Source organism: Myotis myotis, unplaced genomic scaffold (genome assembly GCF_014108235.1).
Source record: "Myotis myotis isolate mMyoMyo1 unplaced genomic scaffold, mMyoMyo1.p scaffold_m19_p_10, whole genome shotgun sequence".
Classification (NCBI taxonomy): Eukaryota; Metazoa; Chordata; class Mammalia; order Chiroptera; family Vespertilionidae; genus Myotis; species Myotis myotis.
In genome coordinates this window covers 53,045,063-53,166,958 of record NW_023416314.1, presented here as the reverse complement: position 1 = coordinate 53,166,958, position 121,896 = coordinate 53,045,063, and the positions used below count along the sequence as shown (strand labels likewise).

The 121,896-nt window shown below is 41.6% G+C and overlaps 3 protein-coding genes, 1 long non-coding RNA gene, 1 other non-coding gene and 3 pseudogenes across 16 annotated transcripts; 2 read left to right on the top strand and 6 right to left on the bottom strand.

Annotated features, from left to right (window-relative positions):
* Nucleotides 1-5,216: 5,216 nt before the first annotated feature.
* Nucleotides 5,217-7,580, bottom strand: LOC118664881 (natural cytotoxicity triggering receptor 3 ligand 1-like). Its single transcript, XM_036325564.1, has 2 exons — nt 7,065-7,580; nt 5,217-6,159 (listed from the first exon to the last, which is right to left on the bottom strand). Exons 1-2 carry the CDS (start codon nt 7,180-7,182, stop codon nt 5,636-5,638), a joined length of 642 nt encoding a protein of 213 aa, XP_036181457.1. The 5' UTR covers nt 7,183-7,580; the 3' UTR covers nt 5,217-5,635.
* A 3,338-nt stretch (nt 7,581-10,918) lies between these two features.
* LOC118665426 lies at nt 10,919-11,930 on the bottom strand (annotated as a pseudogene).
* Nucleotides 11,931-17,143: 5,213 nt separating this feature from the next.
* Nucleotides 17,144-64,502, bottom strand: NCR3LG1 (natural killer cell cytotoxicity receptor 3 ligand 1). Of its 4 annotated transcripts, none has more exons than XR_004970442.1 (6): nt 36,400-36,748; nt 32,233-32,547; nt 30,133-30,232; nt 29,140-29,480; nt 19,699-19,779; nt 17,144-17,281 (listed from the first exon to the last, which is right to left on the bottom strand). XR_004970442.1 is itself a non-coding variant. In XM_036325562.1 (6 exons), exons 1-5 carry the CDS (start codon nt 64,291-64,293, stop codon nt 29,162-29,164), a joined length of 1,185 nt encoding a protein of 394 aa, XP_036181455.1. In that variant the 5' UTR covers nt 64,294-64,502; the 3' UTR covers nt 22,810-23,035; nt 29,140-29,161. The 4 variants fall into 4 exon arrangements, 3 of the variants coding, with proteins under 3 accessions (XP_036181454.1, XP_036181455.1, XP_036181453.1); XM_036325562.1 differs by lacking the exons at nt 17,144-17,281; nt 19,699-19,779; nt 32,233-32,547; nt 36,400-36,748 and adding exons at nt 22,810-23,035; nt 57,419-57,745; nt 62,322-62,669; nt 64,203-64,502; XM_036325561.1 differs by lacking the exon at nt 17,144-17,281 and having other exon boundaries at nt 19,640-19,779.
* LOC118664880 lies at nt 39,045-49,967 on the bottom strand (annotated as a pseudogene).
* LOC118664884 lies at nt 51,072-52,932 on the bottom strand. The gene is made up of 2 exons (XR_004970444.1): nt 51,940-52,932; nt 51,072-51,253 (listed from the first exon to the last, which is right to left on the bottom strand). It is a non-coding gene; the product is annotated as an uncharacterized LOC118664884 (long non-coding RNA).
* A 13,673-nt stretch (nt 64,503-78,175) lies between the features above and the next one.
* On the bottom strand, nt 78,176-114,795 carry NUCB2 (nucleobindin 2). 9 transcript variants are annotated; one of them, XM_036325551.1, is made up of 15 exons: nt 114,643-114,795; nt 110,281-110,430; nt 106,635-106,778; nt 106,413-106,427; nt 105,730-105,837; nt 99,385-99,511; nt 92,849-92,952; nt 89,856-90,041; nt 89,456-89,546; nt 88,818-88,876; nt 88,631-88,723; nt 86,626-86,715; nt 81,421-81,591; nt 81,070-81,151; nt 78,176-78,319 (listed from the first exon to the last, which is right to left on the bottom strand). In XM_036325551.1, exons 3-15 carry the CDS (start codon nt 106,776-106,778, stop codon nt 78,312-78,314), a joined length of 1,278 nt encoding a protein of 425 aa, XP_036181444.1. In that variant the 5' UTR covers nt 110,281-110,430; nt 114,643-114,795; the 3' UTR covers nt 78,176-78,311. The 9 variants fall into 9 exon arrangements, with proteins under 9 accessions (XP_036181444.1, XP_036181445.1, XP_036181450.1 ...); XM_036325552.1 differs by having other exon boundaries at nt 114,623-114,773; XM_036325557.1 differs by lacking the exon at nt 86,626-86,715.
* Nucleotides 87,691-88,496, top strand: LOC118664882 (annotated as a pseudogene).
* On the top strand, nt 109,404-109,547 carry LOC118665634. Its single transcript, XR_004970711.1, has one exon. It is a non-coding gene; the product is annotated as a U4 spliceosomal RNA (small nuclear RNA).
* Nucleotides 114,796-121,896: the final 7,101 nt, after the last annotated feature.

Genomic DNA, 121,896 nt, shown 5'->3' with positions numbered 1-121,896 from the left:
ATACCCAATGCCGAAACCGGTTTGGCTCAGTGGATAGAGCGTCAGCCTGCAGACTGAAAGGTCCCAGGTTCGATTCTGGTCAAGGGCATGTACCTTGGTTGCGGGCACATCCCCAGTAGGAGATGTGCAGGAGGCAGCTGATCGATGTTTCTCTCTCATTGATGTTTCTAACTCTCTATCTCTCTCCCTTCCTCTCTGTAAAAAATCAATAAAATATATTTTTTAAATAAAAAAATAAATAAAAATAAAAATAAAAATATACCCAATGCATTCTCCATAACAAAGAATGCTCTCAAAAGAGAAGACTTTGCCAGCTGACCTGGGAGAATGGTGATTAGCTCTTCAGCCCTCTATAACCTTCCTTTCTCACACAGGAACACTGCTGAAGGTCATAGCCTAGGGGCTCAGGCCACTCAGAGAATGAGATTTAATTCAGATGATAGACTGCTTCCCCTCCACACCATTTTACCACCACATCAACCGGGCTCCGTATAATGATAATAGATTACAACTGAGAGAGCTGCAAGACACAAAATCTACATGAGGAGTTCATAGGGGAACTGAAAGAAAACAGGGAAGGAGGAAACAAGATGCTAGAGGAAAACTGAAATCTCTGACACCTACAGCATGGTATGAACATTAAACACTGCCCAATTCCTAGCCATATTAACATAGACTCCCACCCTAGAAGCCTGTTTACCTCAGTTCCTATTTTCTGATACATAATATCTGGCTTTCAACAAAAAATTACAAGGCGTGCTGAATAGTGCAAAAAAAACACAAAAGCATCAGAACCAGACTCCCGTATGACACAGATTTTGGAATAATCAGGTAGAAAATGCAAAATAACTATGATTAAAATGTTAAGAGCACTAATGAAAAAAGCAGACAACATGCAAGCACTGATGGATAATGTGAGCACAGAGAGGGACATTCTCTAATAAAGAATCAAAAGGGAATGCTAGCCAAACTGGTTTGGCTCAGTGGATAGAGCATTGGCCTGCAGACTGGGGGGTCCTGGGTTCGATTCCGGTCAAGGGCATGTACCTTGGTTGGGAGCAGATCCCTGGTGGGAGGTGTTCAGGGGGCAGCTGGTCGATGTTTCTCTCTCATCGATGTTTCTGGTTCTCTGTCCCTCTCCCTTCCTCTCTGTAAAAAATCAATAAAAACATATTTTTTTTAAAAAAAGAAAGTAAATGCTAGAAACCAAAAACACTATAAAAGAAATGAGGAATGTCTTTGACAGGATCATCAATAGACTTAACACCGCCAAAGAGAGAATCAGCTAGCTTAAATATGTCCATATAAACTTCCCAAACTAAAATGCAAAGAGCAAAATGAATTTGGGGAGGTGGGAGGAGGAAGGAACCAGAAGGGAAAGAAATATCCAAAAATTGGACAGTTGCAAAAGTTGTAATGTACATGTAATAGGAATACAAAAAGAAGTAAAGAGAAAGAAGCAGAAGAAATCGTTTAAAATATAATAGCTGAGAATTTTCCAAAATTAATGACAGACACCAAAGCATAGACATAGGAAGCTTAGAGAACACCAAGCAGGAAAACACCTTATCATATTGAAAATGCAGAACTATACATATATATATATATGTATATATATATGTGTATAACTTACTCATAGAGTAACAAGGATAAGAATAACATTGGACTTCTTAAATGCAAGAGAGAAGAGAGGGACATGAAATATTTTAAGTGTTGAAAGAAAATAACCCACTTACTTGGAATCCTATATTCAGAAAAATTATCATTCAAAAGTGAAATATAGCCGAAACCGGTTTGGCTCAGTGGATAGAGCGTCGGCCTGCGGACTGAAAGGTCCCAGGTTCGATTACGGTCAAGGGCATGTACCTGGGTTGCGGGCACATCCCCAGTGGGGGATGTGCAGGAGGCGGCTGGTCGATGTTTCTCTCTCATCGATGTTTCTGACTCTCTATCTCTCTCCCTTCCTCTCTGTAAAAAATCAATAAAATGTATTTTTTTTTTTAAAAAAAAAAAAAGTGAAATATAGAGAGAAACCAAGATGGCGGCATAGGTAAACACCGGAGATTGCTGCCTCTAACAACCACTTCAAAAATACAACTAAAAGACAGAACAGACATCATCCAGAACCACAGGAAGGATGGCTGAGTGGAAATTCTACAACTAGAAGGAAAGAGAAAAGCATACCGAGACTCAGAGGAGGTGCGGTGCGGAAATAAAATACAAAGGTGCAGAGGTGCATGCGGAGAGGGCTGGCGGCTGAGGACACAATTGTCTTTTTCAATCGGGAGGGAGTCTCAAGCTCTGAGCTCCAGTTCCGGGCGAGTCTCTGGGGACCAGACTCATACGGGGAGAAACTGGACTGTCTGGCATCAGTCGGAACTTGAGGGCAGCTTTCTCTGGGAGGTGCTTGCTGCGATTGCCGGGGCCTCTGAGGGCAGGACTGAGAGCAGCCATACTGCTCGCTTCGCCTGCCCTGTTGATCCCCTGGGACCCTGCACCGCCCAAGCTGTGCAGGGAGGCTATTGCATATGAAAGACCCGGCCCTTTGTAATCTGAAAATTACTTAAGAAACTGCAGCTGCCCCAAGGCCCCAGGGCAACTTGCATTGCTTTACAGCTGGCTTCTGCTGGGTAGCCTCAGGCAGAGGCTAGATTAGCACCTCCTTAGATCCAAGAGCCAGTGTACCCAGTGGTCAGAGTGGGACCATCCAATTACAACTCAGATCCATAAGGGACACACTCAGGGGGCAGACTCAGTGAGCACCAAAGCCCCACTGAAGCAAGTTTTGCCCCATAAGGGTGTCTTCAGAACAGAAGTTCTCCCACCATAGATACAGCTGATTCTCATAGCCAATTGGCCTGGAGGTCAATTCCTCCCAGTGTCACCTACCACAATCAAGGCTTAACTACAACAAGACAGTGCACAAAGCCCACACGGGGGTGCACCAAGAGTGTCCACCTCAGGTAATTGGGGAGGCTGAGCCACTGGGTCCTAAAGGACACTTAGCACAGAAAGCCACTCTATCGACACAGCGAAGCATAAAAAAGTGCAGAGACAAAGAAACAGGACACAAATGACAGAAATGGAGGAAAGCAAACTACTGGATATAGAGTTCAAAACCACACTTTTAAGGTTTTTCAAGAATTTTCTAGAAACTGCCGATAAACTTAATGAGACCCTCAAGAAATCTAGTGAGACCCTCGATGTTATGATAAAGGACCAACTAGAAATTAAGCATACACTGACTGAAATAAAGAATATTATACAGACTCCCAACAGCAGACCAGAGGATCACAAGAATCAAATCAACGATTTGAAATACGAAGAAGCAAAAAACACCCAACCAGAAAAGCAAAATGAAAAAAGAATCCGAAAATACGAAGATAGTGTAAGGAGCCTCTGGGACAGCTTCAAGCATACTAACATCTGAATTATAGGGGTGCCAGAAGAAGGGAGAGAGCAAGATATTGAAAACCTATTTGAAAAAATAATGACAGAAAACTTCCCGTCCCTGGTGAAAGAAATAGACTTACAAGTCTAGGAAGCGCAGAGAACCCCAAACAAAAGGAATCCAAAGAGGACCACACCAAGACACATCATAATTAAAATGCCAAGCGCAAAAGACAAAGAGAGAATCCTAAAAGCAGCAAGAGAAAGCCAGTCAATTACCTACAAGGGAGTACCCATACGACTGTCAGCTGATTTCTCAACAGAAACTTTGCAGGCCCGAAGGGAGTGACAAGAAATATTCAGTGATGAATACCAAGAACCTACAACCAAGATTACTTTATCCAGCAAAGCTATCATTCAGAATTGAACGTCAGATAAAGAGCTTCACAGATAAGGAAAAGCTAAAGGAGTTCATCACCACTAAACCAGCATTATATGAAATGCTGAAAGGTATCTTTTAAGAAGAGGAAGAAGGAGAAAAAGGTAAAGATACAAATTATGAACAACAAATACACATCCATCAACAAGTGAATCTAAAAATCAAGTGAATAAATAATCTGATGAACAGAATAAACCGATGATTATAATAGAATCAAAGGCATAGAAAGGGAGTTGACTGACTATTCTTGGGGAGAAAAAGGGTGTGGGGGATGCGGGAAGAGACTGGACAAAAATCATGCACCTATGAATGAGGACAGTGGTGGGGGGTGAGGGCGGAGGGTGGGAGGGGAACCAGGTGGAGGGGAGCTATGGGGGGAAAAAAGAGGAACAACTGTAATAATCTGAACAATAAAGATTTAATTTAAAAAAAATAATAAAAGAAACAACAACAACAACAACAAAGTGAAGTATAAATACTTTCTCAAACAAAACTGAGGGACTATGTCACCAACAGACCCTCCTTGCAAAATACTAGAAAGTTGTCAGAGAGAAGGAAAAGGATATGGGTCAGAAACTAGAATCAGAGAAGACATAAATGAAGGTAAATTAAAATCTTTCCTTATGCTTAATTGATCTAATACATAATTGTTGATTTAAAATAATAGCAACAATGCATTGGTGATTATAGCATATGGGTAAGTGAATGACAGAATGTTTTAAGAGATGGGAAGGGAGAACTGGAAATAAAATATCTGTACCACTGATAACAATGATGCAGTACAGTGTTCTTTCAACTTAGGTTAGTTGTGAAAGTACATTGCAATCACTAAAAAAATTTGAAAGAAGTATAACTGAGCCGGGCTGGTGTGCTAAATGGCTAGAGCACTGGTCCATGCACCTAAGGGTCACAGGTCCTATTTCCAGCCAATGAATGGCAGGTACCTTGGTTACAGGTTTAGCCCCTGGCCCCAGTCTGGGTGCATGGGAGAGGCAACCAATCAATATCTTCCTCACATCCATGTCTCTCTCTGCCTCTCTCTCCCACCTTCCCCTCTCCATCCCTTCCACTCTCAAAAATCAAAACAAACCAAAAAAAAAAATCAATGGGAAAAAATATCCTCAGGAGAATATTAGCAACAACAATAACAAAAGTAAAGGGATTTATATACCATACTAACGCTAATCTAAAGAAAACTGGAATAACTCTATGAATTTCAAAGTAGCCTTTAGAACAAGAAAAATTATCAGGGATATTAGGTCAAAACTAAGGCTATCTGAATAAACTGTGGACATTAATTAATAAAAATGTATCAATATTGGTTCATTAATTTTAACCAATATACCATACTAATGCAAGAGGTTAATAATAGAGAAAGCAGTATGTGCACAGGCAGGAGTCATAAAGAAACTACTATCTTTGCAATATTTTCTGTAAATCTAAAACTGTTCTAAAAAATAAAGTCTATTACTTCTTAAAAAATTTTTTAGGCTTTCTGTCAGTTGCGGAGGAAATAATTACTAATATGCTTTCCCATCCCCCTAATTAATATGTACAAAACATTCAAAGTCTTAAGTACAATTTTGAAGGGCTCATAGACATTGTCCTGGTTATAGGCTGCATTGTGGCCCCACCCCCAAATTCATGTTGAAGCCCTAAGCCCATTCTCTTAGACTGTGACTTTATTTGGAGATAGGGTCTTTTTTTAAACTAGGACCCGTTGGTATGCAGGCCGACGCTCTATCCACTGAGCCAAACCGGCTAGGGCTGGAGACAGGGTCCTTATAGAGGTACTATTGCATCTATTTAGAGAAAAGGACACTGAGGTTCAGCCTGGTTAATAATTCGCTCTAAGTTGTCCAGACATAAACCCGTGTCTATCCAACTCCAAGGCCCGTGCCCAAACTTCTCTACTTGGCGGGGCCACATCTCTACCCCCAGCCCCATCACCATGGGAACCACAGGACACTGCCTCAGGCACTCACCCAAAACCTTTAGAAAGACTGTTGCCTGGACCTCATAGGGGGTGACCACCACCTTACATCGGTACTCTCCTGCGTCCGACAGCTGGACTCCAGGAAGGTGCAGTGAGGCGTCCCCTTTCTCTAGCGCCTCTCGAGACACGCTGGCTCCGGGTCTGGATACCTCTTTAGGATTAGGGTCTCCATACATTTCAAACACCTTTTGCTCATACGCCTGATGCTTCCGATACCAGGTAACACCCATAATCGTGATGTTCAGGGGTGTGGAACCAGGGACGTCACAGGGGATGGTGGCATTGTCATTCAGCAACACAGTCTGATTCTTGCCTTCCATCTCCACTATCAAATCTGTGGAAAGAAGAAAATTCAGTTATGGGAGAACCTTGAAAAAAACTTAGGCCTTGTACTCTCAGACTTTACCTTGTAAATAAAAACAAATTCCTTGTCCAGTAGGGGGCGTGCAGCAGGCAGCCGATCAATGAGCCTCTCGTCATTAATATTTCTTTCTCCCTCTCCCTTCCTGTCTGAAATCAATAAAAAAGATATATCTTTATAAAAAGAGCTTACTATGTAGCAGCACTCTGCCTGTCCCTTTATAAAAAAACAAAACACAATGCCGAAACCGGTTTGGCTCGGTGGATAGAGCATCGGCCTGTGGACTGAAAGGTCCCAGGTTTGATTCCGATCAAGGGCGTGTACCTTGGTTGCGGGCACATCCCCAGTAGGAGATGTGCAGGAGGCAGCTGATCGATGTTTCTAACTCTCTGTCTCTCTCTTCCTTCCTCTCTGTAAAAAATCAATAAAATATATATTTTTTTAAAAAAAGAACTTATTAAAAAACAAAACACAAAAACAAATTCCTTTGGGGCGGGGGGGGGGGGGGGGGGGGCTATCTCAGGTACAGAGGCCCTGAGTTCATGGCCCCTCTTTAATCCGCATAAGATCCTCCAACTTTGTTCTTCCTTTTCAATATTGTTTTGATTATTCTGGTGTCTTGCAATTTCTTAGAAATTTTCAAATCCGTTTAATTGATTCCTACAATTCCACAAAGGAAAGCTTAGAGTTGGGGACTGTTAAGGTACAGGTGGCCGAGGACCTAGGGCGGGGCCCCCGAAAGGCCAGGGGGAGCCTGCCTAGCGCCACCCCACCACCCCACGTCACCTCTCCCCACCTCACCCCACCTCACCCACGCCCACCTCACCCCACCCCCACGTCACCCCCACCTCACTCGACCCCACCCCCCGCCACCTTACCTGTGGTGGGCACCCAGCACCACAGAACCAGGAGCGGCCACAGAAAGCCACTCGGGAAGCCTGCCACCGCCGCCGCCTCCTCCGCGACAGCCATGCCCGCCGGGACCAGCGAGCCCATCCCGGGTCCGCCTGAAGCCGTAGCCGAGTTTCCGAGTTTCCGTCTGGAAAGAGGAGTCCTGGGTCGGAAAGCGCAGTCGGCAAAACCGCCTCGCAGGGCCGTCACTTGCTTGGTACTAGATGGCCTCCCTGCGCCTTCTAACCCTTCTGCCCCTTCTTCAGCCCGATTTACCCTAAGACGGCTGGGCGAGCCACTGCCCCGGGCAGCCTCGGTTCTCAGCCCCGGAACCTTGCGGGTCCCTGCGAGTGATCCTGCTCCACCGGCAGCCTCAAGGGGTCAGCCTCCAATTCCCCACGCTCCGCTATTCCGGAACCTTCACGGAGTGATGGAGGCAGAAGGGGTGGCAGTGGCAGTGGCAGTGGAAGCGGCGCCTCCCAGTCAGGACTCCTCGCGACCTTCAGGGAGCGAAGCCGGGAGTCGCCTTGACCCTGAAGCGCCGGCCCCGCCCCCTTCCGCCTCCAGCACGCGCGGGAGGGTGCGGGAGAGGCTCTGGGTGATGCCCAGCAAACCTCTCCAATGGGCAGGGACTTGTGACCGCGTAGCCCTGGCTGCCGTGAAGTTAGGGACGGTAAATAGATTTTGTCTAAAATACAAAACGCAAAAGGAAATGTCTGAGGTCAGGTTTCACATCGCAGATAACTTAGACAACTAAGTTCTGCAGGCAAATTGCAATGTAACTAGACTCGCAGTGATGGCCAACCTTTTGAGCTCGGTGTGTCAGCATTTTGAAAAACCCTCACTTAACTCTGGTGCTGTGTCACATATAGAAATTTTTTGATATTTTCAACCATAGTAAAACAAAGATTTATATGTTTGATATTTATTTTATATATTTAAATGCCATTTAACAAAGAAAAATTAACCAAAAAAATGAGTTTGCATGTCACCTCTGACACACGTGTAATAGGTTCGCCATCACTGATTACTAGAGAGTACCCGGTGGTCCAGCAGTTGGAGTCCACAGCGGCGGTGGTGGGCGCTCCCCGCCCTGGTTCCTCAGCACTCTCGCCGACTGGAGCCCACGCAGAAAGGTCATTTCCCTACAGTTTTCACCAAGGCAGGCAGGTTTTGTAGACATGAGACGTGCCCTAGCCAGTTTAGCTCAGTGTATAGAGTGCAGGCTGCGGACCTAAGAGTTCAGGGTTCAATTCCAGTCAAGGGCTCCCGCTGGGTTGTGGGCTTGATTCCCAGTAGGGGGTGTGCAGGAGGTAGCTGATCAATGATTCTCTCTCCTCATTGATGTTTCTGCGCCTCCCTTCCTCTCCGAAATCAATAAAAATGTTTTTTAAAAAGACTACAAAATCATTACAAAGACATTTACACTCCCCTCACCCCGAATATGTAAAAAAGGCAATATAGAGATATGTCAAGCAGTTAATAAAACTAGAATGTTGTTTTTCTGGACTTTGAAATATCTGTGCTAATTGTCAAGTTATAAAATTTGTAATTTGTGATTTGTTATTCTAAATAAATATTCACATATGTAAAATATACTAGGTGTACCAGTTAATAATGCGGATTTTTTTCAATACATGGAGTTACACATATGTTGATATAAATGCGATTTGATATGTATGCTATTTTGTTGTATTGACAGCAAGCTTCAAAACTTCATATGTCAAATTTGCTGAAGGTGTTAACATCATAGATATTTTTACACTTAAAATTGTTGAATTCCGTGCCAAAAAAAAAAAAAAAAGAGCATTTGCAGGAAGTTTTAATTCATTACTTTATTTTGAAAAAAAAGTTATTGTATATATCAGGAAGCTTATGGCGAACATGCTCCATCTCAAGATACTTGTGAATGCTGGTTTAAACGCTTTAAAAGTGATAATTTCAATGTGAAAGACAAAGAACGTCCAGGTCTACTGAAAAACTTTGAAGACCAACAATTACAAGCATTATTGGATGAAGATGTGTGTCAAACTCAAAAACAACTTGCAGAAAGAATAAACGTTGCTCAGAAAACAATTTCTGATCATTTACAAGCAATGGGAAAGATTTTAAAGAAAGGAAAATGGGTCCCATGTCAACTGAACAAAAGACAAATGGAAAACTAAAAAATCATCAGTAAAATGTTGCTTCAACGGCATGAAAAAAAGTCTTTTTTGCATCAAATTATGACTGGCGATAAAAAGTGGATTTGTTTTAAGAATCCCAAATGCACAAAATCATGGGTTGATCCAGGTCAACCATCAACATCGACTGCAAGGCCAAATCCCATCAGAAAGAAGACAATGCTCTGCGTTTGGTGGGATCAGGAAGGTGTGGTGTATTATGAGCTTCTAAAACCACACGAAACCATTACTGATGGCTACCGACAACAAATAATCAATTTGAACCATGCTTTGATAGTGAAATGACCAGAATGCACCAGAAGACACAGATAAGTAATTTTGCTTCATGATAATGCACCATCACACACTTCAAAACCAGTTAAAGACACGTTAAGAGATCTTGCCTGGGAAGTATTAACCCACCAGTTGTATTCACCAGACCTTGCTCCTTCAGATTACCACTTGTTTGGATCGATGGCACATGCACTTTCTGAGCAGCACTTCAAAATGTACGAAGAAGTGAAAATTTGGGTCTCTGAATGGTTTGCCACAAAACAAGAAAAGTTCTATTGGGACGGAATCCACAAATTACCTGAAAGATGGGAGAAATGTGTAGCTAGCAATGGACATTACTTTGAATGAAGCAGTTTGGATGTTTCTCTTGAAATTATCATGTTTTCTTTGATTACAAAATCCCCCATTGTTAACTGGTACATCTAAGATATATATATAACTAGAAACTACCATTGTTGTTCTTAACTGTGTTGACAATTATCTTATTGCTGAATTGTACAGGATAAATTTTCTTTGGCAACTTTTTATACTACCAATTAACACAAATGGGCATTTAGACAACTATAAAAAAGGTTTGGGTTAACTCAGTATTTAAAAAATTTCAAAACTTCATTATAATTATTTAAATGTAATTTCTTATAGATGCTAAAATAGGAAAGTCTCCAAACATACCTAATGTCAATATAATAGACAACAAAAAAATTGCTAACTAATCACTACTAAAAGCTTTACAATTGTATGTACAAGTGTATAATTCAACTGAAACATCAGTAAAAATATTACAATATTAATTCCAATTCTCTTATCAGACTTCCTGTGATAAAGCATAAAAGTTAAATGTAGAAACTAACATCTGGGTATCTGTCAATTTTTCTGGAAGGCTATTTCAAAGTGGCCTAAATTAGCCAGAATATAATGTGAATTCTTATCACAATGCCACATAACCTTAATGTATATTGATAACTTAGTAGTTTTAATTCTGTTCTATGGAATAAGCTTATTTTGGAGACTTGGCACAATATTACCAATAAATTTAACAAAAAGCTCAAGTCCAGGTATATAACTAAAAAGTCTTTTCTATATATTACAAAACCATCAACTTTAATATAAATGGCTTCTACTAATTACTACCACTCAAAATTCACACAAAGTAAAGTGAAACGGGTAGCAGAAAGTGCTGGCACATTTATAGTGCAGAGACAATGATAGAATTTAGCCAGCAAAAATTCAAATAGGCATATAGGTAAACATTCGAATGCAAACTTTCGTGAGTAAGACACAGAAAATGATTCATTTGATACTTTTTTGTACGGCTTGTATATAATTCAAAACAAGTAAAACTGAAAATTTCCTATGTAAAAGCCACAATAAAGTCAAATAAAATATCAAATACTAGTCTTACAAACTGGTCTTGGACTTTCTGAGCCTCTGACTTTCAAGGCCTAACACGCATTCTCCACTTTGGCCACGCTCTGTCTCAAGGTATACAGCTTCTTAGAAACCTGGTAAGGTCCAGTATTGCCAATGAATGAAAACCCAGCATAAACCTGGCATAAGAACTGGCTCACTTCAAAGGGGGTATCAATGTCCCCATTGCCCACAATGTTCACACACATCAGCATCAACTCACCAGTTAGATCAGCCACTCCCAGGAGGTAATCAACAGGGGTGATTTTCAGTCTCCAAGTACCAAACTCTCTATCGTGAGCATTGAGCATCAGAAGAGGGCTTCTATCCTCCAGTCTCAGATGATGAGTTGTCCCTCCTCTTGTTTTGAGATTAAGTCTTTCAAATGACCTTGACCTCTCCTCCCACCTCTTCCAGGACCTTGTCTCATAAGGGGCATGCCCTTGGGCAAGTTATTTCATCTCTCTAAACCTTAGTTTCCTCATGGTCTTAATTTCTTTCCCATTGTCTTCTGTTGTAAATACCAGTTGTTATTAATTTCATCCATACTGATAAGTGATCGTGTTTTAATAAAGTGTTGAAAAGAGACGGCCTCCACATATTCCTGAATTCCTGTGGTAGGTCCTGTGGTAATGGCTCTATGGAATTAATGCATCTCTTCTCCAGAGAGCTCCTGGGCCACCTGCAGTATCTTTTGTCTGACACCATCTAATTTAATTTCTGGCTCAGTCAATATTTTCTCCATATCAGAAGCACTTGTAATCCTATGGAGCAGAAAAATTATCCTTTACTTTCTACAGTTACATCCCAACTAAGTTTCACAAGTCTCTCATATTTGTCATGTCTTACATCAAGTTCCTGCTGAAATGATTTGAAGGCCACCATCACAGGTGACGATGCATTAACATCCTACCCTTCTCTCCTCTGGTTGTGGGGAAAATTGTCATGCTTCCATTTCCAGAACCCTCCCAATCCTTCTTTGTTGCTCATGTCATCACAGCCTACAGTGAGTTGTGTAGAGACAGACGTCTTGGACCTGGTGGAGTGCATTAGGCGGCGGGGGTGCGGGAGGAGGTTGGAGGGGGACAAGCCTGCCAGGGCCCTTTGACAAGTCCCAGGAGCGGAGCTGGAAGCTGCTCCCGGCTTGTGCATAGCCTTCTTGAGTCCAGGTGATTTTGAGAGTATTTTTATTAACGCTGGGGACAGTGGAACAAAGGAAGGAGTCAGGGTAGTAGAAGCAACAGGAGAGAGCCTAGGCCAGGGGTGGGCAAACTTTTTGACTCAAGGGCCACAATGGGTTCTTAAACTGGACCGGAGGGCCGGAACAAAAGCATGGATGGAGTGTTTGTGTGAACTAATATAAATTCAAAGTAAACATCATTACATAAAAGGGTACGGTCTTTTTTTCAATAGTTTTATTCATTTCAAACGGGCTGGATCCGGCCCGCGGGCCGTAGTTTGCCCACGGCTGGCCTAGGCAATGCTCTGCTTTGACTCTCTGGAAAGATTATAGGAAAGAAGTGAGCCAACATGGGACTGCTTAGCTCACTGGAGAGTCAGAGAAAAGGGGCATTGGATACAGGTTCTGGGGGTCAGCCTGGAAGGAGCTGCTGCTGCCTGCTGCTCCTCTGGTTGCAAGTCTCTGTGGGAACCCACAGAGATTAGGAGAAAGAAAGGCTCCAAGACTATGACTCTGAAAAGTTATTGCTTTGTAAACAATCCATTCTTTCAATATTGTCAAATTTGTATTTTTGCCCTCAAAATTTATGACAGATATTACATATTGTTCTGATTTTACATTTAATATAATTAACAAGGAACCTATACAAATGACCTTAGTAACAATATTTCCACAAATATTGCACTGAATTTTCACAACACATATTTGATAAACAAATTAAAATATAATGAACTTATATAAAGTCTCTGTGTCTTTCTGATTATCAATTAAAATCCAATTATTTCTTTATAGTTTAAAAAACAGTCCAACTATCTAAATAAGCCAAGAAAAATTAGGTACACATAAGACTAATAAAATTTCTTTCCAAAATTTAAAATTAACTGCCCTCCCTTGACAGCCTGATTGCCCCTAACTGCCTCTACCTTGGCCCCGCCATCATGGCTTTCTCTGGAAGGATGTCCGGAAGATGTCCAGTCTAATTAGCATATTACCCTTTTATTAATATAGATAATTTGCTGGAAACTAAGAGGTATGTCTACATTAATATCCATCCATTATTTATTCATGCACATAAAAGCATTTTAAGAAATTTCTTTAAGTTCTCCTCCAATTACCTTTTGATTGAACCACAGTCCACCATCTAAAAGAGATTATCCTGGGAAAACCTGTCTTATCACAATTTCTGGGCATAGATACAGTAATAAATAAAAAGATATTCCAGACCTTTTTTAAATGTTTCCTACAATTTTAACCATAAAGATAGGAATTCTTCTCCATCCCTGACAAACCATAGCATTAGTCTGTTGAGTGATTTTTGTGGGTGTTTTAAAGCTGAATATAAGCAGAACATTTCTAGATTGCTATACTTAATTTGGGGATCCATGGTTTAAAAAAATAATCTGAAGTATATTTGGAGGAATATCCAATAATTAGTTAAAACCTTGTAAAATGAAAACAAAGAGTTTAAAAGGTATTAATATTAAGAGAAACAATGTAAAATTATGAGGTGTTACAGTGGATTAGTTCACTTGAAAAGTTGAAACATGCATTCCTGTATACAGAGGTAGGAAAGTTAAACACTATTATTTCCCAGCCTCCCTTGCAGCTAGGATTCCAGGTATGATTGGTCCAGCAATCAGATGCACTCACTTGAGACTTTCACTTGGAGCCGAGTTGGCCAACACGAAGTGTGGCAGCAGTGGTGTGATTCTGGAGCTGGCAACTGTTCATGTCTTTCTAATCCAGCAGGCAGCTTCCCAAAGTGGCAGGCAGCTTCTTGATTATTCCAAAAGCAGCAGCTTCTTTGGCAGCCCTCTCTTGTGATGTAGTTCCTAGAAGCTCAGCCTAGGTTCTGTTTCTTCAGCCCTCTCAAAAATTCTGTGAGCTATCCATTTCCCATAATCAATCCCATTCGGTTTAATAGCTAAAGAAGATTCTATGACCTACAGCCATGAATCTTGACCTATACAGAATCTGATAGCTAGAAGTAAGGTGCAGCAAGTAAAAGGATCTTAAATATGAAGTGGGCTGAGTTGAGGAGGTAGGGCTTTAAGCCATGAGCCCTCATGCCAACTGAAGTAAGGGTATCAAAGAAAGTGTGGTAGAACTTCAGAATGCTAGCATGTGGGGCTGCCTCTGCCTCTTTCAGCAAAATCCTACAAGACAAATACCACTCGGGATAAGGTTTACAAGTCTACAGAGATGGAAAGGTATACATAGCTTTGCTTAGGGATATGTTCTGTCTAAAAAACCAAAAAATATTGACAAAACTCCCAAATTTGGAGCCTTGAAGAATGGAAAAAGTCAACTACTACCACACTCCATAAGTAAAGGTTCTGAGAAAGCTGTTGAAATGTCCTTAACCTTTTTCAAGAACCTTCCCTTAAGAATTTTCTGCCAAGTAATGGGAGCCATCCTGAGGAAAAAGGTCAGATAAATGCCATTGTGAACCCATCCAAGCCATTCATTTAAGACCCCAGGGGGAAGAAAGAACACAGAAACCAGCAAGGGAAGATGGGTTCTCTGACAAAAACTATGCCTTGACAAGATCTTTCTTGTTACTCATGATAATTATTGAAGAAAACAGACCAGAAAATTACTTAAGTTTTTAGGGAATTGTTTTGTCAAACAAACAAACAAATCCTAAATAAATAAAAACCCTAAACCTGGCCTGCTATAGCCTGTAACTATCTAAACAATCCCTGAGCCCCTAAACCCAAAATAATAGGAAACGAAGTGCTAAGACTATCCAGCCTCCAAGAAGTGCATCCTTTCTGATATGTACCTAGAGTAACGGACAATAAAGACTTCCCAGAGGGCAACACCAAGAGCCCCTGGGGACATTAGACAAGGGAGTTACTCCCAGGAAGGTGAATCAGTGGTTGCCTGATGGGAAAACCAAAGAATATATTTATGGACAGAGCAGAGAGACCTTGCTATGGATCAGCAACTGCTAGTTTCCCATTTACCCCTGTTTCAAAAAGATTGATTTTATGTAGTTATCCTGTACCTATCCCACCTTTATGCATATGTTGCCCATGGGGCAGACACCTTGACTTTTAGTTTCTGGGTGGCCAAAGATATCATGGTCTTTGAGCAATATGCAATAATAGGTGAGATTTTGATGGTTTTCTTTTGAGGTGGGTGTTTTCTATGTTTAGAAGAGTGTACATAGATATTTAGGTAGCGAATAAGGCTGTCTGGAATAAAATTAAAACTTGCTTACCAGCCCGGCCAGTGTGGCTCCGTAGTTGAACATCGACCTATGAACCAGAAGGTCAATTTTTGATTCCGTGTTGGGCACATGCCCAGGTTGCGGGCTCAATCCCCAGTGGGGGACATGCAGGAGGCAATCAATGATTCTCTTTCATCATTGATGTTTCTAGCTCTCTACCTCTCCCTTCTTCTCTGAAATCAATAAAAATATATATATTTTTAAAAAGTTGCCTAACAAACATTACCTCTTCCCACCTCCTTAATTAAAGTGTCCTAATATTTATTTGTTTTTTTGTTTTGGTTAATCATCACCCAAGGATAGTTTTCCATTGATTTTAGGGAGAGAGGGAAAGACAAATGGAAACATCAATGTGAGAGAAACACATCAATTGGTTGCCTCTTGTAGGAGCCCTGACCAGGGCCCAGGTCATGGAGGAGCCTGCAACCAAGGTACGTGCCCTTGACTAGAATTGAACCCGGGACCTTTTGGTCTACAGGCTGACACTCTATCCACTGAGCCAAACCAGCTAGGACAAGTATCCTAACATTTAGCTGGTCACATTGCCACAAAGATGTCTCAGTTTCCCTAGCAGCTTTATGGCCAGGTAACTCAGTTTTGGCCAATGAGATATAAGTTGAAATGTTGTGTGGTTCTCCAGGAAAACTGCTTCAAGGAAGCTGAGAAAGTTCCTCAAGTGGCAAAAGATCCTTTTCTTGCCCTTCCCAGCTGCCTCCAGAAGCAATCTTGGAAAGTAAGGATGAAGCAACTTGAGGATAAAAGCAATGTACTGAGGATAGGAGAGCAGAAAGATAGGAACCTGGACACCACCTGCCTACAGATTTATACAAAAAGGAAAAACTCCTATTTAGTTTAAATCACTGTTTTCTTTGGTTTTTGGTTATATATAGCAAATCTGATCTGAAATAGATAGAGTATAAAACAAAAGTATGAATGAAAAATGACCTCAAGTAGTAGCAAAAACTATTTAGCAGAAGAATTTCTAGCAGTTAAGGGTTCTGAAAGTAGGAAGAAATTACCAAGAAACAGGGAATACATGGTCTTCTCAGAAGAATTGTGAATATCAAAGAGACTTTTATTGAGAGAGGGGATGATAAGCACCCATAAGCCGAAACCGGTTTGGCTCAGTGGATAGAACATTGGCCTGCGGACTGAGGGGTCCCAGGTTTGATTCCGGTCAGGGGCATGTACCTGGGTTGCGGGCACATCCCTGGTGGGAGGTGTGCAGGAGGCAGCTGATCGATGTTTCTCTCTCATCGATGTTTCTAACTCTCTCTCTCCTTTCCTCTCTGTAAAAAATCAATAAAATATATTTTTTAAAAAAGAATATCTATCTTCATGAGTAAGTGAGAACAATTTATTTATAAAGTAACAAACAGAGCTTTCTCACTTATGTGGTTCCTGAGAGTTTCATTAAATTATGGCCTAAGGCAGCGGTCCTCAACCTGTGGGTCGCAATCCCTTTGGTGAACGAACCACCCTTTCACAGGGGTCGCTTAAGACCATCCTGCATATCAGATATTTACATTATGATACATAAGAGTAGCAACATTACAGTTATGAAGTAGCAACGAAAATAATTTTCTGGTTGGGTCACAACATGAGAAACTGTATTTAAAGGGCCAGAAGGTTGAGAACCACTGGCCTAAGGCTATTTGATTAAATCACTAAAGAAGACCAAAGTAAAAAGAGGGGAGGTATGAAAGTGAGAGCAGATATTGAGGTTTTATTCCTAGTTCTGGTGGACTTCCATCTTTAAATATCGGTGTCAAAAAAAAAGTGTTCTTATTTAAAAAGTATCTTCCTTTATTCCATTTATGTCTTAAAATATTTGAGTAGAGAAAAAGGAAGGGAAGTAAAAAAATGACACAGATATTGATTTTACAGTTTTCTTCCAAGTTCTGGTGGACTTCAGACTTCAAATGACTGTTTAAAGAAAAAATATATACTCTCATTTTAAAGGAATCTCCTTTTATATGTAATATTTATTTTTTAAATACACTTATATAATCATAGATTACAATTAAAAGCATATGTTTGACACAGATGAAATTCAGGATCTCAGAAACACACACAGTGAATCATTTATTATACTTCAAAAAGATACTATGGCAGATGCTGAAAACCTAAGTGAAATCTGGGTGTTTGACCTCTTGTCTTCACATTTTGGGCAATGAGGCAGCATGCTGGCTTTTTGGGGGGTGTGTTTGTATAAAGAATAAGGGCCTGCTACATAAATCTTCCATATAAAATGGATCAGACAAGCCAAAGTATGCGCATCAATACTGCACAACCTTTAGTTCAGCACAGCTTAGAAAACTGAACGATACATTTCAAAAGACCACGTACCCACATGGGGTTACCATAGCAGAACTTTCTTCAGCTATTCTACTTGTTGGATCAGTAATAAAGACTTGGCTCAAGAGCCAACACAGTAGCCCTGGCTGGTTTGGCTCAGCGGATACAGCACTGGACTTCGGACTGAAGGGTCCCAGGTTCGACTCTGGTCAAGGGCAAATGCCCAGATTGCGTGCTAGGGAGAGCCGGAGGCAGCCTATCAATGATTTTCTCCCATCATTGATGTTTCTATCTCTCCCGCTCCCTTCCTCTCTGAAATCAATGAAATATATTTGAAAACAAAACAGCAGAGCAAAAAGGAAGAAGCAGTAGCTACAAATTTGCCAAGTATGGCAAGCACAGAACCAAATAATTTCAGTGAAGGAGGCAGAAACTCCCTTACCCATTAGTTCACAAACACCATGAGTGCCAGCATTGTGAATGCCTGTGACCAGGAACCACCTAAGACTTCTGGTATCGAGCACTCTGGAGGGGCTGGTGCCTGTGTTTCTCTGGCAGTGGTACAAGAGCTGGGACCTCCTAGTCCACAATCTTGCTGACATCATGCTCTTAAATGTTTAAACCAGCGGTTCTCAACCTGTGGGTCGCGACCCCTTTTGGGGTAGAACGACCCTTTCACAGGGGTCGCCTAAATACATCCTGCATATCAGATATTTACATTATGATTCATAACAGTAGCAACATTACAGTTATGAAGCAGCAACGAAAATAATTTTATGGTTGGGGGTCACCACAACATGAGGAACTGTATTAAAGGGTCGCGGCATTAAGAAGGTTGAGAACCATTGGTTTAAACAGACCAGTTTTTTATCTTTTTCTATAAGAAGAAATCCCTCTACCTTTTATCATTGTCTGAAAGGTCGATCCTCTTAGTCTCCTGAGTCAAGGACAGTCATCAGTGCCCAGTATATGAACGCCCACACTCCCGATGGTTAGATGTAAATAAAATGACAATGATGGGGATTGAACAAAGGTTTTAATAGTGCTACCCAAGGTGGTGCATGCCAAAAGAACCCCCTATTGACTCCCCAGGATTAAAGGGCCCCAAACAAGTCTTCTTTATTTACCCTGGTTTGGAACATTTTGAAAGCCAAGATTCAAAGATTATAATGAGAAATCTGACTTACAATTGCTTCGAGCAATGGTTAAGGAGAATAATCAAGATGAAGGCTGACATAGCCATGGACACAGCAATAGGGTAGTGAAGACCTCAAGGGGTGGGCAGGGGCTGGGAGGAAGAGGGGAGGGGGGAAATGGGAGATATCTGTAATACTATCAACAATAAAAACTATTTTAAAAAAAGATGAAAGCTGACAAAAGGACCAGAGGGTCCCTTGACTCAATCACTCATTGGGGATTCAAAGTCTTTACACCAGAGTGGGTAAAACTGTCAGGAGGTAGAGAAGAGAAATTTCTGGACTCATTGACCTGGGAGGTCCACAAACTGTGGTACCAAAATCCACTGACAAAGCGCTGGTGTGGACTACAATTAGATTGAGAGAACATGAAGGTTGTTCTCCCAAGGGAAGGATTGATGGGATAATGAGCCTAGGAATGTTTAGACAGGCTTATGCAAATAACTTGTGTCTCCTTTACCTGAATGTCTTATGGGCATGGATACTCTGGCTGGGCAATGCTTACCCTACCAAATGTTGTAAAACCAAAACTGTCAGAATGGAGGCTACAGTTAAGAAAAAAATTAAAATTAAAAACATGTTCTCTGATAATATCAATAAATGATTAGAAAAAAAGATAAATAATGTTCAAATAAATCACTTCGCAATAAATATGCCTATTAAATTATATAGCTTTTGAAATATACGGATACATAAAAACTTTATAGGCCTTCTGAAATGTAAGGTGCTGTAGTTCCACAAATATAGAGAAAATAGCAAAGATATTAATAATTTGAAATCATACTTGCAATAAATGTCAATTTTAATTTATTTCCTTAATCAAACAAATAAGCAAACCAAATTACATACATGGCTTGAACTTCGATTCTCCACCAGGCACTGATGGAGAAATTTCTTGTTGTAATTTTTTTGTTCCATCTGCTGTATGACCTGGGGAATGAAAAATAATGTTTTAAAAGGAAGTAGTACTTGATTTTCTCTGACATGTGTGACCTTTAACAAATCACAACTAACTGAAAATTATTTTCCAAAATGAAATAGTCAAATTCTAAAATTTAGATTAATATTCAGCAAAGCAGTTTTTAAAACACCAACATTTAAAATACTATAGCTAATAGTGACTGAAATATTACTACAACACAGGCTTTTAGCAAAGCTCCTAAAATCTTTTTAATGCCACAATCCTTTCACAAAATAAAACCTGATGATATTCCAGCTTCTGAGCCTCAAGTTGGCCATGCTGACGCTGTATGCTTTCTTCTTTTCTTCTTTTAAAAATATATTTTATTGATTCTTTACAGAGAGGAAGGGAGAGGGATAGAGAGTTAGAAACATCGATGAGGGAGAAACATCGATCAGCCGCCTCCTGCACACTCCCCACTGGGTATGTGCCCGCAACTAAGGTACATGCCCTTGATCAGAATTGAACCTGGGACCCCTGAGTCCAAGGGCCGATGCTCTATCCACTGAGCCAAACCGGATTTGGGCTCCTTTTTTTTTTAAATAATAAATCAGGGAGAAACCAAGATGGCAGCATAGGTAAAAACCAGAAATTGCTGCCTCCCACCACTACTTCAAAAATACAACTAAAAGCCAAAACGGACATCATCCAGCACCACAGGAAGGCTAGCTAAGTGGAAATTTTACAACTAGAAGGAAAGAGAAAAGCACACTGAGACTCAGAGGAGGTGAGGAAGTTAACTCCAGAGGTACAGAGGCTCGAATGCATGGAAAGGGCTGGTAACTGAGGACACAGTTGTCTTTTTTCAGTCAGGAGGGAGTATCAAGCTCCCAGCTGCTCTGAACTCCAGTTCCAGGCAAGTCTCTGGGGACCCAGACTCAGATGGGGAGAAATTGGACTGTCTGGCAACAGTCGGAACTCCAGGGCAGCTTTCTCTCAGAGGTGCTTGGGGCAATTACCAGGACACTGAGATGCTGGGCCTCTTAGGGTAGGACTGAGGATCAGCCATAGCTGTTTGCTCGGCCCTGTTGATTCCCTGAGACCCCGCCCCACCCAAGCTGTGCACAGAGGCTTTTGCATATGAAAGGCCTAGCCCTTTGCAATCTGAAAATTACCTAACAAACTGCAGCTGGGTCAGAGAGACCCAGAACTTCCAAAAGAAGGCCCAAGGCCCCACAGCAGCTTGCATTGCTTCACAGCTGGGCCTCATCTGGGCACCTCCAAACCCCAAACAAAGAAGAGGAATCTGCAGATCTCTCCATAGCTCCTGCTGGGTAGCTTCAGGCAGAGACTAAATTAGCATCTCCCTAGAGATCCAAGAGCCAGTGTACCCAGTGGTCAGAGTGGGACCATCCAGATTACAACTCCTCAGATCCATAAGGGACACACTCAGGAGGCGTCTCCAGCACAAAAGTTCTCCCACTGATTCTCACAGCCAATTGGCCTGGAGGTCAATTCCTCCCAGTGATACCTACAACAATCAAGGCTTAACTACAAGACTGTGCACAAAGCCCACAAAGGGGTGCACCAAGAGTGTCCACCTCAGGTAATTGGGGAGGCTGAGACACTGGGTCCTATAGGACACCTAGCACAGAAAGCCACTGTATCAACACAGGGAAGCATAAAAAATGTGGAGGCAAAGAAACAGGACACAAATGACAGAAATGGATAACTATTGGATATAGAGTTCAAAACACGCTTATAAGGTTTTTCAAGAATTTTATAGACACCACCGATAAATTTAGTAAGACCCTCAATAAGTCTAGTGAGACCCTCGAGGATCTGAAAAAGGAACAACTAGAAATTAAGCATACACTGACTGAAATAAAGAATAGTATATAGAGTTCCAACAGCAGACTAGAGGATTGCAAGAATCAAGTCAAAGATTTGAAATATGAGAAAGCAAAAAACACCCAACGGGAAAAATGAAAAGAGAAAAGAATCCAAAAATATGAAGATAGTGTAAGGAGCCTCTGGGACAACTTCAAGCATACCAACACCCGAATTATGGGGGTGCCAGAAAAAGAGAGAGAGCAAGATATTGAAAACCTATTTGAAGAAATTATGATAGAAAACTTCCCCTACCTGGTGAAAGAAATAGACTTACAAGTCCAGGAAGCACAGAGAACCTCAAACAAAAGGAATCCAAAGAAGACCACACCAAGACACATCATAATTAAAATGCCAAGAGCAAAAGACAAAGAGAAAATCTTAAAAGCAGCAAGAGAAAAAAAGTCAGTTTCCTACAAGGGAGTACCCATACGACTGTCAGCTGATTTCTCAACAGAAACTATGCAGGCCAGAAGGGAGTGGCAAGAAATATTCAAAGTGATGAATACCAAGAACCTACAACCAAGATTACTTTACCTAGCAAAGCTATCATTCAGAATTGAACATCAGATAAAGAGCTTCACAGATAAGAAAAAGCTAAAGGAGTTCATCACCACCAAACCAGTATTATATGAAATGCTGAAAGGTATCCTTTAAGAAGAGGAAGAAGAAGAAAAAGGTAAAGATACAAATTATGAACAACAAATATATACCTATCAACAAGTGAATCTAAAAATCAAGTGAATAAATAATCTGATGAACAGAATAAACTGGTGAATATAATAGAATCGGGGCATAGAAAGGGAGTGGACTGACTATTCTTGGGGGGAAAGGGGTGTGGGGGTGCGGGAAGAGACTGGACAAAAATCATACAACTATGGACGAGGACATTGGGCAGGGTAAGGACAGAGGGTGGGGTGGGAACAGGGTAGAGGGGAGTTATGGGGGGGAAAAAAGAGGAACAACTGTAATAATCTGAACAATAAAGGTTTAATTTAAAAAATAAATAAATAAAACGGATCAAAGCAAAAAAATAATAAATCAGGACATCTTTTTAAAAAATATATATTTTATTGATTTTTTACAGGGAGGAAGAGAGAGGGATAGAGTTAGAAACACCGATGAGAGAGAAACATTGATCAGCTGCTTCCTGCACACCCCCCACTGGTGATGTGCCTGCAACCAAGGTACATGCCCTTGACCGGAGTTGAACCTGGGACCCCTGAGTCCGAGGACCGATGCTCTATCCACTGAGCCAAACCGGTCAGGGTTGTAGTTCTTATTTTTGTTTCTGAAGTTCACCTGCTTTTTCTTAAGTTCATTTTCTTGTAAGGAGATAAGATTTTCATATTCTTTCAGTTCTTCCTCTGTGAAAAACTGTTGCTGATCTAATGTCTAAAGAAAAACGAAGAAAGAATAATCTTAGAAATGCAACCATAAGGTCTGATTCAGCTGTCAAGTTGTATGATTAGCAAAGTACAATAGATTATAGTATTATACCTTTGGGGTAAAAAAAGAAAAGGAATTAAAAAAATATATATTTATGTACTCTGAATAAAAGGAACACCTAAAGACTAATGAGATTGTTTACCTACAGAACGAGGGAGAAACTGAGTGGAAAGGACAAAGGGAATGAAGGCAAGAAAATCATACTCCTCTGAATACACATTTTGTACAGAATTGCTTTTCTGAAACATTCAATGTGTTACACACTCAAAAAAACACCACAAATAACTAAAATCCACAAGGACAGAAAAAATCCCCCCAAATTGAATAGAAACAGAAACAAATAAATAATACTTTTATTTTAACTGAATAAAATAACTGACAGAAGGGAGAAGGGAAAAAAAGAACTAACCCAAGAAACTTCTTAACACAGTCTCTGAACTACATGCACTCAAATTAAAAACAACCCCAAAATCTAAACAAGTCTTAGTCTTGTTTTGCAGAGGCATGGATTGGCAATTCTAAAATGCTTTCAATATGCTAGGACTGAGCAAATAAGTGGAAACTTGTGTATGTTTGTTCCCCGCCACGTCCCGCGTGGTTCAGGGTTCAGGATCTGGAAGAGGAGCCACACACAAATGAAAGAGAAGAGACAAGAGATAATTTGGAAATACTGGGGGGCCAGGCAGGCAATTCCAACTCAAGGGGAAGGACTTCCACCAGTGCCCAGGCCTCGCCAGCCTTTTATTCACTTTGGTTAAGCATAAAACCCTTAGGCAGGAAATTGCAATAACAGACTATCTTAAAAGGTCAGTAAATATTAGGAGGATTTACTCTGAGACTATTTGATCAAGAAATAGCTTAAGCCCCCATTATCAGGACTAGACAATCAGTGCATAACTCAGGCCCTTGCCATGGGTTCAAGGGTCACCAGCATTCTGAGATCGTTGTTTGCACTTCTCTGTTAGTGAAGATAATGGGCAGTCTCCTGCAGAAACTTGTGGGAAATGGGAGCCAGGTTTTGTATGAAATACAGAAAAATAAAAACTTAAAATGTATTGGAATTGAAGGTGTTGTATTAAAATTTAAGAGGATAGTGTGAACTCATGAGTTGTAATATAGATTGACAGTGAAATATACAAAATGAATATAAATGTGTATAGTGTGTCTATATATGTGTGTGGAAGTATGTGTGTATATATGTATATATTCATAATATAAATAAATAAAAATGTATTTAAAATTTTTAAAAAATTCCCAGTTCTATTATCTGACTAGGACTTGCTTTACAGCAAGGACAATTCCATAGCAAGTAGTCAATTTAGTGTCCAGCTCCTGGTCTATACTATCAATCTCCACTGAAAAACTAACAAACAACAGTACTCCTCAGAAAAAATGGCTGATTAAAGAGGTGGGACAGAGAAGGAACAAGATGAACCTTGAACGTCTTCTGCTAAAAAATAAGAAAGTCCTCAAAGAATGATGGGAACATATCAGAAGGCCACAAAAACCTGTTTGAGGAAACTCCCACTAGCCAAGAATGGAAATAAATACAGGCAGTTCTCGGGTTACGTCGGACTCAACGTACGTCATTTCATGGTTATGTCACCATCTCCCACTCATTTATAAAGAAAAAAAAAAAGTTCTGTCATTTCGACGTATGTACATATGTGCTTTATGTTTCTTATTATTTATTTACCACAAGTAAAGGTCAGGAATTGTTATCTTTCTTTTATTTTTTTTTTACTGTTTCACTTCATTACTGCTGTGTATGTGCTCCATGTAGTGACGTAGGTGCTTATGTAGGTGGGTTCTGACTTATGGTGAAAGTCACATTACATCACGCCATAAGGATGGATCTGAGGACCTACTGTCATAGGAAGGGTGCAGGCTTACTGAATAAAACAGGAATCCATGAGTCTACAGTGAACAGGTAGAGAAGAGGAAAAGGGTAGCTTTTCCTTACAATACGAAGCAAAAAAATAAATGTAGAAGGAATGATGATTAGAAAATAACCATTTGTCAACAGTCAAGTAACAACTGATGCTGACCAGAATCATCAGAGGATGCAACTTGTAGATAAGTCTCAAAGTATATCCTTAAAAATACATTTTTAAAAACAAACAACAAACAGATCACTCATTTTTTATTAGTGGAAATGTAAATTAGTGTAATTCTTTCAATATTCTTTACAAAGTATATCAGTAGTTTTAAAAATATTCTCTTGACCCTGATAATGCTACACTGACAATCTACTTTATAAAATAGCCCTAAACACATTAAAAGCTGTATATGAAAATGTGTTGAAAGCAGCACTTTTTAAAATAACAATAAAAGCCGAAACCAGTTTGGCTCAGTGGATAGAGCGTTGGCCTGTGTGCCGGGAGCCGGTCCATCCTTGCTGTTTCAAGGGACCTGGCATATATGGCATACTGTTCTTAAAATGTTTGCTTACCTTCTTGGCACTATGTGTTTTAACCAAGGTCTCCTCTCAGAGAAAGGTTGTTTCCCCAGGTAGGGATTTTTCCCTGAAGTCAGGGAGGGGATAAAACGCCTTAACTAAGTGCCAGGCGGGTAGTTAATCACTTTAACTACAAACAATCACGCTTAAGCTACATAATCTTTACTCCCTGGAATGGAGATAAGAAACGCCCTAACCTTTGTAATAGAGATTGATAGGATTGAATCAACTGGTATAAATACAGATGTAACAAGACAGCAACAGACAGAACTAAGAACACAGAACTAAGAAGACAGAACCTACACAGAACCTAGAGACAGAAGAACTTCGCTGGAGAGAACATGGCAAAAGATCCTGGACTGAACCTGACTACAGAAATTGGCAAGAGAACCTGACTAGAACCTGGTGACTGAACCTGGCTGGAGAACCTGCACAGAACCTGGCTGGAGAACCTAGCGAGGGAACATGGCTACAGAACCTGGCTGGAGAACCTGGAGAATCTAGCAAGAGAACATGGACACAGAACCTGGCTGGAGAACCTAGCGAGGGAACATGGCTACAGAACCTGGCTGGAGAACCTGGACAGAACCTGGCTGGAGAACCTAGCGAGGGAACATGACTACAGAACCTGGCTGGAGAATCTGGAGAACCTAGCAAGAGAACATGGACACAGAACCTGGCTGGAGATCCTAAGCAGAACCTCTCTGGAGATCCAGACCAGAACTTGGCTGGAGATCCTGGCTGGAGATCCTGGTTAGGCTGCTGATCAACTGAACACTGTCTCTGTGTCCTTCCTTCTTCGCCAACTCCGTCCACACCTTTGGGGACCCCTGGACCCGCTGGGGTTGGACCCCAGCACCTGTGGACTGAAAGGTCCCAGGTTCAATTCTGGTCAAGGGCATGTGCCTTGGTTGCAGGCACATCCCCAGTGGGGGGTGTGCAGGAGGCGGCTGATCGATGTTTCTCTCTCATCGATGTTTCTAACTATCTCTCTCCCTTCCTCTCTGTAAAAAATCAATAAAATATATATTTTTTAAAATAAAATAAAATAACAATAAAAGACTGAAGATAACCTGAATGTCTAATCCTGAGAAAATAATTAAGCACCCATAGATATGAAATTAATGCTTACAAATTGTATTTGGAAAGACTTATGATGTAGAATGATGTGTTTTTTTAAAGCTGACTTAAGATTCTGGCAATATCATGGGTTTTACAAGATATTTTTAAAATTATAAATTAAAAGGTAAAGTAGTAACTTTACAGTTAAAACACCTGGTAGACTTCACCTTCACCAAATAATCTAAGTTAATATTGCCAGTTAAGGGAATAATGAGGACCATATGCCTTCTGATAAAATGTCCTTAGTTAGTATCACTTCAGCTATATTCTTATCAAAAGTAGGAATCATAAGGAAACAGTCCCTCAGACTGATGGATGGTCTACAAAATAGCTGGTCTATACTCTTTTGAAATATCAATGCCATGAGACACAATGACTCACAAACTATTTCAGACTAACAGAGACTAGAAAGACATTACAACTACATTCACTGCATTTTCTTGGGTTTTCTTTTGCTATAAAAGACAATATTGGGAAAATTGACAAAAATCTCAATCAAGTCTACCTGATTAAAGGGGTAGGGAACCTTTTTGCTGCCAAGAGCCATTTGGATATTTATAACATCACTAGAGGCCCGGTGCACATGCACTCGGGGAGTCCCTCAGCCCGGCCTGTGCCCTCTCGAAGTCTGGGACCCCTCAGGGGATGACCACATGCTGGCTTAGGCCCGCTTCCCAGGGGATTGGGCCTAAACTGGCAGTCAGACATCCCTCTGGCAGCATGGGAGCTCTTAGGGGATGTCCACTTGCCAGCGGGGAGCAGGCCTAAACTGCAGTCAGATATCCTTAGCGCTGTTGAGGAGGCAGTAGAGGCTTCCACCACTGTACTGGCAGCCAGAAGCCTGGCTTGTGGCTGAGCAGAGCTCCCCCTGTGGGAGTGTACTGACCACCAGGGGTAGCTCCTGCATTGAGCGTCTGCCTCCTGGTGGTCAGTGTGTGTCATAGTGACCAGTCATTTCCAGTCATTCTGCTGGTAGGGTCAATTTTCATATTACCCTTTTATTATATAGGATAGAGGCCTGGTGCATGGGTGGGGGCCGGCTGGTTTGCCCTGAAGGGTGTCCCGGATCAGGGTGGGAGTCCCGCTGGGGTACTTGGCCAGCCTGGGTGAGGGGCTGAGGGCTGTTTTCAGGCTGGCCACATCCCCTTCAGGGAAGGAGAGTCCTGCTGGGGTGCCTGGCCAGCCTGGGTGAGGGACTGATGGCTGTTTGCAGGTTGGCCACAGCTCCTTCAGGGTAGGGGTTCCCCTGGGGTGCCTGGCCAGCCTGGGTGAGGGGTTGATGGCTGTTTGCAGGCTGGCCACAGCCCCTTCAGTGTGGGAGTCCCCACTGGTGTGCCTGGCCAGCCTGGGTGAGGGGCTGAGGGCCATTTTTAGGCTGGCCACACCCCCTTCAGGGTGGGGGGTCCTGCTGGGGTGCCTAGCCATCCTGGGTGAGGAGCTGATGGCTGTTTGCAGGCTGGCCAAGCCCCCCAGTGGGGACCCTCACCCCATGAGCGTGTGGCCATCCTGGGTGAGGGGCTGATGGCTATTTGCAGGCTGGCTACGGCCCCCAGCCACCCAAGCTCTCAGTGGAGGCTTGCTGGAAGCAGGTATCTGGGATTTATTTATCTTCTATAATTGAAACTTTGTTGCCTTGAGCCGAGGCCATAGCCGGGCAGCACAGGCAGGAAGCTTGGCTTCCTCCATCACTGGGGAAACCAAGCCTCCTGCTGCTCCAGCTCTGTGGCTGCCAGCCGCCATCTTGGTTGGGTTAATTTGCATATAGTCACTCTGATTGGCTGGTGGCCGTGACTTGGGGTGTAGCAGAGGTGCAGTCAATTTGCATGTTTCTCTTTTATTAGATTAGATTCTCAGGCCATACAAATTATCAACATAAAAATTTGCCTGCTGCCCTGACTGGTTTGGCTCAGTGGATAGAGCTTCAGCCTGTGGACTGAAGGGTCCCAGATTTGATTCCGGTCAAGAGCATGAACCTTGGTTGCGGGCACATCCCCAGTGGGGGGTGTGCAGGAAGCAGCTGGTCAATGTTTCTAACTCTCTATCCCTCTCCCTTCCTCTCTGTAAAAAATCAATAAAATGTATATATATTTTTAAAAATTTGCCTTTATCAAACATTTAATTAACTCATCATTAGTGCCTTGGCAGGGCCAGACCAAATGGTCTCTGGGCCATATATAGCCCACAGGCCAGACATTCCCCACCCCTGGATTAGAGTACTGTGGGGTGGAGGGGGAAAATTGATAATGTTATTTGATTATTTAAGATAAATCCTATTTTGCAAGAAATACACATTTGAGAATTAAGGTTAAAGCAATATCATATGCAACTCTACTCTCAAAAATAACTATATGTTATATAGAGATACACATACACACAGATTTAAAATAGAGGAAAAAAGAGAGTTAGAGAAGTAAATGTAAAATAAGAAATCTTGGAAGTTTTGAAATCCTGGGCCATCCCCCTCACCAACCTCTGGAAAGGCAGCTTCCAGATCAGAAGCCCTGTAGATTTCTGGTATCTGACGGATTTCTCCAAGTGCAATGGTCCAGAGCTTGTAGCGATGGGGCTTCTTCACCCCACGGGTAGAGGGAGCGCTTTTCCTGGCAGCTTAGTGGCCAGCTGTGTGCGTGCGCTTTCCCAACCGTGATTTGCAAGCTGTCCGTTAGGTTCGGGCCATTTTCTTTCACTCCACGCAGAAGTTTTACACCGCTTTTCAGTCCGTAGCGCTGCTCCTGCTGCCCAAGGAGACCCGCTCTCCAGGAGCTAAGTGCACGGATCGCCCCAACGAATAACGAAACCAATTTTTTCTTCCTAAAACATTTAATGAGATGTATTAGCTATTGCACAGATTCTGCCTTGGAGTCCCCTACCCCCACCCCAAAAATGAGGGCAATTTAATATCTAGAACCATTTTAAGCAACATATCTACACTGGTCCCTTAGACTTCTTTACCTTGAGTTATTTTATCTGCTGTTTGGACTACAGTTAGTGATAAATATGCTTGGAAAGCTGTCTTAGATGGGAAACACCAATGAGGGCTACAGATTCCTGATTTAACGGTGAAATCTGGTTGAAAGCTATCCCTTTAAGCTGTTAACAAAATGTGAGCACCTCGGGGAAGGAATTCCCCGCTCTGAGCTGTGGTTCTATGTGTGAGGACAACAATGCAGCCCATACACAGTTCAAAGACCTGGTTCACAGTGACACCTGTATGTCAGGAAGAGGCACAGGGGCCTTACAGTGCATCTCCCCAGAGTCCCAAGCTACCACATAGGGATCTAAAGAGACAGTTCTTCTCTGACACAACATCAGAAAAAGCCATACACCACACAAACACCACACTCAGATTCCCCCCAGCACTGATCCTGAGAACTCTCAAATATCATCCACTGGCAAAGATCCCGGAACTCCCAGAGTCAATTCCAAAACACAGGGCTAAACTTGGCTTTGGCATCCCCCTTACCTTATCCAACATACAATCAGTCCCATTAAAATGCATGCTCCAATAAAGCCAACAGCAATCCAAGTATCAGTAGTCCCCCAGGTAATTCCCATCTCAGATCCTGCAGAAAGAGGAGACAAACGTTAAAAGGAAACCTATGTGCAGGGGCCAAAGTGACCACACAACCACTACTAAGATATCTGTGGTCATGTGCCATTTCCCTACCACAGATATAACCACCAATCATCTGCCACACTTCTTGTTATTCCTATCACATACATCAAATAGTGTGTTTAGCACCTGCCAGAAATACACGGCAATATGGACACCACCTACCACATATGTATGCCGTACACATGTTCAAGCTTCCACACTACATCATCTTACATCACTATACACTGCTATATATCGAATATCTGTGTCCCCCCAAAATTCACATGTTGAAATCCTAATACCCAATGCGATGGTTTTAGGAGGTGGGGCTTTTGGGATATCATTAGGTCATGAGGGAGGAGCCCTCGTGAATAATTAGTGCCCTTATATAAGAGGCCCTAGAGAGATTCCCTTATCCCTACCACCATGTGAGGCTACAAGAAAGCTGTGACCCAGAAGAAAGCCCTCACCCAGCCATGATGTCACACGGATCTCAGACTTCCAGCCTCCATAACTGTGAGAAATAAAGCTGTTGAGTATAAGCCACCCAGTCTGTTGCAATTTATTATTGCGGCCACAAGTCACCAACACAAATCTCTTTTATAGGGTGTCCCAAAGTTCACACTAGATTTGCAATTCAATTGCAAATCTTGCGTGAATGTTGGGACACCTTATACTATACTAGAGGCCCAGCAGGCACAAAATTGTGCAGGTAGCTCGCTTCCACTTGCCTCAGCTGTCCGTACCGCTCATCACCGCTAGTCGCTCACCCCAGCCTCTCCCTAAACCCCGACCCTGGAGAGAGAGCCGCAGCTCATTTGGTCGTGAAAGGGTTACAGCGTGACGGCCATGGGCCTTTTATATGAGAGATTATACACACAAAGCATATTTCAATTCCATATTTCCCATGTCCCACACATACTTTACACACACCACACTCATACACATCCCTGGCCCTTGCTTCCAAAAACAATTACTCTCTCCATCCAGGACACCCGAGGCCCCATCTGGCAAAACCAGTCAGACACTGCCTCCCTAACCCCTCTCAGCTCTAGGCAGATGCATTTGACCTGCAAGGTCATCTCCACTCAGGACCAGAACCATGACCATGGAAACCAAGATATGAGCTCAATTAACCCTACCCCACCAGCAGGGGTCGGGGGGAGATTCTGTAGTGAGCTGTATTGTCTTAAGCTCAGGATCTAGTGTGCCTGGGGAAAGGCCTTGCCATGTGCAGGACTCCCTACAATGGACTCCCCAGCTTGCCGTACAGAACTATTGACTTGACTTCTACCAGCCAACAGTTTGCAGTGGCCCTGGAGCCTGGCCAGAAGAGTTGCTGGTAGGGTTGGGTCTCTTGCCCCTGATAGTCCCTTATCCTCAGGGGGCATGGACAGGATCCTATCCCCTTTCTCCTAGTAGCTGACAAGCTTCCCATTCTAGGTCATACAGACCATCCAGCTCCTTGAGCTGCCATAAGTTACCAGCAACGCTGAGGGCGCTTGTCACCACTCTCCACCTATTAGGCAATCCACCCTGACTTAGGGACCTAGTCTGGACTGCTGACTCTGGGGCTGAAGTAGGACAAACTGAGCTTTCTCTCCTTCCCCATTGGCCCCCACCTTGGCCTAGACCAGTGATGGCGAACCTTTTGAGTTCAGCGTGCCAGCATTTTGAAAAACCCTCACTTAACTCTGGTGCTGTGTCACATATAGAAATTTTTTGATGTTTGCAACCATAGTAAAACAAAGATTTATATTTTTGATATTTATTTTATATATTTAAATGCCATTTAACAAAGAAAAATCAACCAAAAAAATGAGTTCGCATGTCAACTCTGACACGCATGTCAACTCTGACATGCATGTCATAGGTTCGCCATCACTGGCCTAGACTAACTGGGAACCAGAGTGTTACGTTATACACCCTCAAGGTGAAGAGTAAGAGAAATGTTTAGAGGATGCTTACCTATCCGAGACGTGGGGAAGTTGGACCTGCAGGAGGTGGGCAAGGATATGTGTCTTATCACACATTGGCAGGAGACCAAATTGTGTTCCAGCCTCAAATGGCTGGTTTTATTAAATGTGCCGTCCTCATTCTTGATAGCTGGACCATTGGTGATGCCTTCAGAAATCTCCTGGCCCTGGGGATTCTCGTGGTTCCATATATACCATGTTATGTTAATGTCCTTTGGGTAGAACCCACTTGCCTCACACAAAATATATTTGTCGCCATCATCTTTCACCGTGGCTTGTTCTTGAAACAAGGTGCACTTTGGGGAAGCTGCCAGGGAAGAGAAGTCATGATTTGAGGGTAGGTTGGGACTAGCTTATTATCAGTTCAAAGCCTGACCCATAGCAAGCCTTCAGGAAGGGTGAGTGAGGCAAATGAGATTCTGCTTAGCCTAAGTAATCTGGGGATGCTGATCCCAGGGCGAGTGTGACGCTGATAGACCATGACCCTGACTCTCACAGCCATTGTGTAAAGCAGAGTTTCTTAAGCCACTTGGTGTCATAGACACCTTTCTTTGAGAATTGGAGGAGAGCTCTGGAACACTGTTGTGGTAGAAACTGCTGTCCATTCTTTAATGACACATCCAAGTTAAAGCTACTTCTCCCAACCTCCACTTCAGCTGGTGAACTCAGGGTCTACTAGTTCAGATAGAATCAGAGGTAGTGAGAGCAAACTCAAGGAAATACCCTTAAGGAACAAGGCTATCTTAAAGAAAAGTACTATGGCCTTCTCTCCCTCTCCCCTTCTTCCTTCCTGGAGAACACCTGGAAGACCATGTCATGGTTCTAGATGGAGAAGCCATTTCCAAACACAAGGTGAAAGCTACATGTTCAGGATGCCAAAGTGGATAGATAAAAGGACTCTGGGTCCCACATGAGAGAGCAGATAGAAAATTCAAAATAACTATGATTAAAATGCTAAGGACACTAATGAAAAAAGCAGACAACATGCAAGCACAGATGGATAATGTGAGCAGAGAAATGGACATTGTCTAAGAAAGAATCAAAAGGGAATGCTAGAAACCAAAAACACTATAAAAGAAATGAGGAATGCCTTACCCGGTTTGGCTCAGTGGACAGAGCATCGGCCTGCGGACTGAAGGGTCCCAGGTTCTATTCCTGTCAAGGGCATGTACCTTGGTTGCGGGCACATCCCTAGTTGGGGGTGTGCAGGAGGCAGCTGATCGATGTTTTTCTCTCTCATCAATGCTTTTAACTCTCTATCCCTCTCCCTTCCTCTCTGTAAAAAATCAATAAAATATATATATTTTAAAATTTTTGAAAAAAAGAAAAGAAATGAGGAATGTGTTTGATAGGATCATCAATAGACTTAACACTGCCAAGGAGGGAATCAGCTAGCTTAAATATGTCCATATAAACTTCCCAAACTAAAATGCAAAGAGCAAAAAGAATTTGGGGGTGGAGGGGAGGGGGGGGGGGAGAAGGAACCAGAAGGGAAAGAAATATCCAAAAACTGGACAGTTGCAAAAGTTGTAACATACATGTAATAGGAATACAAAAACAAGTAAAGAGAAGGAAGCAGAAGAAATTGTTTAAAATATAATAGCTGAGAATTTTCCAAAATTAATGACAGACATCAAAGCACAGACCTAGGAAGCTTAGAGAACACCAAGTAGGAAAACACTATATCATATTGAAAATGCAGAAATATATATATATATTTTATATATAATACACAAATATATTATATATACATATATATGATCAAAAGACAAAGAGAAAATCTTCTAGAAAAGAAACCTGAAAGGAAAAAATAACTTACTCATACGCGAATGAGGATAAGAATGACATTGGACTTCTTAAATGCAAGAGAGAAGAGAGGGACATGCAATATTTTAAGAGTCGAAAGAAAATAACCCACCTACTTGGATCCTATATTCAGAAAAATTATCATTCAAAAGTGAATTATAAATACTTTCTCAAACAAAACTGAGGGAATATGTCACCAACAGACCTGCCTTGCAAAATATTAAAAAGTCTTCAGAGAGAAGGAAAAGGATATGGGTCAGAAACTAGAATCAGAGAAGACATAAATGAAGGTAAATTAAAACCTTGTCTTATGCTTAATTGATCTAATACATAATTGTTGGTTTAAAATAATAGCAACAATACATTGGGTGATTATAGCATATTGATATGTGAATGACAGCATGTTATGAGATGGGAGGGGAGAATTGGAAATATTCTGTTATAAAATATCTGTACTACTGATGACAATGATGCAGTACAGTGTTCTTTCAAAATTGACTTAGATTAGTTGTAAAAATACATTGGAATCACTAACAAATTTTTTAAGAAATATAACTGAGCCGGGCTGGTGTTCTAAATGGCTAGAGCATTGGTCCATGCACCAAAGCGTCACAGGTCCTATTTCCAGCCAATGAATGGCAGGTACCTGGGTTATAGGTTCAGCCCCTGGCCCCAGTCTGAGTACATGGGAGAGGCAACCAACCAATGTCTTCCTCACATGGGTGTCTCTCTCTGCCTCTCTCTCACACCTTCCCCTCTCCATCCCTTCCACTTTCTAAAAAAACAAAAAAAAATCTATGGAAAAAATATCCTCAGGTGAGGATTAACAACAATAACAAAAAGTGAAGGGATTTATATATCATACTAATGCTAATCTAAAGGAAACTGGAATAGCTCTATGAATTTCAAAGTAGCCTTTAGAACAAGAAAAGTTATCAGGGAGGCCTAACTGGTTTGGCTCAGTGGATAGAGCGTCGGCCTGTAGACTCAAGGGTCCCAGGTTCGATTCCAGTCAAGGACATGTACCTTGGTTGTGGGCACATCCTCAGTGGGGAGTGTGCAGGAGGCAGCTGATTGATGTTTCTCTCTCATCAATGTTTCTAACTCTCTGTCCCTCTCTCTTCCCCTCTGTAAACAATTAATAAAATATATTTAAAAAAAGAAAAGTTATCAAGGATATTAGGTCAAAACTAAGGCTATCTGAATAAACTATGGACATTTATTAATAAAAATGTATCAATATTGGTTCATTAATTATAACAAATATACCATACTGATGCAAGAGGTTAATCATAGAGAAAGCGGTATGTGCATAGGCAGGAGTCATAAAGAAACTACTATATTTGCAATTTTTTCTGTAATCTAAAACTGTTCTAAAAAATAAAGTCTATTAATTTTTTAAAAATCTTTTTAGGCTTTCTGTCAGTTGTGGAGGAAATGAATGCTAATACACTTTCCCATCCCCCTAGTCCAGTGGTCAGCAAACTTATTAGTCAACAGAGCCAAATATCAACAGTACAACAATTGAAATTTCTTTTGAGAGCCAAAATGTTTAAACTTAAACTATATAGATAGGTACATTGTTATTAACTTAATTAGGGTATTCCTAAGCTGGCCTTTGCTAAAAAACGTCCTCAATCTGATTGAGGTACTTTCGCTGAGGTCCACCCCTTCCAACTCCCCCATCCACACTCGTCTTGTATACTTGTTTGGTCTATCTCCTTTTGTTCATCCTCTCTATATGTCCAAACCATCTCAACATACCTTTCTCAGTCCTCGACACTACATCTTCTTTCACTCCACAACGTTCCCTAAAATTAACTTAATAAACTTTACTTAAAGTTTTAAGTCAACTTCGCACTGTACGTGCACGCCTGCATGGGGTATTTTGTGGAAGAGCCACACTGAAGGGGCCAAAGAGCTGCATGTGGCTAGCGAGCCACAGTTTGTCGACCACTGCCCTAATCAATATGTACAAAACATTCCAAGTCTTAAGTACAATTTTGAAGAGCTCTAGACATTGCCGCCCCCCCCCCAAATTCATATGTTGAAGCCCTAACCCCATTCCCCTGTCACTGTATTTGGAGATAGGGTCTTTTTTTAAACTGGGGACGCTTTGGTCCACAGGCCCACGCTCTATCCACTGAGCCAAACCAGCTAGGGCTGGAGAGGTACTGTTACATCTATTTAGAGAAAAGGATCCTGAGGTTCAGCATGATTAATAACTCTAAGTTGTCCAGACGTAAACCCGTGTCTATCCAACTCCAAGGCCCATGCCCAAACTTCTGCTCTACTTGGCCTGGCCACATCTCTACCCCCGGCTCCAACACCATGGGTACCACATGACACTCACCCAAAACCTTTAGAACGACTGTTCCCTGGGCCTTCTCGGGGGTGACCACCACCTCACATCGGTACTCTCCTGCGTCCCTCAGCTGGACTCCAGGAAGGTGCAGTGAGGCGTCCCCCTTCTCTAGCGACTTTGAAGACACGCTGGCTCCGGGTCTGAATGCCTCTTGATGATGGTTTCCATGCATTTCAAACACCATGCGCTCTGTTTCATGCGCCTCATGCTTGTGATACCAGGTAACACCCATACCCTTGATGTTCAGGGGTGTGGAACCAGGGACCTTGCAGAAGATGGTGACATTGTCATTCATAAACACAGTCTGATTCTTGCCTTCCATCTCCAATATCAAATCTGTGGAAAGAAGAAAATTCAGTTATGGGAGAACCTTGGAAAAAAACTTAGGCCTTGTACTCTCAGACACTTTACCATGTAATTAAAAACAAATTCTTTGCCCAGTAGGGGGCGTGCAGGAGGCAGCCTATCGATGAGCCTCTCGTCATTAATATTTCTCTCCCTTCCTCTCTGAAATCAATAAAAAAGATATATCTTTTTTAAAAGAGCTTACTATGTAGCAGGCACTCTACCTGACCCTTTATAAAAAACAAAACACAGCCAAAACCGGTTTGGCTCAGTGGATAGAGGGTCGGCCTGCGGACTGAAAGGTCCCAGGTTCGATTCCCGTCAAGGGCATGTACCTGGGTTGCGGGCACATCCCCAGTAGGAGATGTGCAGGAGGCAGCTGATCGATGTTTCTCTCTCATCGATGTTTCTAACTCTCTATCTCTCTCCCTTCCTCTCTGTGAAAAATCAATAAAATATATTTTAAAAAACAACAACACAAAAACAAATTCCTTTGGGGGGACGAGGGCGGGGGGTGGGGGGGGGTATCTCAGGTACAGAGGCCCTTAGTTCATGGTCCCTCCTTAATCCGCATAAGATCCTCCAACTTTGTTCTTCCTTTCGATATTGTTTTGATTATTCTGGTGTCTTGCAATTTCTTAGAAATTTTCAAATCCGTTTAATTGATTCCTACAATTCCACAAAGGAAAGCTTAGAGTTGGGGACTGTTAAGGTACAGGTGGCCGAGGACGTCAGGCGGGGCCCCCGAAGGACCAGGAGGAGTCTGCCTAGGGACACCCCCCACCACCACCACCCTACCCCACTCCCCGCCACCTTACCTGCGGCGGGCACCCAGCACCACAGAACCAGGAGCAGCCACAGAAAGCCACGCGGGAAGCCCGCCGCCGCCGCCGAATCCGCGACAGCCATGCCTGCCGGGGACCCGCGCGCCCCGCCTGGGTCCGCCTGGAGCCGTCGCCGAGTTTCCGTCTGGAAAGGGGAGTCCTCGGTCGGAAAGCGCAGTCCGCAAAACCGCCTCTTGGGGCCACTTGCTTGGTACTAGATGGCCTCTCTGCCCCTTCTAACCCCCCTGCCCCTTCTTCAGCCCGATTTACCGTAAGGCGACTGGGCGCGCCACTGCCCCGGGCTGCCTCGGTTCTCAACCCCGGAAGCGCCCGGTCCCCGCGGAGCGATCCCACACACACACACCTGCAGCCTCGGAAGCGCTGGCGTCCCCGCGAGCGACCCTGCTCCACCTGCAGCCTCAAGCAGTCAGCCTCGAATTTCCCGCGGCCCCGCTATTCCAGAACCTTCATTGAGTGCTGGAGGCGGGAGGGGCGGGGCGGCCTCGGCAGCCTCCAGTCAGGAGGCTCCCAGCGAGCGTCAGGGAGGGAGGGAGGGGCGAGCCACCCGACGCTAAGGCAGCCGCTGCCGCTTCCCGCCCCGCCCCTCCCGCCTCCAATCATTTGAATGAGGGTGCGGGAGAGGATCTGGGTGAGCTGTCCAGCAAACCTCTCCAATGGGCAGGGACTTGTGACCTCGTAACCCTGGCTGCCGTGAAGTTAGGGACGGTAAATAGATTTTGTCTAAAATACAAAACGCAAAGGAAATGTCTGAGGTCAGGTTTCACATCGCAGATAACTTACAACTAAGTTCTGCAGGCAAATTGCGAGAGTTCCCTGTGGTCCGGGTGCCCGGCTCCACAGAGGCAGTGGCAGGCGCTCCCCGCCCTGGTTCCTCAAGCACCCTCGCTGGCTGGAGCCCACCCAGAAAGGCCATTTCCCCTACAGTTTTCACCAAGGCAGGCAGGTTTTGCAGACATGAGAAGTGCCCTAGCCAGTTTAGCTCAGTGTATAGAGCAGGGGTGGGCAACCCCTGGCACGCGGGCCAAACATGGCACGCCAGTAACTTTTGCTGGCACGTGAAACCCTCTCTTATAATCTTCCACTTACAATTGTGAATCTTTGTTCAGTGATGAATTTTGTTAAGTCTCGTAATAGGAGTAGCCTGAGGGATGAAAGTAGTAGCTCGTGCATATCGCTGAATGTCACGAAGTATAAACCTGATGTAAAATCTCTGTCATCAGTGATGCAGCAGCAAAAGTCCCACTAATATCAAACGGACCCATACAGTTTTCTGTCGGACTATCAGTGTACATGTATACATTAAAAATAAATGTATTTTTCATCATCATATCCTGTGTTTTTGTCGCTCGAATGAATTTTATTATTTCTTCAAGGTTCTTCACATACGTACACCTTAAGAGATATCAAGTAAGCGTAACATGTTCTCAAAAAATTAGGGTTGGCATGCAGAAGAATTTTGAGTAAGAGATTTTGCTAGTTTTGGCATGCACTCACAAAAAAGGTTGCCCACCCCTGGTGTAGAGTGTCAGCCTGCTGAACTAAGGGTCCCAGTTCGGTATGGAGTTGCGAGATTGCTCCCCAGTAGGGGGCGTGTAGGAGGCAGCCAATCAATTATTCCCTCTCATCATTGATGATTCTAGCTCTGCCTTCCTCTCAGAAATTAATAAAAATGTATTTAAAAGAAAAAAAAAAAAAAAGAAGTGCCCACACACATGACCTGAAGATGCAGGACCAGCATGAAGGCAATCACAAACAAATGCGGGGAAAAGAGCAAAACCGGAAACACCACCCATCCATCCAACATAGGTCAACATCTTTTTCTTCAGATGACTGTGTTTCCCTCTTCTTTTGAAAGCCAGACAGATTCAAGTACTGACGATTCTACCAACAGAAAAGTTAAGAGAAAGAGAGGGACATTTTGTTTTCATTGTTGTCTTTGTAGACAGGTTTTCCTATCCCCTCCGGCTCTGTCCCCGCCCCCCTAAATTCTAATGTCTTTTGGAAGATCACAAACCAATTTTTTTTTTTCACCCTTAGAGCACCAATTTTCACCATGGAGAATGCACACTCTACCACTTATTGTCTGTGGGGCTTGTTTGGGGGACAATCGGAAATAGACTTTTGTTGTGTTTAATGTAGTGTCCTTGGATCTTCAACTGGATTTTAAGTTCCTTGAGATGGAGACCATCTCTAGTAGGGACAGCAGTAGTAATAGATGATGCCACTTACATGGCACTTTTTTTTTTTTTAAATCAGCCGTGAGGTTGGGAGGGGTAGAATAAAAAAAGAGAGAGAGAGAGAGAGAGAGAGAGAGAACAGAAAAGGAATAAAGGGAGAAAAGAAAGGACAAAAGATGAAACATCAAGAAAAAGAAAAAGAAGGAAAAAAGGAGGAAACAACCACATGATATCACCTTTCCAAGGTCTCATGAACTTCCTGTTTAAGGAGTTTATTTTATGACACTTTTAGTTTGGGTTTACATTTTTACTGGTTTGTCAAGACAACAGCAGTTACAGTGTCCAATATGTTAAAGAAAAAAATCTATCTATCTATCTATCTACCTACCTACCTACCTATCTACCTAGATAAATATAAAGCCAGCGATGGGAATGACCTGTAGCTATGACACCCACTGCAGCCAGCAAATCAGCCTATGGTGGGTGGGGCTGGCCCACCAACCTCCTGTAGCCCCTTCCCTGCCCCCCCACCCCGACCACCAGCTTTGCTCCCATCCTTCCCCACACACACCAATGGGGGTTCAGCTGGCTGGTCAAATTCCCAGAGCCCCTCCCCAGGCACTGACCCCCATGGGTCCCCCCACCCATTCAGGGGCAGGCCAGACCCTCCCCATGGCCGGTCCCACCCCCAATCGGCTCCCTCTCACCCCAATTGCAGGCAGGTCTCCTCCCGCCAGTGGGCCTGGCCCTGATGGCCCCAACTAGAGGGAGGGGCGGGGGTGGCCAGCCAACCTATAGCTGTCTCCTCCTCCCAACAGGCTCAGCCCCATCCGCCCAGATTGGGGCAGGCCCACCAGACCTGTGCACAAATTTGTGCACTGAGCCTCTAGTACAGCGGTTATCAATCTGTGAGTCATGACCCCTTTGGGGGTCGAACGACCCTTTCACAGGGGTCACCTAAGATCATCAGAAAACACATATATAATTACACTAGAGGCCCGGTGCACAAAAATTTGTGCACTCCGGGGGGGGGGGGGAGGGTCCCTCAGCCTGGCCTGTGCCCTCTCGCAGTCTGGGAGCCCTCGGGAGATAACCACCTGCTGGCTTAGGCCTGCTTTCGGGTGGCAGAGGGCAGGCCCAATCCCTAGGTGCAGCCCCTGGTCGGGCTCAAAGCAGGGCTGATTGGGGAGTTGGGGCTCCATACCCTGTCATGCACAGAGCAGGGCCGATCAGGGGGTTGAGGAGCTCCCCTCTGTCACTCACAGAGTAGGGCCGATAGGGGAGTTGGGGCACCGCCCCCTGTCACACTCAGGGCAGGGCGGATCAGGGGGTTGGGGCGCCGCCCTCTATCACCCACAGAGCAGGGCCGATCAGGGGATTGGGGCGCCACCACTCTCACACTCAGGGCAGAGCCGATGGGGAGGTTATGGCTCTACCCTGTCACACACAGAGCAAGGCCCATGGGGGGGAGGGGGGTTGGGGCGCTGCACCCTGTCACACACAGAGCCGCAGGGCGATCAGGGGGTTGGGGAGCTCCCCCCTATCAGGCACAGAGCAGGGCTGATCAGGGGGTTGGGCGCCTTCCCCTGTCACGAACAGAGCAGGGAGGATAGGGAGGTTGTGGCTCCGCCCCCTATCACACACAGAGCCGCAGGGCGATCAGGGGGTTGGGGCGCTGCCCCCTGTCACGCTGATCCCGGTGCCGGGAGGCCTCTCAGCTCCGCTGATCCCAGTGCTGGGAGGCCTCGCGGCTCCGCTGATCCCGGTGCTGGGAGGCATATTACCCTTTTACTATATAGGATAGAGGCCTGGTGCATGGGTGGGGCTGGCTGGTTTGCCCTGAAGGGTGTCCTGGATCAGGGTAGGGGTCCCCACTGGGATGCCTGGTCAGCCTGGATGAGGGGGATGATGACTGTTTGCAGCTGGTCACACACCCTTCAGGGTGGGGGTCCCCACTGGGGTGCCTGGCCAGTCTGGGTGAGGGGCTGAGGGCTGTTTTCAGGCCGACTGAAGCTCCCAATGGCTCCTTTTTTTCTTTTCTTTTTTTATTCTGGGCCAGCTTTAGCTCTGGCTCCAGCTCTGAGGCCTCTGCTGCTGAAAGAAGGTATCTGTTTTGTTTCGGTTCTATAATTGAAACAAGTATAACTCCAGCTCTGAGATCCCCGGCTTGCTGAAAGCAGGTTTCTGGGGTTTTGTTTAGCTTCTATATTTGTTACAATCTTTCTTAAACTGCAAGCTCAGAGGGGGCAAGGCAGGTGGGGAACGTTGGAGTCCTCCATCACTCTAGCAAGCAAGCCTCATGTTAGTTTCAAGCTGCCTGACTGTCGGCCGCCATCTTGGCTGGCAGTTAATTTGCATATCTCGCTGATTAGCCAATGGGAAGGGTAGCGGTTGTACGCCAATTACCATGTTTCTCTTTTATTAGATAGGATATTGTTTTTGTGATTAATCACTATGCTTTAATTATGTTCAATTTGTAACAATGAAATTGGGCGTCACCACAACATGAAGAACTGTATTAAAGGGTTGCAGCATTAGAAAGGTTGAGAACCACTGCTCTAGTATGTATATAACTTTGTCAGTTACATACAATGTAAATATATTTCAATATTTAGATTTATTTTTGTCATCTCTTGAATATCTCTATCAAGATTAGTAGAACAGACCCACATGCTTCAAAACATCAAAAATTGCCATTTGGATTATTGTAATCTCTGTAACCTGGGAGAGATGACATACCAGGGTCTGAAACCAGGCTAACCTTCTTAGTTTCCAAAACTCAGCCTTTTGGCTTAAGGTGGCCAAATGGGGATGCAGAGCCCAGCACTGTGAAACCACAGAAACATGGAAGAGCTGGGGGATGGATGTCTTTCACAACTTCACGTCCTCTGGAACCACACAATAGTTGGGAAATCACATTTTACTTGCAAAGGTCCGCATCCAACACTTGAGAGCCTGAAGTTCAAGCCGGTTGTGGCAATGTTGGGATGCTTATCCTGTATTCAGATATCTGGTAGGGAAAGAGACTGAGTCTGCTCTGGTGAATATCATGCCTAATAATTGCATCTAAACTACCTATACCGAAGTCCTACACAAAGCAGAAGATTTGCAGATGGCATGAAAAAGGCAAAGGCTTATCCATGTGCTTCTTAGTCTTTCTTCGTGAGTTTTATGTTTCTATTTTTAGTAATGTCCTCTTCTTTCAACAAGTAGTATCTGTTTTCATAATCTCAGTATTTGTTGTGGAGCACGGGGTAGTGTTCTTTTACTCTTGTTCCTCTAGGTATCCTGGTTCTACGTTTCCAACCAAAAGTTTTCATCTCCAGAGGTGATCACATTGTTTCATAAAAATAAGAAAGGTTCCCCAGGTCAGCCTTTCAGGTTGCCTCTTAGGTTTTACACATTGCTGGGCTTTTGGCTCATTTTGGTTTATGGGATAATGCACATCCCACCTAACCATGTAATCGATAGTTGCCTTTAAAAGAAGGTCTAGTTAGAAGTGAATGAGAGACGAGAGGGCTAGGTTTATATTTGTAATTGGAATTTGAGGTATTATGTTGTTATTCAGGCAAAATACCTTAAAATAATCTTAAATACCATTCTTTACTGAGTTTAAGATGTTATCCATATTGCTATACTGTAGTGTTGTTACTGAATGCAATTCCTGCAGTGGTTCCCAACCTTCCTAATGCCACAACCCTTTAATACAATTCCTCATGTTGTGGTGACCCAGAACCATAAAATTATTTTTGTTGCTACTTCATAACTGTAATTTTGCTACTGTTATGAATTGTAATGTAAATATCTGATATGCAGGATGTATTTTCATTGTTCGAGACCCACAGGTTGAGAACCACTGCCTTAAAGGGTCCCCTTCTCCACCCCCCAGTAATAGTAACTCAAAACAAAATTATAATAGGATTATACTTAAATTAAGTATCTTTATCTTTGACTACAGAGAGGTTCAACATAATTATACATCATTTCTTCTCCCACCCCACCCCCTGCCCAATATTGTCATGGGCTCATAGTATTTATGTATTAAGAAAGTTACTTCCTTATATTTGAAATGATGACTTTCTGAAATGTGCTAGCAGATGACTCGGTGGTTTTTCTTTTATTTTTTATTTATTAAAGAAATAAAGGTATTTTAGTTTATTTTTTCCAGGAAAAGTAATATTCATAATTATGGGATGAGCATGACCTCTTAAGAGAGTAAAATAAAATGTAGGAATTAGATATTAAAATTATTTCAAAACTATTTTTTAATTTGTAGCCTAATTAAAATAGAGCATATGCTTTCTGGAGGCGAGACTGACAGCACAGATGGAGATCTGGACAGTGCATCCCTTCTCTGCCTTCTCTCCTAGCTCCAGGCCTGCGTTTACCCCTGTGAATGGTGTTTATAATGGGTCCACTTACTTTAGAAACCTCACTTTGGAGAACTATAATGCTTTCCAAGATAAAAGTTAAATTGACTGAATAGTAAACAATTTCAGACAATCAAGAGGTAGTTTTTAAATTTTTTTCAACTATAGTTGACATGCAATATTATTTTAGTTTCAGGTGTACAAAATAGTGATTTGACATTTATCTAACTTATGAAGTGATCACCCCGATAAATCTAGTAGCCGCCTGATAGCAAGAGAGTTTTAATGAAGAAACCCTGAAAAGAGACTTATACAATATGTTCTAGTAGAAAATACTTTGTGGCTGTGTGTGGTCAGGAGCCCTGAGCCCCCGGGCTGATCTGTCCTTCCCGAACTGTTTTCTCTCCATTTCCTCATCAGCAGAGGCTGAATTTCCAGGAAGCTGATGAAGCATAAGCATCAGGGCCCTGCCAAGACCAGCGAGGGTCCGAGGGTCCGAGGGTCCGAGGGTCCTTAGCACTGTGCTTACATGGTCTTGCATTTTCCTGGCACCCGGTGCAGGGCCGGAGGTCTTCCTGCAATATGGAGCCAGAGAGTAGCTTATGGAAAATGTCCAATAATTAGGTGTGTGAAGCTGTTAGCAGATGATTCGTTTTCATCAATATCTGTCAAAATAAAGATTCTGTCCACAACTGGATACACTTGATAATGGGGCTATACAGTCTAAGAGGCACCGTGCTTGTTTGGTTATGGGAATTATACAGAATAGAATTCATCTGAATTCTGCTTTATGTAGGGCACAAATTTACAGCTGTGCTACAGCTAGAGTACTTGTGGTTGAGGACACGTTTGTTTATTTGGCATCCTTTCATTTAAAAATAATTTTGATCAACTGTGAAAGAGGAAAAGCTAAATTACCTTTCAGTTCTCTATGTATAAAAAAGATACTTCAGCCCGGCTGACAGGGCTCAGTGGTTGAGCGTCGACATATAAACCAGGAGGTCAGGGCACATGCCGGGGTTGCAGGCTCAATTCCCAGTGGGGTCATGCAGGAGGCAGCTGAACAGTGATTCTCATCATTGATGTTTCTATCTCTCTCTCCCTCTCCCTTCCTCTCTGAAATCCATAAAAATATATTTTTTAAAAAGATACTACAAAATCATTACAAAGACATTTACCCTCCCCTACCCCCAACTATGCAATAAAAGCAATATAGAGATATGTCAAGCAGTTAATAATACTAGAATATTGTTTTTCTGGATTTTGAAATATTTATGCTAATTGTCAAGTTATAAAATTTGTGATTTCTGTTATTCTAAATAAATACTCACATATGTAAAATATACTAGGTGTACCAGTTAATAATGCGGATTTTTTTCAATACATGGAGTTACACATATGTTGATATAAATGTGATTTGATATGTATGCTATTTTGTTGTATTGACAGCACGCTTCAAAACTTCATATGTCAAATTTGCTGAAGGTGTTAATATCATTGATATTTTTACACTTAAAAATGTCAAACTTCATGCCAAAAAAAAAGAGCATTTGTGGGAAGCTTTAAATCATTACTTTATTTTGAAGAAAAAGTCACCATATATTTCAGAAGTTTATGGTAAACATGCTCCATCTCAAGATACTTTTGAATGCTGGTTTAAACGCTTTAAAAGTGATAATTTCAATGTGAAAGACAAAGAACGTCCAGGTCAACCAAAAAAGTTTGAAAACCAACAATTACAAGCATTATTGGAAAAGATGTGTGTCAAACTCAAAAATAACTAGCAGAAAGATTAAACGTTGCTCAGCAAAGAGTTTCTGACCATTTACAAGCAATGGGTAAGATTTCAAAGGAAGGAAAATGGGTGCCACATCAACTGAACAAAAGACAAATGGAAAACCGAAAAGTCATCAGTAAAATGTTGCTTCAAAGGCACGAAAGAAAGTCTTTTCTGCATAAAATTATGACTGGCGATGAAAAGTGGATTTGTTTTAAGAATCTAAAATGTACAAAATCATGGGTTGATCCAGGTCAACCATCAACATCAAATGCAAGGCCAAATCCCTTTAGGAAGAAGACAATGATCTGTGTTTGGTGGGATCAGGAAGGTGTGGTGTATTATGAGCTTCTAAAACCAGGTGAAACCCTTAATACTGATGGCTACCGACAAGAAATAATCAATTTGAACCATGCTTTGATCGTGAAATGCCCAGAATGTGCCAGAAGACACGGTAAAGTAATTTTGCTTCTTATAATGCAACATCACACACTTCAAAACCATATTCACCAGACTTTGCTCCTTCAGATTACCACTTGTTTCAATCAATGGCACACTCACTTTCTGAGCAGCACTTCAAAATATACAAAGACGTGGAAAATTGGGTCTCTGAATGGTTTGCCTCAAAACAAGAAAAGTTCTATTGGGACGGTATTTACAAATTATCTGAAAGATGGAAGAAATGTGTAGCTAGTGATGGACATTACTTTGAATAAGGTAGTTTTGATGTTTCTCTTGAAATTATCGTGTTTTCTTTGATTACAAAATCCGCCATTGTTAACTGGTACACCTAATAGCCTATCTAATAATACGCGAACATGGTAATTGACCAAACCTTTGCTACACCTACCATTGGCTAATCAGCACGATATGCAAATTAACCCAACAAAGATGGCAGCCAGCAGTCGCACAACTGAAGCAATCAGGAGGCTTGCTTGCTCCAGTGATGGAGGAAGCCAAAGTTCCCCACCTGCCGTGGCCTGGCTCTGAGCTCCGAAAGCAACAAAGTTTCAATTATAGAAGCTAAACAAACCCCAGATACCTGCTTTCAGCCAGATGTGGCCACAGTGCTGGAGCGAGCAGGAGCTGCTTTCAACTCCAGTGATGGCAATAAAGTTTCAATTATAGAAGGTAAATAAATCCCAGAATTAAAAAAAAAAAAAAAAAAAAAAAGGAGAGGCTGTGAGCTTCAGTCGCTGGCCAGCCTGAAAACGGCCCTCAGCCCCTCACCCAGACTGACCAGGCACCCCAGTATGGACTACCACTCTAAAGGGGGTGTGGCCAGCCCGCAAAAAGCCATCAGCTCCTCATCCAGGCTGGCCAGGCACCCCAGTGGGGACCCCCACCTAGATCCGGGACACCCTTCAGGGAAAACAGCTGGCCCCCACCCGTGCACCAGGCAGCTATCCTATATAGTAAAAGGGTAATATGCAAACTGACCCTAACAGCAGGAAGACTGGGAATGCCTGGTCACTATGACACACACTGACCACCAGGGTGCAGACACTCAATGCAGGAGCTGCCCCCTAGTGGTCAGTGTGCTCCCACAGGGGGAGCTCTACTCAGCCACTAGCCAGGTGGATGGCTGCCAGTACAGCGGTGGTGGTAGGAGCCTCTCCTGCCTCCTCAGCAGCGCTAAGGATGTCCGACTCCAGCTTAAGCCTGCTCCCCGCTGGCAAGTGGACAACCCCCGAGGGCTCCCAGGCTGCCAGAGGGAAGTCTGATTGCCAGCTTAGGCCCAAACCCCCGGGAAGCGGGCCTAAGCCAGCAGGTGGACATCCCCCCAGGGGTCCCAGACTGCGATGGGGCAAAGGCCAGGCTGAAGGACCCCCCCTCCCTGAGTGCACAAATTTTTGTGCACCAGACCTCTAGTGTCAATATAATAGACAACAAAAATTTGCTAACTAATCACTACTAAAAGCTTTATAGTTGTATGTACAAGTATATAATTCAACTCAAACACCAGTAAAAATATTACAATGTTAATTCCAATTCTCTATCAGACTTCCTGTGATAAAGCACAAAAGTTAAATGTAGAAACTAACATCTGGGTATCGGTCAATTTTTCTGGAAGGCTATTTCAAAGTGGCCTAAATTAGCCAGAATATAATGTGAATTCTTATCACAATGCCACATAACATTAAAATATATTGATAACTTAGTAGTTTTAATTCTGTTCTATGGAATAAGCCTATTTTGACAACTTTGCACAATATTACCAATAAATTTAACAAAAAGCTCAAGTCCAGGTATATAACTAAAAAGTCTTTTCTATATATTACAAAACCATCAACTTTAATATAAATGGCTTCTACTAATTACTACCACTCAAAATTCACACAAAGTAAAGTGAAACGGGTAGCAGAAAGTGCTGGCACATTTATAGTGCAGAGACAATGATAGAATTTAGCCAGCAAAAATTCAAATAGGCATATAGGTAAACATTCGAATGCAAACTTTCGTGAGTAAGACACAGAAAATGATTCATTTGATACTTTTTTGTACGGCTTGTATATAATTCAAAACAAGTTCATCTGAAAATTTCCTATGTAAAAGCCACAATAAAGTCAAATAAAATATCAAATACTAGTCTTACAAACTGGTCTGCGAATTTCTGAGCCTCTGACTTTCAAGGCCTAACACGCATTCTCCACTTTGGCCACGCTCTGTCTCAAGGTATACAGCTTCTTAGAAACCTGGTAAGGTCCAGTATTGCCAATGAATGAAAACCCAGCATAAACCTGGCGTAAGAACTGGCTCACTTCAAAGGGGGTGTCAATGTCCCCATTGCCCACACTGTTCACACACATCAGCATCAACTCACCAGTTAGATCAGCCACTCCCAGGAGGTAATCAACAGGGGTGGTGTTCAGTCTCCAAGTACCAAACTCTCTATCTTGAGCATTGAGCATCGGAAGAGGGCTTCTATCCTCCAGTCTCAGATGATGAGTTGTCCCTCCTCATGTTTTGAGATTAACTCTTCCAAATGACCTTGGTCCTCTCCTCCCACCTCTTCCAGGACCTTGTCTCATAAGGGGCATGCCCTTGGGCAAGCTATTTCATCTCTCTAAACCTCAGTTTCCTCATGGTCTTATTTTCTTTCCCATTGTCTTCTGTTGTAAATACAGTTGTTTATTAATTTCATCCATACTGATAAGTGATTGTGTTTTAATAAAGTGTTGAAAAGAGACAGTCTCTACATATTCCTGAAGTCTGTGGTAAGTCCTGTGGTAATGGCTCTATGGAATTAATGCATCTCTTCTCTGGAGAGCTCCTGGGCCACCTGCAGTATCTTTTGTCTGACACCATCTAATTTAATTTCTGACTCAGTCAATATTTCCTCCATATCAGGAGCACTTGTAATCCTATAGAGAGGAAAATTATCATTTACTTTGTACAGTTACATCCCGACTAAGTTTCACAAGTCTCTCATATTTGTCATGTCTTGCATCAAGTTCCTGCTGAAATGATTTTAAGGCCACCAACACGGGCAACAATGCATTAACATCCTACCCTTCTCTCCTCTGGCTGTGGGGAAAATTGTCATGCTTCCTTTTCCTGAACCCTCCCAATCCTTCTTTGTTGCTCATGTCATCACAACCTACAGTGAGTCGCATAGAGAAAGAGGGTCTTGGACCTGGTGTAGTGCATGAGTCAGGGGAGCGGGAGAACGAGCCTGCCAGGGCCCTATGACAAGTCGAAGGAGCTGAGCTGGAAGCTGCTTCTGGCTTTTGCATCGCCTTCTTGAAAACAGGTGATTTTGACAGTATTTTTATTAACGCTGGGGACAGTGGAACAAAGGAAGGACTCAGGGTAGTAGAAGTAACAGGAGAGAGCCTAGGCAATGCTCTGCTTTGACTCTCTGGAAAGATTATAGGAAAGAAGTGAGCCAACATGGGACTGCTTAGCTCACTGGAGAGTCAGAGAAAAGGGGCCTTGGATACAGGATCAGGGGGTCAGCCTGGAAGGAGCTGCTGCTGCCTGCTGCTCCCCTGGTTGCAAGTCTCTGTGGGGACCCACAGAGTTTAGGAGAAAGAAAGGCTCCGAGACTATGAACCTGAAAAGTTATTGCTTTGTAAACAATCCATTCTTTCAATATTGCCAAATTTGTCTTTTTGCCCAAAAAATTTATGACAGATATTACATATTGTTCTGATTTTACATTTAATATAATTAAAAAGGAACCTAAACAAATGACCTTAGCAACAATATTTCAACAAATATTCCAACAAATATTGCACTGAAAGAATTTTCACAACACATAGTCAATAAACAAATTAAAATATAATAAACTGATATAAAGTCTCTGTGTCTTTCTGATTATCAATTAAAATCCAATTATTTCTTTATAGTTTAAAAAACAGTCCAACTATCTAAATAAGCCAAGATATATCAGGTACACATAGGACTAATAAAATTTCTTTCCAAAGTTTAAAATTAACAGAACATTTTGGGCCACATATTTATAAAAGGTTAAATCTTTAATTCAACATTTAAATAGAAAAAGTTTTTAAAATACTCCCCAAATAAAATCCTAACTTCAAAATAAGATGTATAAATCATCATTACTATATGGTTTTTATAGCCATAATAAATATTGATAAAATATAGATTAAGTAGCACTTGTTTCCTTCATGAAAAGGAAAACTAATAATTTTAAAAAGGTGATTTTCATGTCTAAATTCCAGAAGACATGTTTTTCAGAAGACATGAAATAAATAATGGTTTTCCCTCCAGACCTATTTTAGGCACAAGCTTATATATAAACATACATGTGTCCATTCAAAAAATGTGATATTTCAATTAGAGTCTCTGTTAACTGATACATAGACAGATACTTTGAAAGTCACGAGGCCTTATTATGACCTTCATGTATGCTGATGGATGCTGGACTAACAGCTTCAGAGAAAGAAACACCTTCACGGAAAAGGGGCTCCTTTGTCCACCTTGGCTACAATATTTCAGCCTCCAGTATTTCAGCTTCCATTCTGAGGCCCTGAAACTGGGTAGAGAGGGGCAGACAGAACTATCCAGAAGTCACCAGAGCCATCACAAAAGAATGAAACAGTCCCTCTGGGCATTGACTGGCTTCTAAAGGTTGTCCTGAAAGCAAAATTCTTAGCCTCTATTTTATCTTTTATAGGAATGTTTTGGAAATTAATGCTGTTTTAATAAAGCCACATCTACATCTTAATTAGTAATACAACAGACTCTGTGTATATATTTTCACTCTCTTCAATATTCATAGTATAGTTCATTGAGATTCAAGGTTGATCGATGTTTCTCTCTCATCAATGTTTCTAACTCTCCATCCTTCTCACTTCCTCTCTGTAAAAAATCAATAAAATATATTTAAAAAATAAATAAATAAAATAAAACAAAATAACAAAAGTCAAGTGAATAAAAAATCTGATGAACAGAATAAACTGGTGAATATAATAGAATCAGGGGCATAGAAAGGGAGTGGACTGACAATTCTCAGGGGGAAAGGGGTGTTGGGGTGTGGGAAGAGACTGGACAAAAATCGTACACCTATGGATGAGGACAGTGCGGGGGGGGGGGAGGTAAGGAGGGGAGCTATGGGGGGTGGGGGAGGAAGAGGAACAACTGTAATAATCTAAACAATAAAGATTTTTTTTAAAAAAAAATTAGCCTGCTATCAAACATTTAATTAACTCACCACTAGTGCCTTGGCAGGGCCAGACCAAATGGTCTCTGGGCCGTATATAGCCCCCAGGCCAGACATTCCCCACCCCTGGATTAGAGTATTGGTGGTGGGGGGGAGGTTGATAATGTTATTTGATTATATAAGATAAATTCTTTTTTGCAAGAAATACATATTTGAGTATTAAGGTTAAAGCAGTATCATGTGCAACTTACTCTCAGAAATAATTATATGTTAAATAGAGATACACATATACACAGATTTAAAATAGAGGAAAAAAGAAAGTTAGAGAAGTAAATGTAAAATAAGAAATCTTGGCAGTTTTGAAATCCTGGGCCATCCCCCTCACCAATCTCTGCAAAGGCAGCTTCTGGATCAGAAGCCCTGTAGATTTCTGGTATCTGACGGATTTCTCCAAGTGCAATAGTACAGGGCCTGTAGTGATGGGGCTTCTTCACCCCACCGGTAGAGGGAGTGCTTTTCCTGGCAGCTTTTAGTGGCCAGCTGTTTGCGTGTGCTTTCCCAACCATGCTTTGCAAGCAGTCTGCTTGGTTCGGGCCATTTTCTTTCACTCCACGCAGAAGTTTTAGGCCGCTTCTTAATCTGTCATCCTGCTCCTGCTGCCCAAGGAGACCCGCAGTCCAGGAGCTAAGGGCACGGACTGCCCGATCAAATAACGGAACCAATTTTTTCTTCCTAAAACATTTTTAATGAGATGTATTAGCTATTGCACAGATTCTGCCTTGGAGTCCCCTACCCCCACCCCAAAAATGAGGGCAATTTAATATCTAGAACCACTGTAAGCCACATATCTACACTGGTCTCTTAGACTTCTTTACCTTGAGTTATTTTATTTGCTGTTTGGTAAGCAGTTAGGGGTAAATATGTTTGGAAAGCTGTCTTAGTTGGGAAACACCAATGAGAGCTAGAGATTCCGATTTAATGGAGAAATATGGTTGAAAGCTAACCCTTTAAGCTGTTAACAAAATGTGAGCACCTCGGGGAAGGAATTCCCCGCTCTGAGCTGTGGTTCTATGTGTGAGGACAACAATGCAGCCCATACACAGTTCAAAGGCCTGGTTCACAGTGAGACCTGTATGTCAGGATGAGTCACAGAGGCCTTACAGGGCATCTCCCCAGAGTCCCAAGCTACCACATAGGGGTCTAATGAGACAGTTCTTCCCTGACACAACATCAGAAAAAGCCACACACCACACACATATCACACTCAGATTCCCCCCAGCATCGATCCTGAGAACTCTCAAATATCATCCACTGGCAAAAGATCCCGGAACTCCCAGAGTCAATTCCAAACCACAGGGCTAAACTTGGCTTTGGCATCCGCCTTACCTTGTCCAACATACAGTCAGTACAATGACTGCTACTAATACACTACAGCAAACAGCAATAATCAAAGTAGCAGTAGTCCCCCAGGCATTTCCCATCTCAGATCCTGCAGAAAGAGAAGGCAAACATTAAAAGGAAACCTACATGCAGGGGCCAAAGTGATCACACAACTACTGCTAAGATATCTGTGGTCATGTGTTATTTCCCTGTCATAGATATAACCACTAATCATGTGCCACATTTCTTATCATTCCTATCACATACACCCCCACACATCAAATAGTGTGTTTAGCAACTGAGAGAAATACATGGCAATATGGAACATGTGCAGTATGCCGTGCACATGTTCAAAGCTTCCACACTACATCATCTTACATCACCATACACTGCTATATATGGAATATCTATGTCTCCCCAAAATTCATATGTTGAAATCCTAACACCCAATGTGATGGTATTAGGAGGTGGGGCTTTTGGGCTATCATTAGGTCATGAGGGAGGAGCCCTCGTGAATAATTAGTGCCCTTATATAAGAGGCCCTAGAGAGATTCCCTTATCCCTCCACCATGTGAGGATACAAGAAAGCTGTGACCCAGAAGAAAGCCCTCACCCAGCAGTTTTTATTGTATTTATTTATATTTATTTATTATAGTGGCCACAAGTCACCAACACAAATCTCCTACATTATATTATACTAGAGGCCCAGTACACAAAAATTTGTGCACTCTGGAGGTGTCCCTCAGCCTGGCCTGTGCCCTCTTGCAGTCAGGGGATAACTACCTGCTGGCTGAGCCAGCTCCCCAGGGGATTGAGCCTAAGCTGGCAGTCAGACATTCCTCTGGCAGCCCAGGAGCCCTCAGGGGATGCTCACTTGCCAGCGGAGAGCAGGCCTAAGCTGCAGTCAGACATCCTTAGTGCTGCTGAAGAGGCAGGAGAGGCTCCCACCACCACCGCTGTACTGGCAGCAGTCAGCCAGGCTTGTAACTGAGCAGAGCTCCCCTTGTGGGAGCGCACTGACCACCAGGGGGCAGCTTCTGCATTGAGCGTCTGCCCTCTGGTGGTCAGTGTGTGTCATAGTGACCAGTCATTTCCAGTCATTCTGTTGTTGCATATTACCCTTTTATTATGTAGGATAGAGGCCCGGTGCATGGGTGGGGGTAGGGTGGTTTGCCCTGAAGGGTGTTGCAGATCAGGGTGGGGGTCCCACAGGGGTGCCTGGCCAGCCTGGGTGAGGGGCTGAGGGCCGTTTTCAGACTGGCCACACCCCCTTCAGGGTGGGGGGTCCTATTGGGGTGCCTGGCCAGCTTGGGTGAGGGGCTGAGGGCCGTTTTCAGGCTGGCCACAGCCATTTCATGGTGGGGGTCCTGCTGGAGTGCCTGGCCAGTCTGGGTGAGGGTAAGATGGCTGTTTGCAGGCTGACCAAGGTCCCCAGTGGGGACCATCACCCCAGGAGGGTATAGCTAGCCTGGGTGAGAGGCTGATGGCTGTTTGCAAGCTAGCCACAGCCCCTTCAGGGTGGGGGTCGCAGCCGGGGTGCCTGGCCAGCCTGGGTGAAGGGCAGATGGCTGTTTGCAGGCTGACCAAGGCCCCATTGGGACCATCACCCCATGAGGTTATAGCTAGCCTGGTTGAGGGGCTGATGGCCATTTGCAGGCTGGCCACAGCCCGTTCAGGTTATGGGTCCCCCGCTGGGGTGCCTGGCCAGCATGGGTGATGGGCTGATGGCTATTTGCAGGCTGGCCACAGCTCCTTCAGGGTGGTGGTCCCACCTGAGGTGCCTGGACAGCCTGGGTGAGGGGCTGATGCCTGTTTGCAGACTGGCCACCGCTCCAGTCATCCAAGCTCCCAGTGGACGCTGGCTGGAAGCAGGTATCTAGGTTTTATTTATCTTCTATAATTAAAACTTTGTTGGCTTCAGCAGAGGCCAGATCCAGCCAGGGCAGGCAGGAAGCTTGGCTTCCTCCATTGCAGGGGCAACCAAGCCTCCATGGTTACAGGGTGCCATTTTGGTTGTGTTAATTTGCATTTAGTCACTCTGATTGGCAGGTGGATGTGGCGTGGGGCATAGCAAAGGTACAGTCATTTGGCATGTTTCTCTTTTATTATATCACTAGAGTCCTGGTGCACAAAAATTTGTGCACTCGGGGGGGAGAGGGGGTCCCTCAGCCCGGCCTGTGCCCTCACACAATCTGGGACCCCTCGGGAGATAACCACCTGCTGGCTTAGGCCTGTTCCCAGGTGGCAGAGGGCAGGCCCAATCCCTAGGTGCAGCCCCTGGTTGGGCTCAGAGCAGGGCCAATTGGGGAGTTGGGGCGCCGTCCCCTGTCATGCACAGAGCAGGGCGGATCGGGAGGTTGCGAGGCCACCCCCAGTCACGCTCAGGATAGGGTCGATTAGGGGGTTGGGGCACCTCCCCCTGTCACACTCAAGGCAGGGTCGATGGGGAGAATGCGGCGCCACCCCCTGTCACTCACAGAGCAGGGCCCATCAGGGGGGTTGGGGCTCCGTACCCTGTCATGAACAGAGCAGGGCGGATAGGGAGGTTGTGGCCCTGCCCCCTGTCACACACAGAGCAGGGTCCATGGGGGGGGGGGGGCGGGTTGGGGCGCTGCACCCTGTCACACACAGAGCAGGGCCGATCAGGGGGTTGGGGCGCCGCACCCTGTCACACACAGAGCGCAGGGCGATCAGGGGGTTGGGAGCTCCCCCCTATCAGGCACAGAGCAGGGCTGATGAGGGGGTTGAGGTGCCTTCCCCTGTCACGGACAGAGCAGGGAGGATAGGGAGGTTGTGGCCCCGCCCCCTATCACACACAGAGCCACAGGGCGATCAGGGGGTTTGGGCGCTGCCCCCTGTCACGCTGATCCCGGTGCTGGGAGGCCTCGCAGCTCCACTGATCCCAGTGCTGGGAGGCATATTACCCTTTTACTATATAGGATAGAGGCCTGGTGCATGGGTGGGGCTGGCTGGTTTGCCCTGAAGGGTGTCCTGGATCAGGGTGGGGGTCCCCACTGGGGTGCCTGGCCAGCCTGGGTGAGGGGATGATGGCTGTTTGCAGCTGGTCACACAATCCTCAGGGTGGGGGTCTCCAATGGGGTGCCTGGCCAGTCTGGGTGAGGGCCTGAGGGCTGTTTTCAGGCTGGTGGGTGACTGATGCTCCCAACTGCTCCTTTTTATCTTTTTTCTTTTTATTCTGGGCCAGCTTTAGCTCTGAGGCTTGGGTCCAGCTCTTAGGCCTCCGCTGCTGAATGCAAGTTTCTGGCCTTTGTTTACCTTCTGTATTTGAAACAATGTTGCGATCCTGCTGGCTGAAGCCTGGCGACTAAAGCAGGTTTCTGGGGTTTTGTTTAGCTTCTATATTTGTAACATAGTTGCTTAGAGTTGCAGCTCAGAGGCCGGCAGCAGCAGCATGCGGGGAACGTTGGAGTCCTCCGTCACTGAAGCAAGCAAGCCTCATGTTCGCTTTAAGCTGCCTGGCTGTCGGCCGCCATCTTGGCTGGCAGTTAATTTGCATATTGCCCTGATTAGCCAATGGGAAGGTTAGCGGTCGTATGCTAATTACCATGTTTCTCTTTTATTAGATAGGATATCATATCATATCATCTCACCTCATCTCATCTCATATCATATTATATTATACAAAGCATATTTCAATTCCAAATTTCCCATATCCCACACATATTCTACACACACCACACTCATACACATCCCTGGGCCTTGCTTCCCAAAACAATTCCTCTCTCCCTCCAGGACCACTCGAGGCCCCATCTGGCAAAATCAATCAGCCACTGCCTCCCTAACCCCTCTCAGCTCTAGGCAGATGCATTTGACCTGCAAGATCATCCCCACCCAGGACTAGAGCCATGACCGTGGAAACTAAGATACGAGCTCAATTAACCCAACCCACCAGCGGGGGAGGGGGGGAAAGGGGGTGGGGTGGGGTTATGTAGTGAGCTATATTGTCTTAAGCTCAGGACCTAGTGTGCCTGGGGAAAGGCCTTGGCATGTGCAGGACTCCCTACTATAGACTCCCCAGATTGAGCACAGAACTATTGATTCGACTTCTACCAGCCAACAGTTTGCAGTGGCCCTAGAGCCTGGCCAGAAGAGTTGCTGGTAGGGTTGGGTCTCTGGCCCCTGATAGTCCCTTATCCTCAGGGGGCATGGACAGGATCCTATCCCCTTTCTCCTAGTAGCTGACAAGCTTCCCATTCCAGGTCATACAGACCATCCAGCTCCTTAAGCTGCCATAAGTTACCAGCAACGCTGAGGACGCTTGTCACCACTCTCTAGCTGTTAGGCCATCCACCCTGGCTTAGGGACCTAGCCTGGACTGCTGACTCTGGGGCTGAAGTAGGCCAAAACGAGTTTTCTCTCCTTCCCCATTGGTCCCCATTTTGGCCTAGACTAACTGGGAACCTGAGTGTTACGTTATACCCCCTCAAGGTTAAGAGTAAGGTTAACGTTTAGAGGATGCTTACCTGTCCCAGGCAGGGTGAAGTTCAACATACTTGAGGTGGACAAGGATATGTGACTTGTCACACATTGGTAGGTGGTCACATTGTGCTCCAGAGAGTGGTTCAGCCTCAAACTGCTGGTGATGTTAAATGTGCCGTCCTCATTCTTGACGGCTGGACCATTGGTGATGCCTTCAGAAATCTCCTGGCACTGGGGATTCTCCTGGGTACATATACACCAGGTTATGTTAATGTCCTTTGGGTAGAACCCACTTGCATTACACAAAACATCTTCGTTGCCATCATCTTTCGCCGTGGCTTGTTCTTGAAACAAGGTGCAATTTGGGGAAGCTGGCAAGGAAGAGAAGTCATGATTTGAGGGTAGGTTGGGACTAGCTCATTATCAGTTCAAAGCCTGACCCATAGCAAGCCTTCAGGAAGGGTGAGTGAGGCAAATGAGATTCTGCTTAGCCTAAGTAATCTGGGGATGCTGATCCCAGGGCGAGTGTGACGCTGATAGACCATGACCCCGACTCTCACAGCCATTATGTAAAGCAGAGTTTCTTATGTCACTTTGTGTCATAGACACCTTTGAGAATCAGAGGAAAGCTTTGGAACACTATTGTGGTAGAAACTGCTGTCCATTCTTCAGTGACACATCCAAGTTAAAGCTACTTCTCCCAACCTCCACTTCAGCTGGTGAACTCAGGGTCTACTAGTTCAGATAGAATCAGAAGTAGCGAGAGCAACCTCACGGAAGTACCCTTAAAGAAGAAGGGTATCTTAATGAAAAATACTATAGCCTTCTCTCCCTCTCCCCTTCATCCTTCCTGGAGAACAGCTGGAAGACCATGTCATGGTTCAAGATGGAGAAGTCATTTCCAAACACAAGGTGAAAGCTATATGTTGAGGATGCCAAAGTGGCAAGATAAAAGGAGTCTGGGTCCCAGATAATCAAAGAACAGCCCTACCTGCCCAGGGTAGGCTCCATTTTTGTGAAAGAAAAATAAACTACCTTTTTAAAAGCCCCTGCTGCTCTGGCCAGTGTGACTCAGTTGAGTGAGTGTCATCCCATGACAAGAGATGGCGGAGTTGATTCTCAGTCAGGACACATGCCCTGATTGCAGCCTCCATCTCCAGTAGGGGGTGTACAGGAGGCAGCCAATCAATGTTTCTCTCCCTTTCCATCACCCTTCCTCGGTCTCTAACATCAAGAAAAACATATTTTTTAATTAATTAATTTAATTAAAAATAATAAAAGCCCTTGCTGACTTCTGGTTTCCTCTCTGGCATGTAAAGAACTAGAAGTCATCACTCCTATCCTGAACTGAACAAACTGCAAATCAACAACTTCTCTTAGATCCATCAGAGAACTGGGGTGACAGGGCAAACCACAACCCTGAAAGCTAGAGAGACAGGCAGATTGAGAGAACCACAGCCAAAATCATATTACCATAAGCAGAAGGTGCTGGAGTTATAACTGACAAATGGCTAAAGGATGAAGGTGGATTAGCTGGAGGCCAGTCTTAGGAGGTTTTTCTGCTTCTTACTCCAGGAACCCTCTTACCCCGCCCCCCACCCCCCTCATTTTCCTGCACTTGCAAGAAAAATTCCAACTGTTTGGGGGAGAGGGGAGAGGAAAAATAAAAATTTAAAAATATACCCAGTGCATTCTCCATAACAAAGAACGCTCTCAAGCTAGAATACTTTTCCAGAGCCCAGGCTGACCCTGGGGAATGGTGATTACCTCTTCAGCCCTCTATAACCTTCCTTTCTCACCCAGGAACACTTCTCAAGGTCATAGCCTAGGGGCTCAGGCCACTCAGAGAATGAGATTTAATATCAGATGATAGACTGCTTCCCCTCCACACCATTTTACCACCACATCAACCGGGCTCCGTATAATGATAGTAGATTACAACTGAGAGAGCTGCAAGACACAAAATCTACATGAGGAGTTCATAGGGGAACTGAAAGAAAACAGGGAAAGAGGAAACAAGACGCTAGAGGAAAACTGAAATCTCTGATACCTACAGCATGGTATGAACATTAAACAGCCCAGTCCCTAGCCAAATTAACATAGACTCTCACCCTAAAAGCCTGTTTACCTCAGTTCCTATTTCCTGATACATAATATCTGGCTTTCAACAAAAAATTACAAGGCGTGCTGAATAGTGCGAAAAAATAAAAGCATCAGAACCAGACTCAGGTATGACACAGATTTTGGAATAATCAGGTAGAAAATGCAAAATAACTATGATTAAAATGTTAAGAGCACTAACGAAAAAAGCAGACAACATGCAAGCACTGATGGATAATGTGAGCACAGAGAGGGACATTCTCTAATAAAGAATCAAAAGGGAATGCTAGCCAAACCGGTTTGGCTCAGTGGATAGAGCATTGGCCTGTGGACTAGGGGGTCTGGGTCCGATTCCGGTCAAGGGCATGTACCTTGGTTGGGGGCATATCCCCGGTGGGAGGTGTGCAGGGGGCGGCTAGTCGATGTTTCTCTCTCATCGATGTTTCTGGCTCTCTGTCCCTGTCCCTTCCTCTCTGTAAAAAATCAATAAAAATATATTAAAAAAAATAAAGTAAACGCTAGAAACCAAAAACACTATAAAAGAAATGAGGAATGTCTTTGACAGGATCATCAATAGACTTAACACTGCCAAGGAGAGAATCAGCTAGCTTAAATATGTCCATATAAACTTCCCAAACTAAAATGCAAAGAGCAAAAAGAATTTGGGGGGGGGGGGAGGAGATGGCAGGAGGAAGGAACCAGAAGAGAAAGAAATATCCAAAAACTGGACAGTTGCAAAAGTTGTAACGTACATGTAATAGGAATACAAAAAGAAGTAAAGCGAAGGAAGCAGAAGAAATCGTTTAAAATATAATAGCTGAGAATTTTCCAAAATTAATGACAGACACCAAAGCATAGACATAGGAAGCTTAGAGAACACCAAGTAGGAAAACACCTTATCATATTGAAAATGCAGAAATATATATGTATATATAATACATAAATATATATTATATGTGTGTGTATAACTTACTCATAGAGGAACAAGGATAAGAATGACATTGGACTTCTTAAATGCAAGAGAGAAGAGAGGGACATGAAATATTTTAAGTGTTTAAAGAAAATAACCCACCTACTTGGATCCTATATTCAGAAAAATTATCATTCAAAAGTGAAGTATAAATACTTTCTCAAACTAAACTGAGGCAATATGTCATCAATAGACCTGCCTTGCAAAATATTAGAAAGTCTTCAGAGAGAAGGAAAAGGATATGGTCCAGAAACTAGAATCAGAGAAGACATAAATGAAGGTAAATTAAAACCTTGTCTTATGCTTAATTGATGTAATACATAATTGTTGATTTAAAATCATAGCAACAATGCATTGGTCATTATAGCTTATGGATAAGTGAATGACAGAATGTTATAAGAGTTGGAAGGGAGAACTGGAAATATTCTGTTATAAAATATCTACCACTGATAACAATGATGCAGTACAGTGTTCTTTCAACTTAGATTAGTTGTAAAAGTACATTGCAATCACTAAAAAATTTTTAAAGAAGCATAACTGAGCCGGGCTGTTGTGCTAAATGGCTAGAGCATTGGTCCATGCACCAAAGGGTTACAGGTCGTATTTCCAGCCAATGAATGGCAGGTACCTTGGTTACAGGTTCAGCCTCTGGCCCCAGTTTGGGTGCATGGGAGAGGCAACCAATCAATGTCTTCCTCACATCCATGTCTCTCTCTGCCTCACTCTCCCACCTTCCCCTCTCTATCCCTTCCACTCTCTCAAAAAAACAAAACAAAACAAAAAAAATCAATGGAAAAAATATCCTCAGGTGAGGATTAACAACAACACAAAAAGTAAAGGGATTTATATACCATGCTAACGAAAATCTAAAGAAAACTGGAATAACTCTATGAATTTCAAAGTAGCCTTTAGAACAAGAAAAATTATCAGGGATATTAGGTCAAAACTAAGGCTATCTGAATAAACTAAAGACATTAATTAATAAAAATGTATCAATATTGGTTCATTAATTTTAATAAATATACCATACTAATGCAAGAGGTTAATATTAGAGAAAGCAGTATGTACACAGGCAGGAGTCATGAAGAAACTACTATCTTTGCAATTTTTTCTGTAAATCTAAAACTGCTCTAAAAAATAGTCTATTACTTTTTTTTTCCCATTTTTTTTTTTATATTTTATTGATTTTTTACAGAGAGGAAGGGATAGGGATAGAGAGTCAGAAACATCGATGAGAGAGATACATCGATCAGCTGCCTCCTGCACATCCCCCAGTGGGGATGTGCCCGCAACCCAGGTACATGCCCTTGACCGGAATCGAACCTGGGACCTTTCAGTCCGCAGGCCGACGCTCTATCCACTGAGCCAAACCGGTTTCAGCTCTATTACTTTTTTAAAAAAATTTTTAGGCTTTCTGTCAGTTGCAGAGGTAGTGAATCCTAATACGCTTTCCCATCCCCCTAGTCAATATGTACAAAACATTCAAAGTCTTAAGTACAATTTTGAAGGGCCCATAGACATTGCCCCTGTTATAGGCTGCATTGTGGCCCCACCCCCAAATTCATGTTGAAGCCCTGAGCCCATTCTCTTAGACTGTGACTGTATTTGGAGATAGGGTCTTTTTTAAACTCGGGACTGTTGGTCTGCAGGCCTAGGCTCTATCCACTGAGCCAAACCGGCTAGGGCTGGAGACAGGGTCCTTATAGAGGTACTCTTAGGTTCAGCCTGGTTAATAATTCGCTCTAAGTTGTCCAGACGTAAACCCGTGTCTATCCAACTCCAAGGCCCATGCCCAGACTTCTCTACTCGGCATGGCCACATCTCTACCCCCAGCCCCATCACCATGGGAACCACAGGACACTGCCTCAGGCACTCACCCAACACCTTTAGAACGACTGTTCCCTGGGCCTTCTCGGGGGTGACCACCACCTCACATCGGTACTCTCCTGCGTCCCTCAGCTGGACTCCAGGAAGGTGCAGTGAGGCGTCCCCCTTCTCTAGCTCTGCTAGAGACACGTTGGCTCCGGGTCTGAATGCCTCTTGATGGTTTCCATACATTTCAAACACCTTGTGCTCTGTTTCATCTGCCTGATGCTTCCGATACCAGATAACACCCATAATCGTGATGTTCAGGGGTCTGGAACCAGGGACCTTGCAGGGGATGGTGACATTGTCATTCAGCAACACAGTCTGATTCTTCCCTTCCATCTCCACTATCAAGAAATCTGTGGAAAGAAGAAAGTTCAGTTATGGGAGAACCTTGAAAAAAAACTTAGGCCTTTGCTGGGGTCCAGCCCCAGCAGGTCCAGGGGTCCCCAAAGGTGTGGATGGAGTCGGCGAAGAAGGAAAGACTCGGAGGCAGCGTTCAGTTGATCAGCATGGTTGGGTTCTCTTGCCTGGTTCTATTGCCAGGTTCTGTAGGTTCTCCAGCCAGGTTCTGTCCAGGTTCTGTAGCCAGGTTCTCTTGCCATGTTCTATCCAGGTTCTGTAGCCAGGTTCTCCAGGTTCTCCAGCCATGTTCCCTCGCTAGGTTCTCCAGCCAGGTTCTGTCCAGGTTCTCCAGCCAGGTTCAGTCCCCAGGTTCTAGTCAGGTTCTCTTGCCATGTTCTATCCAGGTTCTGTAGCCAGGTTCTGTCTCTAGGTTCTTCAGCCAGGTTCTCTCGCTAGGTTCTGTCTCTAGGTTCTGTGGCCAGTTTCTGTCCAGGATCTTTTGCCATGTTCTCTCCAGCGAAGTTCTTCTGTCTCTAGGTTCTGTGTAGGTTCTGTGTCTAGGTTCTGAGTCTAGGTTCTGTGTCTAGGTTCTGTGTCCTGTTGTCTTGTTACATCTGTATTTATATCAGTTGATTCCAATCCTATCAATCTCTATTCCAAAGGTTAGGGCGTTTCTTATCTCCATTCCAGGGAGTAAAGATTATGTAGCTTAAGCATGATTGTTCGTAGGTAAAGTGATTAATTACCCGCCTGGCACTTAGTGAAGGGGTTTTATTCCCTCCCTAACTTCAGGGGAAAATCCTTACCTAGGGAAACCACCTTTCTCGGAGAGGTGACCTTGGTTAAAACACATAGCGCTAAGGGGAGCAAACATATTAAGAACAGTATGCTATATACGCCAGGTCCCTTGAAACATATGCTGTGCAGATGTTTCTTTCCTGTAGCAACTGTATCAAGCAGCAAGGATGGACTGGCTTCCAGCAGGTCTTGTACTCTCAGACACTTTACCATGTAATTAAAAACAAATTCCTTGCCCTAGCAGGTCCCCAGTAGGGGGCGTGCAGCAGGCAGCCTATCAATGAGCCTCTCGTCATTAATATTTCTCTCCCTTCCTCTCTGAATTCAATAAAAAAATATGTATCTTTTTAAAAAGAGCTTACTATGTAGCAGGCACTCTGCCTGACCCTTTATAAAAAACAAAACACAAAAACAAATTCCTTTGGGGGGGGCAGGGGGGTGCGGGGGGCTATCTCAGGTACAGAGGCCCTTAGTTCATGGTCCCTCCTTAATCCGCATAAGCTCCTCCAACTTTGTTCTTCCTTTCAATATTGTTTTGATTATTCTGGTGTCTTGCAATTTCTTACAAATTTTCAAATCCGTTTAATGGATTCCTACAATTCCACAAAGGAAAGCTTAGAGTTGGGGACTGTTAAGGTACAGGTGGCCGAGGACGTCAGGCGGGCCCCCGAAGGACCGGGAGGAGTCTGCCTAGCGACACCCACACCCCCACCCCCACCCCCAACCCACCTCACCCCCCGACACCTTACCTGCGGCGGACACCCAGCACCACAGAACCAGGAGCAGCCACAGAAAGCCACGCGGGAAGCCCGCCGCCGCCGCCGAATCCGCGACAGCCATGCCTGCCGGGGACCTTCGCTCCCGGCCCGGGTCCGCCTGGAGCCGTCGCCGAGTTTCCGTCTGGAAAGGGGAGTCCTCGGTCGGAAAGCGCAGTCCGCAAAACCGCCTCTTGGGGCCGTCACTTCCTTGGTACTAGATGGCCTCTCTGCGCCCCCTAACCCTTTTGCCCCTTTACCCTGATTTACCCTAAGACGACTGGGCGTGCCACTCCTCCGCAGCCTCTGTGCTCAGCCTCGGAAGCTCCCGCTTCCCCACCAACGATCCCCTCCCCCACCCCACCCCACTCCCCACTCCTCACCCCCCACCCCCCATCCCCGCAGCCTCAGGGTCTCAGCCTCAGAAGCGCCGGCGCCGGCGCCCCCGCCAGTGATCCAGCTCCACTAGCAGCTTCAAGGAGACAACCTCGAATTTCCCGCGCCGTCACCGAGTCAACCTCGAATTCACCGAGTCAACTTCCAAGCCACCGAGTCAACCTCGAATTCACCGAGTCAACTTCCAAGCCACAGAGTCAACCTCGAATTCACCGAGTCAACTTCCAAGCCACCGAGTCAACCTCGAATTCACCGAGTCAACTTCCAAGCCACAGAGTCAACCTCGAATTCACCGAGTCAACTTCCAATTCACGGTCAACTTCGAATTCACCGAGTCAACTTCCAGTTCACCGTCAACTTCGAATTCACCGAGTCAACTTCCAATTCACCGTCAACTTCGAATTCACCGAGTCAACTTCCAGTTCACCGTCAACTTTGAATTCACTGAGTCAACTTCCAATTCACCGTCAACTTCGAATTCACCGAGTCAACTTCCAATTCACCGTCAACTTTGAATTCACTGAGTCAACTTCGAATTCACCGAGTCAACTTCCAATTCACTGAGTCAACTTCCAATTCACCGTCAACTTCGAATTCACCGAGTCAACTTCCAGTTCACCGTCAACTTTGAATTCACTGAGTCAACTTCGAATTCACCGAGTCAACTTCCAATTCACCGAGTCAACCTCGAATTCACCGAGTCAACTTCCAATTCACCGAGTCAACCTCGAATTTCCCGCGCCGGGAAAAGACGGCTGCCACCAGCCGCCTCAGGGAGTCAGCACCGGAACTTCGCGCTCTTATCCGTGGAGGCGGGAGGGGCCTTATCCTCACGGCTCCGCCCTCTTGAGAGGATCTGGGTGACTGTCCAGCAAACCTCTCCAATGGGCAGGGACTTGTGAGCGGGTAGCCCTGGCTGCCGTGAAGTTAGGGACGGTAAATAGATTTTGTCTAAAATACAAACCGCAAAGGAAATGTCTGAGGTCAGGTTTCACATCGCAGATAACTTACAACTAAGTTCTGCAGGCAAATTGCAATGTAACTAGAGAGTTCCCCGTGGTCCGGTGGCGGTGGCGGGCGCTCCCCGCCCTGGTTCCTCAGCACCCTTGCCGGCTGGAGCCCACCCAGAAAGGCCTTTTCCCCTACAGTTTTCACCAAGGCAGGTAGGTTTTGTAGACATGAGAAGTGTCCTAGCCAGTTTAGCTCGGTGTTTAGAGCGTCAGCCTGCGGACCTAAGGGTCCCGTTTTGGTTCCAGTCAAGGGCACATCCCGGTTGCCGGTTTGGTCCCCAGTAAGGGCGTGCAGGAGGCAGCCAATCAATGATTCCCCCTCATCATTTCTGTTTCTATCTGTCTCTTCTCCCTTCCTCTCTGAAATTAATAAAAATATATTAAAAAAAAGAAGTGCCTACGCACAAGTCCTGAAGAGCAGGACCAGCATGAAGGCAATCACAAACAAATGCCGGAAAAGAGCAAAACCGGAAACACCACCGATCCCAACATAGATCAACATCTTTTTTTCAGACGACTGTGTGTTTCCCTTTTCTTCTGAAAGCCAGACAGATTCAAGTACTGACGATTCTACCTACCAACGGAAAAGTTAAGAGGAAGAGAGGACAGAAAAGGAATGAAAGGAGAAAAGTAAGGACACAAGATGAAACATCAAGAAAATGAAAGAAAAAAGGAAGAAACAACCACAGAAAGTAGGTGCAATCATCATGCTACTGAGAAATCTTAGTAGTAAATGGGGTCTTTGTAATGGTACTAGATTTATTACCAAAAGATTGCAACCTAACATAATCGAAGCTAAGCTATTAACAGGATCTGGGGGAGGAGAGGTTGTTCTGATTTCAAGAATTGATTTGTCCCTGTCTGACACTGGCCTCCCATTTAAATTAATGCGAAGACATTTTCCCATGATGCCAGCATTTGCAATGACTATTAATAAATCACAAGGACAGCCGAAACCGGTTTGGCTCAGTGGATAGAGCATCGGCCTGCGGACTGAGAGGTCCCGGGTTCGATTCCGGTCAAGGGCATGTACCTGGGTTGCAGGCATATCCCCAGTAGGAGATGTGCAGGAGGCAGCTGATCGATGATTCTCTCTCATCGATGTTTCTGACTCTCTATCTCTCTCCCTTCCTCTCTATAAAAAATCAATAAAATATATTTTAAAAAAATAAAAAATAAAAAAAATAAATCACAAGGACAAACTCTAGGCAGAATAGGAATATTCCTACCTGAACCCGTTTTCAGACATTGTTATATGTTGCTTTCTCTCGAGTTCGAAGAGCGTGTGACATTAAAGTTAAAGTTGTAAATACTTCATCACAAGGGAAATTAGTCAAACACTCTGAAAGTGTTTTTACTCTTAATGTGGTGTACAGGGAAATAGTAGAATAAGTTTAATCAATCTATCAGTCATTGTTTTTATCAATGTTTTTATATCATGTTTTGTTTTTATATCATGTTTTTGTTGTTTTTAGATCATGACTTGTTCCTATATCATGTTATTTTTTATTTATTAATCAATTTATATATTATTTTCATATAAAAAAAGAAAATGAAAGAGAAAGAAAAAAGGAAGAAACAACCACATGATATCACCTTTCCAAGGTCCCATGAACTTCCTGTTTAAGGAGTTTATTTTATGACACTTTTAGTTTGGGTTTACATTTTTACTGGTTTGTCAAGACAACAGCAGTTACAGTGTCCAATATGTTAAGGGGAAAAAATCTATCTATCTATCTATCTATCTATCTATCTATCTATCTATCTATCGCCAGCGATGAAAATGACCTGTAGCTATGACGCCCACTGAAGCCAGCAAATCGGCTCATGGAGGGTGGGGCTGGTCGACCAATCTCCTGCAGCCCCTCCCCCTCCCACCAGCTCTGCTCCCATCCTTCCCCACACACACCAATGGGGGTGTGGCTGGCTGGGCAACCTCCCAGGGCCCCTCCCCGGCCACTGACCCCCATGGGCCCCCAGCCCATTCAGGGGCAGGCCAGACCCTCCCCATGGCCGGCCCCACCCTCAACCGCCCCCCCCCCTCACCCCAATCGCAGGCAGGGCCCCTCCCCGCAGTTGGCCTGACCTGATGGCCCCAATTGGGGCTGGCAGCCAGCCAACCTACAGCTGTCTCCTCCTCCTGACAGGCTCAGGTCCTATCTGCCCAGATTGGGGCTGGGCCACTGGACCCCACCAGTTCATAAATTTGTGCACTGAGCCTCTAGTATGCATATAACTTTGTCGGTTACATACAATGTAAATATATTTCAATATTTAGATTTATTTTTATCATCTCTCATCAAGATTAGTAGAACAGACCTGCATGCTTCAAAACATCAAAAATTGCCATTTGGATTATTGTAATCTCTGTAACCTGGGAGAGATGACATACCAGGGTCTGAAACCAGGCTAACCTTCTTAGTTTCCAAAACTCAGCCTTTTGGCTTAAGGTGGCCAAATGGGGATGCAGAGCCCAGCACTGTGAAACCACAGAAACATGGAAGAGCTGGGGGATGGATGTCTTTCACAACTTCACGTCCTCTGTAACCACACAATAGTTGGGAAATCACATTTTACTTGCAAAGGTCCGCATCCAACACTTGAGAGCCTGAAGTTCAAGCCGGTTGTGGCAATGTTGGGATGCTTATCCTGTATTCAGATATCTGGTAGGGAAAGAGACTGAGTCTGCTCTGGTGAATATCATGCCTAATAATTGCATCTAAACTACCTATACCAAAGTCCTACACAAAGCAGAAGACTTGCAGATGGCATGAAAAAGGCAAAGGCTTATCCATGTGCTTCTTAGTCTTTCTTCGTGAGTTTTATGTTTCTATTTTTAGTAATGTCCTCTTCTTTCAACAAGTAGTATCTGTTTTCATAATCTCAGTATTTGCTGTGGAGCAGGAGGTAGTGTTCTTTTACTCTTGTTCCTCTAGGTATCCTGGTTCTGCGTTTCCAACCAAAAGTTTTCATCTCCAGAGGCGATCACATTGTTTCATAAAAATAAGAAAGGTTCCCCAGGTCAGCCTTTCAGGTTGCCTCTTAGGTTTTACACATCGCTGGGCTTTTGCCTCGTTTGGGTTTATGGGATAATGCACATCCCACCGAACCATGTAATCGATAGTTGCCTTTAAAAGAAGGTCTAGTTAGAAGTGAATGAGAGACGAGAGGGCTAGGTTTATATTTTTATTTGGAAGTTGAGGTATTATGTTGTTATTCAGGCAAAATAGCTTAAAATAATCTTAAACAACCATTCTTTACTGAGTTGAAGATTTTATCCATATTGCTATACTGTAGTGTTGTTACTGAGTGCAATTCCTTAAAGGGTCCCCTTCCCCACCCCCCAGTAATAGTAACTCAAAACAAAATTATAATAGGATTATACTTAAATTAAGTATCTTTATCTTTGACTACAAAGAGGTTTAACATAATTATACATCATTTCTTCTCCCACCCCACCCGCTGCCCAATATTGTCATGGGCTCATAGTATTTATGTATTAAGAAAGTTACTTCCGTATATTTGAAATGGTGACTTTCTGAAGTGTGCTAGCAGAGGACTCAGGTGGTTTTTATTTTATTTTTTATTTACTAAAGAAATAAAGGTATTTTAGTTTATGAATAGATTATTTTTTCCAGGAAAAGTAATACTCATAATTATGGGATGAGCATGACCTCTTCAGAAGAGTAAAATAAAATGTAGGCATAAGATATTAAAATTATTTCAAAACTATTTTTTAATTTGTAGCCTAATTAAAATAGAGCATATGCTTTCTGGAGGCGAGACTGACAGCACAGATGGAGGTTTGGACAGTGCATCCCTTCTCTGCCTTCTCTCCTAGCTCCAGGCCTGCGTTTACCCCTGTGAATGGTGTTTATAATGGGTCCACTTACTTTAGAAACCTCACTTGGGAGAACTATAATGCTTTCCAAGATAAAAGTTAAATTGACTGAATTGCAAACAATTTCAGACAATCAAGAGGTAGTTTTTTAAATTTTTTCAACCATAGTTGACATGCAATATTATTTTAGGTTCAGGTGGACAAAATAATGATTTGACATTTATCTAACTTATGAAGTGATCACCCCGATAAATCTAGTAGCCACCTGATAGCAGGAGAGTTTTAATGAAGAAACCGGGAAAAGAGACTTGTACAGTATGTTCTAGTAGGAAAAACTGTGGGGCTGTGTGTGATCAGGAGCCCTGAGCCCCCGGGCTGATCTGTCCTTCCCGAACTGTTTTCTCTCCATTTCCTCATCAGCAGAGGCTGAATTTCCAGGAAGCTGATGAAGCATAAGCATCAGGGCCCTGCCAAGACCAGCGAGGGTCCGAGGGTCCTTAGCACTGTGCTTACATGGTCTTGCACTTTCCTGGCACCCGGTGCAGGGCCGGAGGTCTTCCTGCAATATGGAGCCAGAGAGTAGCTTATGGAAAATGTCCAATAATTAGATATGTGAAGCTGTTAGCAGATGATTCGTTTTCATCAATATCTGTCAAAATAAAGATTCTGTCCACAACTGGATACACTTGATAATGGGGCTATACAGTCTAAGAGGCACCGTGCTTGTTTGGTTATGGGAATCATACAACTATGCAATAAAAGCAATATAGAGATATGTTAGGCAGTTAATAAAACCAGAATGTTGTTTTTCTGAATTTTGAAATGTCTGTGCTAATTGTCAAGTTATAAAATTTGTAATTTGTGATTTCTGTTATTTTAAATAAATATTCACATATGTAAAATATACTAGGTGTACCAGTTAATAATGTGGATTTTTTTCAATAGACGGAGTTACACATATGTTGATATAAATGAGATTTGATATATATGCTATTTTGTTGTATTGACAGCAAGCTTCAAAACTACATATGTCAAATTTGCTGAGGGTGTTAACGTCATACATATTTTGACACTTAAAAATGTCGAATTTCATGTCAAAAAAAAGCATTTGTCGGAAGTTTTAATTCATTACTTTATTTTGAAGAAAAAGTTATTGTATATTTTGGGTAGCTTATGGTGAACATGCTCCATCTCAAGATACTTGTGAATGCTGGTTTAAATGATTTAAAAGTGATAATTTTGATGTGAAAGACAAAAAATGTCAGGTCAACCAAAAAAGTTTGAAGACCAACAATTAAAAGCATTATTGGATGAAGATGCGTGTCAAACTCAAAAACAACTTGCAGAAAGACTAAACGTTGCTCCGCAAACAGTTTCTGATCATTTACAAGCAATGGGAAAAATTTTAAAGGAAGGAAAATGGGTGCCACATCAACTGAACAAAAGACAAATGGAAAACCGAAAAGTCATCAGTAAAATGTTGCTTCAATGGCACCAAAGAAAGTCTTTTTTGGATCAAATTATGACTGGCGAGGAAAAGTGGGTTTATTTTAAGAATCCCAAATGCACAAAATCATGGGTTGATGCAGGTCAACCATCAACATTGACTGCAAGGCTAAATCGCTTTGGAAAGAAGACAATGCTCTGTGTTTGGTGGGATCAGGAAGGTGTGGTGTATTAGGAGCTTCTAAAACCAGGTGAAACCATTAATACTGATTGCTACCGACAACAAATAATCAATTTGAACCACACTTTGATCGTGAAATGACCAGAATGGGCCAGAAGACACGGCAAAGTAATTTTGCTTCATGATAACGCACCATCACACACTTCAAAACCAGTCAAAGACACGTTAAATGATCTTGCCTGGGAAGTATTAACCCACCTTCCATATTCACCAGACCTTGTTCCTTCAATTACCACTTGTTCTGATCGATGGCACATGCAATTTCTGAGCAGCACTTCAAAATGTACGAAGAAGTGGAAAATTGGGTTTCTGAATAGTTTGCCTCAAAACAAGAACTTCTATTGGGACAGTATCCACAAATTACCTGAAAGATGGGAGAAATGTGTAGCTAGCAATGGGCATTACTTTGAATAAAGCACTTTTTATGTTTCTCTTGAAATTATCATGTTCTCTTTGATTACAAAATTCGCCATTGTTAACTGGTATACCTAAATATATATATATGTGTATATATATATATATATATATATATATATATATATATATATATGTATATATATATATATATATATATATATAGAGAGAGAGAGAGAGAGAGAGAGAGACATAGAGATAGAGACAGAGATAGAGATAGAGATATGCTACCATTGTTGTTCCTAACTGTGTTGACAATTATCTTATTGCTGAATTGTACAGGATAAATTTTCCTTGGCAACTTTTTATACTATCAATTAACACAAATGGACAATGTTTGGGCTAACTCAGTATTTCAAAAATTTCAAAACTTCATTATAATTATTTAAATATAATTTCTTATAGATGCTAAAATAGGAAAGTCTCCAAACATTCCTAATGTCAATATAATAGACAACAAAAAAAATTGCTAACTTATCACTACTAAAAGCTTTAAAATTGTACGTACAAGTATACAATTCAACTCAAACACCAGTAAAATATTACAATATTAATTCCAATTCTCTATATAGCACAAAAGTTAAAAACTTTTGATAAAGCACAAAAGTTAAATGTAGAAACTAACATTTGGGTATCTGTCAATTTTTCCGGAAGGCTATTTCAAAGTGGCCTAAATTAGCCAGATATAATGTGAATTCTTATCACAATGCCACATAACATTAAAGTATATTGATAACTTAGTAGTTTTAATTCTGTTCTATGGAATAAGCCTATTTTGGAGCCTTGGCACAATATTGCCAATAAATTAAACAAAAAGCTCAAGGCCAGGTATATAACTAAAAAGTCTTTTCTATATATTACAAAACCATCAACTTCAATTATAAATGGCTTCTACTAATTACTACCACTCAAAATTCACACAAAGTAAAGTGAAACGGGTAGCAGAAAGTGCTGGCACATTTATACTGCAGAGACAATGATAGAATTTAGCCAGCAAAAATTCAAATAGATAAATATGTAAACATTCGAATGCAAACTTTCATGAGTAAGACACAGAAAATGATTCATTGTTATTGTTTTGTAAACAATCCATTCTTTCAATACTGTCAAATTTGTCCCTTTGCCCCCCAAAATGTGCAGCAAATATTACATATTGTTCTGATTTTACATTTAATATAATTAAAAAGGAACCTATACAAATGACCTTAGCAACAATATTTCAACAAATATTCCAACAAATATTGCACTGAAAGAATTTCCACAACACATAGTCAATAAACAAATTAAAATATAATAAACTTATATAAAGTTCTGTGTCTTTCTGATTATCAATTAAAATCCAATTATTTCTTTATAGTTTAAAAAGCAGTCCAACTATCTTAAAAAGCCAAGAAAAATCAGGTACACATAAGACTAATAAAATTTCTTTCAAAAGTTTAAAATTAACAGAACATTTTGGGCCACATATTTATAAAAGGTTAAGTCTTTAATTCAACATTTAAATAGAAAATTTTTTAAAATGCCGCCCAAATAAAATCCTAACTTTAAAATAGGATGTATAAATCATCATTACTAAATGGTTTTTATAGCCATAATAAATATTGATAAAATATAGATTAAGAAGCACTGGTTTCCTTTATGAAAAGAAAAACCAATAATTTAAAAAGAGTGTTTTTCATGTCTAAATTCCAGAAGACATGTTTTTCAGAAGACATGAAAGAACTAATGGTTTTCCCTCCAGACCTATTTTACGCACAAGCTTACATATAAACATACATGTGTTCATTCAAAAAATGTGATATTTCAATTAGAGTCCCTGTTAATTGGTACATAGACAGATACTTTGAAAGTCACAAGGCCTTATTATGACCATCATGTATGCTGATGGATGCTGGACTAACAACTTCAGAGAAAGAAACACCTTCACGGAAAAGGGGCTCCTTTGTCCACCTTGGCTACAATATTTCAGCCTCCAGTATTTCAGCTTCCATTCTGAGGCCCTGAAACTGGGTAGAGAGGGGCAGATAGAACTATCCAGAAGTCACCAGAGCCATCACAAAAGAATGAAACAGTCCCTCTGGGCATTGACTGGCTCCTAAAGGTTGTCCTGAAAGCAAAATTCTTAGCCTCTATTTTATCTTTCATAGGAATGTTTTGGAAATTAATGCTGTTTTAATAAAGCCACATCTACATCTTAATTAGTAATACAACAGACTCTGTGTATGTCTTTTCACTCTCTTCAATATTTATAGTATAGTTCATTGAGATTCAAGGTTGATCTTGGCCTAAACAAAACTAAATTCGCAGAAATGTTAGCTTTTTTAGAACTAATTGGACAAACAGACAGTCCCTCCTAGAGTGCTTTCTGAGCACTGTGGAGAGTGCTTTCTGAGCACTGTGGAGAGTGCTTCTGGCCAGGAAACAAATCTGTGACTCATAAGGAGAATCCGACTCTTGACTCATTTCCTTCCACAGATGGGTGGCCTTGGTCCAAGTCATTAGCTTTTTTATATTGTCCTTAAATAATAATAGTTTTAAAATACATTGTGTACCCCAGCAGATATTTTCTATCTCACAGTTGTTAACAAATGGATTTTTTTTTTTTTTTTTTTTTTAATAGACCAGGACATAAATTGAGCAATCTCTGAAGTAGCATCATTTATTGTTTCTTCCTTACTTTTGCCTGGATGATCTGAGTTTTAAGTAAGTTCTTTCTTCTCTCTGTACTCTCCCATTTTCCTACTTCTGTAATAACTTTTCCATTGTTGCATTTCTAATGCACCTCCCTAATCGCTGGAGAAAGCTTTGAGGGATGTAGAAAGTTATAGCACCATTGTCAGCTGTCTTAAAGTTTCACAGCCACCAGCTTCATGGAACTTATTACCAGGCCCTTCAAATGACTTTTCCCCTGCTCTCGCAATTCTGATTTATCCATCTAGGAATGCTGGCTCCTAACCACTCACCTGCCTGCCTGCCTGATCGCCCCTAACATCCCTGCCCCTGCCAGCCTGATTGCAGCTAACTGCTTCTACCTTGGCCCCGCCAAAATGGCTTTCTCCAGAAGGATGTCCGGAATATGTCCAGTCTAATTAGCATATTACCCTTTTATTAGTATAGATAATTTGCTGGAAACTAAGAGGTATGTCTACATTAATATGCATCCATTATTTATTCATGCTCATAAAAGCATTTTAAGAAATTTCTCCAAGTTCTCCTCCAATTACCTTTTGATTTAACCACAGTCCACCATCTAAAAGAGTTTATCCTGGGAAAACCTCTGACTTATCACAATTTCTGGGCATAGATACAGTAATAAATAAAAAGATATTCCAGACCTTTTTTAAATGTTTCCTACAATTTTAACCACAAAGAGAGGAATTCTTCTCCATCCCTGACAAACCGTAGCATTACTCTGTTGAGTGATTTTTGTGGGGGTTTTTAAAGATGAATATAAGCAAAACATGTCTAGATTGTTATACTTAATTTGGGGACCCATGATATAAGAAAAAAATCTGAAGTATATTTGGAGGAATATCCAATAATTAGTTAAAAACTTGTGAAAAGAAAACAAACAGTTTAAAACATATTAATGTTAAGAGAAACAATGTAAAATTATGAGGTGTTACAGTTGATTAGTTCACTTGAAAAGTTGAAACATGCATTCCTGTACTACAGAGGTAGGAAAGTTAAACACTATTATTTCCCAGCCTCCCTTGCAGCTAGGATTCCAGGTATGATTGGTCCAGCAATCAGATGCACTCACTTGAGCCGAGTTGGCCAACACAAAGTGTGGCAGCAGTGGTGTGATTCTGGAGCTGGCAACTGTTCATGTCTTTCTAATCCAGCAGGCAGCTTCCCAAAGTGGCAGGCAGCTTCTTGATTATTCCAAAAGCAGCAGCTTCTTTGGCAGCCCTCTCTTGTGATGTAGTTCCTAGAAGCTCAGCCTAGGTTCTATTTCTTCAGCCCTCTCAAAAATTCTGTGAGCTATCTATTTCCCATAATCAATCCCATTCGGTTTAATAGCTAAAGAAGATTCTATGACCTACAGCCATGAATCTTGACCTATACAGAATCTGATAGCTAGAAGTAAGGTGCAGCAAGTAAAAGGATCTTAAATATGAAGTGGGCTGAGTTGAGGAGGTAGGGCTTTAGGCCATGAGACCTCATGCCAACTGAAGTAAGGGTATCAAAGAAAGTGTGGTAGAACTTCAGAGTGCTAGCATGTGGGGCTGCCTCTGCCTCTTTCAGCAAAATCCTACAAGACAAATACCACTCGGGATAAGGTTTACAAGTCTACAGAGATGGAAAGGTATACATAGCTTTGCTTAGGGATATGTTCTGTCTAAAAAACCAAAAATATTGACAAAAGTCCCAAATCTGGAGCCTTGAAGAATGGAAAAAGTCAACTACTACCACACACCTTAAGTAAAGATTCTGAGAAAGCTGTTGAAATGTCCTTAACCTTTTTCAAGAATCTTCCCTTAAGAATTTTCTGCCAAGTAATGGGAGCCATCCTGAGGAAAAAGGTCAGATAAATGCCATTGTGAACCCATCCAAGCCATTCATTTAAGACCCCAAGGGAAAGAAAGAACACAGAAACCAGCAAGGGAAGATGGGTTCTCTGATAAAAACTATGCCTTGACAAGATCTTTCATGTTACTCATGGTAATTATTGAAGAAAACAGACCAGAAAATTACTAAGTTCTTAGGAAATTGTTTTGTCAAACAAACCCTAAATAAATAAATAAAAACCCTAAACCTGGCCTGCTATAGCCTGTAACTATCTAAACAATCCCCGAGCCCCGGAAGTGCTAAGACTATCCAGCCTCCAAGAAGAGTATCCTTCCTGATGTGTACCTAAAGAGTAACGGACACTAAAGACCTCCCAGAAGGCAACACCAAGAGCCCCTGGGGACATTAGACAAGGGAGTTACTCCCAGAAATGTGAATCAGCAGTTGCCTGATGGGAAAACCAAGGAATATATTTATGGACAGAGCAGAGAGACCTTGCTATGGATCAGCAACTGCTAGTTTCCCATTTACCCCTGTTTCAAAAAGATTGATTTTATGTAGTTATCCTGTACCTATCCCACCTTTATGCATATGTTGCCCATGGGGCAGACACCTTGACTTTTAGTTTCTGGGTGGCCAGAGATATCATGGTCTTTGAGCAATATGCAATACTGGGTGGGATTCTGATGGTTTCCTTTGGAGGTGGGTGTTTTCTATGTTTAGAAGAGTGTACATAGATATTTAGGTAGCCAGCAAGGCTGTCTGGATTAAAATTAAAAGTTGCTTACCAGCCCGGCCAGCATGGCTCAGTAGTTGAGCATCGACCTATGAACCAGGAGGTCAATGTTCCATTCCCTGTGGGGCACATGCCCGGGTTGCGGGCTCAATCCCAGTGGGGGACGTGCAAGAGGCAATCAATGATTCACTTTCATCATTGATGTTTCTATCTCTCTACCTCTCCCTTCTTCTCTGAAATCAATAAAAAAATATATATTTTTTAAAAGTTGCCGAAGAAACGCTACCTCTTCCCACCTTCCTAATTAAACATTTATTTGTTTTCGTAATCATCACCCAAGGATAGTTTTTCATTGATGTTTAGGGAGAGAGGGAAAGACAGATGGAAACATCGATGTGAGAGAAAAACATCAATTGGTTGCCTCTTGCAGGAGCCCTGACCAGGGCCCAGGCCATGGAGGATCCTGCAACCGAGATACCTGCCCTTGACTGGAATTGAACCCGGGACCCTTTGGTCTACAGGCTGACACTCTATCCACTGAGCCAAACCAGCTAGGACAAGTATCCTAACATTTAGCTGGTCACATTGCCACAAAGATGTCTCAGTTTCCCTAGCAGCTAGATGGCCAGGTAACTCAATGTAAGTTCAAATGTTGTGTGGTTCTCCAGGAAAACTGCTTCAAGGAAGCTGAGAAAGTTCCTCAAGTGGCAAAAGATCTTTTCTTGCCCTTCCCACCTGCCTCCAGAAGCAATCTTGGAAAGTAAGGATGAAGCAGCTTGAGGATAAAAGCAATGTACTGAGGATAGGAGAGCAGAAAGATAGGAACCTGGACACCACCTGCCTACAGATTTATACAAAAAGGAAAAACTCCTATTTAGTTTAAACCACTGTTATCTTTGGTTTTTGGTTATATGTAGCAAATCTGATCTTAAATGATAGAGTATAAAGCAAAAGTAAGAATGAAAAACGACCTCAAGTAGTAGCAAAAACTATTCAGCAGAAGAATTTCTAGCAGTTAAGGGTGCCGAAAGTAGGAAGAAGTTACCAAGAAACTGGGAATATATGGTCTTCTCAAGAGAACTGTGGGAATCAAAGAGACTTTTATTGTGAGGGGATGATAAGCACCCATAGAAGAATATCTATCTTCATGAGTGAGGGCAATTTATTTTAAAAGTAACAAACAGAGCTTTCTCACTTATATGGTTACTGAGATTTTCATTAAATTATGGCCTAAGGCTACTTGATTAAATCAGTAAAGGAGAACAAAGAAAAAAGAGGGGAGGTATGAAAGTGAGAGCAGATATTGAGGTTTTATTCCTAGTTCTGGTGGACTTCCATCTTTAAATATCGGTGTCAAAAAAAAAAAAAGTATTCTTATTTAAAAAGTATCTTCCTTTATTCCATTTATGTCTTAAAATATTTGAGTAGAGAAAAAGGAAGGGAAGTAAAAAGATGACACAGATGTTGATTTTACAGTTTTCTTCCAAGTTCTGGTGGACTTCAGACTTCAAATGACTGTTCAAAGAAAAAAATATATACTCTCATTTTAAAGGAATCTCCTTTCATATGTAATATTTATTTTTTAAATACACTTATATAATCATAGATTACAATTAAAAGCATATGTTTGACACAGATGAAATTCAGGATCTCAGAAACACACACAGTGGATCATTTATTATACTTCGAAAAGATACTATGGCCGATGCTGAAAACCTAAGTGAAATCTGGGTGTTTGACCTCTTGTCTTCACATTTTGGGCAATGAGGTAGCATGCTGGCTTTGGGGTGTGTGTTTGTATAAAGAATAAGGGCCTGCTACAGAAATCTTCCATCTAAGATGGATCAGACAAGCCAAGGTCTGCGCATCAATACTGCACAACCTTTAGTTCAGCACAGCTTAGAAAACTGAACGATACATTTCAAAAGACCACGTACCCACATGGGGTTACCATAGCAGAACTTACTTCAGCTACTCTACTTGTTGGTTCAATAATAAAAACTTGGTTCAAGAACCGGCACAGCAACCCTAGCTGGTTTGGCTCAGCAAATAGAGAATTGGACTGCAGACTTAAGGGTCCCAGGTTCAACTCTAGTCAAAGGCACATGCCCAGATTGCAGGCTCATCTCCAGTGCAGGGTGAGCAGGAGGCAGCCTATCAATGATTCTCTCCCATCATTGATGTTTCTATCTCTCTCCCTCTCCCTTCCTCTCTAAAATCAATATTTAAAAAAACAACAACAAAAGAACCAGCACAGCAAAAGGAAGAAACAGTAGCTACAAACTTGCCAAGTCTGGCACTAGAAGCACAGAACCAAATAATTTCAGCGAAGGAGGCAGAAACCAACATACCCATTACTTCACAGACACCATGAGTACCAGCATTGTGAATGCCTGTGACCAGGAACCACCTAAGACTTCTGGTATCGAGAACAATGGAGGGGCTTGTGCCTCTGTTTTTCTGTCTGCAGAAAAACAACGATTAACTGCTGCTTACTGATGAAAATAGCTCTGAGAGAGCTCTGAAGTACATGTAGGAACTACAGCAGCCCAGTGGAGCACAGAAATCAAAGATGGCCACATAGAAAAGCACAGCAGCATAGGCTGGCCTTTGTCAACCTATCCCCCAGTCCCGCAGAGCTTGCTGCCAAAAGGGATGGGATGCCCTCAGCTGTGATCTCTCCCCTTTGGAGGAAAAGGAGAACACCCCATCAGCTTTCATCACCAAGGCCCCAAGCAGCCCTCGTGGCTGTCAGGGACACCTAAAGCTATTTAAAAAAATATATATATGTGTATATATATATATATATATATATATATATATATATTTTTTTTTATTATTATTATTATTATTTTATTCCAGAGAGGAAGGGAAAGGGAGAGAGAGATAAAAACATCAACGATGAGAGAGAATCATTGACCGGCTGCCTCCTGCACAGGCCGCACCAGAGATGAGCCCGTCCCGGCATGTGCCCTTGACCAGCATCGACCCCGGGACCTTTCAGTACACAGGCCAAAGCTGTATCCACTGAGTGAAACCCAACACCTAAAGCTTTGCCACTAAGGATTCCCTCAGTCGTTGCGTATGCTAATGTCATCTGATGGAGCTGCCCAGAATCCATGCTACTCAGCCCCCCCAAAGAAGGAGCCAATGCTGGGACACCAACCACAGTGGTCCTAGCCCAGCATATGAACACCCACACCCTCGATGGTTAGATGTAAATAAAATGGACAATGATGGGGATTGAACAAACGTTTAATACAGTGCTACCCAAGGTGGTGCATGCCAAAGAACTCCCTACAGACTCCCCAGGATTAAAGAGCCCCAAACAAGTCTGCTTTATTTACCCTGGTTTGGAACATTTTGAAAGCCAAGATTCAAAGATTATAATGAGAAATCTGACTTGCATTTGCTTCGAGCAATGGTTAAGGAGAATAATCAAGATGAAGGCTGACATAGCCCATGGACACAGCAATAGGGCAGTGAAGACCTCAAGGGGTGGGCAGGGGCTGGGAGGAAGAGGGGAAGGCGGGAAATGGGAGATATCTGTAATACAATCAATAATAAAAATATTTTTTTAAAAAGATGAAAGCTGACAGAAGGACCAGGGTCCCTTGACTCAACCACTCATTGGGGATTCAAAGTCTTTACACCAGAGTGGGTAAAACAGTCAGGAGGTAGAGAAGAGAAATTTCTGGACTCATTGACCTGGGAGCTTCACAAACTGTGGTACCAAAATCCACTGACAAAGCACTGGTGTGGACTACAATTAGATTGAGAGAGCATGAAGGTTGTTCTCCCAAGGGAAGGATTGATGGGATGATGGACCTTGGAATGTTTAGACAGGCTTATGCAAATAACTTGTGTCTCTTTTACCTGAATGTCTTATGGGCATGGATACTCTGGCTGGGCAATGCTTACCCTACCAAATGTTGTAAAACCAAAACTGTCAGAATGGAGGCTACAGTTAAGAAAAAAATTAAAATTAAAAACATGTTCTCTGATAATATCAATAAATGATTAGAAAAAAAGATAAATAATGTTCAAATAAATCACTTCACCATAAATATGCCTATCAAATTATATAGCTTTTGAAATATACAGATACATAAAAACTTTACAGGCCTTCTGAAATGTAAGGTGCTGTAGTTTCACAAATATATAGAAAATAGCAAAGATATTAATAATTTGAAATCATACTTGCAATAAATGTGGATTTCAATTTATTTCCTTAATCAAACAAATAAGCAAACAAAATTACATACGTGGCTTGAACTTCGATTCTCCACCAGGCACTGATGGAGAAAGTTCTTGTTGTAATTTTTTTTGTTCCATCTGCTGTATGACCTGGGGAATGAAAAATAATGTTTTAAAATGAAGTAGTACTTGATTTTCTCTGACATATGTGACCTTTAACTAATCACAATTGAAAATTATTTTCCAAAATGAAATAGTCAAATTCTAAAATTTAGATTAATATTCAACAAAGCAGTTTTGAAAACACCAACATTTAAAATACTATAGCTAATGGTGCATTGAAACATTACTATAACACAGGCTTTTAGCAAAGTGCCTAAAATCCTCTTTAATGCCGCAATCCTTTCACAAAATACCACCTGATGATATTCCAGCTTCTGAGCCTCGAGTTGGTCATGCTGACGCTGTAGTTCTTCTTTTTGTTTCTGAAGTTCACCTGCTTTTTTCTTAAGTTCATTTTCTTGTAAGGAGATAAGATTTTCATATTCTTTCAGCTCTTCCTCTGTGAAAAACTGTTGCTGATCTAATGTCTAAAGAAAAAAAACAAAGAAAGAATAATCTTAGAAATGCAACCATAAGGTCTGATTCAGCTGTCAAATTGTATTATTAGCAAAGTTCAATAGAATATAGTATTATACCTTTGGGGTAAAAAAAGAAAAGGAATTAAGAAAAAGTATATTTATGTACTCTGAATAAAAGGAACACCTAAAGACTAATGAGATTGTTTACCTACAGAATGAGGGGGAAACTGAGTGGAAAGGACAAAGGGAGTGAAGGCAAGGAAATCATACTCCTCTGAATACACATTTTGGTACAGAATTGCTTTTCTGAAACATTCAATGTGTTACACACTCAAAGAAACACCACAGATAACTAAAATCCACAAGGACAGAAAAAATCCCCCAAATTGAATAGAAACAGAAACAAATAAATACTTTTATTTTAACTGAATAAAATAACTGACAGAAGGGAGAAGGGAAAAAAGAACTAACCCCAGAAACTTCTGAACACAGTCTCTGGACTACATGCACTCAAGTTAAAAACAACCAAAACTCTAAACAAGTCTTAGTCTTGTTGTGCAGAGGCATGGATCGGCAATTCTAAATGCGTTCAATATGCTAGGACTGAGCAAGTAAGTGGAAACTTGTTGTGGAAAATGGGAGCCAGGTTTTGTATGAAATACAGAAAAAGAAAAAGATAAAATGTATTGGAATTGAAGGTGTGGTATTAAAGTTTAAGAGGATAGTGTGAACTCATGAGTTGTAATATATATTGACAGTGAAATATACAAAATGAATATAAATGTGTGTAGTGTGTCTATGTATGTGTGTGCAAGTGTGTCTATGTATGTGAGTCCAAGTAGTATATATTCATATGTATATATGTATATATTCATAATATAAATAAATAAAAATCTATTTAAAATTTTAAAAAAATTCCCAGCTCTATTATCCGACTAGGACTTGCTTTACAGCAAGGACAATTCCGTAGCAAGTAGTCAATTCAGTGCCCAGCTCCTGGTCTATACTATCAATCTCCACTGAAAAACAAACAAACAACAGTACTCCTCAGAAAAAATGGCTGATTAAAGAGGTGGGACAGAGAAGGAACAAGATGAACCTTGAACATCTTATGCTAAAAAGTAAGGAAATCCTCAAAGAATGATGGGAACATACCAGAAGGCCACAAAAACCTGTTTAAGGAAACTCCCACTAGCCAAGAATGGAAATAAATACAGGCAGTCCTCGGCTTATGTCGGACTCGACCTATGTTGTTTCATGGTTACATCACAATCTCCCATTCATTTATAAAGGAAAAAAAAAGTTCCGTCATTTCGACGTATGTACATATGTGCTTTATGTTTCTTATTATTTATTTACCACAAGTAAAGGTCAGGAATTGTTATCTTTCTTTTAATTTTTTTTTACTGTTTCACTTCATTACTGCTGTGTATGTACTCCATGTAGTGACGTAGGTGCTTATGTAGGTGGGTTCTGACTTATGGTGAAAGTCACATTACATCACGCCGTAGGGATGGATCTCAGACGTAACCTGAGGACCTACTGTCATAGGAAGGGTGCAGGCTTACTGAATAAAACAGGAATCCATGAGTCTACAGTGAACAGGTAGAGAAAAGGAAAGGGTAGCTTTTCCTTACAATACAAAGGCAACAAATAAATGTAGAAGGAATGATGATGAGAAAATCACCATTTGTCAACAGTCAAGTAACAACTGATGCTGACCAGAATCATCAGAGGATGCAACTTGTAGATAAGTCTCAAAGTATATCCTTAAAAATACATTTTTAAAAACAAAAAACAGATCACTCATTTTTTAATAGTGGAAATGTAAATTCGTGCAATTCTTTCAATATTCTTTACAAAGTATACCAATAGTTTTAAAAATATTCTCTTGACCCTGATAATTCTACACTGACAATCTACTTTATAAAATAGCCCTAAACACATTAAAAGCTGTATATGAAAATGTGTTGAAAGCAGCACTTTTTAAAATAACAATAAAAGACTGAAGATAACCTGAATGTCTAATCCTGAGAAAATAATTAAGCACCCATAGATATGAAAATAATGCTTACAAATTGTATTTGGAAAGACTTATGATGTAAAATGATGTGTTTTTTTAAAGCTGACTTAAGATTCTGGCAATATCATGGGTTTTACAAGAAATTTTTTCGATTACAAAAGGTAAAGTTGTAACTTTACAGTGAAAACACCTGGTAGACTTCACCTTCACCAAATAATCTAAGTTAATATTGCCAGTTAAGGGAATAATCAGGACTAATAATGCCTCCTGATACGATGTCCTTAGTTAGCATCACTTCAGCTATATTCCTATCAAAATTAGGAATCATAAGGAAACAGCCCCTCAAACTGATGGATGGTCTACAGAATAGCTGGTCTATACTCTGTTAAAATATCAATGCCATGAGACACAATGACTCAGGAACTATTTCAGATTAACAGAGACTAGAAAGACATTACAACTACATTCACTGCATTTTCTTGGGTATTCTTTTGCTATAAAAGACGATATTGGGAAAATTGACAAAAATCTCAATCAAGTCTACCTGATTAGAGGGGAAGGGAACCTTTTTGCTGCCAAGGGCCATTTGGATATTTATAACATCATTCTCAGGCCATACAAATTATTAACTTAAAAATTAGCCTGCTAACATTGAGCAGACTGTCAAACTGCAGTGGGAAGCCTGGGGAGGGTTTGGGGCGGGGGGGTGGGGGTTAGGAGATCAACCAAAGGACTTATATGCATGCATGTAGGAATAACCAGTGGACTCAGGACACTGGGGGGTAGGGGCCGGGGGAATGTCAAGGGGGGGGGGAAGGAGACATATGTAATACTCTTTGTAATACTTCAAGAAATAAAAATTATTTTTAAAAAAATTAGCCTGCTATCTTTGATCAAACATTTAATAACTTGCCACTAATGCCTTGGCAGGGCCAGACCAAATGATCTCTGGGCTGTATCCAGATGTTCCCCCCCCCCCACCTCCCCGGATTAGAGTATTGTGGGTGGGGGCGGGGGGGGAAGGTTGATAATTTTACTTGATTATATAATATAAATCCTTTTTTGCAAGAAATACACATTTGAGTATTTAGGTTAAAGCAGTATCATGTGCAACTTACTCTCAAAAACAATTATATGTTATATATAGAAACACATATACACAGATTTAAAATAGAGGGGAAAAGTGAGGGAGAGAAGTAAATGTAAAATAGGAAATCTTGGCAAAGGGAATTCAGGAATTCTTAGTCTATTCTTGTACTTTTTTGTAAATCTGAAACTGTCAAAATGAAAAAAGTACATAATGATCTGTTGATCTGGTTCACCAGAAACATTAAAGGGATTGCATGTTCAAATAATTTTAGAATTTTTCTTCACCAAAGTCCAGAAATATTTCAAAGGTTAGACAAAACTTATAACAAAAAGCTGCCGACCCCACCCATGTGGCTCAGGAGGTCCCTGGTTCAATTCCTGGTTAGGGCACATGCCCTAGTTGAGGGCCCAATCCCCAGTAGAAGGTGTGCAGGAGGCAGCGAATGGGTGTTTCTCATCATTGATGTTTCTTTCTCTCTATCCCTCTCTCTTCCTCTGTAAAAATCAATAAAACTTAAAAAAAAAAAAAAGCAACTGATTTCTTTAATCTCAAACTAAGATGACCAACTGTCCCAACTTGCCTGGGATTGTCCTGGTTTTAGCACTAAAAAGTTCCATATCCTGAGAACACATCCTGGGAAACTCTTCAGTCCCAGGTAAGCCAGCACAGTTGGTCACCCTATCTCAAATTATTTTCTGGACAATTAAAAATCTAATGAAAATGGTAATCTTTTTCTTTTCTGTTCTGTAAAGAAAAAGATAATGTTCTTTCTTCAACCTAGTTTGGTTGGTGTTTTTCAACCACTCTTATAAAGTATGCACTCATTTATACACAAGCAACTTTGATATAAATTGGAATACCTTTCTGGAGCAGTTTGACAGGTATATTTAGAAACTAAAAAAAAATGTTCATGAACTTTGAGAATAGTTCTATTCCTAGGAATTAATCTCAGGGAAATCACAGATGCCACAAATGTATGAACAAATGGATAGTTATAATAGTGTTATTATAGTAAAAAAAAAAAAAAAGCGGGATGCATCCAGAATGTCTAAATCTGGAGGAATGGTTATATAAATGATGCTACAACCACCCAACTGCATGCTAAGGAGTCATTTCTTTTTTTTTTTTTTTAATATATTTTATTGATTTTTTACAGAGAGGAGGGGAGAGGGATAGAGAGTTAGAAACATCGATGAGAGAGAAACATCGATCAGCTGCCTCCTGCACACCCCCCACTGGGTATGTGCCTGCAACCAAGGTACATGCCCTTGACCAGAATCGAACCTGGGACCCTTCAGTCCGCAGGGCGACGCTCTATCCACTGAGCCAAACCGGTTAGGGCGGGGAGTCATTTCTTAAATCATGTGTTTGAGCAATAACGTTGGAACATGTTCAAGAAATATTGATAATTTAAAAAAAAAAATTTCACAAACTCACAGTCATCTATACAGTGTAAAGCCATTTTAAGTATATATAGAGAGAGAGCTATGAATTTATGTGCATATATAAATTAAAAATGGGATCATACACTATACACTCTATGATATAGATGCATATACTAAATATATAAACTATTTCTAAATTGGCATAACACAATACATAAGTTTAGTGTCTACCTCTAGGTGGTAGAATTATAGGTAACTTCTAATTTATCCTTTAAATGTATTATATTTCTCATTTTCAAGAATGATCATTATTTTATACTTTTTAAGACTTCTAATTATAATATGCAATGTGATTACAAACAAGAGATCAATTACCATAAGCTTTCTAAGAAATCAAGTTCATTATATAAAAGTGATATTTTATATGAAAAACCAAAATGGTAAGACTGTACATGCAAACATAATGGGGAATAAAAGTTAAAAGTAGAATAGATGGATGTGGAATTTCTTGAATCATACATCCCATTTCAAATAGGGTCTATTACCTCCCAGCTATCAGGCTCCAAGAATTCCTTTTTTTCTGTAGCTTTCAAAAACTCTTCTAGAGTCACCAATCGGTCTTTGTTAGAATCAACCTGATTAAAGGAAAATGTAGTAAAATCAAATAACTCTTTCTCATATTACTTAGACACTAGAAACTGTCTTCCAATAAATGCTACTACATAAACATACAGCAGTTAGAGCTAGCTTAACAGCCATAAACTCTGAGAGGGAAAAAACAAAACAGAACACTAAACATTATATCAAAATCAGAAAATAGATATTTTTCTCTTCTATATTATTCAAATTTGGAAATGCAGTGAAATATCTATATCCCTGATACCCCCAAAATCACCAAGTTTAAGTTGCTGATCTAACTGGTTAGGCTCACCACACTATGTATAATCCCTCGAAACCAAGTATTTAGGCAAGAAAAATAACCTTTCCAGTAAGAGAATTGTTTAGCCAAGAGTAAAGGAGTTTAAGTTAAAATGCTCTCAATAATTATTTTTTTTTAAAAAAACAACCTAGTATATCAAAACGAAAAGTTACAACCTCCAAATCTTCCAATGGCTCTTGTAAACTATGGCAAATTCAGTTACAAAAGCAATAACCAAAGAAATTTATTTGATACCTGGGATGCCAGCAGTCAACAGAAATCCCAGTTCATCAATATCAGGTGAAAATCATCACTGAAGCAAAACAATGGGCTTTAGTTACCCTGCTTATGAAGTCTCTACTAGAGTTTTCAGCTTAGTAATGTGAACAAGAAATAAATATGTGCTGTTATCAACCACTTGGGTATTGGGTTTTTGGATTTTCTTAGCAACAACTAAAATAGCCATTTAAAATACCAAATATTGGACTACATTATTTTTTTTACTTCCAAAAAGATGTTTTATAGCTGATATGCAGCGGCATCTTAATCTTTTAAAATATTTTAAATGAGTTACAAAATAATTTTATTCACAGTAAGGGAATCTATTGAATATACTGGATCAAACATCAAAGTCCAGCAGCTTGAATCGGGGTGCGAGGGAGTCGGTGCTGGGATCTTGCAGGGTGTCTGGCTCCTCCTTTCTCTGCCCTGCTCGCTTGAGCTTCAGCAGAAATCGACATGGCTGGCTGTAAGGCTGGGAAAGACTCCGGAAAGGCCAAGACAAAGGCGATTTTCCGCTCGCAGAGAGCTGGCTAGCAGTTTCCGGTGGGCCGTATTCATCGACACCTGAAATCTAGGACGACCAGCCATGGACGTGTAGGCGCGACCCCGCTGCTGTGTACAGAGCAGCTATTCTGGAGTACCTCACCGCAGAGGTACTTGAATTGGCAGGCAATGCATCAAAAGACTTAAAGGTAAAGCGTATTACCCCTCGTCATTTGCAACTTGCTATTCGTGGAGATGAAGAATTGGATTCTCTCATCAAGGCTACAATTGCTGGTGGTGGTGTTATTCCACACATCCACCAATCTCTGATTGGGAAGAAAGGACAACAGATGACTGTCTAAAGGATGCCTGGATTTCTTATTATCTCAGGACTCTAGATACTCTAACAGCTGTCCAGTGTTGGTGATTCCAGTGGACTGTATCTCTGTGAAAAACACAATTTTGCCTTTTTGTAATGCTATTTGAGCAAGTTGGAAGTTTAATTAGTTTTCCGACCAACCAAATTTCTGCATTCGAGTCGTAACCATATTTAAGTGTTACTGTGGCTTCAAAGAAGCTATTGATTCTGAAGTAGTGGGTATTGATTGAGTTGACTGTTTTTAAAAAACTGTTTGGATTTTAATTGTGATGCAGAAGTTATAGTAACAAACATTTGGTTCTGTACAGACATTATTTCCACTCCGGTGGATAAGCTCAATAAAGGTCATATCCAAAAAAAAAAAAAATCAAAGTCCAATTAAATACCTATTCTGTGTATTTGTCTTCCATTTTGTGATAAGATTTATTGCAACAACTTGAATAATCCATAGAAGTACTGTAACATATCTTAAACTTTTAAAACATACCTCATTCATTACATGTTCCCTCATCCTAAGCCTTTCTTCCTCCATTTCTACCATATCATCCTCTTCATTTTTGGGGTCATATACTTTCTCCAACTAAAAAGAAAAATTTAAAACCAACATAAAAGAAAGATAATAAAAGGAAAAAAAGAAAGAGCAAAATAACCAAATACTTAATGAACTCATTTACCTCTTTAGTAAATAGGGCTTCTAATTCTTGTTCATCAAGGAAGCCATCATTATTGACATCTAAAGTTCCCAATGCAAGAAATTGATTTTAATATCTTAGAAAATAAATAATTTAAATACAACTATTTACAAATGGTTTGCAAAAGCAGTACTGATATGAAATACCAATATGCTACCAAAAAGGTTTCTTCTTCTTTTTTATGAAGCCTCAGATGTGTCCAACTGATGAAAATTCATTTATTTATAATTCATCATAGGTTTTAGGGAAATATATAAATTTTTTTTCCCCAAAATATAAAGCAATATGCTATGAGTGAAAGTAAATTTTAATATGATCGCATAAAACTTGTTAGATATAACATACTTAGTCGCAGAAATACCTTCATTTTACAAAGAATCTTGTAATAGGTCATATAGTGATTTACCAGTAAAAGCAGATAAAAAGACACAGCTACTGGCTCAAAATATTTTATACTGCATATCAGCAATAAAGACTATTATATTACACTAGAGAAATACTCTAAACATTTACTCTCAAAAGAACTCAATAGTAGACCTTGGCAGAAATATTAAGAGTAAAGCAACCATAATTTTTCAAACAGCAGATATAAATATTAATATTTGTATCAAATATGTTACCGTGCAATTTGAAAAATGTCTTGGGGTCAAAGTCATTGGGATCCAACCCGTCAGCCTCTTCCCAGACCTCTTTTAGTTGGTCTTTGCTTCCCTGTGAATCAATTAAAAAAAAACACTCGGGTGGTGAGCACATGGTACAATATACAGATTCTGTAACACAGAAACCCACACCTGAAACTTATATGTTCATGTTGACCAATGTCACCCCAATAAACTTTTTTAAAAAACACTCAAAACAAAATCTAATCTATGTGTATATATGCAAAAAAATATATAAATATGAGGAACTTTGCAGAATTAAGAATTAATATTTAAGTACCAATAACATGATAAAAATCTACTATCTGGTTCAAGGAAGTATTTTCATCTAATTATGGTTTCATAAAGTCATAATCCTTACTGGGTGATTAACTTTGGGATGATTTTCATGTTTTTTCTTCATTTCTTCAAATTTAGATTCTTCTTCTTTTCTCTTTTCTTCACTCAGTGTTTTTAAATATTCTCTCCTTTCATGTTCCTTCATCATTTCATACTTTTTAAATTCTTCATGTCGAGTCTTATCATAGTTTTCCAGATCACTTGTAGCCTATCATGTAATATTTAAATAAAAAGATGTGTTTGAAAAGTATAAATAAAGCCATTCTTGCATATAACATATTTTCTAATAGAAGACAGTATATAAGGGCCAAAAAAATACAAAACTCCTCTTCTTAAACTCTACCATTATTTCAGTCCACTTTTTTTTTTTTTAACAGAAGTGCAGGCATTCAAAGAAACTAAAAGTTTAGGAAGTTCCTCATAAGTAAATAATATATAAATTGATTTGAAAAAGAAGAATAAAAGGGACTGGATCAAATCTGTACAGTAGAAAACTAGATTCGTTTCTAAACACTTAACTCAATCTCATAACATCCAGGCAAGAACATTTAGTTTGGTAACTTGGTAAGTACAATCTGAGAGGAATGCAAATTCTTATCTAAAATCCTTGAGCCCAGATGAGTTCCAGAATATTCTATCAACTGTGAATCAATTTAAAAAAAAAAACACTCGGGTAGTGAGCACATGGGATATTTGACAAGGGAGTCAAGAATACTCAATGGAAAAATGACTGTCTCTTCAATAAACTGTGCTGGGAAAATTAGGTATTCACATGCAAGAGAATGAAACTAAATCCCTTACAACACTCACAAAAATTAACTCTAAGTGGGTTACAGACTTAAATGTAAGACCTGAAATTATAAAACTCCTAGAAGAAAACAGAGAAAAGCTTCTTGGCATGGGTCTTGGTAATGATTTCTTAAATATGACACCTAAAGCACAAGCAACAAAATAGAAAACAAGAGGGAAGACATCAAACTAAAAAGCTTCTGCACAGCAGAGGTCAACAAAATGAAAAGACAACGTATGGAATGGGAGAAGATATTTACAAATCATGTATCTGACCAGGGGTTAATATACAAAATACATAAAGAATTCTTAAACTCAATAGCAAAAAAAACACACACACAAATAATCCAATTTGAAAATAGGCAAAGGACCTGAATAGTCATTTTTCCAAAGAAGATATTCAAATGGCCAACAGGTACACTAAAAGGTATTCAACATCACTAATCATTAGGGAAATGCAAATCAAAACCACAATGAGATAGTACCTCATGTCTTTCAGAATGGCTCTCATCAAAAAGAGATAAATGCTAGCAAGGATGTGGAGAAAAGGGAACCCTCATGCCCTGTTGGTAGGATTGTGAATTGGTGTAGTCACTATGGAAAACAGTAAGGGGGTTCCCTCAAAAAATTAAAAATAGGACTACCATATAATCCAACAGTTCCACTTCTGGGTGTATATCCAAAGGAAACAAAATCACTATGGCAAACAGATATCTGCACCTTCATGTTCACTGCAGCATTATTTACAATAACCAAGAGATGGAAGCAGCCTAACTACCATTTTGGCCATAAAAAAGAAGGAAATCCTGCCATTTGTGACAACATGGATGGACCTTGAGGGCCTTATGATAACTGAAATAAGTCAGACGAAGACAAATATTGTATGACCTCTCTTATATGTGGAATCTTAAACTAATTTCATAGAAAAAGAAATCAGATTTATGGTTAATGGAGGCAGAGGGGTAGGGGAATGGGGTGAATGTGGTCAAAGGGTACAAACTTCTAGTTATAAGATGAATAAGTCCTGGGACATAATGTACAATATGATGACTATAGTTAACAGTGTTGTATGGTATATCTGAAAGTTGCTAAGAGAGTTAATCCTAAAAGCTCTCATCACAAGAAAAAAAAACAGTTTTTATAATTATATGAGGTGATGGATGTTTTGGGTGTTTTTTTTTTTAGTTTATTGATTTTTTACAGAGAGGAAGGGAGCGGGATAGACAGTTAGAAACATCGACAAGAGAGAAACATCAATCAGCTGCCTTCTGCACACCCCCTAACTGGGGATGTGACTGCAACCAAGGTACATGACCTTGACCGGAATCCAACCTGGGACCCTTGAATCTGCAGGCCGACACTCTATCCATTGAGCCAAACCGGTCAGGGCGAGGTGATGGATGTTAACTAAACTTATTTTGGTAATCATTTTACAATGTCAAGTCATTATACTGTATACTTAAACAGTGTTATATGTCAATAATATCTCAATAATTGGAAGAAAAAAATTTAAGAATTTTCTAGATTTTTTAGAAAGGGAATATGGCACATATGCCACATTCTGGACCATCCCTGCAGAGTCTATAATCAAACAGAATAGTACTTCTTTAGCAAAATCTATGAGTACTCGCACTAAGTAGACTAAATAAAAAATATAAATAGCCCTACTATAATTCAAGTCAGGTTTCAGTTTTTACAGGTGTTTTGTTTTGTTTTGTTTGATTCTGCAATTGTCGGTAAGGGATTACAGACCTGTGTGTACAAATTATTATCTACTAGAGGCCTGGTGCATGAATTCATGCACAGGTGGGGTTCCTTGGCCTCACCTGTGATTGGGGCTGACCAGGCCGGGGCTGTTCGGGGCTGATCAGAGCCAGCCAGCCCCGGGGAGGGACCACGGGAAGTTGGCTGTGGGAGCACACTGACCACCAGGGGGCAGCTCCTACATTGAGCATCTGGCCCCTGGTGGTCAGTGCGCGTCATAGCAACTGGTTGACAGGTGGTTCGGTCGAGCAGTTGTAATGGTTGCTCAGGCTTTTTTATATATAGACACTAATAAGGTTAAGCCATTTCCCTTTAAAGATATTCTGGAGAGTAATATATAAAAATTATATTATCACTTCATTGAATTTACTTGCCAAATTACATATATATAACCATTATATACATTTACTTACAAAACCTGAAAGGCACAATAAAGACATTATTTTTTGGAATTATTCTTACTGCTTTGATTAGCATATCTAAATCTGTAGATTCAAACTTGTCAGGATTCATGTGGTTTAGGTGATCAAATTGTTTTAGAAGAGCATGGTAGTCTATGCCTGTATCTGAAAAAAAAAATGAGAAAACTGTAAGTGATAAATTACTAGAAGCTAAAAACATTAAGTAATATATAAGCATAAGCACTCATATTTATTTGTGGTGGATTTTTTTAACAAAATTCAAACTTTTAGATTAAGGGTTCATATTTTCTTTTAAAATATTGCATAATTTATTATTCTGGGCAAAGATAATTCCTTGAATCTAGAATGGAACAGACTTAATGTGTACATTTTAATGTTATTTCTAGAAAGACTAGTTGACCATCAGTATAATCAATAGCAAAAACTTTTTATTACCATAAAACTGTGAAGTTTTCTACTTTTCATTAGATAAATTCTAATACACTGCCCTCATCAAAGTCTAACTAGAATTTCTAAAAAGAACTGCTCTAAAATTTATATGAAAGATTCTTTGTATGCTTCTCCAATGAATCTTTTAAATACAGTCTAATTCAGGTAAATTAATTTCAATTATGACTGATATTTTTAAAGAAACATCAATTGTCTTTCTTTGTAAACAATTTTTTTAAAGTAATCTACAGTAGTATATTATAGTTGAATGTGTGAAGTGATTCTGGGCTGTAGAATTGAACAAAATAGGTAACTGTGTTAGAAGTCAGGGTTTCCACTTAGGAAAAAGGAATATACAAATATGGAGTGATGGAAGGCAAGAAACCTGTGGAAATGGATGGTAATTAGTACTATCAGTGTGAACTTATCATTTCTAAAGTATGTACATGTACATGTATTTTTCATATATATATATTGCATGTGTGTATATATGTATATGTTTACAAATGTGCATATATGTATATGTGTATAGACATGCATGTATTTCCTAACTCTATCTGATAAAAATGCCAAGAAGAATATATATTCCAGAAGTAATGAGCACAGCTAGTGTCAGCCCTTGGTTTGTAATATAATTTTACACTAAAAACCAAACAGAAATGCTCACAAAAATGCCTGATTCCTGGGCTGCACAGGGTAAATACAAGATAAGCCTGGGATAGTATGTCATGCAAGAAAGGAAGAAACTGCTAAATTTAGTTCAACCAAACTTTTACTGAATTATTAGTATGGCACTGTTCTAGGTGTTTTGCTAATAAAGAAAAGATGTGTTACAAAATTTAGTCCTAAAGGATATGACCAGTGAGATCTATGAAAAGACACTTAATCTCATTCAAAATAAGAGAAATACATATTAAAACTTCACTAAAATACCATGTAACAGAATGGCAAAACTCCTAAAGTTTGAAGATGCATACTATTAGCAAGGCTGTGAGAAATTATTGCTGGTGGGAATGTGTACTAATACAACCTTTGTGGAGGAGGCAATATCTATCCAAATTACAAATACATATGTCTTCCGGTTTAACGATTTCACTGTGGGGAACTTATCCTACAAGTAATCTTACACAGGTACATAGCAATATATGTACAAGTGTTCACTAGGAAAAAAAAATGTCTATCAACAGGGGCCTGGCTAAATAAATTATGGTTTCTCCATGTAATGGAAATCTATGCAGCTGTTTTTAAAAAATGAAAATGGTCTCTATGTATTAATACAGGAAGACCTCCAAAATATACTGTTAAAGGAAAAACACAAGGCAAAAAGAAATATGTATTGTATGCTAGCGTATATATACAAAGAGAGGAAAAATAAGAACTTTTTTTTACGTTTGCTTATATAAGAATAAAGAAACTTGGGAAGGATTATGTTAGGGGAAGTGGGAACTGGCAGCTTACAAAAATATCAGGGAGCTTTTTGCTATACCTTCTTAGTCTTTCTGGGTTTAAACCATGTGAATGCATTACCTACTTTAAAAATTAAGATCCCCCAAATTAAGATCCTTGAAACCCTTCTTCAAATTATCAGAAATTTCAATTCATAAATTCTGAATCAATGACAAAATATTCATAAGTTTTCTAAGCTTATTTTTGTTTTCTTTTTAGATAACAGAATTCAGTCTCTATCTTGAAATAAAGAAAATATTGCCAAGATTGAGGAAATAGAGGTTGTCTAAGGAGAAAGAAATCTCAAAACACCTTAGGCTGGTTTCAAGGATGAAATTACCTTGTGTGCCTGGTGACCTGAAAGAGTACAGTATGAGCTCAGTTTACCTCTCATTGATATCCTTAATTTCAGGATAATGAGTATTTGGTACTTGTTTTCTAAGTCTATTCACCAGCAGGGAGTTTAATGCCCTACAAGAACATTTCTCCAATATAATCCATTGACCAGAGGTGCATGTTTAAAATGCAGATTACTCATCTCCAAAATCTGAATATCTGGAGTTGAGCTCCAGGTATCTGCACTTTTAACTAGCTCCCCAGGTGGTTCTTATGCCATCTGAAGATTAAAAACTACTATTCCACAAAGAGTAAATGTTCAGATTCTATTAATGACAATGCATCACCCAAATAACCAACCGAGGGGGCAAGTCACAAGGACACAGGAGCCAGCTTAAAGGGTCTCCCACCTGCTAAATCTGGCCCCTTGATTTTCATTCATTATTAGAAAGGCTATTCTAAAATAATAAAGGAATCCACCTATGTTGTCACCTGGTGCTTTTATTATTTTATTTTCTACACTTACATCTTTATTTGAACTTATATACAGGATACAGAACTAACTGTACCTTTTTCCAAAAGGATACCCAATTGTCCTGACACTTTATTTTTTCTTAATCTAGCTTTATCCCACTGAAAATTAGATATCACCTTTAATTCAAACTAAGTTCTATGTGTATTTAATTTTACTTCTGGAATTTCTAGTCTGATTCCACTGGTCAGCCTACTTATATGTCAAAAACATACAATTTTAAGCTGGTTTGGTTCAGTGGATAGAGCTTTGGCCTGTGGACCAAAGGATCCCAAGTTCGATTCCAGTCAAGGGCATTTACCTGGGTTGCAGGGTCCTCCCCGGCCCAGGCCCTGGTCAGGGCTCATGCAGGAGGCAACCAATTGAAATCTCACATTGATCTTTCCCTCTCTCTTCCATTCTCCCTAAAAATCAATGGAAAAATATCCTCAGATGAGGATTAACAAACAAACAAAAACAACATACAGTTCTAATGACTGAGGCATAGTGATATATTTTAACATCTAATATATCTAGTCCTCTTCATTCTTCTTTTTCAGAGGTATGTGGCTTTCCTTGCTTGCTTTCTTTTTCATATGAACTTTTAAATTAACTTGGCTAGTACCAGGGGGGAAAAGTACATATTTTTATTTGGATTACGTTAAATTTATAAATTAACCTATGGAGAATTGACATGTTTATCATGTTGAGTTTTTGTATCAAAAAGATGTTATGTCTTCCGACTTTTTTCAAATCTTTTTTTGTGGTTTTTAGGAGTATTTTAAATTTATTGTCTTTACATCTTGTACATTTCTTAATTGGATTATTCCTGGTATTTTATTTTTGTGGTATTACAAATGGAGTCTTTTCTTCCATTATATCTTCTAACTGGCTATTATTTGTACATGTGAAATATACTGATTTCTGTATAAGTTTACCTTGATGAGTTTTCCTGAAGTTTATACTAAGTTTTCAGCCAATTACTTTGGGTTTTCCAAATACGTCATCTACAAATAGAGATGGTTTTATCATCTTCTTTCCAATTAATTCACCTCAATTTTTTTTCATTTGTATAATTGTTTTGGCTAGTACCTCCAATAAAATTTTAATTAATAGTAGTAAGAGTGAGCATCAATTGTCTTGCTCCTGATTGTAGTTGTGATACATACTTGTGTTTCTCCATTAAGTATGATGTAGCTGAGTTGAATATATCTGATCATGTTACAGAAGTAGCTATTGATTACTATCAACTTAAGAAGAGATGGTAAATTTTGTCAAATGCCTGTGTTGCATTTGACATACATACAGAAAGGGCATTTGACAAATCTTTTGTTTGTTAATCCTTACTGGAGGATCCTATCTAATAAAAGAGACACATGATAATTAGCCATACGTCCGCTACCCTTCCCATTGGCTAATCAGGGCGATATGCAAATTAACTGCCAGCCAAGATGGCGGCCGGCAGCCAGGCAACTTGAAGCAAACATGAGGCTTGCTTGCTTCAGTGATGGAGGAAACCAATGTTCCCGGCCTGCCTTGCCGGCCTCTGAGCTTGCAGTTTGAAACATTGTTACAAATATAGAAGTTAAACAAAACCCCAGAAACCTGCTTTCAGCCAGCCGGGATCTCAGAGCTGGAGTTGATACAGAGTTTCGATTATAGAACCCAAACAAACCAGATACCTGCTTTCAACAGCAGAGGCCTCAGAGCTGGAGCCAGAGCTAAAGCTGGCCCAGAATAAAAAAAAAGAAAGAAAGAAAGGAGCAGTGGGAGCTTCAGTCACCTACCAGCCTGAAAACAGCCCTCAGCCCCTCACCCAGACTGGCCAGGCACTCCACTGGGGACCTCCACCCTGAAGGGTGTGTGACCACCTGCAAACAGCCATCATCCTCTCATCCAGGCTGGCCAGGCACCCCAGTGGGGACCCTCACCCTGATCCAGGACACCCTTCAGGGCAAACCAGCCAGCCCCCACTCGTGCACCAGGCCTCTATCCTATATAGTAAAAGGGTAATATGCCTCCCAGCACCAGGATCAGCAGAGCCGAGAGGCCTCCCGGCACTGGGATCAGCGTGACAGGGGGCAGCGCCCAAACCCCCTGATCGCCCTGCGGCTCTGTGTGTGACAGGGGGTGGGGCCACAACCTCCCTATCCACCCTGCTCTGTTCGTGACAGGGGAAGGCGCCCCAACCCCCTGATCAGCCCTGCTCTGTGCCTGATAGGGGGGAACTCCCCAACCGCCTGATCCCCCTGCGGCTCTGTGTGTGACAGGGTGCGGCGCCTCAATCCCCTGATCAGCCCTGCTCTGTGGGTGATAGAGGGCGGCACCCCAACCCCCTCCCCACATACACACACGGGCCCTGCTCTGTGTGTGATGGGGTAGAGCCATAACCTCCCCATCGGCCCTGCCCTGAGTGTGACAGTGGCGGCGCCCCAACCCCCTGATCGGCCCTGCTCTGTGTGTGACAGGGGGCGGTGCCCCAACTCCCCTATTGGCCCTGCTCTGTGAGTGACAGGGGGGAGCTCCCCAACCCCCTGATGGGCCCTGCTCTGTGCGTGACAGGGGGGAGCTCCCCAGCCCCCAGATCGGCCCTGCTCTGTGCATGACAGGGGGGAGCTCCCCAATCCCCTGATCGACCCTGCTCTGTGCGTGACAGGGTACGGAGCCCCAACCCCCCTGATGGGCCCTCCTCTGTGAGTGACAGGGGGCAGTGCCCCAACCCCCTGATTGGCCCTGCTCTGTGCATGACAGGGGGTGGCGCCACAACCTCCCCATCGACCCTGCCTTGAGTGTGACAGGGGGCGATGCCCCAACTCCCCAATCGGCCCTACCCTGAGCATGACTGAGGGTGGCATCACAACCTCCCTATCCGCCCTGCTCTGTGCTTGACAGGGGGCAGCGCCCCAACTCCCCAATCAGCCCTGCTCTGAGCCCGACCAGGGGCTGCACCTAGGGATTGGGCCTGCCCTCTGCCGCCCGGGAGCAGGCCTAAGCCAGCAGGTTGTTATCTCCCGAGGGGTCCCAGACTGCGAGAGGGCACAGGCTGGGCTGAGGGCCCCTCCTTTCCTCCGAGTGCACAAATTTTTGTGCACCGGGCCTCTAGTATATATATATATATATATATTTTAATATATTTTTATTGATTTCAAAGAGGAAGGGAGAGGGAGAGATAGAAACAACAGTGATGAGAGAGAATCATTGATTGGCTGCCTCCTGCACGCCCCCTACTGTGAATTGAGCCTGCAACCCGGCCATATGCCCTTGACCAGAATCAAACCTGGGACTCTTCACTCCGCATGCCAACGCTCTATTCACTGAGCCAAACCAGCTAGGGCTAGAATCCTTTTGACAACAATAATTTTGGTTTTGACATCATACAAAATAAGAGTGTGGACACGTTCCTTCTTTTTCTATGTTCTAGAACAGTTTAAAGAGCATTCACCATCTGCCCTTCAGTGGTTTGGTAAAATTCCCGTTGACACTGGCTGGGCTGGTGTTTTTTGTGAAGCTAGCTCTCTGACAATTTTTCTATTTCATCTATGAAAATTGTTCCAACTAGATTTTCTCTCTCTCTTTTCTTTTGGTTTACTTTGATGTTATTTTTCCTCACTTAAATCGGTGGCTTAATTCATTACTTTTCATTCTCCCTTTTTATTGATATAATTATTTTAAACCAATCATTTTTTAATGATGTGAATATATTAACTATTCAAATAATTAAATTTTAAAAATTAAGAAAAACCAAATAAATCTAACATTAAATTTTTACTAGAAAACATGGCATATGCTACTTAATGTAATTTGACCTCAACAACCAGATATTGACATTTTTCTACCTTTTATGTAGCTCTTACCGTGAAGGGAATCCAGTTTAGCTTTAATTAGCATTCTTAACCTCCCCACTTCTTGCCTTTTCAGTTCATCAAGTTTTGTCCTCACATGGTGACTTACTAAATCCAGCTCTTTGCTTAGCCTCCCACTCTGTTGACAAAATAATAAGTTAGTTTTATCTATTACATTATATTTTAGAACAAATACCATATATTAAAAATAAGGTTATAATAAAGTAGAGAAAGATACTTTTGACTAATTTTGGTAAATCTGACATTACAAAAGCATTTTCTTTCAGAAAATATTCAGTTTGTAAGTCTGAAATCAAGATATCTAAAAGCATAAAATTTATAAAGGCATAATTAAAGCACAAAGGAGAAACTCAAAAAGTCACTTGTGTTATAAAATAGTGCAGCTATTTTGGGGAAAGAATTGGCAGTTCCTCAAAAATTTAAACACAGCAGCTCTCTCTAAGAAACATGCCTGCACCTTTCCCTACCCCCTCCCCACAGGGGCATTTTCCTTGCCTCTCTTTCTCCTAAGCTCCAAGGAGAGCTTTTGCTTCTATAATTTGTTTTCTGAGCCAATTTCTTCTGCACCTACTTCTTCTGCCTCTGTAACTTTCTAAATAACTTTCTCTTGCCCCAGCCAAGTAGCATAGCTCATTTGGTTAGAGCATCGTCCCGATATGCCACGGTTGTGGGTTCAACCCCCGGTCAGAGCACATATAAGAATCAACCAATAAATGCATAAATAAGTGGAACAACAAATTGATGTTTCTCTCCCTCCATCCTTTCCTCTCTCTCTCTAAAAATCAATAAATACAAATTAAATAAACTTGCTCTTATAAAAAAAAGGTTAAACAGAGTTACCATATGACCCAGCAATTCTATTTCTAGGTACTAGTATATACCTAAAGAATTGAAACCTATATTTACCTAGAAACTTGTACATGAATGCTCACAGTAGCATTATTCATACTAGCCAAAATGGTAGAAATAACTCAAATGTCCATCAACTGGTGAACTGACAACCAATAAATGGAATATCCATACAATGGGATATTACTCATCCATAAAAAGGAATCAATGTACTAATACATGCTACTTTGAGATGAACCTTGAGAACATATGTTTTCATTCATTATGCTAAGTCAAAGAAGCCAGACACGAAAGGCCATATATTGCATAATTGCATTCATCTGAAATGTCCAGAATAGGCAAATCCACAAAGATAGAAAGTAAATTAATGGCTGCCAGGGGCTAAGGAGAAAAGGAAATGGGGAGAGAGAAGGAAATGGGGAGAGATTGCTTAATGGGTACAGGGTTTCTTTTGGGGGCAAGTGAAATTGTCCTAAAATTAGTGGTAATGATTACATGACTTGGTTGATATACTAAAAAAAACTGAATATTAAGCTTTAAAGGGGCAATTTTATGGTATGTGAATTATATTTAGTAAAGGTTTTTTTTTTTAACTAACTTGGCCTACTTCAGCTATAGTCATCCCATATATAACTACCTTCAAAATTGATGTTTTTTATAAATAAGTAATCAGATACATGTTCCAAGATTTAAGAAACAAAATAGCTAGTGGTTTACTTTCTCTTATTTATAAGTGCACTTGCAGTCACAAACTGCAAGTCTAACTGGCAATCAGGCAAACGCTTTAGGACTGAGTCAATGGGACCTGCTGAAGATGGTAAGGAAAAGAAACCCCACAAGGGAGACCAAGAAAGAATGTTCATAGAGGAAGAAGGAGAGCTAGGAAAATATACGGTTGTAGAAGCAAAAAATAGCAGTATATTTCAAGGAGAGAGTGGTCATTATTACTAGATAAAACAATAGTTCTCAAAGCGTGGCCCCAAGTGGAAGCATCTGCGCCACCCGGGAACTTTAGAAATACAGGCCCTAGACTTACTGAATCGGGAAGTCTGGAGGTGGGGCCCTAACTCTGTGTTTGAACCAGCCCTGAAATCTGAGAACCACTGAGATAGAGGAAAAGAGCTCAGTAAGAAGAGGTTCTTACTGAAAAAGTGTTCACTAGATTTAACAATTAAGAAGTCATTGATGCAAAGCTGTACGTAGTTAAATATGTGATAACCTCTAATATTTATTTAATAAATGTGTATTCAGATGAAACCTAAAAAAAGAGAAAGAAAGAAGTCAGAGTTCAGAGCAAGATGGCAGTGAAGTAGATGGAAGTTACACTGACCTCCTCCCTAGACCATATCAATATCAGAGTTGCAACTAAAGTTGGAACAATCAACCTGAATAACCATCTAAAGACTAACTGAACAGCCTTTTTTTAATATTCCCAAGGTTTTTATTTTCTTTATTCTTTCCCTTCCTTTATGAACAGAAGTCTTATAACTAAGGATATGCAGAGGAACCCACATGGAGACTGGTAGGAAGATCAGAGATGTGAAAAGGGCTGGCTCCACACCCACATGAGGGTAGGGTAGGGGAGTAAGAATCCAGAGGGACGCCCTAGCCAGGTTGGGTCAGTGAATAGAGCATCAGTCTGCAGACTGAAGGGTCCTGGGTTTGATTCTGGTCAAGGGAACATGCCTGGGTTGGAGGCTCAATCCTTAGTGGGGGTGTGCAGGAGGCAGCTGATCAATGATTCTGTCTCATTATTGATATTTCTCTCTCTCCCCCTCTCTCTTCCTCTCTGAAACCAATAAAAACATATATTTTTTAAAAGAGTCCAGAGGGATATCTCAGCTGAAGAGGTCCCCTGGAAGAGCAAGGGGCCTCAGCCCCACACCAGGCTCCCTAACCCATAGCACCAGAGCCAAGAATCTAAGCCCACACAGTATCTGGCTGTGACAACCAGTGGGGCTTCCACCCACCCTGGTGAGAAGGGAGATTGGTCTTTTAAAGAGCCAGTGCACAAAACCTCACTTGCAGCATTCACTCTGGGCTCTAGTGGAGGATCAACATTTTGGAGGGGACAGAAGTCATACTGGAAGAGATTGAATGGTATGGCTGTGAGCAGAGGGTTGGAGAGACAGCAGCAAATGTCCCTGTGCTAGGTCCCTCTCCCACACCATCCACAGACGCCATCATTCCTAGGCCAAGCATTCCCCTCCATAAGACATCAGCCTGGGAGTGGCAATAGTCCCTACTGGTCACCCCTGGAGGCACTGCCCTGCCAGGATCACTTCTGGTAGAGAGGTCTGTCGTGCCCTTCAGCCTGGACCCCTTGTGCAGAATTTATTGACGAGCTCTTGAGGAAGCTCAGGCAAACTCGAGGAGTACCAGAGTCATGCAGAATGAGATTGAGTTGTGTCGCTGTCAAGCAAAGGCCATTTTTTTTCCTGAGCACCTGAGTGGCACCAATGTTCTAGGGTTAGGCTTGCCCCTACCTCTCATGACATCAGCCTGGAGTGGCACTAGCGCCTCCCTGCCAACTCCTGCAAGCCCTGCCCTGCCAATCTGTCACAGTCTCCAACCTGGGCCCATGGTGCAGACTTTCTTGGAGGGCTGTGGAGGAGATCTGGAGAGACTCAGGGGGTGGCAGACACAAAGGGAGAGACTGAGTTGTGTGGTTCTAGGGCAAGGGCCATTTTTCTCTCACACACAAGGCCAGCACCACTGTTCCTGTGCAGAGCCATCCCTCCACACAGCCAAATCTTGATCTGATTTAGCCTGATGAACTCTGATGGCCTTACCCTAGCAAAGCCCTGAGACCCAGCCCCACCATAAAGGCACAAAGGCCCCAGGCAGGTGTCAACTGGCCTTGGTGTACCCTGAGACTTTTGCTGAATGGCCTCACGCCCAGCATTGGCACTGAGTTTGAATCTGTATCAACCTGGTGACTCACTGAGATCTCGCACAACTTGCCTATGGTCAGTGACTGAGCTTAACAAGCAGCCAGCAGGTGGAGGCAGATCTCAGGTTAACTTGGGACTTTGGCTGACCTGCCCCTGAGCTCTGTACTGGTGGAAGCAAGACTTAGTATGCAGCTAGTCCCCTCCCATGCACACCCAGATCCAGCAGAGGCAGCCACAAACAGTAGATCACTCTGCAACTCCAAACAGGTGTCCCAGGGCCAGCCACAGGTAGCATCTGACATTGACCTGCACCAGAGTCCCTCACAAGAGGCTCCGGAACCAACACACCCAGTGACTGGCTTCAGACCACATCAATTTGCTCCACAAGCAGCACACCCAAAGGGAGATCTTGGCAGGCACCAGACCCTACTTGGATTAATTCCACTTCATGGTATCAGCCCCTCCACCAGAGCAGTTCATGCACTATGGCCAGGGTCAATCCCCATAGTCACCAACTCAAATGGGCCAACAGCAATCAAGACTCAACTACAACAGGAGGGTTCACATAACCCACACAAGGGACATTCTTGGAGCACCTTAACTCAGGTAGTCAGGGAAACTGCACTGCTGAGTCCCACAGGACACCTTCTACATAAGGCCAACCTACCATGACTGGGAAATATAGAAGATCTATCAAATACACAGAAACAAATACAGAGAGGCTACCAAAATGAGGAGACAGAGAAACATGTTCCAAATGAAAGAACATGAGAAATCCCTAGAAAAAGAGCTAAAAAAAATGAAATCTACCAGATATAGAGTGCGAAACAATGGTTATAAGAAAGTTCAAGGAACTTAGGGTAAGAATAGATGAACTCAGTGAGAACTTAAACAAGAGATAGTAGCATAAAAAGGACATAGATACAGACAACAGACTGATGAATGCCAGAGGGGAGGAGTGCTGAGGGGTGAAAAAAGGTGATGGGATTAAGAAGTACTAATTGATAGTTACAAAATAGGCATGGGGATGGAAGATAAAGCATAGGAAATATAGTTAAAAATATTGTAATAACTATGTATGGGGCCAGGTGGGCACTGGAATTTTTGGAGGGAACGCTTTATAAACTACTAAAGTCCTGGTGCATGAATTCATGCACAGGTGGGACAGAGACTAAAATAAGAAGGATGACCCAGAAGGGTTCCTTCTAACAAAGGTCTCTAATTCTGATTCTAGAAATGGATGAGGTATTTTTTTTAAGAAAAGTTTTAAAAAATAAACAAAAATAGCATAAGCAAACAGCATTATCTTAAGAGGTATAACTGAAAGTTTAATATTAAGTCACTGGAAGTTTTTTTACTGCTGACTCTAAGATAAACCCAACTAAACTGATTCATCACCCTTCAAGGATGAGCTTTAAAAGAATCTCTCTGGTAAGTCTTTTACAACTCCCTTTCTTTATTATGAGTACTAAGGAGATGTTTGGGGCTATAATTATGTCTAATAGTATTCTTAAGACAGAGGCAAATAGTTAAATCTCCCCTATTTTTTTTTTTTTTAATCCTCACCCAAGGACATTTTCCCATTGATTTTTTTAGAGAGAGAAGAAGAAAAGGGGAAAGACAGAAATATCAATGTGAGAGAAACACATTGATTGGTTGCCTGCTGCATGAGCCCCTACCAGGACCTGGGTCAGGGAGGAGCCCACAACTGAGGTACACACCCTTGACCAGAATCAAACCCAGGACCTTTCACTCTGCAGGCTGACACTCTATCCACTGAATCTAACTGGCTAGGGCTAAATAGCCCCTGTTGACTTAAGATGTGGCCCATTACCTCTTCTATTAATCTGGACCTGATTAAGACTCCAGAACTTAACCTATTTTATATCTTTGATTAGCTTCCTTCTGTTCTCACATCATGATCCAAGCCCTTTAATATGATGTACAAGGCCCTCTATCATCTAACCCAGCTGTGGGCAAACTACGGCCCGCGGGTAGGATCCGCCCGTTTGAAATGAATAAAACTAAAAAAAAAAAAAAAAAAAAAAAAAGACCATACCCTTTTATGTAATGATGTTTACTTTGAATTTATATTAGTTCACACAAACACTCCATCCATGCTTTTGTTCCAGCCCTCCGGTCCAGTTTAAGAACCCACTGTGGCCCTTGAGTCAAAAAGTTTGCCCACCCCTGATCTAACCCATGACTCTGTCCAACCTCATCTTTTAGCCAGTCACGGCCTCCACTTTTTAGTCTAGGTTCCAGCAACAGTTACTATTTCCAGTTCTCTGTATATCTCTTATTTAGATGCCTCCCAGTCTCTTTCCTTTTCTTAGTCACATCATTAGCACTGACATAATCTCCACCAAAAAGAATGACTTCCCGCCTTTCCCCATTGCTTCTTACTGAAGTATGAATCCATCCTCTGTATATCCAAAATATACTATCTACTCATCTTAATAATCTTCTGGATGTTAGTCTCCCTTGAGGGTTCTATAAGGGCCGGGAGAGAGTCTCCTCTTTATATCCCCAGCACTTAGATTGGTGTCGGCATGTTCAAATATTTTTAAAATAATTATTTAATTACTTTTACCTTTATTTCCTCTATGTCTGCTTTCTGGAGCTTTTCTCTGAAATGATTATCTGTTTCCAGCACATCGATCACTTGCTTGAGATATTCATCATAATATAGTCCAGTATCCTTCAAATTAAGAAACAAACAGTAAGCTTCTGAAAGATTTTCCTTCCCTGCATCTAAAGATCTCAATTTAACAACAACAACAACAACAACAAAGAAGTCTAGCAAAATAGCATTGAACTACTTTGATAGTTTGGGCAGTCAAAGTTAAAAATCTCAAATGAAGAGCTGCAGAAACCATGTTTCAGGGATCACACCAAAATTGTGTTTTACTGTTATATAAAGGTAGGTTTTCTATATGGCTTAATCAATAAAGATTTCAAAAAATATATTAATTGGTTTTACCTCATTGGTACCTGTTTCTCCTCATTGCCATCTATCTCTCCTTTGAATATAATACAATGTTTTTTTTGGCTGGTTAGCTCTACATTAGAAATGTATTGTGATTAATTCTTCTATACATTACTTAATATACTAACTACATTTAGGCCTGGCCAGCATGGCTCAGTGGTTGAGCGCTGACCTAGGGCTAGAAGGTCATGGTTCAATTCCCAGTCAGGCCATATGCCCAGGTTGCAGGTTTAATCCCCAGTCTTATCAGTGATTCTCTCTCATCGTTGATGTTCTATCTCTCTCACCTTCTCCCTTCTTCTCTGAAATCAATAAAAATATATTTAAATATATATATATTAACTGCATTAAAAAACATTGTCTAATATTAAATAATATATGCTTGTCCTATACTCTTTTCAGTGCTATTTCAAAAATAGTTTCTCAATGTCCAATTTTATAACTAATAAATATTAGCAATATTTCAGTTAAAATTCCTTCCATAAAATTATATTTGTCATTTGACTTACTGGTGGTTCTATCTTTGCACTGTCCACCGGCTGAGCACCTTTTACTTTTGTCTTGTCTATGTCTATAGGCACAGCTTCAAGAGCAGTAAGTAGACATGTAACCGAGAGAAAATAACATTGCTGTAGGATGGTACTCCACCTCATCTGAAATAAAGGTGTAATTATAGAAAGGTCCTGAAAAGATGTTTTCAAACTGTATATACATGAATTCCCAAAGCCACATTTAATAGTAATATATTAAATTTCAAGAAGTTTAATACAACAAAAGAATTCTAGGAAAAGGATTAAAATAGATTATAACATAAAAATAATGCTTAAAATATAGCACTAAAGAAAATCAAGGGAGAAATGCTTTTCACTAAAATTAAAAAGACAAGGAAATAAAATTTTAACAGTTTATATAGTATAAGAAAACAATTCATTAATTATAAAAGCTTCAAATAAAGATGGCAATGAAGGACTCAAAATTTAAAAAAATAAATGGCCCATGTTTTAGAAAGGGAGAATAAGAGAAAAAAATTCATTTTTTTTTCCCTCAATTAAGATATTAGAGAGCCAAAATTACTTCTGGATATAATATTTAATTAGCTTCAACTTAATTTTGTAAAAAGGGTGTTCTATGGGCACAAGTTGATTAAAAGAAACAAATAACTAGTTACAAATATTCTCTTAACCTTAATAATCATTACCATAGCCAATAGTCATTTGTTAAAATTATTTCTAGTCAATAATTTTTCAAATAAATAGATCAATAAAATATCTAGCAGGATGTAACAGGATTGAGACAAACAAGGAACAACTATTGCTGGTCCCACGATATGATTCAAATTTTCCTTATTCGGCTTCCATTCCAGAGGATCTCAGTAGCTCCAGAGGGTCTATTACAAGAATTAAAATGATGCCCAACCCTAGCTGATTTGGTTCAGTGGATAGAGCATCAGCCTTCGGACTAAAAGGTCCCGAGTTCGATTCCAGTCAAGGGCACATGCCTGAATTTCAGGTTCTGTCCCCAGTAGGTGGCATACAGGAGGCAGCCCATCAATGATTGTCGTCATTGATGTTTCTATCTCTCTCTCCCTCTACCTTTCTCTCTGAAATGAATAAAAATATTTTTTAAAAGTAATCTATACTAGTAAACGGGTAATATGCTAATTAGACCAAACATCTTCTGGACGACCTTCCAGATGTCCTTCTGGACAAAGCCATGGTGGCAGAGCCCAGGCAGAGGTGGTTAGGGGCAATCAGGCTGGCAGGGGAGAGCAGTTAGGGGAATCAGGCCAGCAGGCAGGTGAGCAGTTAGGAGCCAGGAGTTCCAGATTGCGAGAGGGATGTCGACTGCTGGGCCTAAACCAGCAGTTGGACATCCCCCAAGGGGTCCCAGATTGGAGAGGGTGCAAGCCAGGCTGAGGGACCCCGCCCTCGTGCACAAAGTTCATGCACCAGGCCTCTAGTAATAAAATAAAATGATGCCCAGCCAGCATAGCTCAGTGGTTGAATGTAGACCTATGAATCAGGAGGTCATGGTTCTATTCCCAGCCAGAGCACATGCCCAGTTTCGGGCTTGATCCCCAGTGTGGCATGTGCAGGAGACAGTCAATCAATAATTCCCTCTCATCACTGATGTTTCTAAACATCTCTCTCTCCCTTCATCTCTGAAATCAATAAAACATATATTAAAAAATAAATAAATAAGCTGAGAAACAAAATAGGTCCAAAGCCATGGATGCATGGGACAGAATGACAGATCTCAGGGGGTATGGGTGAGATGGGAAGAGATTAACCAAAGAACATATATGCATATATGCATTGCTCATGGACATAGACAATAGTGTGCGGAATCCCTGGGGTGGGGTGGGGGCTGGGTGAAGAAGGGTTAAGGAGCAGGGGGAGGGGGACAGTTGTAATATTGTCAACATTTTTTAAAAAGCACTAGTAGCAAAAGAGTTACTATACTTTGTCCCTAAGTGATACAACAAAAAATTCAAAATCTTGGAAAACATATAATTGGTAGAATAAAATCATAATTTGTTTCTTATCTTCCTTCTAATAATCCCAAAAGATTGATTAACTCTTTAGATCCTTCCCCCCTCCAATTTACATCCCCTGAATTTCAGTTTCCTTTTCTCAAAACTATTTCAAGTTACTTTCTCCACGGATATAATAGCAACTAACTCATTTCACATGACAAGTATAGAGTATATTCATATAGTATTTCAAATGAAAGTCTGGAATAAAATAAAATACTGGTATACCTAAGTAAGTTAAGCGAGAACTAGTAAAGTTAAAAAAAACAAACCCTAGTATAGTAAGAAGAAATTTCAAGATAGATAGCAGTCAAATGGCTAAAGAATGAAAACCATAACTTCTGACTAACAAGGAAGGCAAAAGTGTCCCTCATGTGATCATACTGAGCTTAAATGTATATTGAGATGGATTATACTTTTCATCAAAAATTTACTTCATAACCCTGGCCAGGTGGCTCAGTTAGTTGGAGTGTTGTACTGTACACCAAAAAGTTTCAAGTTCGATTCTCAGTGAGGACACATACTCAGCTTGCAGGCTTGATCCCCAGGGGGCAGGTACAAGAAGGTACAAGAGGCAACTGATTGATCCATGTTTATCTCCCAACTCTCGTCTCTCTCTCTCTCTCTCTCTCTCTCTCTCTCTCTCTCTCTCTCTCTCTCCTCTCTTCTCTCTCTTCTCTCTCTCTCTCTAAACATATCCTCAAATGAGGAAGTGAGAATTAAAAAAACAACACATTTACTTCCTAGCTTTGCACAGTGGCAGTATTGTAGCCCATGAGGTTTATCCAAGGCACGATTATTGATAACTGAAAATTTTTTTTACTTCCAATGATTATGTGATACCCTTGGGATAACTTATCTCTCTGTCTTTTTAGAGCCTTACATAAAGCAAGTGCCCCCCCCCGCGCCAAAAAAAAAAAAGATAGCTCTATTTTAACACATCTATAAATTGCACACACAGAAATCTATTAGCATTTATGAGTAATTTTAAAAATAACCAGAATAAATCCCAATAGAGACAGAAAGGCTTCTATAATGAATCATGGGATAAAAGTAAAAAAACAAAAAACACAATTTATTATTTATTTTCTTCTGTAGACATGGTCAGACTTAGAAGTTATACCATGGAAAATTACCAAAGCATCTATGAGTGGTTATCATGGCTTACCAGTTCTCAGAGATAAAAGAGAAAAAGATCCATACTCTGGAAGGTAATTCTATTTGCTGCCAATAGCTACATCTTCCCTTCCTCCTCAACAACAAAAGCCCAGTTTTATTCAGGGCAGCTGCATTTTCCTGCTTCCCTGGTAGCCTGAGGTTCAGGATGTCTCTCCAAAAGGAGAGCATACATCCTTCTTTGCTTTTGCCTCGATGCCTGGAACTTGGCTGTGATGGTTAGAGCTCTAGCAGCTCTCTCAGACTGTAAGGCCCAGGGCCATACCCTACAGATAGCAGATCAAAGAATTAGAAAAAGCTTAGGTCCTTGATGCCTTCGTGAAGCTACCACACCCAACCTAGACTGCCTGCTTCAAGAATTATTTCACATGAAAAAATAAATACTATGTGTTTAAGTCATCATTAAGTCTGTTTTTCTTTTTTTGCTTTCCTAACTGATCACTTACCTTCAGATAAATTAAGAATTTTTATCTCCTTTTCACAGATGAGGCAACTGAGATCTCTCTCCAGATGACTTGCACAATATCAAATTAATAAGGAGTTGGTCCTGGCTCCAGCTCAATGCTTTTTCACTAAAAATGGACTCTTAACAGGATCTAAATGTAAAAAAATTAAAACATTAAATATATACATAAATGTAGGCATATTACAGTGGTAATGGCATGACAGTGTATGCATTTGTACATCCTCTAAAAAAAGTACTAAGTGGTTATGATGTGGAAGAAGACTAAATTCTATCATATTCCAGTAGTGAGGGGGAGATAGCTATATTAAATAAACAGAATAAAAAATGGAATAGACAGAGATAGTGATTGTGGTACCCAGGTTTTACTGTATTGCTCCCTTTTTAAATAAATAAGAATAACTCCAACTAAAAGTTTATTTTTCTCAGCAATAAGACTTCAAGATATAGGGTAAGTTTTCCCATTAAATCCTTAACTGGAATCTTTCTTCACCTTTATCACTACTTTTAAAAATTAACTTTGGCCCTAGTCTGTCACAGAGATCAGTAATAAAGCAAAATATCTCAAATTCTTTTTTGAAACCCCACTACCTAACTATAAAATTCAAAACAGTTAGCTCATGTGCAAACTCATTAGTGAACGTAATTAATTATTTCTAAGCAGTCTGTACAAAAATAAGAAAATAAGATGTGTTCAAATTTTAAGAACAGATGTATTTCTTTACTCTTATGGCATATTTAACATAAAAATCTTAAGCAGAAGAGTAACCATATGCATGTCATATGTGGGAAAGGCATATGACTTTTATTAACACACCATGGTCAAAATTAAACAACAGATGGAAACCTAACCACTCCTATGTACTAGAACATTACCTGTCCCTCTGAGTCTCTCAATTTTTCTACCTATAAAATTAAACTAATACTTCCTCGTAAGTTTTTGATTGGATGAAAAGAAGAATGAATACAGTGTGAGTAGATAATACATGGCAATAGTAAATGCTCAATAAATATTAATACCCTTCCTGTCTTAAAAATGAAATCGCTATATATTGAAATAATGAAAATCTGTTCTGTTAAAAAGCAATACACCAGTTTGACATACAACCTTTAAATGTCATTTTTTGAAGGGGCATGTTAGCACTCGCTGAGCATTGCCATTACCCGGGCCCGGATGCAGCTATAGGCCAATGAAAAGAACACAGCCAAGGAGAAGGAATACAATCTCTTCCTCTCTGACATTAAACCAGATTTTGCAAGAGGCCCAGGTGTCTTTCTCCAAGGCACTGTCCTGAGCCAAGAAACCTGGGTTGCTGCTTGTTACTGTCAATGTCAGAATGCTAACAGTGAAAAGGAGTGGGGTAGAGAAAACATGGCTTCCAAGTTTCTCCATGGCAGCAGTAATGAGCACAACTGGTACCTTGATGCTCAACTCCATTTTTCCCTTTGAAAATGGGAGTCAATGGGAAAGTGAGGTTCAAAATAAAATACCAGCTGGGTTGAACTTCAACCCTTCCCTTTACCAAGACATCAGTATAGATGTTAGTGTTTCTCATGCTCATATCAGCAAAAAAGGACATCAATCCAGGAATCCATTACATGGCCTTTTTTCCCAAGTAACAATCAGTTACAGTATCCTTGATAATAGAGAATTCTGGGACCAAAAATTATCTTAGAGATGGTTTGGTTCAGACCTTACTTTTATAAAAGTTTGTAAAACACAGGAAGGGTAACTGATTTGGCCAAGGTCATTTGGTAGAGCCAGGATTGGAATCTGCCTTTCAAATTCTAATTAAGGCCCTCGCCAGTTTGGCTCAGTGGATAGAGCATTGGCCTGTGGACTAAAGGGTCCCGGTTTGATTCTGGTCAAGGGCACATGCCCAGGTTGCAGGCTCAATCACCAGTAGGGGGTGTGCAGGAGGCAGCCAATCAATTATTCTCTCTCATCGTTGATGTTTCTATCTCTCTCTCCCTATCCCTTCCTCTCTGAAATCAATAAAAAAAAAAAATTTTAAGAATATTTTAAAAAATTCTAATTAAGCATATTTTTTACCATATCATGGTGGGGTTTTCTTTTATAATATTTTAGATTGGAAATCATTAAAGTGATTACAGTTTTTCCTTTTCCTAATCCATTATTTGAAATTGTTAGGAGCCTGCTTTCTAACGTCTATAAGCTAGTTGCATATATTGAACATAAAAATACCAAATTTCCCCTTTCTAGACCTTCAATTATTAAGAAAGAGTTCATCATGTATCATGCCAAATATAGTTAACTCAATTACTCACAATACTTAAAAAGATTATCTACTTTAAGGATTATTTTAAATATTTAAAAATCCTACACTTGATTCCTCCAGCTACCCAATATTTACAAGACTATTTTGCACATCTAAGTCATCCAAAAAGTCCTTAGAAAGTGGAAAGCAATTTAAATATTATTCTAAATAACACAAAATTGGTTTAATATAGAGATATACACAACAAATCCGAAAACAAAAAGACACTGGTGTTACTGATACTTTAAAGTTTAGAGTCTCTAAACTATATCAATAACTAGTGTTTTTGTTTTGTTTTTTGTTGGTTTGTTTGTTTTTAATTGATCTTTCAAAGAGAGAAAGGGAGAGAGAGAGAAAAAAACATCCATCAGCCACCTCCCACATGCCCCACCCCCACACCGGACCTGGGCATGTGCCCTTCAGTGCAGGGGACAACACTCCAACCAACTGAGCCACACTGACAAGGACTCAATAACTAGTGTTTTGAAAATTATCCTTATTGCCTTCATTGTGCATTACATTTTAACTGGGCTTTACAGACCATAAACCAGCTTGCCAAAAAGCATGCTGAGTGGGTATATACAAAATGTGTGATGTGAATAATAACTCTCTCAGGAGATCAGAGAAAAGTAAATACAACATGGACCTGACCCTTGCAAGATGAGTAAAATTAGGATAGGTGCTGTAGAACAGAATGAGTAACCACAAGGAGACAGAAATAAATTTTTCACTCATACTACAAAGTTGGACCAGATCATGGAGAGTTTAAAGACCAAAATGAGAACTAGAAGTTTCATGTTCACCCTAATAACAAGAGTGATATTATTTGAGATTTCATTTCTAATTCTTAATGTCCACATTAGCTTCTTTTTTTTTAAATTCTCGACCCTACTAATTGAGGAATGTTTGTTGACACTTTTTTTGTTTAACTTGTTTGTTTTGTAAAACAAGAACTCACACTTGGATTAAATCAGGATAAATTCTGAGACAATTTCTATGAGGGGTAAGATGCTAGAATCTGGATATTGCTTGACTCTAATTATTCATCAGAATTTACCAGGGAAGACCTTAAGAAACAAATAATTTATATAGGTTGTACAAGAAGCTATAGATATTCTGATCTAAATCTGATCTAGTCATGTTACTTTAAGAATTCCTTAAAGCAACTGTCTCATCAATGCTAAATCCACAATCTCCTTCAAACAACTATCAGAAATATTTGCATTTAACCTCACTCTCCCTTCACGTTTTTTTTAAACAAGATAATATATCATTTGTTGTTCATATTCATCCATGGATTTAAGAGCCTCAATAAAAGGCAGCGATGGCAGACAGCACTTACTCAATTGTGTAAAATGTACATTATCCAATTTAGGAGTTTAGTGGAGAGCATCACCGCAATAACCACATTTCCTCGCTGAGTTAGTACATAGCAGGTGCAACAAGGAAATACCATTTTCTCATATTCTGAAACTGAAAGAGCTCACCACACACCCAACAATTTGTCACTTAAGGGAAAACAATAACACAAATGACACGGACTTTCTCCTCTCCTAAGTGTCAGGGGTCACTGCCTTAACAGAACGGGCAGAAGAGCAGGATTCACCGGCCTAGCTTTGCTCGGCAGCGCGGGGGAGTTGGGGGGAGAAGGCGGTGAGCATTAGCCGGGAATTTGTGGGTACACCCACCTCAACAGTTGGCACCTCCGTCACCCATCAACCTGCCAAAGCCAGGCTGGAACCACGCCTGGGTCTCGGTCCAGCACCCACCCCCACTCTCCCAACCCCCCGCCAGCTCCTCGCCAAGTGCCTGTCACCCTCATCGACCCCAAAGAAAGCCTGGGTGTCCTGCAGCGAATGGAGAGGAGGCAAGGCCTCCCCCCCGCCCCCCCCACACACACACCCGCCGCAAGTTCGAGCTGGAAGCCCCCTCCCACCCATGCCTTCCCACAGTGCGGCCCCAACCCATCCTCAGTACCCCGGCAAGGCAGACCTTAGCCGTATCTCAGGACCCGCCCCAGCCTCCCGCGGTACGATCCGCACCCACCTCGAGATCACGGGCCTCACCTAGTCCCAGTCTCGACCCCCGAGTCTCCGCCAGCTGAATGCCTGCCCCGCACAGACCTGTCGCGTCTTGCCAGCTTCCAGTTTGCAGCTTAGCTCTGTACCTCTGCCCACAGTGCGCGCCCGCCTCCTCGCTGCCTTGGCAACAGCCCCCGCCCCCAGGCAGCGGCGATTGGTCCGACTGGGATCGCGAAGGCGCTGATTGGCTGGTGTGGAGACGATTCCTCGCAGCGGGTAGCGCGTCCACCCTGAAGCCTGGGGGAAGTTGAGCCAAGAGGGACGTGGCGCTCGGCTACGCGGGCGGGGAAGCCGCGCCCCTTCCTTCGTTTGCTTTCAAGGGGAAGCCTGTAGAGCAAGATTTGGGCGGGTGAGCTGCTGTCCCGGGAGCGGCCGCCCCTTAGTTACTGGCAGTGCCCAAACCAGTTAGCGACGGGCTGTCAGGCCCATTTCCTCCCACGGGCCTCGTTGGGGTCTCACACCCCCGAGCCTCCTCCCCACCCACCTCCCTTATGCTGGGCCCTCGGCCACTGAGGCTTGACTGCTTTTTACTCCACCTTCTCTCACCCATCTGCGGACTTATCTCTTATCTCTATGTCCATCGCCCTCATAGAACGGAGGCATCTACTCCAACCATCATTTTAAAGATGGGGAAGCTGAAGCTCAAAGATATACGTGGCTCGAGGGTTAGAGAAGCTCTTGGAACACCAAGACTTGTTTCAAAGCTTGAAAGTCTCTGAGCCGTAGTTTTCTCCTTTGTGAAAATGGCATCATCTATTTCACAGTTGTTAGTGAAGATTACATGAGATAATATTCCAGAAAACCAATACAGACCTGTTGCATATGCTAGAAATAATAGCTCTTTTAAAAAATCAGGAAATAATAGAAAGTAGTAGCTAAATGCACCAATTTGGAGCCAGACTGCCTGTGTTGCAAAACCAGACTCACCGCAAACCATCTCCATGACAGGGTAAGTTACTTAAACGCTCTGTACCTCGGTTTTCTTGTCTCTAAAATGGGGATTAAAATACCACCCTCCTCCTTAGAGCATAACAAGTTAATAGAAAAGTGATTGGCACATAGTTAGTGCTCTGTAAATGTTAGCCATTTTCACATTAGTGGCTGAGCTAGGCCTATAATTCAGGTCTGGTTTCCAAGATCAACAATCTTTATTCTTATATACTTATCTACATACTTAGAACAATGCCTCATAGTTAAGCTCCTATTTAAGGCTCAGGAGAAAACACCCATTTTCTATAAATCAAAATCTCAAACTGTCTCCCTAAGTCCTGACTCATGATAATGTGATGATAGTAGAGGCAAACATAAGAAAAACAATCATCTTTAGTTCTCATGGATAGATTGAAGAGTAAAGACTAGAGAAAGAAAGGATGTTCAAAAGGTTATGGTGTAGGAACACTACATTTCAATTTGAAATGCATGAGAAATATTTTAGTATTGGTTATGTATCATTAGAAACCAATCTATATATATAAAAGGTTAATATGCTAAGTGTCCCTCTGGCTGTCTGACCGGTCGCTATGATGCACACTGACCATCAGGGGGCAGACGCTCAACACAGGAGCTACTGTGGCAGGCACTGGCCATTTACAAAGAAATGGCATCGCAGATCTGGCGCCAACAAAGCAATACTCGGCTTCCCCCAAGTGGGACACAGGCCCCACCACCACCCCAGAGCGACAGCCCACCAAATCGCAGCCAATGCTGCCCAGACCCATGGTGCAAAATGCGGCCCACAGCCCAGCCCAGCCCAGAAACGGTGGCTGTGGGTGCCGGGTAATGATGTCATGTAGCAATGCCTGGCTTCCTTTCCCTAGCAACTAGCCTCCTTGGAGTTTCTTCAGCCCAGAAACACAACTTGCTTTATAGCCAGGTGTGAACATTTTACACTTTAACCAAATGTCTGTAAAGCGTTTTCACATGCCTCATCTCATTTGATCCTCACAGAAGTTGTGGAGTAGGTAGATAGGAGACACGGTAGAATCCTATTTTCATTAGCTGGAAAATGGAGATTAAGACAGTTTAGAACAGCCATGGGCAAACTATGGCCCACGGGCCGGATCCGGCCCGTTCGGCTGTTCTATCCAGCCTGCAGAGCCGAAAGAGTAGAGAGTTCTCTTGCTCTCCCCTCCGCTCCTTCACCAGCAGCAGTGTTAACATGGCAACATGGGGAAACACGGCCGCAGCTCCTTCTTCTGAGTCCAGTTTAAGAACCCATTGTGGCCCTCGAGTCAAAAAGTTTGCCCACCCCTGGTTTAGAACCTTGACCTGACTGAAAAGAAGTAAGAAATAGTGGAACTTGAAAATAACTTCAGGTTTTCTCACTGCACAAAATATAGTCAAACACTGCTACAGTTAAATATTTCACCCTTTGTTCTTCCCTGCATGATCTACAATAATAATCTGCTTCGTGTTGATATTTACTGCTGTGTTGCTGACAATTAGCAGTTCATTAGCTGGAAAATGGAGATTAAGACAGTTTAGAACAGCCATGGGCAAACTATGGCCCACTCTAACTGCTGAAAGAGAAGTTAGAGTGCTTCACTGGGCTGGAAAAAAGTTTAGCTAAATCAGAAAGCAGGTCTAATTAAGCAAGTTTATCTATATATATAAAGCTCTCGCTGGTGCCAGTTGCACATGTGTGTTTCCATCTGTCATTGTCGATTGTGAATTTGGTTGACACTTCTATTATAGAGAAAGGGTGAATAGCGATATTAAATATTTCTTTTAATTAATTTCCTTTCAATGTGCATGAATTTGTGTACCGGGCCTCTAGTATTAGTGTAAGACAGTGGTCGGCAAACCGCGGCTCACGAGCCTCATACAGCTCTTTGGCCCCTTGAGTGTGGCTCTTCCACAAAATACCACGTGCAGGCGCGCACATACAGTGCGATTGAAACTTCGTGGCCCATGCGCAGAAGTCGGTTTTCGACCTGGGTGAGTCTATTTTGAAGAAGTGGCGTTAGAAGAAGTAGGGGGTTGTCAGTTGGTGGGGCAACGCGGCGCAGGCGGGCCGCGGGATACACAGCGCAGGGGAGGTACATTGTTTTGAGGTACTTTCACTGAGGTCGACCCCTTCCAACTCTCCCATCCACACTCGTCTATCTGAAACGAGTATACAAGACGAGTGTGGATGGGAGAGTTGGAAGGGGTCGACCTCAGCGAACACACCTCAATCAGATTGAGGACGTTTTTAGCAAAGGCCAGCTTAGGAGTAACCTAATTAAGTTAATAACAATGTACCTACTTATATAGTTTAACTTTAAAAAATTTGGCTCTCCAAAGAAATTTCAATCGTTGTACTGTTGATATTTGGCTCTGTTGACTAATGAGTTTGCCAACCACTGGTGTAAGATCAGAAGGTAATACCACATCCCAACACTGTGGAAAAGACTGAGTTGTGAATACATTAAAGGCAGGAACTATCTTCTACTTTTTTATTACCTGTTATCTACCACAGGGTCATCATTTTTTATTATCAATTTTTTTCTTATTCCTTCCCTCTGGTTCATCAGTAAAATAAGTTGCATACAAAAGTCAACTCCCTTGCCTTTCTTTTCTTCTCTTTCTCTCACCTGACAAAAACCTAGCCCTGGGGGAACCCAAAATATGCCTTATCCTTGTCTGTACCACTATAGCTCCGCAGAAGAAACATCATTAGTTCCATGTCTCTAAAGTCATGGTCATCAACTTCAGACAGAATCTAATCGCTGCCTAACAATCCTCCAATGTTTCTTCAGCAGGCTTTCTCTTCCATGCTCTCAAAAGCCATTCCACACTTCTCCTTGCACCTCAGATGCCCTGTTTCTCCTTCCACTCATTAGCAGCTGACCCGAGTCAGCTTTGTTGAAAACCTCCTTGTTGAGACCCTCCTTGTACAAGTTAAATAACTCTCTCTTTTAAAGCAGGGTTCCTTGACAGCAACACTATTGACACTTTGGGCCAAAGTTTTGTTGTGGGGAATTTATTTTTGGTTTTGGGGTTTTTTTAAATATATTTTTATTGATTTCAGAGAGGAAGTGAGAGGGAGAGAGATAGAAACATCAATGATGAGAGAGAATCATTGATCAGCTACCTCCTGCACACTCCCTATTGGGGATCGAGCCTGCAACCCAGACATATGCCCTGACCTGGAATTGAACCTGTGACCTCCTGTTCATAGGTCAATGCTCAACCACTGAGCTACACAGCCAGGCTGTTGTGGGGAATTGTTTTGAGCATTATAGAATGGTAGCAGTATCCCTGGTATCTATACTCTAGATTCTAGGTGCCAATAACACCAACTCCAGACTGTGTCAATCAAAAATATCTCTGGACATTGCCAGGTATTCATTGAAGAGTAAAACCTCCCCTAGTTGAGAACCATTGATTTAAAACAGCAGAAATCAATTCCAGCTAACATAATGAAAAGGGGGATTTATTGAGAGGATAGAGGAGTAACTCATAGACTAGAGAAAAAATCCCAGAGTCAGGAGATCTTGAGCCTCTTTTCTCGAAGTGATGATTAGGCTATCTCCCTCTGTCTTTGGGTATTCCTAGTTAAGTTTCAATTTCTCAGTAGGAAGAATCTAAGTCCTGTTTAGGTGAGGCATTCACTCCTGTTGCCTGGGGAACAGAGTCTATAACTAGAATCAAGCTGGGAAGAAGTGTTCAACAGAAAACAAGATGAAACAACAACAACAAAAGGAATAGCCACCATACTTTCCCCATATTCTGTATCTGTATAAGCTAAAGTGACATGAAACCTAACTACAGAGGCTTCAATGAACTGGAATTTATTTTTCTATGTCTGGAGGTAGGTAGTTGTTGACATTAATTCAGCTGCTAAGCAATATCATCACCACCTCTTTCCTTTCCTCAGCTCTGGCTTTTTATGTTCAAGCTTATCCAAAGTTGAAAGATGGCTGTCATAATTCCTGACATCATGAATCAGTCACATTCAAAAGTAGAAAAACAGGGAGGAGGAAAGCAGCAAAGGGACCTTTTATGTGAAAAGTTCCTTCTCCTTTTATCAGCAAAGGAAAAGCTTTCACTCAATAACCTTTAAGTTCCATTGACTAGAAATAGGTTAAATGGCCATTCTCTTAGCTGCAAGATGTTGTGCTGCTCACATCCTCCTTCAGGAAGGAACTGGCTGCCCAGCTGTGAGGAATGTGGTTAGCTGACAGCATGCTCATGTTACCTGCTTCAGGGTCCACTCAGCTCTAGAGCCCAAGTTACACTCTTCTTGGGGAGAGTCCCAGCCAGTGAACTAGTAATCAAGGGCCTATTCTAACCCAGAACTCCACTAACTGTCAGTCTTTGCTCTGGAGCTCCCCATTAGGCTGGCAAAGACTTTGTCAGGTTTGTATCACTGTCTGCAACCTCCCTTTACACAATTCAGCTTATACCTCTTTTCCTTTTATAAGCACTACTAGAGGCCCGATGCACAAAATTCATGCAAGGGGCTTGGCCCTCACAGCCCTGGCTGCCTCAGCCCTCGGAGCCCGGATGCTTTGTGGCCAAGCTGCCACACGGCCCCACGGCCCTGCCCACTGGTCATTCTGGAAGGTCATTCTGGAAGGTCATTCTGCCATCCAGTCTAATTAGCATATTAGCTCTCTATTATATAGGACTAGAGGCCCAGTGCATGAAATTCATGCACGAGAAGGGGGGTCCCTCAGCCCAGCCTGCGCCCTCTCTTAATCTGGGACCTCTAGGGGGACGTCCAACTGCTGGTTTATGCCCAATCCCTGCAGTCAGACACCTGGCAGTAGAACATCTCTCTCACAATCCAGGACCGCTCGCTCCTAACTGCTCGCCTGCCTTCTCGTCCCTAACTGCTTGCCTGCCTGCCTGCTTACCCCTAACTGCTCGCCTGCCTGCCTACTCACTCCTTACCGCTCAGCTCACCGCTCCTTTGCGCTGCCACAGAGGCAGCAGAGGCTCCCACCACCACTGCTGTGTTCACCAGCTGTAAGCCTGGCTTCTGGCTGAGCAGTGTTCCCGCTGTTGGAGCACACTGACAACCCTGGTGGTCAGTGCGCATCATAGCGACTGGTCGTTCCATCATAATGGTCGTTTAGGCTTTTATATATATAGATTCCCTGATAAACATATACACCTAACTCTGTCTTAGCATCTTCTTCCTAGAGAACCTACTCAGTACTCTATCTTTCTAATTTCAGTAAATGGTATGCACACAGCTGCTCAAGCCAAAACCCTGTGAATCATCCCTGATTCTTAGTTTTCCTTCATCTAAACCAGTGTTTCTCAAACTTCTAGCCCTTTAAATACAATTCCTCATGTTGTGACCCAAGCATAAAATTATTTTTGTTACTACTTCATAACTGTAATGTTGCTATTGTTATGAATCGTAATGTAAATATCTGATATGCCGGATGGTCTTAGGCGACCCCTGTGAAAGGGTCATTCGACCACCAAAGGGGTCGCGACCCACAGGTTGAGAACCGCTGATCTAAACCATCATCAAGGTTCTTCATGATATCTTCTATCTTTCTATTTAACCTCACTTCTCACTGCCCTCCTTCTCAATCACAATATCCTAGCCATACTGGATATTTTGTCCTTAGAAATCATTCCCAGCTAAGGCCTGTGCCCAAGCTGTTCTGACTTCAGTAGACCACTATTTCCCCTACATTTTACATGGCTGGATCTTTCTCATTCATTAGAACTTAATTCTCTCCCATTATTCTCCCTAATGAATAGTGTAGTATGTGTGTGTATATATGTATGTATATGAAATTCACTTCCATATATATGTATGCATATATATGCACTTTTTTCTTAATTTTTTGTCTATCTCTATATGTATTCATATATATATGCACTTTTTTCTTAATTTTTTTTTTGTCTATCTCTCTCACTGGACCATAAGATCCATGAGAGTATAAACCATATTTGGGTTGTTTATCACTATGTAATCAGAACCTAGCATAGCACAGTGTCTGATGCATATAATGGGTAATCAATACATATTTGTTGAATGAATGAATAAGAATAAAAGGAAAATCACCTATAATTAGATAATTCTTAGATTCTCAGGTTGTTGAGGATTTTTTTTCTTTCAATGTTTTGGCAAAGGGATTTGATTTTTGTTTTTATCTTTTTTCTTTAGAAAGAGAATGGAACTTGTATCCTCTGTTTGCTGATATTATAGTAACTAGTATATAACTATTAATTAAGATAACTATTAATAACAGTAAATCATGGCCCTGGCCAGGTAACTCAATTGGTCAT

Coding starts and splice junctions, on each gene's coding strand:
- NCR3LG1 (XM_036325562.1), bottom strand. CDS start 64,293: ATGGCTGTCGCGGATTCGGCGGCGGCGGCGGGCTTCCCGCGTGGCTTT. Junction 57,746..62,321: donor AGTCGTTCTAAAGGTGTTGG/GTGAGTGCCTGA, acceptor CTTCCTTGCCAG/CTTCCCCAAATTGCACCTTG. Junction 30,233..57,418: donor CTTCACCCTGCCTGGGACAG/GTAAGCATCCTC, acceptor CTCTTTCTGCAG/GATCTGAGATGGGAATTACC.
- LOC118664881 (XM_036325564.1), bottom strand. CDS start 7,182: ATGGGCTCGCTGGTCCCGGCGGGCATGGCTGTCGCGGAGGAGGCGGCG. Junction 6,160..7,064: donor GTGCTGGGTGCCCACCACAG/GTAAGGTGGCGG, acceptor TTCTTTCCACAG/ATTTGATAGTGGAGATGGAA.
- NUCB2 (XM_036325551.1), bottom strand. CDS start 106,778: ATGAGGTGGAGTACCATCCTACAGCAATGTTATTTTCTCTCGGTTACA. Junction 89,547..89,855: donor ATCCCAAAGTTAATCACCCA/GTAAGGATTATG, acceptor ATTGATTCACAG/GGAAGCAAAGACCAACTAAA. Junction 81,592..86,625: donor TGGAGCCTGATAGCTGGGAG/GTAATAGACCCT, acceptor TTTTTTCTTTAG/ACATTAGATCAGCAACAGTT.